At 36.8% G+C, this 144179-nt stretch overlaps 7 protein-coding genes and 2 long non-coding RNA genes across 10 annotated transcripts; 4 read left to right on the plus strand and 5 right to left on the minus strand.

Moving 5' to 3' along the window:
* Positions 1-1886: 1886 nt before the first annotated feature.
* Positions 1887-6468, minus strand: LOC126832371 (reticulocyte-binding protein homolog 1). Its single transcript, XM_050563123.2, has 3 exons — positions 6331-6468; positions 3959-5366; positions 1887-2308 (listed from the first exon to the last, which is right to left on the minus strand). The coding sequence occupies exons 2-3, from the start codon at positions 5331-5333 to the stop codon at positions 1935-1937; spliced, it is 1749 nt and encodes a 582-aa protein (XP_050419080.2). The 5' UTR covers positions 5334-5366; positions 6331-6468; the 3' UTR covers positions 1887-1934.
* Positions 6469-15810: 9342 nt separating this feature from the next.
* On the minus strand, positions 15811-24172 carry LOC126831883 (beta,beta-carotene 15,15'-dioxygenase-like). The gene is made up of 2 exons (XM_050562535.2): positions 24004-24172; positions 15811-17396 (listed from the first exon to the last, which is right to left on the minus strand). Exon 2 carries the CDS (start codon positions 17367-17369, stop codon positions 15999-16001), a length of 1371 nt encoding a protein of 456 aa, XP_050418492.2. The 5' UTR covers positions 17370-17396; positions 24004-24172; the 3' UTR covers positions 15811-15998.
* Positions 24173-33290: 9118 nt separating this feature from the next.
* On the plus strand, positions 33291-42043 carry LOC126831679 (uncharacterized). Its single transcript, XR_007684257.2, has 5 exons — positions 33291-33492; positions 34093-34200; positions 38337-38442; positions 39580-39772; positions 41828-42043. It is a non-coding gene; the product is annotated as an uncharacterized LOC126831679 (long non-coding RNA).
* A 9178-nt stretch (positions 42044-51221) lies between these two features.
* Positions 51222-73725, minus strand: LOC126832269 (transcriptional repressor NF-X1). Its single transcript, XM_050562985.2, has 22 exons — positions 73533-73725; positions 72074-72338; positions 68816-69592; positions 67909-68073; positions 66717-66794; positions 66055-66157; positions 65351-65422; positions 64236-64375; positions 61044-61134; positions 60303-60511; positions 59455-59586; positions 59035-59117; positions 58157-58265; positions 57445-57564; positions 56870-56949; positions 55741-55845; positions 54764-54892; positions 54230-54321; positions 53541-53612; positions 52639-52773; positions 51731-51797; positions 51222-51371 (listed from the first exon to the last, which is right to left on the minus strand). The coding sequence occupies exons 2-22, from the start codon at positions 72207-72209 to the stop codon at positions 51222-51224; spliced, it is 3045 nt and encodes a 1014-aa protein (XP_050418942.1). The 5' UTR covers positions 72210-72338; positions 73533-73725.
* A 693-nt stretch (positions 73726-74418) lies between these two features.
* On the plus strand, positions 74419-80356 carry LOC126832282 (UPF0538 protein C2orf76 homolog). Its single transcript, XM_050563011.2, has 5 exons — positions 74419-74855; positions 75661-75711; positions 76048-76085; positions 77453-77534; positions 79045-80356. Exons 1-5 carry the CDS (start codon positions 74729-74731, stop codon positions 79113-79115), a joined length of 369 nt encoding a protein of 122 aa, XP_050418968.1. The 5' UTR covers positions 74419-74728; the 3' UTR covers positions 79116-80356.
* On the minus strand, positions 80347-85582 carry LOC126832283 (uncharacterized). Its single transcript, XR_007684643.2, has 4 exons — positions 84891-85582; positions 82819-83041; positions 82105-82187; positions 80347-81018 (listed from the first exon to the last, which is right to left on the minus strand). It is a non-coding gene; the product is annotated as an uncharacterized LOC126832283 (long non-coding RNA).
* A 3965-nt stretch (positions 85583-89547) lies between these two features.
* LOC126832270 (exportin-2) lies at positions 89548-94532 on the plus strand. Of its 2 annotated transcripts, none has more exons than XM_050562986.2 (2): positions 89548-89638; positions 91060-94532. In XM_050562986.2, the coding sequence occupies exon 2, from the start codon at positions 91146-91148 to the stop codon at positions 94053-94055; it is 2910 nt and encodes a 969-aa protein (XP_050418943.1). In that variant the 5' UTR covers positions 89548-89638; positions 91060-91145; the 3' UTR covers positions 94056-94532. The 2 variants fall into 2 exon arrangements, with proteins under 2 accessions (XP_050418943.1, XP_050418945.1); XM_050562988.2 differs by having other exon boundaries at positions 89550-89645.
* A 3168-nt stretch (positions 94533-97700) lies between these two features.
* On the minus strand, positions 97701-106554 carry LOC126832276 (mucin-2). The gene is made up of 4 exons (XM_050562994.2): positions 106325-106554; positions 101568-101799; positions 98820-99457; positions 97701-97845 (listed from the first exon to the last, which is right to left on the minus strand). Exons 1-4 carry the CDS (start codon positions 106527-106529, stop codon positions 97718-97720), a joined length of 1203 nt encoding a protein of 400 aa, XP_050418951.1. The 5' UTR covers positions 106530-106554; the 3' UTR covers positions 97701-97717.
* Positions 106555-122803: 16249 nt separating this feature from the next.
* LOC126807740 (cilia- and flagella-associated protein 69) lies at positions 122804-139151 on the plus strand. Its single transcript, XM_050532513.2, has 16 exons — positions 122804-123084; positions 123711-123773; positions 124754-124819; positions 126122-126308; positions 126825-126923; positions 128998-129071; positions 130032-130110; positions 130407-130584; positions 130873-131048; positions 132299-132420; positions 133575-133794; positions 134153-134317; positions 135279-135400; positions 136157-136275; positions 138355-138436; positions 138942-139151. The coding sequence occupies exons 1-16, from the start codon at positions 122962-122964 to the stop codon at positions 139149-139151; spliced, it is 2085 nt and encodes a 694-aa protein (XP_050388470.1). The 5' UTR covers positions 122804-122961.
* Positions 139152-144179: the final 5028 nt, after the last annotated feature.

Consider the following 144179-nt stretch of genomic DNA (forward strand, 5'->3'; position numbering starts at 1 on the left):
CCATTTCTCTCCCTTTGAAATAGCTTTATTTTACGCCCGTTTCCATCGAAGTGATAGCGCAGACAATTGCATGTTTTATATAGAAATGAAATATTTACAGAGTGATTAGCGAAAAAGTGAACAGATTAAAGAAAATACTTATATATGTGTACATACAATAAGTTTTGAAAAAAGAAGTGGTACCGACATCGCTAGCCATTTTGTTAGTCGTGTGTAATTTAGTATACGAGATATGATTGGACAATATATAAATAAAAATGACGTATATGATTTTAGCCAATGAAAAAAATGATTACTCATGGTCACAGTACCCGTCTATATTATAAGCTTTCTTATATTTTTTTAGCGTTTGTGTGGGTGTGTGTGTGTGTTAAAAAGAAATGGAATAAAATGAAATGGGGAATAACGTAATACTGTTCTGCTTTGACTGAGCTAAAGAAGGTGGTGTTTTAAAAGGGTAAGCGCACTGTATTTACTGCGACCGGGCTATACTGACCATAAAGGGCGTACGTATGACTCTTTTATTTCGAAACTTAAAATAAACAAAAATGGGTCTATGTTAATGTAATATGGGAGTATATAAAATGATCTACTTTCAATTTGTAAATCATTTGTTTAAATTTCTAATCAATCATTTACTGTCAAATACGTAAACAGTCCACATTAAACGACAATTGTTTGCGTCCGATTAGTCCTTTTTTATTAGTATTTTGTTCTTTGTGAAACAGCCATTTTAAATTACTTGCGCATTGTCTTCTGGGATATGCTGATTACGAATGGCGCTCGAATGTCCGCACGATACTGGATCTTGACCGATCTGGAAAATATCTTTCCATGTTTATACCCACAATTCTAACTCTAACCCTTCGGAATAGTTTTACCTACAAACCACCATTTATTCAAAGAAAATAACAAAGGACGATTTCCCATCCATGTTACAAATGTCTATTGTATACTCTATTGTATAGAGTGCATCTGTTTGGCACGAGTTTGACTTCGCGGAATATTTTTCCCCGCTAACCAATCAGCGATCATATACATATCACATGACATGAAAATGTTATAGGTATGCCATTTTGAAATCAAGTGAAGCTTGATAAAAAAAATTAAGAGTGTTGGATATTGAAATGGCAATGCAAACGGATTTTTGAAATGGCAATTCTTAAATTAATTTCACGGGGGCGTTGACATCTTGTTGTGAAGCTAGTTATCTCCCTTAGACTTTGTTCATGATAAAGTAATAGACCGGATAATCTAGCCAAATCCCAGAGTCCGAACCGATCGTGTTCGTCATGAAATTCGCCCCCATTCCTCATAAAATACCACTTTTCACCTCCTCTGTTCTAAGGCTATTTTGGAATCCCTACCTTCTATTTTTCACCCTGAGAATATTAGATAACTCTTTACATTTGCGTGTGAAATACTTGTCGAAACGTCGTGCTATATGTGTATAAACCAGTTGTTGTTTTCCATATAAATTGTGTTGTGTTTTTTAATGTGCTCAATTGCTAACTGCCACTCTTACATCTTACTTTTCAAAAAAAAGTGTTAAATATGGCATAGAGGTACTGTTCCGTGGCCCATGTTTTAAAGACTTGTGAATTGTCCATGAGCCGATATGATGGAAACACTAGTGCTTATTTGGCTTCATTTGTGTAATTGAAAGTAAGATAATGTTATAAATCTGGTTGAGGTCAGTGAGTTAGTATTAGGATTTGGGATTAACAATAAATACTTCGGTAAAGAACCTTTGACAGTTGGAATTCAAATGCTATAGGGTAAAGTTTTCCTCGGGGCACATTGTGTGGCGTATGTGCGTCTTTCTTTAGCCCGGTAATTGTACAAATGTGGGATGTTTAAAACCATCCATTCAGAAAAATAACAAATCATGTATCATAGTTTTATTTTATATTTTTCATATCGTACAATATAGTTTAAAACACACGACAATCGAACACAGGAATGTCAGGAAAATGAACAGTTCGATATAATTTAGGATTTACTAATCGTTTAGGACTCGGTTTTAGTTCTTTCTTAATTTGATCAACAATGTCTTTACGTTTAATGACCGACAGCGCGTCTGTTAGTGTTGCCATGGTTACTCTTGTGTGTAAACGCCGCCATTTTGCTAAGCCTAGTTTCGCTTCATCTTCGGCCGTATGACGTACGCAGTTTTGGATGATATCTTCGATGTCTTGGCGTTTTGTTTCCTCTCCTCTAGCTGGGTAAAATGGCAGCTGCCAGTACAATTTTGTCCAATCACCGTCAATATAACGAGCTACAATATTAAAGGCTCTGTCAATTTTATCTGAAAAACAATGGGAAGATCTTAAAATTCATTCATAAAGCTATCTTACATAATAATAAGAGCAGATGAACCACACCAAACATAAACAGTAGAAACCGATAAGACAAACCCGCGACCTAGCCACACGGACATTGCAAGCTGTAAATAATAAGTACTATAATAATGAAAGCAGGTGAACAGAGCCAGGAAAGAAACTAGATTCGGACATACGACAATCAGAAACACCTTCAGATGACATGGGGAGGCAGACCACCATTAAATTTCACCATCTCAGTACCCACAAATTGTAGTTCGTCTGTTTATAGCAATTCTCTCTCTGTCTCTTTTCTGCCCTTTTGCATGCCCATTTTGTTGATTTTTTGGTCTCAAATAGACGAAGAGGGTTTGAATTAACATTTTCTGCTAGGTTTTGGTAAATATTCATGATTTTGAGGTGGAGGGATAACGGGGTTATCAGGTTGGCTACGGTGATATGTACGGCAACTAGTTACATGTTTTTAGTATGCTTCTTCAAGTTTGTGTATCTCAAAATTTTGGTGGTCAACTTCATACAAATTGTAGTGCAAAGACATGACATTTTGTTCCTCTGTCTGTAGTGAAAGGCATTCAGCCCAACGAAAATTTGGGGAAAAGTTGGAGGTGGGCAAAGAGGCCAGAATTAACATTGAAGTCAATGGGGAAATTAATGGTGGTCTGCCTCCATGGGAGAAAACTCATATTTCGGGTTTCCTCCCTTGTTGTGAGTCTGTTTCCATTTTACGCTCAGCTTGTATATATGCATGAGGTAATGTACAGTGAATAGAACCCAAAGCTATTTACATCATTGATAGAACTTTCGTTATTTATTGCTTGAATTTTCATTATTTATAGACTAAGAGTTATAAATAGACAATTTTTCCCTTAATTTTTTTCTCCCCTCTACCTGCATTTTTGGGTTGACTTTTTGGTCTAGAATTGGAGAAAAGGGATCAAATTTGCAATTTCATAGCAGTTTGGGGTAATACTGATGATATTACAGCGGAGGGATAGGGGGTGTAAAGTGTTCTTCTGCAGAGCAATCATTGTGTCGGAAGTGAGATTTTCACCCCAGTCAACTTCAAATCCGCTTAGCAAAAAATCTAAATGGTCAACCACCTACAAAATTATGATGAGGAGATTGCCAAATGTTGTCCCCGTTGTGCCTACAAAGATTGGAACCAACGGAATGTTGAGCAAAAAGCTACAGCCTGTGATGTTACAGCCATTTAACATTGAAGTCAATGGGCAAATAATTGCTAGTCTGAGTCCTTATGACTCGCAATGTCTGCGCGTTGTATGAGTGACGTTTCTTGTCCACGGGTTTGTTTTCTCTGTATCTATTTGTTTATTATATATATGTGGTGCGGTTCTCTTGAACTTACTGCTTGAGAAATATATAATTATCTTAAGGAAGCATTGACACTTAGATCTTATTGAAAATCACATTTCATTCTGAGAGTGATCAGACCTTTTTAAAATATAATAACAAACAGACAATTGATCAGACCGGAAGTTTTGGCGTCAGTGGAGCTAATTATCATTAGGTTCCAGGTGTTGCAATTCGCGACGTTGCGACGTTCCTGCAACCAAAATAACTATGATTCAAATAGTCAAATATTTATGAAAATTTACCAATTTTTCCTCGATTACTTTGTATATTTCTAGACACTGTAGGTAGATTATGGAATATCTTTCTTAGAATCTCTTCACTCGTTTTCTTCGTTTTAACGCTCTTCAATCTCTGAAGACATTCGTTTATTCGTTGAATTTCTACTTCACATTTCCTCGACAGCTTTTTTACTTTTCGCCTTTCGACTTTCACTTCCTCCAACAATCTTTCCTTTTCAGCTTTGTCCATTTTTCGTTCAGCGATCCACGATTTTTTGCTTTGGATGTCCGTGATGCTCCTGTCGAGTTTTGGACGTTGGTCTTTCAGGAGATTTATCTCCGTGTTAAGTCGTTCCAACTGTTCCTTGAATTGTCTGTTTCTGTCTCGCGGTGTCGTCTGCTTCATCTCCGTCAACCTGAACAACTTGATCTCAAGGTCAACACTCACGCTCTTGTGCACAGTCGACAACTGTTTTTCGTTTTTGTCAATGGCCTGTTCTTTTGGTTTCAAGCGATTAAGTTCCGAACCTATTTGATTTATTTCTTTTTGCAGAGACTTAAATTTATATTCGAAACTGCTCACTTTAAATTGTAGTTCTTTAAACTCCCTGAGTTGGAGTTCACGTTTCTGTTCTAGATCGATATAATCGTGTTCCAAATATTCTACATAGCTCGCGTCTGCTGTTAACCACTTTCGAATTCCAGTGAATGCGTTTCGAATGTTTTCACAGGCAGTAGGGAACACTATTAATATTGGCGTATGAATACACCCATGTCGCTCGGCTAGTTCTTTTGATATGTAATCAAAATGATTTATAGTTAAACATTCCTCTTCGAATTTTTGAAGCATAAGAAAAATGTTTTTAATATTAAGTAAAATAGCTCTTTCTAAGTCTGTTTTCTGCTTTTCATAATTCGTGCAAGTCTCGAGATATCGGTCTCCATCTGCTGTACTGAAGCTTCTCAGATACTTGGCCATGAATCCGACCAGTTCCTCGACTGATGACGCCATCGGAGAAAATCCGTCATTGACATTTTCTATGATGTGATTAATGACGTCATAGAATTCGTCTAAATTATCCTGACAAAATGGCGACCTTTCCAACAAATTGTCGTGCTTGATGTAAAATTCCTCAATCTGTTCCTTGCTGACCAATTCCATTGCTTTCCCTTGACGTAACACCGTATTAACCAATGGTAGCCATCGTTTCAGCTGATTATCTAATGTTTCGTCTGACCCATAATATGACGTCATCAACATGTCCAGACGTTCTTCCAATCCTGCTATGGAACTGTTGATGATGTCATACACAGATTTCAAACTTTGTGGTCTTTCTGTAGCCAGACTCTCCACTGTTTGACGTTTCCGGTAAAACTCTAGCGCTGTCCTCTTCGCCATTTTGAGAGCCTCTTGTTGAATCCCTTGATTAATCTGAAAGGTACCAAAGGGAAGTATAAGGCTTAGTCATTAATATGTGAACTACTTTTTACGTGAATGAAATTCTTCGTTTACTTCCATCAGTACATAAAACAACTTATTTCAAGACTTGCATAGAATCTTATAAAAATAATCCGAAATTTAACATTTAAAACCAGTTCATAAGTATAACTCTCGTATGAAGAATGTCGTGTTCTTAAAAACAGAATTCAAATCGCAATTCAAATCACAATTCAAATCAGAAATTCAAATCAGAAATTCAAAAACTTTGACTAAGAGAGAGAGACAGAGAGAGAGAGGAAAAGAGAGAGATATGATTAAACGTCTGCTCGACAGACATATGGTTTAATTTTATTTCCATAAATCACTTGCACGTAGGGGTCTTTAGTGGTGGGAGGGGATAAATTAGTCCTTGTCACGTTCAAGCAGGGAATCGAAACCACGCCACGTGACTCAATGACAGATCTTCGGATCCAATGCGCACGCGTTAACCATTCTGCCGCCCAACCCCCAGAAGACAGTAACAGGTATATAGTCTAGTTCGCCAATCGCGTGTAATTAAAAATTCTAAACCGAGATGTAAAATTGATACTGTAACTGATTAAACATATAGAAAAGTAAACAAATACTGTGATTCTACATTTTATATTTGTGGATTGATTGCTAAATTAAATGTAAAATATCTGTTTTTTGTGTTAATTGTTTTTCAAGTTTCCCAAAAATGAGGCCATAAGCGAATAAACGTAATCAACTAAATAGTATTTTCATCAATGATTCAACACTAGATATCAATTTGTACTTTGTTGTAGGCTATGTATATTGGACAGATATACAAGACTTAGGCCTACATGTAAATACAAGAATTAGGCCTGCATGTAAATACAAGAATTAGGCCTACATGTAAATACTATATAGAACCATTAACATATAAATAAAGACAATTGAAGAATTACAATACCTTAATAAATTGACATCATTTTGGAGTCCCGTGGACACTACTTAGTCCTAATCCATCTACCAGAGAAATTGAAATATCCAAACGTATGTAGGTCTATTTTCTCGATATGTTACTTATTGAACTTTCATCAATCACTGCTTGTCAATATTCTAACAATAGACTGAAAATAACCGGCTTTACTTACAATACAGTAATAATACAAGTAGTTCTTGCTTGAATAACTTTAATACTCACAGAGAGAGTTATACACGCATAACTATACATAATACAAATAGACTTTGGGTGAATGTATGGAGGACAACACGCGTCAAATTAGTCACGACGGCGTTCGCGGGTTCAGTCCAGGGGCGTGCTGGCCCCGAAGGCGCACCGCTGGTAGGGGGGTCTGGGTGGGTTCTCCCCCCAGAAAATTTTTGAAATTTGACAACGGGAAACGCGTTTTGCAAGCACTTCTGGGAGAAATCTAGGTATCATATTTTCCAAATTTATGCTGCTATTTTGACTATAAGACATACTACTGTACTACACAAGACACTCATGACAGGTCTGCTTAATATAATGCTAATACAATGTATTTCTATCCAAATAATAAATTGCATCCTATACATATCGAGACATGAATACATGTATCAAAGACCATTTCACCTTAAGGTGACAGACATTTGCACGTCAGCATAATATATTTTACTAATCGTTGTGTATGTATGATTTTTCGCGTGCGCACTCTCAATTTTTTGAGGGGATTCCGCGTGAAAATTAGAGCTCTCAGGGGGGTCCGCTTATACGGGTGGACTTATTGTTTAATGGGGGCCTGAGAGGACACCGTCCTCCTAAACTCCCTGCCAGCACGCCCCTGGTTCAGTCCTGGTGTTTGGCAGAGAAAGATTCTAGGAATTTTCCGACATGCTTTCCCCTTGTCAGTGATGGGATGAAAACCCCAGATCCAACCATGTACTCGTGACATGGTCGTAAAAGCACCCTTCGCAGTAGGAAGTCGAAGGGATGGGGGGGGAGTAACGGAAAAGCCACTGTCAGCATAATTTCCCTCATAGCTTACGCATATCCTTATCACCCCGTTTTTGATGCAGAAAGACGGGGCGTTAAATCCTACTATAAGGAGGAGAATTATAAAAGTTAGACATCAGTGTTTAGTCAATTCGTGATATCAAGTATAATCAGTGAAGAGTATTGAATGTATTATTAATAAGATTCTTTATTTGAGTTTTAGCCAACAATCATGGGTATAAATAGGAAGATTTGATCGCTGCGCAATTCACGCAGCCTACGTTCTATCAGTGGCACCATATTGTTGGTAGGTGGAAATTAATAGCTTGGCGTGTGTTCTGGGTACGATTAGGAATTGAGGAGTTGTTACTTTTTGTTAAACGCATCTGTCCATAAGGCTTTTAATCGCCAACAAACATGCCGTAGCCTCGTTCGACAAGACCTAAACCATTGCTTATTGTTCAACTGGTCTATATAGCCCTGATCTTCCAGTAATCCATGTCTGTTTTGGCATGTAATAGAATAATTACAATGCGTGTAATAGTACGTACTTGACTTAGGGATTAAGAATAAAAACGACAAATATCTATATGTATGACGTATTCTATAAATAAAGAGCGTAGAAACTCCCATGATTGACATTTCAACTTCCAGTAAAACAAATGAATTGGTAAAACTAGTGAATTGGTAAAACTAGTGAATTGGTAAAAACTAGTGAATTGGTAGAACTAGTGAATTGGTAAAACTAATAAATGAATGTGTAAAACTAGTTCTATTAATGTTTTATATAAAGCATATATTTTAAATTGTTTTATGGGGTTTTATTTATTATGTTGTATATACTGTCCCATGTTCACTATAAATACAAGGATCGCAGTGGTATTTTCAACCAGGAGTTTAAAGCGACATAATCTGTCCCTGGTTATAAGAGAAAGATTTATCTAAAGAGGTTTCTACCCCTATATATAGTATAATATATCTAATCCTATTTACTATGAGGTTGTTTTTTACTCATGTAATACTAGCCATATATAATACTTATAAAAATAAGCCCGATTAATTTATATATTTATACAGTTGGTTTAATGTTTACTCGGGTATTCTGGATCTTACTAAAAAATAGCTACTTGAATCATGTGAAATATATTTTGTTTATAATTTTAAATCTTTAAACATTGTGACTAAACGTTCAACCAAATTCTGTGGGGTTTTAAATTAGTCTTGTATCCGGAAACAATAAGACAATTTTTAACAGGTGTTTACGAAGAACAAAAAATGACATGGTTGTGGTCTTCACCAGAAACGAAATGAAATGAAATGGGGTTTAACGTCCTACTGTTCGGCTCCGAACTGGGCCAATGAAGACGGACATACGCCAAGTAGTATCTTATGAGGGAAATTCTGCCCGGACAGCGGCGCTACGGCCTATCCATATCTAATTCCAACTGTCAAGGGATTTTTTGTGTGCACGTCAATGTGTACACGGAAACTAGGTTTTTCGTCCCATCCGACTAGACAGCTGCCCTTGTCAGGCCCTCCGTCCTGTACCACTGGCAAGGGCAAACCACACTGGATAATCCCGATAAACTTTCTCGGCAAACACCGGCCTACAGGCTACCGAGCCAACGTCTTACCCACTTACAGGCTAGCGAGCCAACGTCTTACCCACTTACAGGCTAGCGAGCCAACGTCTTACCCACTTACAGGCTAGCGAGCCAACGTCTTACCCACTTACAGGCTAGCCACCGTGCCTCATTCACCACAAACAAATGTAAAGCCGGATATTTCAAATGAACCAGATAGATTAATTGTTCGTCATATTTACATTAATGTAAGTCTGAAAATTTAGAAACAATTTTATATTGAGTGATAATTTTGTGTAGTTATATCTTTAAAAGGTATTTAATGAAAGCAATATGCAACAGACTGCTTTATGGCAACATTTACTATAGATTCATTATCTGCAACGTCTAAGGGTACTCTGAAAAAGATTGTGTTATTTTAGCCAATATCGTTTGATTCCTGAAAGGAAAGAGACTGGCATTATCGATAAAGGATATTGGTTTTCATGATGTTTTTTTAATTCAAATCACACTCCAGTTTCAGCCAGAATATGCTGAACAGACTCAATCAAGTAAGAGGTGGGGCGGAACGGTTCAACCCAACGTCTTTGCCTCAAATATGGCAAGTTTCATCTGTGCCAGCGAAAATATCCATCAGAGAGAGATGGAACTGTTTCGGTTTAAGGCCGTTTCGTCAAGTCACAAGTTTAGCTAAATCTTTTCATGGGCCTCTCGTTAATTCTATTGAATTTAGGCGGGAGATTATCAACCGCTGATATATTCATTTTTTTTATTTCTTAATTAAATAGTATATAATCACGAATATATTTTAGTGTGAATTAAGCCTAGAGAGAGAGAGAGAGAGAGAGAGAGAAATGGGGTTTAACGTCCACTCGACTCAAACTAGGTCATTTCGGGACTAACACGTGGTTCAAGTTTATTTCAATAATTCGCTTGCGCGTAGGGGTCTTTAGCTGTGGGGGGGGGGGACCGGAGGACCCGGAGAAAACCCACGAGGTTGGACAGGCGACACTCCTCCTTGTCACGTACACCCGGGGAATCGAAACCCCGCCAGTTGACTCAATGGCAGACCGTATGATACAGCGCCCGCGTGCTAACCATTCGGCCATCCAATCCCCCTGATTAAGCCTAGAAGAACTGGGGCCTGGTTAATCACATTTTAACTAAGATAAAATCCAAATTTTAGTAATTTGATTGGATAATATAAGATTGATTTTAGTGCTTAGCCAATCAAAATTGAAGTATCTACTAAAATTTGGATTTTATCTTTAGTTAAAATTTCGTGAAACCCTGCCCCTTGATATTGTCCGGAAATTCAAAATGACGATCAACGACTTTAAGTAAACAGTCAACTCAACGGGAATATAGACAGTTATTTCGATTTGTATCGGGTGTTTATTTTGCTGTTGACGACTTTGAGCACTCGATCATTTAAATTCCTATGTTTCTAGTGTGATTATATTTAACTTGTATTTCCATAAGATTGTATCATAGATATTATGGTTTTCTTATATTACTATATTACGAAATGTCTGCTAACTTGGTTTGGGTGTGTGTGTGTGTGGAGAGAGAGAGAGAGAGGGAGAGAGAGTGAGGGAGAGATATAATACGTGGGGGGATCTTTAGTTGATAGCGAACCCAGTATAATTCACGTGGGCTGGATAGGCCATCATACTTGCATAGATAACTTTCAGCCTCATTAAGATCCCAAATTGCACCCTGGTGATTGTAGTCTGAAAACGAATGTTTTCAAAATTTCCACTTGATATGAAACAAAACTATGTATATTATATTGTTCAGTTGTTTCACAAGAAGTATTTCCTATTGATCTATCGTAACAAACAGTCCTCAGTCGATCTTCCTATTTCACTGTTATCACCAAATGGGATGGTAAAGGAGACACATTTGTATTGAGAATGGGATATGTATGGATATTGGATATTGAACCAGCTTTCAACTGTATGACTAAATCTACCGTGATACGCCATTTATCCCCGGTGTCATTTCTTGTGCGTGGTATTGTCAACAGTTTGTAGCAAACGTAGTGACGAATATATCCACGGAAGATAATATTGTTTGTTTTATTAAATAATTTAATTTTCGTCGATGGAAAGACAGTTTTGTTCGATGTAACATTATTACGGGGTTCAGTTTGTCAACCCGAAAGGTTGAATGTTGACAAAATTTGATAATCGATGCCTTCGAGAAATCTGATCTCCGTCGTGTTTACAAGCTTGAAATAAAAATTCGCAGTATGCAAGGGGGGTAACTCTGGAACGGAACCTGTCGGAATGCTGAATATCGAATGGGTTCATCCCGGTGACGCCAAATGGTTCCCAAATGCGTTCATCGTCGCATGGCCTGATTGCCTCACTCCCAATTTTAAAAATATCGGACAAAAATTAGCATCTATTCCATTCACAGGGTTTTCGGTAAAGGGGAATAACTCCGGAACCGAACGTCAAAGAAAGTTGAATATCGATATGATGCACCCTCTCATGACCACAATATGAAAAGAATATGTTAAAAACTGTATCCCCTATCGCGTCCACAAAGCTTTCGGCAAAAAGGGATAACTCCGGAAAGTAAACTTGCAGAACTCTGAATATCCATAGGATTAGTCCCCCCCCCCCACCCCACAATGACTACCATGCTTCACGCCAAATTAGAGAAGAATCCGTTAAAAACTAAAAACTAAAAACTATAGCTCCTATCGCGATCGCAAGACTTTCGGAAAAGGGGTATAACTCTGGTACGGAAATCCGAGGAACTCTGAATATCGATTGGGTTCGTCATATCAGGTCCACAATGCGTTAGATCATATTTGAGTCGACAACTGTAACCTATTCGTGTTCATGGGCCCACTATTGACGGACGGACCGATATACGCTCAAAATGCAAATGAGATGCAATGGGGTTTAACGTCCTACTGTTCTGCTCCGACTGGGCTAATGACGACGGGCATACGCCATACAGTGTGCTATGCGGGACATTTTGCCCGGGCAGCGGCACTATGGCCTACTCCTATGTCGAAGTCCAAGTGCAAAGGGATGTTTTACGTACACGCCAATGTATACACGGGACCTCGGTTTTTCGTTAGATCCGAACGACTAGACAGCTGTCCTTGTCAGGTCTTCTGTCCTGCACCACTGATTTTATACGCTCAAATTAAAAGGGTGATGCATACCCTTGGGCAAGGTGTGGTGTATAATAATTTTTATTAAATAAAACATAATATTGATACAATACAGTACTTTACACATAATAATGTACGGGATGTCGTGTCTATGACGTGTCATTTCATGGATATATTACATCACAACATGTGACAATATACATATAAATACCTATACACGTGATTTTTATAGCAAGTAAAATGGAAAATAAGCATGTACATTATATAATATTGAACGCAATCTGTAGGTAATAAGTGAAACGCAAAATACACAAGTCTATGGAATACAATTACTTGATTATATCACTTAGCGACGTTTATCGCTTGATTACATCACTTAGCGACGTTTATCACTTGATTACATCACTGAGCGATGTTTATCACTTGATTATATCACTTAGCGACGTTTATCACTTGATTACATCACTGAGCGACGTTTATCACTTGATTAAATCACTGAGCGACGTTTATCCCTAGATTATATAAATGAGCAACGTTTATCACTTGATTATATAAATGAGCGACGTTTATCACTTGATTATATCAATGAGCGACGTTTATCACTTGATTATATTAATGAGCGACATTTATCACTTGATTATATTAATGAGGGACATTTATCAATTGATTATATTAATGAGGGACATTTATCACTTGATTATATTAATGAGCGACGTGTATCACTTGATTACGACTAGAGAATCTTGAACGAAATATGACTAATTAAAGATACATTATGTAAGATTTAGATAAAGAGCTAGCCATTCTTGCTATAATAGTTCGAAAATAGATAATGTAAAATGAATTATTTGAAAATTTCATGCAAATCACTCTACTGCGAACGAAGATATTAGCCTTTGAAGGTTTGACAAGACGTGTGCAATAATTTCAGCCACCGTACTGGTTGTTCGAAGCTAAGTCTCGCTCATCCATTTTTAGCTTAAATCAAAATATGGCTGAACTGTTCTAATCTATTTAATATCGGAGAAATCCGATGTCATCGAGAGTTGATTATGGCCTGAATGAGTTAATTAATGTCTAATTAATAATTTAGAAAACATTTCAGGCCTAAATAAAGACCTGCAATAGGCAGATTTAGCGCTTGCATAATGTATGTTTAATAAACAGTAATGGTATTCCACAGAATTGTGACCTCGTGTATCTCTGGGCCCTTATTCACGAAAACTTAAACTAAGTTACAACCGAAATTTTAAGAAATACTGCAACTTCAATGGATATATGCAAATTGATTTTACTGGTCAGCCAATCGAATTGTAGTATTTCTTAAAATTTCGATTGTATCTTAGTTTAAGTTTTCGTGAATAAGGGCCCTGGTTCAATTACTAAATGTTATTCGAACAGACAAATAGATAAATAAACAACAAATAGGACACGAAAGTCAAGTCTTATACAGATAATAAACAATTGGTGTAGCAGAAAATGATATATTTTCAAGTAACATGGCAGACAATAAACTTCCTAATAATAATTGGTAAAGCAAAATCAAATTATATATCTAAAACTTATACTACTAATAATCAGTTGAAGTCTTCAATAAACATTCGTAGGCTACTCAATGTTTCAGCAATACAAATGGATGTTATGTAATATGTTACCATGGCGAGGATCCTGGTATCTTCGGATGGGGAACCAACTCAAAAATGGCACATTCATTTTACCGCGAGCTGTTTCTAAACTTTAATAAGACCATCAAAAACTCACCGGCAAAATACAATTTGTCTTTATAACTGACAGATTGTCTGTAAATTTCTTGGTATTTTTTCGTATAGCTACTTTTTTTTCATCACGTGCAGATAAAAAAAATAAGGGGAATGCGGGGATGGGGGGGGGGGGTTCAACGTCACTCCCTAGGGAGTATCAAAACAGGGGAATGCGGGGGGAGGGGGGTCAAACTTATTCCCTAGGGAGTATCAAAACAGATAGATATTTAACTGATCCTTTCTCACTCGAGACAATGCACATTGAACCGCGCCAAATCGAGTACCGAGCCAAACCGCGACAACGGCATAGAACACTTGCACATTTAATAAACATTCGGCTATTTCTAAAACAATAAAAGCCTCTGCAAAACACAAAATATACAACTAATATCAGACAATAAAAATACAATAAGCGAATATATAATTAATGAAAATCGATTTGATGGAACACTGCCAAACACGTAATACAAAAACTGAATATATAAGACAATCTAATTTGTTTAAAGATACATTATGTAAGAGTAAAGTCTGCCTGTTGCAGACATTTATTCACATGACAAGCCAATAATCAACTTTATAGATCATCGGATGGTGTGATTGTGAACAGATAATCGAGGCTTTGTTTATTATCGTAACAGCAATGAAATTCGAGACTACGCTATTCTTAAAACATTCATATATCCGTACAGTATGAAGTAATTCGACTGAAATGTTCAATATATTCCCTTTTCATTATCTATTTTTGAATTATTATAGCGAGAACTGTCAGCTCTTTATCTAATCTTACATAATGCATCTTTAAAATCATAGAGCAATAAAATGAAATGAGGTTTAACGTCCTACTGTTCTACTCCTATACTGGGTTAATGAAGATGGATATGTGCCATATAGTGTGCTATGAGGGAAATTTTGCCCGGGCAGCGGCACTATCGCCTACTCTCGTTTTTTCGTCACATTCGAACAGTTGTTCCGATGAACTTTATCGGTCAATGCTGGGATAGAACACGCGACCTCCAGGCTAGCGAGCCAGCGTCTTACACACCTATCCACCATGGCTCCCTATAGAGCAATAAAACAACGTGGATAAATGTTATACGGTGAGAGGATACAGCTTACAAAATCCGATCTAATTCAAATTATACCTACTACTTCATTTCGTCTTATTTATTCTGGTTACTTATGCCATGTTCCCACTGTCGTGCTATGCATTATGATAAGATTGACCCTATTGAATCCACGATCTGCTACGTGAAGATACGTTCGGATACGTTTCGATTAGGTCAACACGATTGCTACGGCTGACCTCAATATATAAGATAAGACTTGATATGATCACAACGATTACTTCACGATTAAAACCACGATTTCAATCATTACAAAACTTTCTATCATTAGATGTTCTGCGATTCCAAATCGTTGTAATCCCGTATGCACAATGTATGGCGTTTGTCCGTCTTTATTAGCCCAGTCGGAGCAGAACAGTGGGTTTCTACCATCGAATATCGAGGTGGATCAGCCATCTAACTATTTTTTTATTATTTAATCGTCTAGATAACTATCTGAAGAACAGTCCTATTTTTGTTAAATTGGAATATTTAAAATAATTATTAGTCTACTGGTGTGTTGAAGCTTTAAAGGCGAACAAGTCAGAATAAAATCCAATAACGTTTCTAATAAAAACTCACAAGTTCTCTTACTAAAACATGTTGATCCAAAATTATTTAATTCAATCAGTTCTAGCCATTTGAAGGCTATATTGTTGTTTCTATGGTTACAACGTCGCTTAATTTCGGTGTCTGATGCAGGAAAATAAAGCAATAATAAATCTGCTGTATTTCCCATACAAGCTACCCATCCCTATGCCAACGTGTCCTAAATTCGTTTATAAGAACTGTCGAGGTTTATGGACGATCTGACTTTGATGCCCCTTTTAATTTGAAAACACATATAATCGATAATCCAGTAATGATAATAATAATACGATTTCAGTCCTTTATATAGCACTATTAAGCATTTACTAACACAAATAAATAAAACATTGTAAAACGAATACTTTAAATATCCGATATCCCGCCAAATTGTCCTAATTCAAATAGCTTCATGCGTGACATCAGCGCTGAAATCATTATGACAGATGGAGACCATGGCCCTTACAGGCAGGCACAAGGTATGTCAGTGTACATTTCAAACAATTTCATCAAAAAATCGTCCATGGAGCGAAAATGGGACTACAATGGGTAAATAGGACCGATTGATAATTTTCATTGTTTTCGGATTAATAATAGCTAGGTAGGATTTTTGTCGGACACCGTCCAAGATTGGAAGCAGCAGAACGCCGTCGTCTTCCGACTTTTGTCTCGGGTTTGGAACAAACCATGCTTCAGAAGGATAATGGTATTTCATGAACAAGGCTTTATCTCTACCCTTTCGACACATGTCTCTTTTCACAATGGAGATGTGACTTAAGTTAATGTTATCCTTTTTTAACACTATTCCGTATACGAAACAATATCGCCGTGCTCGGTAATTTTCGTTTATTGTCGGCATATCGAGATTTACCGTGTAAGGAATTTTCGTTTTCGGGTCCCTATCCACGTAATTTATTTTGTTTTTTTCCAAATTTATCCGAAATCTCTTCAGTAAAGCATGCGCATCGAATGCATTCCTTTTAGCGGGATCGAATAGAACCTTCATTTGAAGGCTTTTGACGAATTCGGGACTTGGATAGGCCGATATGTCGACGATAATTTTCCCTTTTCTTTCGTAAGCGTTCACGTGATGCATTGTAAACACATTCACCGTTGTCATGGTTTTTAGTTCTCCTGTTTTCAAATTCACGATATAGACCGTAGTTTTATGATCCGGGTACCAATCCAAGCACTCGAAAGGTTCGGCTTTTTGAAGCATCCGTACTACATTAACGTAAAAGGGGCTGGCGAATAAGATGGCGTAGTTTTCGGTTACTGAAAAGGAATGCATGTAAGGAACACGCTCGACATCCCAGCGTGCAATCACCTCCCTATCGTGAGCAGATTTGATTCGAATCAAATTAATGGCGTTGCTGGACCAAAATGGGAGAAGACTCACACTTGACAGAAACGTTATATGGTTGTTTGTTCCTGGCTCCGGTAATGGATGGGCAGACGACAATAAATCCAAAAATCCCAGCTGACCACCTAACGAATATTCACCAACTTGAGGAACAATGGCAGCTTTTGTCGACAGATCTCGCGGAGAAATCTGATAGATTTTCCAAAAATCATTTAAAGCAACGTACTCAGAAATATTTTCCTTTTCATTGAAGAATTTATAAACGTTAACGTTCATATTGTCAATGCCGCGAACCAGTGCCTTCAGCTTGTCGTAGGAACCGAAAGGGGGCACAACTCCTTCAAACAATAAATATGGCGCTATGTCATTTGTTGCCATGGATTCATTATAAAAACTGCTTTGGATAAACTTAGTAGAAAAATACGCCGTTTTATTTCCGTTGAATCTCCAACTACTGAGTTTCGCAAAGGCATCAAATGAGTGCATGAAATGGCGTTCACCCATTTCAAATCTTCCGAAACCATTTCTCACCTGGAAAGAAAAGAAAAGCCATGTTTTAATTAAAGAGTGCAACACGTGCATTATATCGTTGTCTATCTGCTTTCTATAGTATAAGACCTTATATAATAAACAATAGTCTATTCAGTAAATATCTGGATTCAGATTGGGTGAACAGGCTATGCCTATGTGTAACGCCCCTCTTTGTGACATAAGGCTTGGCAATCAACCGCAAACAAAGTGCCCACTGAAATGAAATAGGATTTAATGTTCTAATTCTCTGTGCTAACAGAGATAATTAGTGTGCCATGGGGTGGGGGGGGGCATTTTTCGAATTCCAAATGTCAATGGTTCTTTTACGTGCACGCTAACGTGTTAACGGGACCTAGGTTTTTCATTCCATTTGAACGATTAGATGATCTAGATGGCGTCACGAAAAATGGGTTCATTTTTTAAAACCATGAAGGAAATTACACGTATGTGTGACCTAAGATAAATATCTTTGGAGTACCGGCTTGAACTCGGACAGATTGAGTGATATTTGGTAATTCGTTTATCGCAGATTATACTATTTGTACTGTTTGTTCTGTCTGTGTATTGATATACAGCTATCCTGCATTGCCATGTACAACGAAAAGACTGCCGAATCAGTACGCATTGAACGTCAAATTATACCCTGAAAGATTTTATATGCAATAGTGCCGTCCCGTCTTTATTAGCCTAGTCGGAATAGAAGAGAAGGACGTTAAACCCCATTTCATTTCATTTCATAAGAGTTATAAAATCGGGGTTCATTATCTGTATATCTGTCAGTTTTATAATTATTGTTGGTGTGTTCAGATCAGAGACAGGAATAAGTTAGATGTAATTATTACAACATCCAATCCTATCTAGCCAACGGCAATGTCTTCTATATATAGATCATAATATACACAAACTTGTATGTAACCATAAACCGTATATAGATTATTATACTATAATATTATATAACGATATTAAACGAGAATTATCACTCTCATACCGAGAACATAATTAATTTTTAATAGCTTTTAAATAGCCCTAGACATTCCCATGGATCCTATAATAGATAGGATATTACAGAATATCCAGTCACTCAACCAGTACAATAGTTTGTGTTGGAGTAGACTCCTTAAAGGCTCAATACCACTCTTGTTGTAACTGAATAATATGTCCCAATCTTTATTCTGGTCAACAAATTGTTCTATTTTAGAATATTTCAATTAATTGATGACACAAATTTCATCTTAACACACCTTATTTAAAAATTTTGAAAAATTCAACATAATGGTTTGAAACGTCTAACGTAAACCTTTTCAAATGAAACTTCGATTTAAAAATATTTTCGAACCCTCTGGACAAGTAAAATAGGATGTAATGGATAATTTACACAACAGGTAGGACACTTAAACATCTAGTACTTAGATAGAGATATTATTTATTTTCTGGAGCTTTCAAGCCAGCAAGAGTGTTATTGTCCCTTTAATAAGACATTTACAAATTGTGGACGACTGGTATATTCGCAGTAAATATTCGTAATCGTATTAATCAATGACAAGAACCAACACAAGCCTTGTTTGTCAAATCGGGGGGATGGATGGCCGAATGGTTAGCAGGTGCGCGCTGCGCGCTGTATCATAAGGCCTGTCATTGAGTCAACTGGCGTGGTTTTGTATCCCCGGTTGTACGTGACAAGGAGTAGGGTCGCCTGTCCAACCTCGTGGGTTTTCTCCGGGTCCTCCGATTTCGTCCCACTGCTAAAGACCCCTACGCGCAAGCCAATTATTGAAATAAAAATGAAATGAAATGGAGTTTAACGTCCTACTGTTCCTATATTTTGCCATACAGTGTGTTATTGGGCCATACAGTGTGTTATGAGGAAAAATTTTGCCGGGCAGCGGCACTGTACCCTACTCTTATGTCGAATTCCAACTGGCAAGGGATTTTTTGCGTGCATGCCAGTGTATACACGAGACTGCGGTTTTTCGTCCAATCCGAACGACTAGACAGCTGTCCTTGTCAGGCCCTCCGTCCTGCACGACTGACAATGGGAAACCACGTCCGAAAAATTCCAAAATCTAAATGACTTCATTAAAAAAAATTGACAAAATTATAGAAGATAAGAACAAAGGGCGGAGGACCCAAAGAAAACCCTAGTGGTTTGGCTGACGACCTTCTTGTCAAATTTTAAGCCTATGATCGAAATCACATTTGACTTAAAGACAGACCTTATGAGCTAAAGTGCATAAGTTATGCCAATCACCCCACCCGACCCCACCCCACTAATGAGATAGAAATTTAGACAGTTGTATAATAAACCATTTAACAAAACTGCTTTTGGCTATTATTATCTAGTCACTTCGTTTTTGGGGTGGGGTTTTACGTTCACTCGACACAACTAGGTCATTTCGTGACTAACATATTGTTCAATTTTATTTTAATAATTCGCTGGCGCGTAAGGGTCTTTAGCAGTGGGAGGAAACCGGGGACCCCGGCGAAAACCCACGATGTAACTCCTTGTCACGTACAAGCGGAGAATCTAAACCACGCCACTTGACTCCATGGCAGACCTTATGTTGCAACGCACACGCATTAACCATACACCCCGCCTCCCCCACACCACCACCACCAAAATATGGCGAATATCTGTACAAAACAGTTTTTTTATATTTGTATTTTCATATATAAGATTTATGACATATAAGAGTAGACCGCAGTGCCGATGTCCGGGCAAAATGTCCCTCATAGCAGTCGGAGCAGAACAGTTTTATCGAAACGCCCATCAACCCGTAACATCTGCTGATAGGATGAAAGATAATATGCTATTTCCGTGACTATATTTTAATCAATGATAATAGCATCTATTACTGGCTACAGTCACGATACACTTAAATACATTAAAGTCAACATGACTCCGAGTGTACATGTCAGCAGTAATGTCATTTGACAAAAAGGAGAAGAAAAACTGGCAGGGACGCACTGGGGACGGGAGAGGGGGTGTGTCTGGCCCCCTTCAGAGACCCTTGACTCGGGAAAATGTTTGAAAAACTGATTGTAAATTATGGTGCTTTCTACAGTATATCCTGGTCATTATGTGACAAAGATACGGCCATTTTCATCTTATATCATTGCCTGTGACATACATACATGGGGCCGATTTAGGATTCGGAATCTGTAGTTAGCCTTGACGATTGGAGACATGTAGTTAGCCTTGAGGATTGGGAACCTGTAGTTAGCCTTGACGATTGGGAACCTGTAGTTAACCTTGACGATTGGGAACCTGTAGTTAGCTTTGACGATTGGGGACGTGTAGTTAGTCTTGACGATTGGAAACCTGTAGTTAGCCTTGACGATTGGGGACATGTAGTTAGTCTTGACGATCGGAAACATGTAGTTAGCCTTGACAATTGGGAACGAACCGGACACGACAAATGCCTATTTTCTACGCCCACTCGGAGACTCACCGAACATTGTATTAATCGAAGGACCATTAAACCTCACCCCATCCCCAACCCACCTCATGCCAAGAATCTCATCAACGACACTTCCGCCGATGTATTTCTTTAGTTAATTAATTAGAATCTTGAAGTCTTGCACTTGATATCGATCTATGTGATAAATAATTACCCGTTGTTAATGAAATGTACTGAAATGGGGTTTAACGTCCTACTGTTCTGATCCGACAGGGCTAATGAAGACGGGCATACGCCATACATAGTGTGCTATGAAGGAAATTTTCCGGGACAGCAGCGCTACGGCCTACTCTTATATCAAATTCCAACAGCCATGGGATATTTTACGTGCACGGTTTTGTGTCCCATCCGAACGACTATACGCTGTCCCTTGTCAGACGCCCTGAACTGACAAGGAGGAACCCACGCCGGAAAGGGCGACATGAAGAACAAAAATTTTCTACAATTTTTACAAGCAACACATCTGGTTGTCCTCGAGCGAATTAAACGCCCACTCATCACAAAGTTATGCCATTTTGGGACTGGCATGTTGTTGATCCTTATACTATCGTTCAAATAAGGTTACATAATACCTTGACATCGATGCAAGCGGATAAATCTTTACCCTCGTTTTAAAGCCAAACACCTCTTTTATGGTGCATGATAATCGCGAATCAAATCTTTCGAGCTATACTATGTTGATTGTTGTGGCCAAAATTATGTTTTAGAAAATTTTGAAGTTAACATGTCTGTCAGTTGGTGCTTTAAACAAGTAGAATTCGAATGGTTCTGAATTACAATCTCGATTCTAATTCCAAAAGCATAATTTAAAGCGTAAAAGCTGAACGTTCTATAGCGAATTGAAACAACCCAAGAAGAATCAAAAGTGCAATTGAATTTTTTTTTTTTTTTTTGTGAATCGAAATTTAGTGTGAAAATCTGGTATAAAAATATTTGTGATTTTATAATAATGACACCAATCATCTATGTAATTTATGAGAACCCACCTGTTGAGATACATACATTGACCTTCAAATATAAAGAAACTAATTGATGTTATAAAATATGTGGTTATAAAATATGTCGTCCTTGACCTGTACATCCAATGATGTCAATACGAACTGACAACAGGTCTATAGTAGACTAATCACTAGTTATCCTATCATGATCTTTTACAGGCATTTAGTAACTGCCCAAATAAATCAGTAATTGTTCTTCCATAAGTATGTGTTATAGTTTATTATCCTATCATATTGTACTAATTTCATGTATATCTGTTTTCTATACGGTCGACCAATGCAGCTAAAAGTAGATCTTCGGTGAAATTTTCTGTAATAATCGACTTGTAAGAGCCGCCACTATTTGAGGTGATATGCCGAATCATCAAATGCCACGGGGGTTTAACGTCCTACTTTTCCTTCTGCCGAATCCATCCACTGAAGGGACTAGTTTTCGTAACAAATACGTGCAATACATAGGCGTTGGCGGATGTTTCTTTTTGGGACAAAAAATACCCGTATGGATGTTTTTCATGGAATTCGTTATTTTTCTAGTAAGATTGAGTGTAAGGGTATCCGTAACTGACAGCCGACCTTCTAGAGTGACGTAATCAGCACATCTTAGGCGTTGATCTAATGAGTAGCGGTTGTCAGACCACTGAGAGATGTAAACGTCCAGAAGATTTTTTGATTACACGGCGGAAAAAGATGGCAGATGATAATCCAAGAATTTACTTAGGCTTCGATACAGCGACTAACGATAAGTAAAGCTGATAATGTGGATTCTCCATCAATCAAGTCACGTGACAAACCATGCTGTTTAAAATAGTTCATTGTGGAATGGGATAGTTTTTTTTTCAAATAAAATGTTTTGAGAGAGATTTGTAGCAATATATAAATTAGTTTTAATATGATTTTAATCCAAAGATATCACCAAATCACAAAGTATATACGTGGGAGGGGGGGGGGGTATCTTAAAGATTACAAAATAGTCTATAAATCAGTATAAATCAGACCAAAGTTATAGAAAACACCAGGTGTAATGCAATACCTTTTCATTTCATATTTTCTTAACCAGCGTGTGTTGTTTCTTAACAAATTTATATTTTAAAAATTTCATCTTGACAAGGAAATAGCCGATGTCCGGGCAAACTATCACATATAGCAAGCACACTGTATGGCGTATGCCCGTCTTCATTAGCCCAGCCGGGGCAGAACAGTAGGACGTTAAACCACATTTAATTCTATTTCATTTCGATAGGGAATTTCTCTCCAAAATCGACTTTTAGTCCAGTTTTACTTGAAACGTAATATAAATGGTTGTTTAAAGCCTATTTTTGAGCTGATGTTTAGTACTGCTTGTAATTCTGTAAAGATATATTATAACACGTCGGATCGTCAACATACATCTCACAAGTACAAAATATACATGTATACTACTTGAATATACATGTATACTATATACTATTTGAATATATATGTATACTATTTATTATTTGAATATGCATATTTACTATTTGAATATGCATATGTATTATTTGAATATGATTATATACTACTGAATATGCATATATAGTATTTGAGTATACATATATATTATTTGAATATGATTATATACTACTGAATATGCATATATATCACTGATTATGCATACATACTATTTGAATATACATATATATTATTTGAATATGCATGTATACTATTTGAATATAAAGAATGTGATTGTTACGTAATTAAGCACACCCGGGTATATAACAAAAAAATACGATGGCCTGTACGAAGAGGAAGAAGAATTACTGATACTTTATTTGATAGTTTAAAGATGGCGATGTGAATCAGTTGAAACCAGCGTTAACTTTAAGTGGCCATAGAAATTATCGATTTGAATATTGTCAGGGTCAAATATTTTGTTAATAAAAGTCCTATGGTCTAAAACTCTATAATATTTAAACTTTATTCTGACATCTTTGGGCTTTCAAAAATATATAAATTACCATAAATTTTAATGGTCGATTTGAATAATTTTTGGACCTTGTTTTTCTTTTAAATAAAATAATATGATCTAAAAGTCTATATTTAATCTAAATTATGGCATGTTGATTTGTCAATAAACATGTGCGAATTCAATATATCATATTATTTTTTTTTTCAAATTTAAAACAAAATACATACCAAAGTTCCCTTTAACCAAACTGGAAGTTTTCTTTCGAATTTAATCTCGGCGTCCTCGAGTTCATCGTTAATGGACGTGAATAATAACTGGAATCCATAATCTTCTCCGATACAAAATGTCCACAAACAGGACCCGCACAAAATTCCCAAAAGTTTTAATGCGTTAATTTTCACCATTATAGATTGAAGTGCGAGATAAAATGTAAGTCTAAATATCCCAGATGGTTCGACTTCTTAAATAGGAATTTTATCCCTTCATCAATATCTAGATATTATGATGTAAACCCGTATGTCGCGTGAGTTACGGCATTATCCTCCACCAGTAGCCTTGATTTTCCAGCAATTCAAAGACTTGATTATCCAAGCATGTATATCTAAATATACGCATCTATATGTTACAGTTTACATGTCGAAAAGAATCTGTAAAGCAAATCGATGCGACTTTTCTCAACACGTTTCGTTATAGAATGTTGGGGATTGTTGTAGGGTAGAAATTTCACGATAAATTGTAGGTTAACGATGACAGATGTCGGTGGGTGTTATGCAAAATGTTTGTGTAAATCCAAGCCGAGCGTAACCAGCGATCACTTTGATGATATTATGCGCCTAGACGAGCGACGCATCACTGGATAATTGGGCATAATAACCGCGGGAAATAACGGTCAACTAATGATGGTCTTGATTAGTCAAGGCCGATCAGATTGAGAAGTGGACACAATGGACGGGTTACGGTGATCATGTACTGAACAATGTTTGGTCAGAGAACAATAGGGGCGGGTTCAAGGATGATAGACAGGAGGGTAGTTTTTAACACATCATGGTGTGACATGGGATGAAGGCTGCCAGATGGGGAGTTGATGATCCACTATTGTTCACCTTGACCACTGGTCTAGAAACACCTGTTCCGTTATCGCGGTTTTCCTTGGTACCCGCTTTGACAACAAGAGTAACCTAAGCCTTGTCACCATTGAAAGTAAAATGGTAGTCATACATGCAAACCAGTGGCTTGTTTCACGAAATTTTAACTTAGATCAAATCCAAATTTTAGTAATTTGATTGGATAATATTAGGTTGATTTTAGTGCTTAGCTAATCAAAATTGAAGTATCTACTAAAATTTGGATTTCATCTTTAGTTAAGATTTCGAGAAACAGGGCCCAGTTGCCTTGATGTAAAGCGCAATAGACCCGCATGAACGCCCGATGATATAAATGCGACGGGACAGGTTTTATGCTATTTAGGAGAGGGTATGTGGACAAACACGTGCGCTTAAGATCATAAGATATATGGCCACCTGTCCAACCTCATGGGTTTTCTCAGGGTCCCCAGATTTCCCTCCCCTGTCGCTATCCGGGCAACCCTCTCCCATATCACAATGTACGGACCATGCCTATCTTTGTAATACCAGTTGGTGTAGAAAAGTAGGAACTTTTTTTGTTCCTTTATATTGGTAAACCACTGTCTTTGTGCTGACCATTTGACTGTCCTCATAAAAATGATCGGCTTAACACTTATATTGTGTGTATTTTAACGAGGGGGTAAAATCACAAGTAATTATTTTATTTTATGTATCGGATTACAGGTTTGAATTTCCTCACTTGGGCAGACATGACCCACCACGCCGAACCCAGTATTAAAATCAATGTATTTATGATACGTTTTAAAACCTTATTTTAACTGCCTTGGTTGATATTTGGACCAATAGTAAAATTCTAATCTTTATTTTGGATTTACTGTAAGTTGTATCTCTGTCATTATAAAAATAAATGTTACAATTAAAACATGGCTGACAAGAGAGGGAGAGAGAGAGGGAGAGAGAGAGAGAAATGAAATGAAAATGAAATGAAATGTGGTTTTATGGCACGTCAGCACCCACCGGGCTATATTGCGCCAAACAAATGGTGATTTATGTGAGAGAAGTTAAATAAATATCACAGAAAAAGTATTATATGCATAAATAAAAACAATATCACAGTAAATAAAATTAAAAATGAAATAAACCTTTTATGCATATTAATATTTAAAATACAGAAATGAAATGATAAATATACAATTAAAATTTATGATAAAAACATGTCTCTTTTAAAAAGTCTAGTATATTACAATATAAACCCGGTTGGGCAAATAGATGATGCAGAGACTGGCAACGGTAATATTTCGATCTAGTGTTCTTGTGATGATTGCACTCAATCAAAATGTGCTTCACTGTCAAATGAAAATGTGTGTTAAAAAGGTATGACCAATGCGAGAGCGACACAAAACAACTTCATCCCTCCTGTTGGTTCTGTGGGAGTTGGGCCAGTCTCCTAAGAGAGGCTTAATGTAATGAAGTTTGTTTGTGCCTGCAAGATCCCAAGACCGTTGCCAGCGGCCATAAATAAAATGATTTATACATGATTTAAAATCGCGATATGGTATTAAAAAGGGCGATTGGGGGAGATGAGAGAGAGAGAGAGAGAGAGAGAGAGAGAGAGAGAGAGAGAAAAAAAATGGGATGTAACGTCCACTCGACACAAACTAGGTCATTTCGGGACTGACATATGGTTCAATTTTAGCTCAATAATTCGCTTGCACGAAGAGGTTCTTAGCAGTGGGAGGAAACCAGGGAACCCGGCGAAAACCCACGATGTAACTCCTTGTCACGTACAAGCGGAGAATCTAAACCACGCCACTTGACCTCATGGCAGACCTTATGTTGCAACGCACACGCATTAACCATACCCCCCCCCCCCCCCACCACCACCAAAATATGGCGAATATCTGCACAAAACAGTTTTATATTTGTATTTTAATATTTCATATAAGATTTATGACATAATTAATTTGAACTCAATAGTTATTTAGAGGTTATTATCAAAAAGTTTTATCGAAAATGGTTTCGATTGTAAGAATTTTGTTAACACGTTGTTTGTAATTGAAAGAAGTACTAATAACTTATTTGTTTTTAGAAATTAATATTATGGTTATTTACCATAGCTTAAAGATATATTAATGGGAGATTAGATAAAGAGCCGGCAGTTCTCACTATAATAGTTGAAAAGTAGATAATATAAAGGGAATTTGTTGAAAATGTCTGTCAAATTGATACGAGATTTTAGCGACTGAATTTTCGGCCTAGCCTCGATCATCATTACTAAAGCCAATACGATAAAAAAAAAAACATAGCCTCGATTATCCATTTCATCATTAAATCATGAATAAAAGTTGAGCAGCAAATCGGATCCCAATCCAGTAAATATAAAAGGCTAGCGATAACACCGAGAGTTGATTGTGGTCTTGGTAATTAATAACTTATAAAAAAAATTCAGGCCAGAAGAAAGACCTGAAATAGGTAGATTTAGCTCTTGCATAATGTATGTTTAATGTTTCTTGAAATCAAATAGGGTTTAACGTCCCACTACTCCGCGTCAACCGGGCTGCTGAAGACTGACATACCAGCTTATTCCTTTAACACAATCTTTTTTGTGTGCTGGGTGGCTTTGGGTTGCACGATCTCAGTGTGACACCCATAAACTCGCATATATTGGGATATGTTGATAAAATATTCGTTCACAAACTCAAGGATTATCTTTTGGCCGACACCAAGTCAGAATGATCGACACCAAGTCGATCATTCTGACTTGGTGTCGATCGATCATTCTGACTTGGTGTCGATCATTCTGACTTGGTGTCGGCCAAAAGATAATCCTTGAGTCAGAATGATCGACACCACGCCTGGATATGAGCCACATTTTCTAGACAATGTCAAACAAAACTCCCCTGGTTCCTATTATTATGCAACAGGCGTTTGTTCCCTAACCTGGAGGTCACGTGTCCGACCCCGGATTTTCCGATGTGATCCCCTCTTCTCAGTGACGCAGGACTGAGGGTCTGGTAAGAGAGAGCGTATAGTCGCTCGGATGGGATAAAAAAAATAAGGTCCTGTGCACGTAAAAGAAGCCTTGGCAGTTGGAATTCGATATAAGAGTAGGATGCAGCATCTTCAATAGCCCAGTCGGAACAGAACAGTCGAACGTTAAACCCCATTTCATTTTATTTCTTTACGCCATTGACTAGAACGAACAAGATATCATGTTACAATCCACGTGGCGGTGACAATAAAGTGCACGATTTACGATACACTATATTAACTGCTATTACTTACTACACGGTAGATTTAATTTAACACCGAAACAATAGACATTACACACAAACAAAGGGTGTTTAGTGCGATCCACTGACATTGGTTAATCTGTTCTTTAAAACGAGACAACTGAACCGTAATAAATACACGATCACCTATGATCCAGGCCGTTCTAATTCTTTTTAAAACCAGTTTAACCCAGAATATAGTCGTGATGGATATAATATGTGTCCTCTTTCAGATGGGGTCATAAGTGCAACGGATTGGAATAGGGATTAATTCTCTTCTACGATGTATTTTGATCATTTTGGGACTAACATGTCGTAATTTCCATTTCTGTGGTTGCGTGTGCAATGCAAGAAATGATGAAAATTTTAAATGAAATGAAATGAAGTTTAACCTCCTACTGTTCTACCCCTATATACTCCTATACTGGGCTAATGAAGGCGGGCATACGCTATTCAGTGTGCTATGAGCGAAATTATGCCCGGGCAGCGGCACTATGGTCTACTCTTATATCGAATCCCAACTGCCAAGGGATCTTTAACGTGCACACCAATGTAAACACGGGAAGTCGTTTTTCTTGTCCCATTCGAACGACAAGACAACTGTCCTAGTCAGAACCTCCATCCTGCACCACTGGTACGGGGGATCCACGTCGGAAAATCCAGATGAACTTTCTTGGCCAATGCAGGGATCGAACACGCGACTCCCAGGCTAGCGAGCAAGCGTCTTTTTTTTAAATTTAAATTCAGATACATACATTCAAATACAATATACACTGTATATCATACAGTATAAAAATAAAACATTAAAAGACAATTATATCACAGACTGAAATAAATATATCACAATATTTTAACAAGGTTATTGTCTAATATAATAGAAGGGATAAAGGAGACAAACTTTCCATGACATTCCATAGGTTTAGATTTAAAAATATGTTTGAACTTCTTCTAAAGCTACTATACTGGTAGGTGCCACATCTGACTAGTGGAGGCCTGGCTTAAAGCAATCTCGAAGCTTCTTCTCCACCAGGTCAGGATTCGAACCAGGAACATTCTAGCCAAGTTACCTAGTCACACGTTTATCAGACATATACTTCGTGGACGTGGTGCAGTAGGCCTATTCTTACTCTTTTTTCAGAAATTCACATAGCTAATCAATTTTCACGGAATAACTTTTTAAAGTTTTTAAAAAGGGAAGGTTTAACTGCCCACTACCCATATAGTGAATTGTACAAGTTCGCGATAAAGAGTTTGTGACATATCAGCCATTATTGGGTATAAAATGTCGTTCGGTACACGAGTAATATGCACATGTGGGTCGATATCTCTCAATGTGACATACATGTACCAAGATAATGTAAGATTCCTTTTTTTTATTTGTAGATTTTGCTGACTAATTCAGTTATTTTTAAAAAAGAATTTGTAAAATAAGGTGGCCCTGATTAACGTTAGGGTAATCAATATTTACAGCCATGTATGGAAACAGAGTGTGGCCAACTATTGTCGCAATTGAGTATGGTTAACAAATGAAATGAAATGGGGTTTAACGTCCTACTGTTCTGCTCCTATACTGGGCTAATGAAGACGGGCATACGCCATACAGTGTGCTATGAGGGAAATTTTGCCCGGGCAGCGGCACTATCGCCTACTCTTCTATCGAATTCCAACTGCCAGGGGATCTTTTACGTGCATTCCAATATATACACGGAACTAGACAGCTGTCCTTGTCAGGCCCTCCGTCCTGCATCACTGACAAGGAGAAACCACGCAGGAAAAACTGGATGAACTTTCTCGGCCAATGCAGGGATCGAACACGCGACCTCCAGGCTAGCGAGTCAACGTCTTAACCACCTATTGTCGCAATTGAGATTGGTTAACAACATGTGTTATATAGATTCTTACACAGCGCCCAGTATAATGGGTGTAATGCTAAAATATTTACAAGCCACCATAAAGAAGTAAAGCAAGAGCGGAATCCGTTATTAAATAACCTAAGAGCCATATACACAGAGATTGTATAACAACATGGCTTTTTATGTGTAATCATTGTGGGATACAATTATAGATTCTTATACAGTTTCTGCCTCTGAATCACGAAATCTTATACAGAACTATCATTCCGTTCGTTTTCACTAACACTCATTTATTTATTATTACTTTTATTCTAATGTGAATCAATTTAAACTTACAGATCTGGTAAAAAAATGGCCGTTTGCCCGACTATTTCTATTGGCCTACATAGCTCTGTCTGTCACTGGGTTACAATCATTTATTTATATTAGTTTTATTCTAATGTGGATCAATTAAACTTTACAGATCTGGGTCCGTATTCAAAGGTTTTCTTAAAGTTGAGTAAAAATACTTAATTTTTCCACTTAACTAAGTTTGTTACCTTAAATTGGTAGTCAATGACTGTATGTTACATCTCCTTGACTATGTGAAAAACTTAACTATACACTGTCCTTGACCATATACACTATTATGGCACTACAACATCAAAGCTGACGATGGAAACAAAAGTTTGAGGCCAGCTACGCTCGGCGACATTGTTTTTGTTTCAATCTCAATCCCCTAACTTTTAAAACCGCCATCATGGGCATGCTACTACATTGTGTACTCCGATTAAAATAAGTCACTATAATCTCACGTAACTTTAAGGACCCCCCCCCCCCCCATAGGTCACTTAAAGTTAAGTAGATTTTAATCTAAAATTCAAAGCAAGGGCCCGGTAATGGTCATTTTGGATTTAGTACGGCCGAGGCAATCTGGCGAAGAAAAACACCTCGATTCTGGAACATTTAACATACACGCCATCTGGCCACACAATTGAAATTGGAAATATGAAAGAAAATGAAATATATGGAGAATAAGGATGATTGTTTCATTAAAAATTAGGAATAAGACCATACATTGATATGATACGAAATAATAACGAACATTCTGAAAACAATATTGTGCACTATCATGATTTGGCGCCATGATACTCGTACTGATTAACACAGAATTCCGCATAATTCAGCTGCACAAAAACCCACAGACTTTTCACAATTTTGTTAACTATCACAAAGATTCATTGGGCGTAATTGCTGTATTAATCGTAGGCGTGTTGCCGTATTGCTTCTGGGCGTTTTGCCGTGTTGCGCCTGGGCGTGTAGCCGTGTTGCACCTGGGTGTGTAGCCGTGTTGCACCTGAAATAATATATCCACTCTCTTTTCCAACGAGGATTTCCACAGAGCTTTGCAAAAAAAGCCACTTTTGATTCCTTGCACAAAAATGTATAATAATATCGATGGCGAAATTTATGCTACATATATGAATACTTATACAATCATATAGATGTTGGCATGGCCGTTGTAAAGGTTCCAAGGGATCGTTTACCTAATACTGAGCAAAAAAGCTTAAGAAAGGGGAGGGGGGGAATGTAATATGTTTGGTAGGATGTTTGCTCTTTAAATTAATAATAGCATTATATTAAAATGGTGTCCTTATTGGTACCATATTCATATACAAGGCATTCATATATCACGCACTCAAATGAATGAGTGGTGGGTTGACATACACAAAGATTAATAATTTGATAAACATAGCCGATTCTGGGTGAAACCAGAATATCATGTTTATCACTAATGATAGGGAAGTTACCATTCCATATTTGGCATGAGTGACCAATCACATGATTAGTTACATCATAGTTAGCTAATAGAATAATTAATAGCTGTGAGTCTGGGTGTATAACAAATAGAATGCGCACTCTTGAGTAGACAGCCGCTAGATTGTTAGTGGGGAAGATGTAGCAAGTTCTATCAGCAGACTAGCTCTGGCGAATTTGGATGGGAGTGTGATTGAGAGAATGACCTTATTGTAATCTATGCTTGTAAGTTGTAACCTATGTATCCAGTGCTTGGTATTATATGTAGAAACGAAATGTTGCAATGTTATTCCTGGTAGATAAACGTCTTTAAGACTGAGATAAAAATATATACACAACGTGAGTCCTAGCCATAAGAAGAGAATTACAGATATAACCAGAGACAATACTAGACGACCACAAGGCGGTTGTGGGGAGTATTCCTGTGTACTTTCCACATCTAACCAGCGACGCATAGCACTGCATAGTGCAACAAATGATAGCAACAGTGGCGCAAAAGTCACTGTATTGCTAGTCATATCGATCACCAGGTCCTCGATTCAAGGGAAGTGTATTGCCTGTAAATGCTGCTGACTAGCAAACCTTATCCCGTGGCCACCTTACCAATTCATCAACAATATAAATTCAAGACTAAAAAGCCCCCCCCCCCCCGCCAAACCAACTTGAGACCATTATCTAATTTAGAGGCAATATTTTCAGTGACTACAGTACAATAAGAGCAACTGGTTACTTTTTATGTACCCACATGGAAATGTGGTTGTATATTGTCGTCGGTCCGTCCATCCGTCACCAATAATTTCTTATGAACACTCTACAGAATATACATTTATTATTTGATCGTTCTGTAATTGGTCTTCGGAAAACATAAAGTTAGTGGTACATGTGTGCTGAGCAGCATAGATTGGTGAACTATTTTGGGACTGATATTCTTATTAGAGATTCAGTATGTACAATATAGTAATTTGCAAGAGCTTCCTATATCACTCAAATCACAAGATTTTTAAAGTTTGTAAAATAACAATGCCAACCAATCATTAGCCAGGATATCGACTGTTGAGGATGCAAATATTTAAACACGTGTTACAATCGATTTAGGCCGATAATAGAATTTGTTTCTAAATATACAGACATATTTATGTCGATTTCTGCAACTGATGTTGCTATACCTTTCCTCATAAACGAATATAACCGATCCATAAGCCACGTTTATCTTGAATAACAAATCACGAGCAAGGAGGAAAACACTAAAGCACAAATATAAAATATTATTTCCGGGCCAAAAATGAAAGCAACACGTCGAAAAGAAGTTGATAGCTAAAACCTTTAGATCTAAATTTAACGACCACATAAAAGTTACTGATTTTATTTCCAAACACAACTGATGCATACTATTTGCAGGAAGAACCCTCCAAAAATATTATGTACAAACGACACGTCATGTGGTCAGTTATTTGTGTATAAAATAAACGATAAACTCCCGTGTTCAATAGTCTAATTGTGTCACGTACTCTTTGCGTTAAAACGAAATAATTATAGTATTATCGCCATGCGTGTTATCTTGTGGATTGCATTGGTCTTGACCACTGTTGTGACCGTCTCTGGACAAAGGAATTGGTGACCTTGGCCACGAGTAGGAGGCATGCAAAATCCAAGATGCGTTAGTTGCACAGAGGTTAAAGAGGCTCATTTGTGTGAAAACTGCTGCAAAGGTGAGGTTTTTTGGGGGCGGGGGTTTGGGGGGGGGGGGTTGTTTTTTTAACCATTTGTTATTTTCTAAATGCACTAAATACAGGTGGACTGTCGGCCTGTATAATATAATATCTACTATGCTTTATCTAATTACACTATACAGGTGGACTGACGGTCTGTATTATATAATGTCCACTATGCTTTATCTAATTAAACACAACAAACACCCAGAATCGATATAAGACGTCCGTTGTTTGCAGGGACGGACTGGTTAGTTCTGGACACAGAGAGATACTGGTTTCCTGGGAACCCTATCGCAGTGAAAGATACGTTGATTCCCCATTCATTTTTATTTCCGGATTAAAGCCATTATATTTGTCAGTGAGTGCAAAGAACACTTTTCAATTTATTAACTAATTTCAAAATGATTTTCATCATGGTAAACAAAACATTTTGCTACGGGGCATATTTACGCCCAGATTATATGTTTCACTTTTTAAAAATTGAAAAGTCTGTGTGAATCCTTTATAAAATTTACAATGTAATTAATGTCTAACTGTGTTATAATGTAATAGAAGAACTATCAAAGATATTACTTTAGTTAATATTAATAATTCTAGTGTCCGTGTGTGATCCGGATCCTTGTAATAGTGATGGTATGTGTTCACCAGCCGATAACGGTTACATCTGTAGTTGTACCCCTGGGTATTTAGGAGAAAACTGTGACGGTAAGATACACTGTAAATCATATCAATAATTTTCTGATGGGGCGATCGTTTAGACTTGAATCTCAGAAAGGTAAAATAAAGACATCTCATGTAGTATACTCTGAAGCAGGACGGTCTTCATTTGCAGTTTAGACTCACCTCTGCTGATGACTCATTTGTCAATGCACCACGATTCTTAGTTTTGATAAACAAAGGATAGATGGAAACCAAATAGAAGCTAAAATATCTGTTCTGTTTCGTAGACTGTAATGATATATAATGAGCGTATTAGGCTTTCACCTTTCGGTGAAAGACTATTGTTATTACTGAGATTAATATTGTTATTTATTTTTTTATTGGGGGAGCCTATTTCTCAGCAACTATAAGAGATAGAGGTCTGAAGTTTGGTTTTCTCTCGGGGAAACTGGGTGGTGGTTTGTTGATAAATGTAAAACTAAATTTGTGTGCATAGCGGAAATGCGTCAAATCTTTAACGTGCACGAAAATTGAAAATCGGCCATTATTCTCTTAATTCTCAATGGATTCTTCAGATATTTACATTTTTGGATAGCTGGAGACATTTCTGAGCCAATAGCAGTTCAAAACTGTGGCATTTAGAAACTTTGTCGCTCTCATTTTTTTGGTGAAAAATGGAAAATTTTCAAAATTTTCTAAAATTTTTATTTTTGGGAATTTTGAAATTTCAGTTATTTTTTGGGATAGCTGACATTAATCTGATTCCAACAATATAAGTTTTGTTCTGAAATTTTAATTTTGATTTTTCACTTTTTTTCGCATTTTGGTAAAATCGTAGAGTTCTTATTTTTTTAAAACGGCCCCAACGATTTTTCTGAAACTTCAGGAATATAAAGTCGAAGGACCAAACCAGACCATGAACTATAAATGAAAATCCTCTAATCACCGGAAGTAGTCAAGAAAGGTATCCAAACTTTGACAAAATTGTGAAAAATGGGTGCCTATGCGGAAAATGCGATGTATCAATTGTGTTCTTGTCTTTTAGTTAAAGTTTTATATCGTTTAATAGCCAATTGAATTGTCTATCAGATGGTACTTCAGCGACAAGTTTCTATCAAAAACTAAAAAAGTTGTGTGACTTTGAAAAGTAAGGTATTTTGCGATTTCGAGCAACTTTAGACGCATGTTTCTCGGAAACGCCCCGAACGATTTTTTTAAAACTTTCTCAATCGAGAGATAAATGGCTACTCTGTTGTGTGAAACCACTGTATCATTTTTTGAAATGTCAGGGGTAGCCGAAAAAAGAGATCGAAAATCGAAAACGTCGTATTTTTAAGATTTGGGGCATTTTTAGAGGTCTATTTCTCGAAAAGTCAACATAATATTTTTTTGGAACTTCTTCTACAGAGAGGCCTATCAGTAGTGTTAATATATAAAACCATTGTACAACAGTTCTAAATTTCAGGAGTAGCAGCACAAAGGGATCGAAAATTGAACACTTCACCTTTCATTAAGCGAAACATAAGAGGGGATACAATCTGGACGTTTTGTCAACGTTTCGAGCCAATTCAAGAGTGCTTTTATCAGTGATGATATTTGAACTGAAATTATTTCAACTATGAGGGTTTTCTTCTATCCAAAATATGGGTTTATTGACCCTGTAACAGAAATAGTTGATTGCTGTGTGTAATAATTAGTCTTTAAATTAATATTGTTGCTTCTTTGTCAAAATTATCTTATACCGGTAATCATCTGGATAGAAATCGACGGCTCGCGCTGTTTATAAGAAAGTCCAATTTGTTAATCGGTTACAGTGGTATCGTATATTGCACCTGTGATAATAGGCATGACGCTGTTTGAGCATGGACTCTATCTGTAATTAATATTAAATTTTTATTAGTGACGTCAAATCTTTAATGTGCACGAAACCAGAAAATTGGCGATATTTCATTGAATATTCAATCAATTTTTGAACCAATTACATATTTGAGTAGCTGACATGAACGCGATTCCGAAGTCCCGTGTACACATTGGTGTGACCGTAAAAGATCCCTTGGCGGTTGGAATTCTATATAAAAGAAGACTAGTGCCGCTGTACGAGCATGTTTAGAGGTCCTTTTTCTCAAAAAGGCAATCTAATATTTTTTGGGGAACTCCTTCTATAGAAAGCCTAATTGATATATTTGAATGAAAAGAGAGAGAGAGAGAGATGGGGTTTAACGTCCACTCGACAGAAACTAGGTCATTTCTGGACTAACATATGGTTTAATTCTTTTATTTCAACAAATCGCTTGCGCGTAGGTGTCTTTAGCAGTGGGAGGAAACCCATGAGGTTGGACAGGCGACCCTACTGCTTGTCACGTACAACCGGTTAATTGAAACCCCGCCAGTTGACTCAATGACAGACCGTATGATACAGCACACGCTGAAACAAAAAGAAGCTTTAAAGGAGCTTCTGTGCCATCGGAAAGTAGCATGTCGAGATCAGCGAGTTCATCGCTGACCTTTCGACCGCAGTCCCAAACGCTAGCCTACCATGCAACTTCCAGCCAGCATAATTTATCTATATAAGAGACATTTATTCCTACTGGCGATTTACATATTGATTATGAAAGTACAATGTAGATATTGGTTACACTATATATGTCACAAAACAACAATCATTAGATAATAATAATTATTTACTAATTATATAAATCATTTTAAGAGGTAGGGGTTATCCGTTGTTTAATTTAACAGTTATATCATTGAAATGAAATGAAATGAAATGGAGTTTAACGTCCTACTGTTCTGCTCCTAACCTGGGCTAATGAAGACGGGCATACGCCATACAGTGTGCTATGAGGGAAATTTTGCCCGGACAGCGGCACTACGGCCTACTCTTATATCGAATTCCAACTGCCAAGGGATCTTTTACGTGCACGCCAATGTGTACACGGGACCTCGGTTTTTCGTCCCATCCGAACGACTAGACAGCTTTACTTGTCAGCCCCTCCGTCCTGCATCACTGACAAGGGAGAATCACGCCGGAAAATCTGGATGAACTTTCTCGGCCAATAGTTAGAAAGGTACGAACAATTAAGGTATTTAAACAAATGATTACGAAAGAACATAACACTATAGACTTCTATGATAAGACATATAATACATGTTTAATATATATATAAATGAAAATGTCCTACGCTAACAAATATGATAGTATCAGTAAATATAAAAAAACAAAGAAGTCGCGAACATCCTGGCTCTTGACTGCTTCAGTTGTTTGATTCTGGACTCTGTCTGTAATTAATAGTAAACTTTTACATGTTAGTGACGTCAAATCGTTAACGTGCACGAAACCAGAAAATTGGCGATATTTAATTTTTGAACCAGTTACATATTTCAGTAGCTAACATGAACGCGATTCCGAAGTCCTGCATACACATTGGTGTGACTGTAAAAGATCTTTTGGCAGTTGGAATTGTATATAAGAGTAGGCTAGCGCCGCTGTACATTCAAAACATTTCTCATGGTCCATTCCGATCCGAATGGTGTTAAACTCCATTTCATTTTACTTTGATATTAATATCTATTGCGACATTGCTTTTCGTCCATTTCGCGAAACTGTTCTTTTTCCATTTCGCGTAGATCAACCTTATTTTTCGATTCCCTTCTATCGTAATGCGCATGCAAAGAACATGTCAATATCTGAGTTATGCAAATGTGTGTTTTTATTTGGGGGGTGGGGAAGTGTGTGTTTGTTTAGGGGGTGAGAGGTGGGGATAGTCTTTTGTCATGGGTCTGGCGATCGTGTGACGCCTTGGCACGGTGGAAGCCTTCAGTCTTGCAAGCAAGTCTAGTACTGATTGTATTTACAGATATAGCGGGAACTCGTTCGTGAAAGATTACAGGTAAAGGGGGCTAGATTGCGAACTGCGCATGACATCTTTTAATTTTCGTATATGCACGAGGCTAAATTTTATTATTAAGGCCACCTGCAGATTTGGCCATGGCCGCCGAGAGGTAAATAGGATCAGGGCACGTGCTTGTTGACTAGATTGTGGGTTAGGTTTAAGAATTTGTGGGAGAAGTATTAATAAACATTAATGAGAATAGTATTACTCCAAAATTTAAAAGGAGAGAATTAATCCTTCGAGAAACCAGCCAACATGTTTATATTGTTTGTGCACATTTAATTCTAGTGAACGTGTGTCTACCTAACCCATGTAAAAATGATGGTACTTGTTCACCAGTTGATAACGGTTACAGCTGTAATTGTACTACAGGATATTTAGGAAAAAACTGACGGTAAGTTTCTTACATTCTTTATTGTCATAATAATTTAGCATGCCTTGACTGACCAACCAACAAGCTCATCCTTTGATGTTGACGTATCATTATTTCCATTAATGGTACGAACAATGTGTCAAGCTTACATTATTTATACTAGTTGCAATATTGGACCCATTTGACGTATTTCATTGAAATGCACGTGCAGGATAGTGTCTGTATTTTAAGTTGTTTAATGGTCTCGTGCAAGACATTGTGTAATATATAGATATAGCTCTCGTGTTATCGCACTCGGGCAATATCGATATATTACTTGATGTCTCGCACTCGACCATTAAACTACACTTAAAGGACAATATTGGTGCAAGTCATTATCACATATATGATAGAACTGGTTAAACACGTTCCAAATATTATTTTATCACTGAGATCATTGCTAGGATAGATGAGTAATCAATGTGTCAACAATAGGAAGTGACGAACGCAAAAGGAAAACACGAGTTATCCCTTTATATAACTGAATGAAGTGACGGGTGATAACAGATACATGGGCGAATTTCTGCTCACTAATAATTCCTTCGAAGACCAAAAGTTGTTATATGAGACTGTAAGAGTATATCTGACAATTCAAAAAAGTAATTGCATGTCATTAGATAAGAGAACACGAGAAAAATAGAAACAGTCCGTACATTCACGGGTGTTTATTCATTCTATACTTATAAAAACATGGTAATGCACAGACTTTTTCTATTTTCCTTTCATGTTCCCTTATCTAGTGAGAGTCAATTTTGTTTATGAATTGTCAGATATCCTTTCACAGTCCCATACAACAACTTATAGTTCAAAATTTCGTTTTACTTGTCTTTACTACACTAGTATCTGGAAGAGTTGTTATATAAATCGCGTGGTCAGTTACGGTGAGTTCTTGGCGTACTGTACACGAAACTGTGGGTAAACCAGTATAGAAACATCAACACTGGTTGATTAATCAATATCTGAGGTCATAGGGTCAAAAGCCGCCCGTATGACCTCTGACGCGACCTCCCACTACAACCGGTTAGATCTTCATGTAGTTTACGCCATCGAAAGTATAAAAAAAGCGAAACGAAATATAAATCTGTATTTTAATCAGACTTTAACTTTTTATAATTTCAGTTATAACATCACCGAATTACCCCCAATTTTATTCAACTAGATTTAAGCAGTGCTATCATATAATTGACCGACCCGGACAGAATATCACCTTAACTCTTGACGCACAGTATGGTCTTGAAAAGTAATTCTTTTGCAATGGTTAACTGTTTACTGGCGGAAATTGTTCTGATTATCTAAAGCTTCAGGGAGTAAGGTAACCCAATCTATCTTGTCAATAAGAACCCCACATTTTCCAGTTACTACCGGTTATATACGTAAACCCCAAAACAAATAGCAAAGTAGACACATAACTAGAAGACAAAAAGAAAAATAATTTAAAATTTCTGCCCAATTTTTTTTTCGACACTTTACACAACTTCCCGAACAGAATTATTTTAAAAATGAAATAAATAATGCTCGATGCCGGAAAACTATCGCATAATGCAGAACGGCTTCAGACCAACAACATTTTTAGCTTGTGGTCCCTCTAGAGGTTACAATTATTATCCGATTTAAAAAAAAAAAAACGTTTCAATATATCACCGTTGCACCGTAATGTTGGTTGAGTTCGAATTTCGTGAAAATCGGGCCATAACTGCCGGACAAAATTGCCGCCCCTCGTATGCAAATAATGTAAACATCTGGTATATCAAGGTTGTGGACCTTCTAGAGGTCACAGTGTTGATCCGATTTTGATAATTCCTGAAATACATGTTTATAACCCAAAGATCTTGGTTCCTATCGATATTCGCGCATATCGGATCGTAACTTCTTGAATTATGGCCCTCGATTTTACAAAAATCACGCTTTTAACTCGTGGTCCCTTTAGAGGTCACAATTGTTATCCGATTTAAAAAAACGTGTGAATATATCACCATATATCACCACTAAGATCTTGGTTCCTTTTGATAACCGCGCATATCAGAACGTAACTTGCTGGATTATGGCCTCCGATTGATTGAAAAATCGTATTTTTAGCATGTGGATTATCTAGAGGTCACCATTTTTTTTCCGTTTAAATATATCGTCATTCCACCATAATGAAGGTTAAATTAGTATTTCGTGAAAATGTAATACTATAGGGTTTATTTTAGTTATAAGAAAGGTGTTCTGTTTAATATAGAAATTCGTTACCTACATGATGTTTGACGAAAACTAGGGTAATGAAGTAGCTTGCACTATTCTACTGCTATCTTATACTAACTCACCGACAGTTATGTCAGTATCCATTGCTGGAAGTAGGGTACTATAGTCCAATCATCTCGTGCACGGATTAGTACAATTAACTAGAATAGTGTTGACGTTAAACGGTGCCTATACGAAACACTTACCCAAAAATGGTAATTGTTCCGCCCTAATAGATGACGCATTATAATTTATATAGGAGAGAGCGTGTTTGATTTACCCTCAGGTATCATGATGAGGCCGCAGGGAATACATTATTCGGAGCTCAAGGGAAACATACCCACAGCCGCCTCGGCTGAGAGACTGGGATAGAGACAGACTGTAGTACTTAAACCGTTAGGTCTGAGTTGTAAAGGATGCTAAACACAGAACGTAGATATAATAATAACGTCTACGGTTTCTATAATAGATGTTGTAGTTTTTTCTGTATTTAACTTTGTAGTTTGCCGTATTTGTTATATAAACTTATTAACAACATAAACGGTATTCCAGAGTCAGTTAATTGATGATTGAAATAATTGATCCCACAACGTGAAGTCGAAGACAGTTATAGACAATAATGTCACAGTCGTTTTTATTTGGTACCGCGACACAGGATAGTGTTACAAAAATTGAAATAAAACTGCCCAACAAAATGCGCAAATTGTGTAAAAGTATGTAATACGAAAGATCCCAAAGATCTCAGCCCTTTTGATATTTGCGCATTTCAGACCATAACTTTCTGGATTATTGCCCCTGATTGTACAAAAAATCGCGTTTGTTTTTAGCTTGTTCTCTATCCATCTCTTGCTAAATGTGGGCGTATCCTGTCTGGCAGCCACTGGTTAACGTCATGCATACAAATAACTAATGTGGTCTATTTTATATATATGTAACCACTGATATAGACTAGTATATAAACAATAACTACTTGTATACACTTGTATATAGCTAAACCACTTGTATATACTATAGTATATAGATAATAACCACTGGTATAATATAGTTCTAGTTTGTCATTTAAAACAAGCATTTGCAAGAACGAATGCTGCATTTAGATATTTCTATATATTTCACATAATTGTCTTTATTTGTCTGTTTTCAGATGTTTAAAGCCAAGACATTAAGAGATGTATACAGTCAAGATATCAACAGTAAGACAGTCGTGTTGTATTCTTCATAAACAAATATAGCCATCAACACATGAATTGTTAACTCTATGTTATGACTATATCCAAATTAATCTAAATTCACTTAAATAACAAAACTAAACACATTCTTTGAACTGACCAATAACCTAAATAAACAGTTCTTACTGTTATTTTCATTTGTTCACTTAAAAGTCCCAATGCGTCATTTAGCGCTATTAGAATCACCTGAAATCGACAATAATGTGAAAAATGGATCTCTAATAAGAATAGCAGTACAAAATGACTTAATTCCGTTCAGTACGGAATACGTCCACACAGCATCTTGTTTCAACTGTAGCTTATCTGAAAGGAAAACTTGGATGTTGAACAAATTTGAAAAGGATGTAAGAAAAAAGAATCGTTAAACCCTATAACCTCTATCGCGTTCACACGGTTTTCGGTAAAGAGGGGGAGCCACGGTGGAAAGGTGGGTAAGACGCTGGCTCGCTAGCCTGGAGGTCGGGTGTTCGATCTTTGCATTGGCCGAGAAAGTTCATCGGGATTTTGCGACGTGGTTTCCCCTTGTCAGTAGTGCAGAACGGAGGGCCTGACAAAGACAGCTGATGAGACGAAAAACCGAGGTCCCGTGTATACATTGGCTATTCTCATGAACCCCCCCCCCCCCTCCATTCTGCATTTGTTTTTTTTTTTAAATATTAGAGCTAGGAAGCTATATGTATTCCGTTGTGACTGTGCAGATTACAGCTTCCTAGCTCAATAGAACTGCAGTATATTTGAGGCGGTGACAAGCCTAAAATAACATTTTTCAATGAAAACCTCCCTATATATAGTTGGTGGTTTTTCGCTCAATTGTAAATGGTCGCATTTTATTTTGGCTGAAGCTATCAACCAGACATTGCCGGGATATCTTTAAGAAGGTGGTGTTCAAATTTCAGGCTGCTAGCTGCATCAAACTATTTATATTTTTCTGTTTTTCGGATTCCGGGTTCAAACCCGTCAGCCTTCAAACTCGCCAGAAGTAAAAGAAACGTTTTTGGCATTTTGGTTTGGTTATTTGCCAATAAATCCTTTTCTTATGATCGGAATAAAAAAGGACTTCAGGCATTATGTACTTTAAGATGCTAGTATTCATATTCACTTCGAATTTCAAGCTTCTAAGACAAACGGTTTCGGTGGCGAAGCCAAAGGACATTCGCAGAATAATGGTGGATTGGGTCGATTTTCTAAGATGGCCGCCATAGCGCAACCATAGAAAGGCCGTTTGGGGGGGGGGGGGGTATCTTTTACCGACAACGGTGTTTTTGGACTACAGAGGCATCGTTCCCGTGGTCGTAGTACCTTGAAATTGTGATAGAATGTGCATTGGGATCCTAGTTATCACCTATTAAAATAAGAAAAGGGTGCGATTCCGCGAACATTGATTTTTTTTCTCGAAAACCACCCCAAACCCAACAAAAGGCCGTTTTCTATTAAAATCGCCCGTATTTTATTGAATTATTATTGTTCTGGAGATCGGAGCTTTTTCTGCTTTTAAAAGGTGATAGATGTGAGTAGTGTGTACCCGCTAACAAAATTGTGAGATCTTGCAACCAAAGCATTTAAAAATTGTCGATCTGGGCGATTTCCGGCATTTCGGTTTATATTGTCACAGACATGGTTCAAGTGGTTTTAAAAATTTAGTTTTTTGGGACAATGCGTATAATATTAATACCTATCACGTAACGAAGAGCCGATAAAGTCTGGTTGCAGTAACAATCGTTGCATAGAAAATCGTTTTTTGGCTAAAAATCATTTTCTGGGAATTGGATGAAAATGGGATCAATGCGCAGCGTGTGGGACGGTATTCTTCATATTCTATCAAAATTTCCAGGTTCTACGATCACCTGTGTCGGTGCTGATTCAAAAAGACTTCGGGTTTCTAAGGTACCCACTGAAAAGTTAGCCTGAATTTGGTAGTCATGGCAACTTTGGTTCCAGCGTAGCACATGCGCAAAGGTCAAAAGTCGCTAAATACCTTGCTATGAAGGAATTTCGGCAACCCCCACATTTTCGACCGGTGGCAGCCAAAAAGGGTCTCAAAATTAAAATGGACCACTACTGCCTTATGCGGGTCTTTATTTTGGTTTCATTATTTAAACATTTAAGAAGAAAAGCCCATAAGCAACTTTCTAGGCCATCGGATGATACCAATTTTAAGTAGATTAGAACGGTTCATCCATTTAATGCTTTTAGTTAAAAATAGAGAAACAAGCCTAAGTCTCGAATAACAAGTACTGTTGTTACGATAATAAACATTGTATGTCACATCTTGTGAAAACTCCAAACAGTGATAACTTAACTCAGAATAAAGTAATTTGAATAAAATTTTCAATATAGTCATTTTGCATTACCTATTTTTGAACTATAATAGCTCTTTATCTAAATCTTACATTATGCATCTTTAATGTATAAACCAATATAAATATAGACCACTTGAGAGAGAGAGAGAGAGATGTTCCAAGCTAGGAGATTACCCCTGGAAAGAGAGAAATGGGGTTTAACATCCACTTGACACAAACTAGGTCATTTGGGAACTAACACATAGTTTAATTTTATTTCAATAATTCCCTTGCGCGTCGGGATCTTTGGCAGTGGGAGGAAACCAGAGGACCCGTTGAAAACCCACGAGGTTAGACATGCTACCCTACTCTTTGTCACGTACAACCAGGGAATCCATCGAAACCACGCCAGTTGATTCAATGACAGATTTTATGATACAGCGTGCACCATTCAGCCACCCAACTCACCTCACAAAGTATTATATAAAACAGAAAATAGTTACAAAACTCTTTTTTATTCCAGAAAAATTGGAATGATTTTTCATCACTCAGGACTATAAAAGTCAATATTCACAATCATGAATTAAATTTCATTTTATCCTGTCAATTAACAAAAAATAAATTCATAATATACAGACAAGAGGTCCATGGTCCTTAATCATGCATCCATTAAGAGTATGTGTCCAATGAAGACTTTAGCTTAATGGAAGAATATACTAATTTCCTTGGTTAAATGAAGCAGGGAATCAAACACCAATAAAAGTCATATTTTGATCCAAATCATAAAATTTAGATAAAACATTTAATGTTATAACAAAAAAAACCCACCAACATTGTTTGAACAAATTTTAATAAATTCCACCCAGTGAATATATCTATTTATTTTATGATCAGTAGTGGAATACGGCGTTTTATCAGTGAAATAAAAGTGTTATTCCACTGGCTTGCAGTGAAATAGTTGTTTTTACCTAAAATGATTGTAAAATCATAAAATAAATAGAACATTTGTCGTTTTGTCGTGAATAACATATTTTATTTCATCTCTAAGCAAGAAAACGTTTATATTTTCACTCATGCTACGCATTCGTGAAAATATAAGTTTTCTTGCTTCTCGATGAAATAAAATATGTTATTCACGACAAAACGACAAATATCCGATATATATTCTCAGACTTAAGTTAAGAATTTATTCAACTTACAATTACTGTTTATAAGAAATATCTTTGATCCAGAAACACAAAACTTTGCACAGTTTCTTATTCATGTATTTGATACATTAAAACAACAAAAGTTATATAAAAGACTGTATCTTAGTTAAAATAAGGCACAAATTGTGAGTAAATTCTTAAGTCTGAGAATGTTTTGTGAAACTGAAGCAGGATAAAATGTAATAAATGACTCAATTGTTTACAACCAACCTATGAATGAATGACAGACCTGACAGCATATAAAGGAGAGATAGGGAGGGGAGGTGAGAGAGAGAGAGAGAGAGAGAGAGAGGGGGGGGGTAACCTCCACTCGACACAAACTAGGTCATTTTGGGTCTAACATATGGTACAATTTTTTTTCAATAATTCACTTGCGCGTACGGGTCTTTAGCAGTGGAAGAAAGCCAGAACACCCGGAGAAAACCCACAAGGTTGGAAAGGCGACCCTACTCCTTGTCACGTACAAGCAGGGAATCGAAACTACGCCAGTTGACTCAATGACAGACCTTACGATACAGAGTGCACGTACTAACCATTCGGCTATCCAACCCCCCAGAATATAAAGGACACATATCTTAAAAAAATAGGATTAAAATAGCATTTCTCGACAATTTAATCAAATTTGGACATTCCATTTATTTCCTACTGTGTACATTAGTGGAGAATTTTGATCTATAATTTATATAGGAAACATAACTAGTACTGTATGTTTGGATAGATACAATATATACAAATTTATATAAACAAATAATTTATACCAATATTTTTATTGGCCAGTAGATAAACAAAATATATTTATCTTCTTTGATTGGCATTTAGTAATTGAACATATTAATACAAGGTACCATTTTATTAATGAATACACAATAACTGGATTTAATATCATTTGCTTGATAAAAACGAGAGGAATACTAACCCAGTAATTGTGTATCCATAAAATTGTACCTTGTGTTAAAATCTATTTACCAAGAGAATATTACTACTGAGATTCCCTTGTAAGCTTTTATATGAGAGTCTCTGAATGTTATTTGAGAGATTGAGGAACCCCTCACTAACTACACTATTGTAATCTGTGCTAAAATCTGTTGATGAGGCTCTTTTAAAACCTATTAAATCCAAACTGGGAGATTATCTACTGTTGGTATTTTAACTTTGTTTTCTTAAATAAATGTTCAATATTCAATTAGAGTTTATGGAGTAAGTCGTGGAAAATTTGGAAGTTTTCTAAAAAAAAAGGAAATAAGGTACAGAGACTTTAACTCATCGTTTAATGACACTGGTTAACAGGAACTACGTTAGGTAGATCCAGTATCCAGTATGTTTATGACTCACAATCTTCCCTGTGGCATTCAACAATACAGTAAATGGATGAATCAAGTGGCATTTTTCTGAGTTGTCGTACATAAAATTGCGACATTTTTGTCTATCCTTTTATTTATGGTTTGATAAGATTTGGACGTTGATTTTACACTCAAACTAGTGGCAAATGAAAATTATCGAAAAATAACATAATGTAGTTAAATAATAAAAGTTTTCGTTAAGTTACTTCCCTTGAAAAATACATAACATTTTCAGATAGCAATTTCCCTCAAACTATCAAATATTATAATAAATAGTCTGGGTGTTCGAGAGTAACCCCCATTATACTAAATACAAGATTTTAAATGTTTAATTATATGATACAATATCCAGTTCACCCAAATTTCATTCTTATTAAACAAACAACAACTCATGGTCTGGGTCAATCAGCGACCAATAAACTTCATCAAATCCATTATAGTATGGATTGCAGCTCGATTCTTCATGGCCTTTCCCCAGGATGATATCTGCTAAGAATTTCAGTTTGTAGAAAAATCAAAATAATCTATAACTGGTTCGGCTTTCTTAGTGGTCTGTTCTGACTGGTTAATTGCCTTTTCTTCAGGTTTAGCACTGGCTGATCTCAAGGTTATCATGGCGCTGAAAATATCAAATAATTAAAACATAATACACACCAATATGAAATTAAAAATGTATAAGAACTGACATTTAACAACAATTTCCCCAAACTTAGGACCTTGCAAAAGGGGGAGAGAAATGGGGTTTAACTAGTGATGGGATTTCAAAATTTTTCTTGTCAGATATTCCCCCCCCACCCAAAATAAAGGGGCATAACTCTTATAGACATTTAAGCAGGCGTTTTCAGACCACAATTAAAAATCATGTTGTGTCAACAAAATATTCAAATTTATGCGTAATAATATTCTTACAAAATTACATGTTGTCGTAATAGGATAGAATGAAAGCGTGCCGATCTGTACCTGTTTCAAATTCCTCCAAAATTACCATATTTTTAGGGGTATAAGTCGATACATTTTTCAGCAGAAGTCTGGCATTCGTCTTATACTCCGTTTGGACTTACATACGGAAGTTTAAAAGATAGGTTGCCAGGCAACGAAACATACGCCCACAGCAACTAAATCGTCCGGGCAGTCAACAAGGGTTGTCGCATATTTTTACATTTTTCGGTAATGAAACATTTATAATACACTAAAATCTGATTAAGAGCAACAACTCACGAAGTAATTATCAGAAAACTATTAGAATTTGTTTGGTTTTTATAAAGTTCTGCCCCATGCTAACGTTTTGTATGCAAAGCTTTTAATATCATGGATTTAACTGTTCAAGTCATAAAAATTCATTGAAAATCAATATACTTGTTCGTCTCAAGATCTTACACTCTGTGTATCAATCTGAAGTCAATCGGGTGATAACTTAAGGGCCATAACTTTGGCAGTAATTATCGGAAATCGTTGAAAATAAATAGGAATCTTCGCCTCATGACCTCAAACACTGTGTATAAATTTAAAGTTGATCGAATATTAACTTTCGCTTCTAGAGCATCCACAAGATTTTTCAGAGTGATCAAGGGCCATAACTCTGGCATAATTATCAGAAATCGCTGAAAACCAATAGGCTTCATCATCTTATGACCTTAAAATCTAGTATATAAATTTAATGTCAATCGGATGTTAACTTTAGCCTCTAGAGCATCCACAAGATTTTTTGAAGTGATCAAGGGCCATAACTCTGGCAGTAATTATCGGAAATCGTTGAAAATCAATAGGTTTCTTCGTCTCATGACCTTAAACATTGCGAATAATTTTAAAGTCAATCGGATATTAACTTTGGCCATTAGAGCATCCACAAGATTTTTTTAAGTGATCAAGGGCCATAACTCTGGCAGTAATTATCGGAAATCGTTGAAAATCAATAGGTTTCTTCGTCTCATGACCTTAAACATTGCGTATAAATTTAAAGTCAATCGGATATTAACTTTGGTCATTAGAGCACCCACAAGATGTTTTGAAGTGATCAAGGGCCATAACTCTGGCAGTAATTATCGGAAATCGCTGAAAATCAATAGGCTTCTTCGTCTCAAGACCGTAAACACTGTGTATAAATTTAAAGTCAATCAGATATTAATTTTAGCCTCTAGAGCCGGACGGGGACGGACGGGGGCGACGACAATATACGACCACATTTCAATGTGGGCGTATAAAAAATGATATCCCCAAATTTGCTTGGCAATAAGCAAGTGACATCTGCTAAATAATCGCAATAGACTCTAGCATGCGCTATCGTCTAAAACAATTAACTACTTACATTATTCCAATCGAAATATTTGTCAACATTTTTTTAGGATGTTTATTTATATTTTTAAAAACATAAACCCCATTCAAAATATTATCATAAACCGTTTAACGTCCACTCAACACAAATTAGGTCATTTTGGGACTAACATATTTTTCAATTTTATCTCAATAATTTGCAAGTGCGTAGGGAGGAAAACGGTTGACCCAGAGAAAAACCCATGAGATTGGACAGGCAACCCTACTCCTTGTCATGTACAAGTGGGGAGTTGAAACCACATCAGAAATTTTGAAAAACAGGCTGCCGGAAAGGCAGCCTGGCAGTATTTCAGGCACTGATCGTTGAGGTAAAGTGTCAAACGAACGGACTTGTGAACCTCGATGTAGCCCACCCACGAGAGCACCAAAGTAGGGAGTCCTTACGGAGGGTATGGGGGACCTCCCCCAGAAAATTTTGAAAAATAGACTGCCGGAAATAATGTCTGACAGTATTCAGTCAGGCACCCATTGTCGAGATAAATAGATCTGACCAGATACCGTCCATCGTCTGATCACTAATTTATCAGACCAGAGAACAAAATGTCAAACGAATGGATTTGCAAACCTCAACGAAGTAGAGAGTCCTTGTGGGGGGTATTGGGGACCTCCCCAAGAAAATTTTGAAAAATAGACTGCCGGAAATGCTGTCTGACAGTCTTCAGGCACCGATTGTAGAGATAAATAGAGCTCATCAGATGCTGTCTGTCGCCTGATTGCTAGTCTATCCAACCAAATACTTTTTTTTTCTTAAATTATTGGGGGAGCAAACAGAGGGCAGACCAGATTTATGGGGGGGGGGGGCACTGGACAGACCCTATGAAGAAACATGCTCGCGTTAACAATTCGGCAACCCAACCTCCCAGAGTCTGAATACAACAGCCTTTGTGGACCTTTTAATCATTGTTAGTCATGTGGACAGCAACACTACTAAAGATAGGTTGCCAGGTAACCAAACATACACCCACAACATCTAAGTCTTCAAGGGAGTCAACAAGAGTTTCACATATTTTTTTCTTTTGTCAGAAACGAAAACATTTACAACATAGAGCGTCCACTCGGCTTAAACACTGTGTATAAATTTAAAGTCAATCGGACATTAACTTTAGCCTCCAAAGCATCCACAAGATTCTTAGAGTGATCAAGGGCCATAACTCTGGCAGCAATTATCGGAAATCGTTGAAAATCAATAGGAATTTTCGTCTCATATGATCTTAACCACTGTGTATAAATTTAATTTATTAAAGTCAATTGGATATTAACTTTAGTCCATAGTGGCCACAGGACGGATGGACGGACAGGGACGACAACAATATACCACAACATATCAATGTGGGCGTACAGAAACTAGGCTCTCTTTCCATATCATTGTCACAGACACAATCTTTGACTGCCCAATTTAAAATGTATAACTTACCCAAATCTTTGTCTACTCTGTCCTATAGTAGGTGGTGGTAAACTGGGTTTTAATTCTCTCTGTATTAATGTAGCAACACTTGTATTTGGTAGATAACATTTATTCCTGTCAAAAATAGTTTTACATTAATTTAACACAACAATAGTTTTACATAAAACATAAAGTTTAACATATGTATTGTCGACAAAGTATTCGCTTGTCTTTAGGAGTGGGAGGAAACCGGAAGACCCATAGAAAATCCACAGGGATGGACAGGTGATCTTACTCCTTGTCACGTACAACCAAAGAATCGAAACCACACCAGTTGACTCAATGACAGACCTTATGATACATTGTGCACATGCCCCCCCCCCCTATATCCCCAACATACAGTAATAAGTAACTAGCTATGAAGGTCTTGAAAGGGAGCCATATGTTATAATGGGTAAGTGCTTAGAGATGAAATAAAATATGTTATTCACGACAAAACGACAAATGTTCTATTTATTTTATGATTTTACAATCATTTTAGGTAAAAGCAACATGGACTACTTTGTCCGCTTCTAGCCAGTGGAATAACACTTTTATTTCACTGATAAAACGCAGTATTCCACTACTGATCATAAAATAAAATTCAATAGCTTGTGTAAAATAGAGGAGAAACAAGAAGACTTCATTAAATCAACCTTTCCATTATATCATATATTATGTATTAGACATTAATTTTGTAATAATTAATAAACAACAATAAAATACTCTTACTTGTAAGCTGTAGCTACGACATTCTTCTTGGGTTCGTTGTCATAACTCTGGGTTTCACATCCATAAAACTCTGCTAATTCATGCACAAATTGACGATTGTCCCGATTCATGGCAGGGAATGAATGACTTCTTGATGGATACTTTGACTGAAAATATAGGAGCAATTATATTATATTCACCAGTTTGTCTCTCACAAGCTCAAATATTCTCTTCTAATAGATAATGCGCAGAAGTGCCATATACCTTAGTCATTTAGGGACTAATATATGGTACAATTTTTCTCTCAATAATTTACTTGCGCACAGGAAGCAGTTAGAGTAGTAATACACCTTCGACACTGATACAATATACATCTTCAACATTGATACATTATACCATAGACTTTCATACAATAGGTGATAAAAAACTTACTACATGAATATCAGTTGTAGTAAGAAATATTGTGATGATGTCTACCAGGTATAATTATTGTTTATGATATTTGTAACAAGTCCGTCCCACTTACCTGTTTAGCATTATTTACTAAATCATATAAGGCTTTTTCTATGTTTGCAGCTTTCTCTGTATTCTTCCTGTTAAATAACAAAATATTAAAATTACAACAGTGACATGTTGTAAAGATTTAAAATCTTTAATTCTGCCTTAAAGATGCATTATGTAAGACTTAAATCTTCCCACTGCAGGTCTATTTTCTGGCTTCAAGTCTTAAATAAATTGTTATTTAGACTATGCCTATAATCAACTCTCTAGAGGAGTGATTCTCAACCAGTGTGCCGCGGCACACCTGTGTGCCTCGAGATCTACCTAAGTGTGCCGCGAAATTTTGAACGGCACACTAAGAAAATACGGAAAACAGTGATCCCAAATGAGTATTCACTGGTGTCTGCTGATAAGTTCATAGTTGTGTTTTCTTTATGTAGTCTGTGCCTACGGTTGTATGCCGTATGACTTACCATGGTTTTATTTTGCAAAATTTTAAATATTTTTCATATATATTTAGCCAGGTGTGTCGTTATTTTTTCATGTGTTCCAAGGTGTGCCGTTGGCAAAGAAAGGTTGAGAACCACTGCTCTAGAGCATCAGATGGTTGAAATTTAAATGGATTTAATGATAAAATTGTTAATCAAGAGTTGGTCTCGGTTGTTATGTACCGTTGCTAGGTCAATAAACAATCTATGCTACAGCTTCAAACAGCCATACCATCGCCCAGAATAAATTCATTTGAATGAAAATTACAATATAATAATTTTTTTATCCTAATCTTATATAATTTGAACACTTAGTCAATGAAAAGTCTGGGTTCTTAAAATATTTTCCTATTAATTATCATGACTTAGGCTCGAGGTGCCTTTATTTGCAAAATATTACATTTACATCTAACCAAACAGTAAAAAAATGAATGAAGTAACGTACCTAGCAAAGTCTTTTATAAAATCAGTGTAGGTTTGGTTTCCTAGTTTAGTCTGTAAATCTGGGTTCTCTATTTCTAGAGCTAAAGCTAGACGTCGGTTTCTTTCTAACCTCGCACAATCGGCATCACATTCTAATCTACAATATACATAACCAAAAATATTTATCAACGATATACATTTAAAGGCTTGATGCATCATTTGCATTTTCTCTAAAATATCAAATTAAGAACACAAAATCAAAATATCAATGCTAGATAATTTCTCGGCTTGGATTCAATCGGATTTAAACTAGGCCCATCAGGTTTCTCAATTTCCAACAAACGATGGTGGTGTTTTGTTACACTCGAGCGCCATAGATTGATGAAATTTCAATTCATCATAACTTTGTAAATACTGAATGGAATTGAACCATTTTTGGACTGATATTCATATTAGAGATCCATCTGTCATAATATTGTAGTTTGTAAAGGATTGCTTGAAGCAATGGTATTAATCAACCATATACATGTGAACAACCATATTAATCAACCATATACATGTGAACAACCATATTAATCAACCATATACATGTGAACAACCATATTAATCAACCATATACATGTGAACAACCTTATTAATCAACCATATACATGTAAACAACCATATTAATCAACCATATACATGTGAACAACCATATTAATCAACCATATACATGTGAACAACCTTATTAATCAACCATATACATGTAAACAACCATATTAATCAACCATATACATGTGAACAACCATATTAATCAACCATATACATGTGAACAACCTTATTAATCAACCATATACATGTAAACAACCATATTAATCCACAACATACATGTAAACAACCATATTAATCAACAATATACAACTGTTGTAATAAAATTGTACTTACTGCCTTCGAGCACCTTTTTTATATTGAGACATCTCAACTGCTCCTTTATTCATCCAACTTACAACAGATATCCTAAAATATACAAATTATATACTACCAATAATATGGAATACAAACACTGCTTTATTATAATATACTAATATTTGTGACTGATGTTTGTCTGTTAAGGGTTGGTGCCTACATTAGGGCTGTCCCGAGGTTGAAATTTGTTGGAGAGGGGTAGCTCAGAATGGGGAGTAACACAGGCCTGGTGGCGATGGACTACCAATTCTGATTTCAGAGTTATGTTATATCGGGTTCATGGCTATACCCGTACTACACCAAGTCAACCTCTAGTTGACAAGTGTTTTCTTATCGTTATCTATTATTAGTAGAATTAGGATAATAATGCAATTTGTTAGAAATACAGCAATGTGCCCCATCTTTCCACTCTAGGATTATTTTCAGAGTATATCTGATCAACCTTTCCAGAGTATATCTGATAAACCTTTCCAGAGCATATCTCATAAACCTTTCCAGAGCATATCTCATAAACCTTTCCAGAGCATATCACATAAACCTTTCCAGAGCACATCTTAAAAACCTTTTTAGACATGAGACTTTGTGTACACACATCAACTTGTATTTAATCATTTTTTTTTGTTTCTTTAAAAACAAATTTGATTCTTCAGAGTTTTCTTGTCACTCACTTTTGATAATCGGGTATATCTGCATTATCCTCTCCACCAAGTTGACACAAAATCTTTCCTTGACGATTTCCACAGTCGCATTTGATAGTCACCTATAAATACAATTAACGAACATTTTCCAGATAAAAGCTGACAAGTTTTTATATGTAAATATATTCCATATATATCATAAAGGGTGATGTTGTTGTTTGATGCTCTGAGTGATGGAAGAGAAATTTTCAGTCTGGTTTGCCCTCACCGGTGGTTGAGGAAGGAAAGGACTTGCTTGGATAAAGCATCCAGTCTAACTATATTTATTTTATCATTGTTTAGATATGCGATTATCTTCCAACATTGATCAAAGAATAACGAGATATCAATTGTAGTGACAGAAACAGTCCAGGAATGAGCCTAAGAGAGTAAAATCTTGCCAAATACCTACTTAGCCCATTTCTCGTTGTCACCCAATTGTTTAACCACTTTAATATATTAAACAGAGCACCTTTCATAGAACTAAAATAACCCCTATAGTATTACATATGTTGATAACCTTACCTCAGTTTTACAGGGCAGTTTAGGACAAGGTTTATCTGGATGACATGGAGAAGCACATGGATGACCACACTCCTCTCTTTTGATGTCACATGTCTGATTACACAGTTCACCCTCTGATAAACATTCACCCTGAAAATAATAAAATATAAAACTTTACCCTCTGATAAACAATTACCCTGTAAAATATAAAACTTAAACCCTCTGATAAACAATTACCCTGTAAAATATAAAACTTTACCCTCTGATAAACAATTACCCTGTGAAATATAAAACTTTACCCTCTGATAAACAATTACCCTGTAAATAATAAAATATAAAACTTAATTCCCTGAATCAACTTTTGAAAATTTCAGTAAGTCTCTGACTAAACTTCACACTAAATTAACGATTGTGTTTATGATGTCATTGACATAAGTAAAACTTGTGAGACAAACACAGGGTTATTTTATTTCCATGTGTCCAATGAGCAGTAACGAATCTTCACACAGACATTGACCTTTCACCTTACTCTTCTTTTATCTCGGGAGTTCCTTTACAGGCGTATTCAGGACTTCGCTTTTTTACTCTATTGGAACAATAAGGCGCACTTTTCTTGTCAGCCAAGTAGAAGCTACCGGGAAGGCCAGTCTTAAAAAATCCAGATAATTGTTCATGGATTACACCAAGATTTTAACCAAGGACATTCAAGGCTCAAGTTCAGTGGTTCGACCGCTCAACTATAACGAATTTCGGTAGTTAATTGAATACATTGCCTGTTTAATCAACAGAATTATTACAAGTCAATAACCAGATCTGAACCCAGGACAAACTAGTCAAAGAATCGAGTGGTTCGACCCGTTGACTATGGCAGCCCCCAGTAGTTAATCGAATGAACGTAATGGGGTTTAATGTTTCTGCACCAACAGGTCTAATGGTAAATACTTGAATTCAATGTCTGGTTAATTTTGAGTACGATCAACAGTTAGAGTTATACATACCTTATGACAAGTTTGTTTACATTTATGTTTTCCACATGGTAAGATTCGACCACACGGATAGCCACAGACTATATCTTTTATATGACATGCTATATTCCTACGTAACTACAAAATAAAAATCATTTCAATATTAAAACTTCTATTACAATTTGTTTGATTTAAAGTTTTAATGAATAAATGGGACAATATTTAGAGAGAGAGAGAGAGAGAGAGAGAGAGAGAGAGAGAGAGGGAGAGACAGAAAAATGGGGTTTAACATCCACTCAACACAAACTAGGTCATTTCAGGACTAACGTATGGTTTAATTTTTTTATTTCAATAATTCGCTTGCGCGTAGTGGTCTTTAGCAGTGGGAGGAAAATGGAGGACCCGGAGAAAACCCACGAGGTTTGACAGGTGACCCTACTCCTTGTCACGTACAACCGGGAAATCGAAACCCCGCCAGTTGACGCAATGACAGACCGTATGATACAGCGCGCGCGTGCTAACCATTCGGCCATCCAACCCCCACCTTTAGTAAAATAAAAAGGAATAGATTTTGAGATATCAATATTTTGGTCAATAGTAAGGAGGATTCTCTATACACTTCATCAAACTGTCATGTTTATTTTATGCACACTCAGCTGGAGATCAGTGTTTCATCACATTCGATAGTAATAGTATTTGTTGGGTTTTCGTACAAGTGAAACCATTCTATATAAATATCATGTGTTTAAATACAGAAATAGTCACTAGTTGTGTTTACTGTCTTTTTCACATGTGCAATATTTTTAATCGTGAACACAATGTATTAACAATTTGACCAATCACAGTATGAGATCCTATGAAATTCTACATTTACCTACCTCCCTTTTGTATGATATTTTGAATAGTGAACATAATATCTTTATATATACATATTTATTATAGTATAAAATATAAAAATAACACCGATTGATTTCTACATGTTTCAATATATTTCCATCAGGAAGCCATTGATAATATTATCGATGAAATGATATTGAAACATGTAGAAGTCAATTGGTGTTATTTTTATATCTTATACTATAATATGTGATACTGTACATTAGAACAACCACTTACTACTGCTATTTATATTTATATATGAAATTATTTTATATGTACATACCTCATGACCACCAACACACATTTTACTCATCAACTCAGTACACGGTGGACATTTATCTTCACTGTGACAATTATGGCGAACTAGAAAAACACACATAGACATATAACCGATATTATTTAATGAACTTTTCAACCTCTGGGTTACAAAGAGGTTTTTTTTCAATCATTCAAAACATCATTATCTCTTGTGAATTCAAAGAAAATTCAAAAATATTTACTTTATGAATGGAGTTTCGGTCATTTTCAGATCGTATGGATAATTTTTTTTAATATGGTCATAGGGAAGGAGAATTTTGCCGTTGCAGTAAAGTTTCCACTCTTGTTTTGTGGAATTCTGGACTATCTTTTACATGCATACCATACCAATATCTAGGCAGTAGTTTACTTGATAGCATCACCATTTTTATTGGCATGTTGCGTGAATCAAAACTGGGAAGTTCTGGTCAAGCATTAGTGCCCTATTTCCCGACAGATGGGTATTTACTTCTGAGAATAATCCAATTAAAATCTGTAGTGTCATTTTGTTATCCTTTTGTTATCATTTTGTCATCATTATGCTTCAACCATGACGCTCACCTTTATGGTCACAGTCATGTTGTCTACGACACACTTTGGTACATTCTGGTGGTCTGGTACCACATGAAACAGGTGGAAATATAACCTCTGATCCACAATGGCACGATAACTCATCAAAACCTGGCAATAAATTAAAACATGATATACAATAATAGTATGTATAGGCAGACAGCACCACACACAAGACGAATAATAACCATAAGAATGGGGTTTAGTGTCTTTACACAGTATTATGGTCACTTTGTGACAAATATATGGTAATTCTTATGTCTATGGTCATGTTTGCAATATGACGTAGGAGAATTTTGTTCAGACAGTGGCCAATGTGTTTTATGGACCATTACAAAGAACTAGGATTTCACTCCTTCCTTCTCAGCCCCACCCCTTACAAGTGACAGCTTCTCAGCCCCACCCCTTACAAGTGACGGTTAGCTTCTCAGCCCCACCCCTTACAATACAAGTGACGGTTAGCTATGATAAACCACACAGTGACTACCACTGCCCCTACTCTTATGACAGATATTTCTTTGGATGGGATGAAAAACCGAGGTCCCTTGTACACATTGGCGTGCACATAAAATATCCGATGTTGGCAGTAGAAATTCAATATATGAGTAGGCCATAGTGCTGCTGTCCGGACCCTGATAAATCCATGGAAATGTTGGTGTTTTTTTGTCTGCAAAGAAATGTAAAGATACCTAATGAAACTTACTAGCTTCGTAACAAGGCAAACAATTTCCAGAATGACAGGAAGTGCCACATTTATGTTTCCCACAATTCAACTTCCTGTTACACTTCATTTCACAGATATGCTCATCTTTCTGTTCATATGAAAAAAACCAAAAATGATAATCAGAGTAAATGAGCTCTAGAGATAACATTTATTGAAAATAACAAAAATTCCATTGTTACCCTATTCTAAAACAACAACCAATACTCTGGTGTATTGGTAGTATGACGTGTACAACTTTTCCCTAAAAATTTTAATAGTTATTGTGCCTGAACGGTCAACAGACAGAAAGTACAATAAGACCTGCTTTTGTTATTGAGACTTTCCACACAGATTCCGACCCTTACATACATTATACACTGTTCGATAACTGAGCCATGTCAACGAGGCATCTATGACCTTTCCTTCACTTATTCAAAGCTGTGAACAAAATAATAGAAATGTAACATATCGACATTTCTAAATTTTGTGTGGCCATGCGATGTCAATACACAGTATCCGCACATTTTAATAGTAAATTCAACTCAAGTACATTTTTTCAGAAAAGGGATCTCAGAGAATGTTCTTAAAACCCAGAATATATAAAGGTTTGGAAAACTGGCAAAAAACAGGGCTTTCTTGTTTCGACTCTCCCCTAGCCAACAGCCCTTAAAATAGGCTAGGAAAAGAGTCATACATTTCAAACTAGTAAATATAATGAATACAGCTATATTTAACACAGTAACTTAGTGACTTTTAGAAATAACATGATACTTTACAATGGAGATTCCATAAAGTATGTAAGTCAATTTATATCCGATTCTAGACCCACTCCTTTACCATTATGTTTTCTCTGAATTAAAGTTAATAATATCTCATACCACACAGCAAACATCTCCACATTTATGTCTTCCACACAGTCTCTTCTTCGTACACCTCTTATCACATAAAAACGGATTTAACTCTAGAAAAAAACACAATTCATAAAATAGAATAAAATAACAATACTAGATAAATAGATATATGAAGTTATCTATAACCCATTGGATATTCGAATTAATCAATATATTTAATATATTTCTAATTTCTCAATGTAAAAATGTCTACATTTGCCTGTTCTAGTTGGGGCAATTTTATTTTATACACATTTGCTTAGGTACTATAAAGTATAGGGAAATCAAAATGTATTTTATTATCCTGTTGAGAGTGTCCTTGAAGTTTTGGAATACATTTCAACCTGCCTGCCAATGATTGACGGTCTTGATTTCATATAAATACAAAATTAAACTTTAAAAATTTACCATTATATTCAGCAACTTTTGTACAAGAAAACATTTTCTCCACATTCTTACATCGACATTTAATCTTGGTGCTACCTTCACAGGGCGGACATTCTCCTTCATGACAAACTTTCCTACATACATGATGACGATCTGTAAACATTAAAAAGCACACTATTAAAAACTACATACACGATCTAGATCTGTAAATATTACAACTACATACACGATACAGATCTGTAAATATTACAACTACATACACGACAACGATCTGTAAACATTACAATAATTGGAATATGTCTCAATTTCTGAATGAAAAAACCCCAACAGAACATAGAGAAATATTTTAGCTTTGAAATTCTCTCTAAAATCATGAAACAAAGTATTAACAAGCGTTCCCCAAATTAAAATTGGGAAGGCCTTACAGTAGACAGTTATGTCACCATGACTGGCATTAACTGTGAGTTATTGGATAGCTAGCTATACCATATATATTTCATATCAATAATGTACAACTCTATAATATTTCCCATCAATAATAGACAATACAGGTCACAATTCTATGTAATACAATTACTACTTATTACTGAAATGTTGTGAGTAATAAGCAGTAATTGTATTCCATAGAATTGTGACCTGTATATTCCAGTTCAATAACTAAATGCAATTGAAAATATTTAATAAAGGACAACTCTACAATATTTCCCATCAATAAAGGACAACTCTACAATATTTCCCATCGGCATCAATAATGGACAACTCTACAATATTTACCATCAATAATGGATAAGTACATAATATATGGAAAACAGTATATTTCCTGTCAATATATGGATAGCAGTATATTTTCCATCAATGTCAATATTTACCTTGTGGTCCACATTTCAGTTGTTTTTTACATGGTTTATCACACGTAGGTACAGGTGCTAGACACGATGTTCTTGTTTCTTCAGATAATTCTTTCAATTCTGTTTTACCACACGGACATTTTGTTATTTGATCCGGTAATAACGGACATGCAGCACAATCGCCTGGATGACAAAGACTCTCACATCTGTGATTTCCACATGCTAATATCCTACAAAGAAATAAAATAAATTAGTTGATTCTGTTAATTTTTAAAGTGATCAGCGAAGGGGAATCTTATCATAGAAACATTACCACTGAGTAATGAGGTTTAACATCCATTCAACACTAACTAGATCATTTTGGTACTAACATATGGCATATAATTTAAATAATTTGATTCTGTACCATTTGTGGGAGGAAATCTGATCACCAAGAGAAAATATACCTATCAGACAGGTGATCCTACAAACTGGGGATAGAAACACATGACTTGCATAGATAACAAGCCTTATAATTTTCACCACATGCTTAGACAATCTGACCGCTCAACATCCCTGTTACCTTAACTCCTTAACAATTAGACCCCCAACCCCCCTCCCTAAACCGCGCTGTCAAGTGCATAACTATGGCGCACGCAGAATCGTTCTATAATATAGAAAACTATTTAAATATTTTGGGTGGTTTGAGGCGGTCTAAGGAACAGAATATTCAGACTGTTTCAACCTGTTTATGGATCTACCGGTATTAATATAATATATTACTTGTTACATGGCTGTAAACAACAGAAAGACATCTCTTGATCTTCTATAGAACCGCATAAAGCTGTACGACTTGTATGATGACCATAACACTCTATAAATAACAAAATATTTTATAAAAATAACAAGATATTTTATAAAAATAACAAGATATTTTACAAAAATAACAAGATATTTTATAAAAATAACAAGATATTTTACAAAAATAACAAGATATTTAATAAAAATAACAAGATATACTATTCAAAAAAAGTAGGGGATATTTGATTTTTAAGTGTTATTAAAGTCACCTAATGAAACTGACGAAGAAACAAATGACAAAATGAAATGAAGTTCACATTCATCGATTTATTCCAAATGATCGTTAAACTAAGTAAGGCACAGACTGACCATTATAAGGGTAAAATGATACCCGGGGTCAAACAGCAAAGTTACCACAGCATCACAACCAAGTCAGTAACGGGTAAATCCTCCTCTGTTTGCCAAACAAGCATTGATCCGACGTGGCATACTCCTAATGAGACGTCTAAGGTCATTTTGGTCCAGATTGTCCCATTCCTGTTGCAACGCAGCAGCAAGTTCTTGGACATTGCCAGGACGTTGTTGACGTTGACGTAACCTCTGTCCAAGCATGTCCCAGACATGCTCGATGGGGAGAGGTCGGGACTCAGTGCTGGCCAAGGTAATGTGGTGATTTTCTGTTGTTGGAGGTAACCTGTAACGATCCTGGCCCTGTGACATCTTGCGTTGTCATCCTGGAAGATGAAACGGCGGCCATGACGTCGTGCGAACGGCACAACATGGACTGCCAAGATGTTGTCCCGGTAGTACTGGCCTGTAACATGCCCTGCAACAACATGTAAAGCCGTTCTTCCAGCAACAGTGATGCCTCCCCACACCATAACAGAACCACCCCCAAATCGATCATGTCTGATGACGTTAACGTCTTGGAAGCGCTCGTTTCGACGACGCCACACCCTCCTACGTCTGTCCAAAAAATCAACAGTGAACCTTGACTCATCTGAAAACATCACATTGCTCCAGCGTCGATTATCCCAGTGTTGACGATCCCTACACCAACGACGTCTTGCCTGAATGTGATGATCTCTCAAACAAGGGATCACGCGAGGACGTCGGGCGCGAAGGTGACCCCTATGCAGTCGATTCCGAATCGTCTGGCCACTCACTCTCACACCAGTGTCTGTTTGAAGACGAGCGCTGATCTGATTTGCTGTGATGACACGATTTCTCAAGTCCAAGGTACGGATAAATCGATCCTGGGCTTAAGTTGTCGCCCTTGGTCGACCTGAGCGTGGTCTGTCCTGTACAGATTGTGTATCACGGTATCTGGACCATAGCCTGCTTATGACAGACTGAGAAACATTCATCGTCCGCGCCACAACCGCCTGTGTTGTGCCGATCTGTAGCATGCCAAGGGCACGTAACCTAAAACAATTAAACTGATGTTTCCACCCTGGAATTCAATGCCACAATGACTGTAACATTCAAAGTCAGAGTCGTGCAAATCTTGGGTTGGACCCCCATGATGATCCCAAGCATCACCTGCATTCCATGCGGTAGCTATTGGTGCGTTTGGGCGTCACATGTAACTGGAAATGTTTCTTCTGTTAGGTTCTATAGTGACTTTTTTCGTAGTCATTTGCATATTTTAGTATTATGCCCCCAAAATCAAATATCCCCTACTTTTTTTGAATAGTATATTTAATAAAAATAACAAGATATTTTATAAAAATAACAAGATATTTTATAAAAATAACAAGATATTTTATAAAAATAACAAGATATTTTATAAAAATAACAAGATATTTTATAAAAATAACAAGATATTTTATAAAAATAACAAGATATTTTATAAAAATAACAAGATATTTTATATAACAAGCTGTTCTATATAAATCTATATAAATAAGAAGATATTTTATATAAATAACAAGATGTTCTGTATAAATTTATATAACTAACAAGATGTTCTATATAAATCTATATAAATAACAAGATGTTCTGTATAAATCTATATAAATAACAAGATGTTCTATATAAATCTATATAAATAAGAAGGTAATTTATATAACTAACAAGATGTTCTATATAAATCTATATAAATAACAAGATGTTCTGTATAAATCTATATAAATAACAAGATGTTCTATATAAATCTATATAAATAAGAAGGTAATTTATATAAATAACAAGATGTTCTATATAAATCTATATAAATAAGAAGGTAATTTATATAAATAACAAGATGTTCTGTATAAATCTATATAAATAACAAGATGTTCTATATAAATCTATATAAATAAGAAGGTAATTTATATAAATAACAAGATGTTCTGTATAAATCTATATAAATAAGAAGGTATTTTATATAAATAACAAGATGTTCTGTATAAATCTATATAAATAACAAGATGTTCTATATAAATCTATATAAATAAGAAGGTATTTTATATAAATAACAAGATGTTCTGTATAAATCTATATAAATAAGAAGGTAATTTATATAAATAACAAGATGTTCTGTATAAATCTATATAAATAAGAAGATGTTCTATATAAATCTATATAAATAAGAAGGTATTTTATATAAATAACAAGATGTTTTATATAAATAAGAAGGTATTAATAAATAACAAGATATTTTATATAATAGGAAACAGCAACACTCTGATAAAAGACATTTTACACGTAGATCTAACACTCATATAATTAACAAGATATTTAGGCCATAGTCATATAATTAACAAGCTATTTCACAGGTACATAAAAATGTGGGATTCTAATTTTTCATAAAAATGTGGGATTCTAATTTTTCATAAAAATGTGGGATTCTAATTTTTCATAAAAATGTGGGATTCTAATTTTTCATAAAAATGTGGGATTCTAATTTTTCATAAACATGTGGGATTCTAATTTTTCATAAAAAGGTGGGATTCTAATTTTTCATAAAAATGTGGGATTCTAATTTTTCATAAAAATGTGGGATTCTAATTTTTCATAAAAATCTGTGACATCTGGATGACTAGACGCTTTCTCCTAACCAAGCCCTCCATACCACACCTTTGACAAACCGGACAATACAGATGGTATTGGTATACCTACCTTGTATAACATGGACAATACAGATGGTATACCTACCTTGTATAACATGGACAATACAGATGGTATACCTACCTTGTATAACAGACTGATCACAGGGATGACATTGTCCAGAATGACATTTAACCAAACAATCATGACGACCACAGTTCAACTTTTTACCACAAACAGTGTCGCACTTTAATCCAATATTTAATCCACAGCGTACCGTTTGTCTGTAATCAAAGAGAACATGATATCCTTTTGATTATCATTTACCCTAAATAGCTCTGATGATAATCATCACTGATTATCATTTTCCCTAAATAGCTCTGTTAATAATAATCACTGATAATCATTTGTCCTGATTATCATTTGTCCTGAATATGATTAGCTTAGATAATAATCACTGATAATAATCACTGATTATCATATGTCCTGAATATGATTAGCTCAGATAATAATGACTGGTTATCATTTGTCCTGAATCTGAATAGATCAGATAATAACCACTGATCAGTTACCAATGATTAGTGAGTATCAATTATCTTGAAAAGCTGAATTAATAATAACTAATTTTTACAAAAATATGTAGCAATGTTTCAACTTCACAGTTATGTCCCAAACTTTTCTTTATCTTTATTTTTTAATTAATAAAAAGTTAACGGTAAATAAATGTTAATAGATAACGAGAGATATCGAGATTTGAGAGAGAGAGAAAGGGGGTTTAATGTCCACTCGACACAAACTAGGTCATTTCGGGACTAACATATGGTTTAATTTTATTTACATAATTCGCTTGCGCGTAGGGGTCTTTAGCAGTGGGAGGAAACCGGAGGCCCCGGAGAAAACCCACGAGGTTGGACAGGCGACCCTACTCCTTGCCACGTACAACCGGGGATTCGAAACCACGCCAGTTGATTCAATAATAGACTTCATGATACAACGCGCGCACGCTAACCATTCAGCCATCCAACCCCCCATCGAGATTTGAATCTATAACATTCTAGTCTACAGTCGATCGAGATTTGAATCTATAACATTCTAGTCTACAGTCTAGTGCCCATATCGCTTGACTTTTGTAGCGTCTTAATTCAAAGAATTTACTCTATGATATATACATTCATGGAAACAACCAAAATTAATCAGAACATTTTTTATTCAATATTTCATAAATAAAATGACTTGAGATTTTAGGTTTATTTACTTACTTGATTTGTCCACAATCACAAGATTTAGTAACGTTAGCACTACATGGAGGACAGGCACCAGGGTGACATAATCTAAAAATACATACAAAATATATAAAATTATACCCAACAACTGTTTCAGGAATACAAAAGCCATTGCCAAATTTTATTGTAAATTTATAACCCTCAACCAAAGGGCATGTGACGTATTTCTGGACCACTGGCATAAATATCCAGATCTATGTCCAGTTCTAGGATGATTTTCTAAATCAAAGCCAATATTTTCTAGATATTGTTCACACATTCAGCATCAAATATACAAAGTGAATTTCTTTTAATTTTCTATACATAAAGAAAAGTAAAAAGACAAGCTCTACTGGAAAAAAGGTTCCAAATTTGACCAATTTGTCCTCTATGCAGACTTCCAGGATTGATGTTTGAAAATTCTAAGCTATGTGTGAATTAAGACTTGACATTATGACTAATCCACTAACTGAAGTATTACCGGTATTCACAACTCAGACCTTCCATCACAAATTTTTGTTTCTAAGAGATTTTGAAACCTACTTAAAGTTCCAATATTAAATAACAAATTTCCTAAATATCTGGCTAGTGGTAAAAGATTTTCCAGAAAGTGTGCATGCATACCATGCCTTGTGTTCAACACCTGTGACTAGCCAATTGGAAGGATAGTTTAGATATGGACTAACCAATACTTTACTTACAATGTACATGGATGTTGACAATCGCCTTTTCTACTTTTACGACAGACATCACCACAGCTGTGTGGAGTATCATATCTATTATAGATCGGATCTCGTATTTTACCTACAAAACATATTAGTATTTCACATTTAGTGTTTGATTTGCATCAATTCGTTTCTTTCTATATTGTTTTTATAATATAATCTGGGAATGTGTTATCTTAAAACATTGTCTTGTTTAGGTGAAGTAACTCCACTTAATGAAAATTGTTATTATGACATTATGGGGGTACTCGATTGAATGTTTCGGAATTGAATTCCTTCAATCCCAAAAATAGTGACAATCGAGTGAAAAGGTGGATTTCTGGCTACAACGCATGCGTCGACTGAATAAGTTAATATCTCAACCAACCATGCAGCTGAAACCTTTTAATTACGTCACGATTCTACTCACACCACCTCCGTTGTCGGGACTGACAGAACTGTGACAGAACTGAATTCCGCGTTACTCGATTGCAATTCTGTCAATTCAGGACGTTCTGGACTGTGAATCGAGCATCCCCTATGTCACTGTCGATATCTAGAGACCACAAATAGATGTATATGTTTTATACATTTGGTACATTATACCACCAGTAACACGTTTATTGTTGTATTCCTGAAATATTTATTATAAAACTTACCACAGAAACATCTATATTGATTAGGAACTTTTTCTGTTATATTTTGACAAGCTGGACATCTCCAACCTTCTGATGAACCTACAAGAAGAATCAAAATCAATCTAATTAAAATACACATCTATATTTCGTTTCGTTTTTTTATACTTTCGATGGCCTACACTACATGAAGTTCTGACCGGTTGTAGCGATTGGTCGCATCAGAGGTCATACAAGCGGCTTTTGACTCTATGACATCAGACATTTGATTAACCAATCAGCATTGATGTCACTAGTGGATTACCCAGAGTTCTGTGCAAAACACGCCTAAAGCACGCCGTAACAGACAGTTTCATTGGCTAATCCCTCACACCATTCAGAATACGCCAATGCTAACAACTCTTCCAGATCCTAGTGTAGTAAAGACAAGTAAAATGAAATTTTGAACTAAATAGGATCTGTGTTTTAATCAGATTGAATCAAAATCAAATAAAATGACATTTTTCAAAACAGCAAGACAGGTAAATGGCATTTTTCAAAAATACTTGAAAAGGAATGTCAAAGACAGGAAATTGTATGTTTATTTCATTTCGTTTGTTATGTTTCTGATTTTCTACACTATATTCAGTATTTATAAATAGATCAGTGGACAATGTCTTGTAGTCGCTGCAATTTCATTGGATTGGTTGTTTACAGTACACAAGAGAGAGAGAAAGAGAGAGAGAGAGAGAGAGAGGTTTCAAGGTCCACTAAACACCAAGTAGGTCATTTCAGGACTAACATGGTTCAACTTTATTTCAATAATTCGCTTGCATGTACATGTAGGGGTTAATTAGAAGTGGGAGGAAACCGAAGCACCCAGAGAAAACCCACATGGTTGAACATGCAACCCTCTTCTTGTCTTGTACAAGCAGGGAAATGAAACCAAGCCACATGACTCAATGACAGACCTTCTGATCCGCACATGTGTTAACCATTCGGCCACCAACCCTGACCCCCTACACAAGTAAGAACAAGATGCATAGACAAAATTTGAATGAATGAGCATGTTAAAGATAACTTGACAATTGGAATCACAAAAAAGAGTAGCGCCGGTATCAAGGCAAATATTCCACTGCTTGTTGTTTACAAGCTTGTTTTCATTAGCCCAGCAGGACCTTAAATCCCCTTTCATTTCATTACATTTCAAAGTTTAATAAGTATACATTTCACTCACCTCCCTCTACAAGAGCTGTTGAAGACCTTGCCCATTTTTTAATACAGAAAAGATGAAATAGATGAAAACAACTGGAACAATTCCACACGGCCGTATCCGCCTTCATATTCTCACAACACACCATACATTCATATCTTCCTTTAGATAACTGATCTATCATACGAGCTGAAATCATTAATATATTATACTATAACGTGCTTCCATATAAGGCAGGCTTCATATTAATACATCTAGATCTCACTATAAGGTGCCCTCCATATACATGGAAGACAAGTTGGGTTGGCCTCATATTATAGCATTCAGACTTCATTAAAAGACTGTGCTTCCAGATTTTCAAGTTAACATCAACCCATTTGTGTTGAAAACAAGTGATGAATAATTCTGTATATTTACTATTAAATGTATCAAGGTAACACAAAAACACAAGTATTAGCACCAGATTAATTGACACTAAAAATCATTGTAAGGATCATCTGTCTATCATCGACGATTAACAAAAGATTTGAACAGTTCAAAACCAAAAACTTGTGCACCATGGTGACAAAGCTACACATTTTAGCTACAGAATTTTCTGATTTTTGGTGATGTAGTACAAAATCTAAAACATCAATCAGAGGATTACTGAAGTCAAAAAATCATCAGTTTTGAAATGTGTGATATTTAAAAATGAGCCATATTAGAATATCTGGAGGACATATCTTTACTAAATATTAAGGAATGTATTGTTGAATAATTTTAATAGAATACCCGTCTAATTAGTAATATAACTACTAAATAGCATGTATTGTTGAATAATTTTAATAGAATACCCGTCTAATTAGTAATATAACTACTAAATAGCATGTATTGTTGAATAATTTTAATAGAGTACCCGTTTAATATAACTAGCATTACTTGTAAAACTTACTTCTCTGATCTACATTTTCAGATGATTCAACGGCTTTTTTCTTTGCTGGTTTATTTTTGTTTAATTTAGATTTTATTTTCGGATCTTTGGCATCTTGTGCAAATTTTTCAACCGCTTCTTCCAAATGTCTATCTTTTTGTTTTTCGTAAGATTTTCCACGATCATATTTTGAACTAGTTGATGCACTGTAAGTCCGTTTATTGCCTTGACGACTGCTTGTGCTGCCACCATATTCCTGAGATGTCACGTGACCTGAGAAATTATTTTCCTTATTGTTCGATGTTTGTCTGTTTCTGCCTTTTTCGTAGGAAGAGTTTTCCCATCGAGTTTTTGGTTTATATGTCCGCTCGTTTGATTCTTTACTGAACGATGCATTATTAGGACCAGACAGACCTGTTCTGTCGTCACTTGTGCTAGATGCGCTAGAGATTTCTGCACCTGCAGCACCACTGCTTCCATTATTAACACCCAACTCGGCTTGTCTGGAATCCGATTTGGATCCATTGGTCGCCTGAGTTTCTTGATACTGAGTGTTTGTCGGATTGCGTCGGTTGTTTTGACGCCCTCGTGGCCGATTGTTCCGATATGATTTTGATTGTCCAGGAATGGATGGTTGATTCCCTTCACTCCACTGTTCCTGATAATTGCTATATTCTCCGTAATTACCAGCACCATTATACACGTAGCTGTTCACGTTAGGATCCGATACAAACTGTTGATTGGATGGATAGTAACTGTAGTAATTTGCATCATAGCCATATTGCTGTTGATATAAACCTGGAAATAAACAATTATGTAAACAGTATGAACTATGTTGAGATAAATGTTGAACCTTGAAATGTGATATTTTGTATTAAGTCATTTTCACAAAATAAAAACACAAAAATAAAAACATCCTTCTTTTAACAGACTGTTTTGAAGGAATGTCTGAGAACAATCATTTTTTTTTTTTTTTGCACGGCCTTACTGTTCTCCAATATTAAGATAAGATGGTGGTTAGTATATCAGGTGTTACAGTCATTTAAGGGGATTCAATTCACATGGTAACTGCAATGAAGTGTCCATTAACTCTGTCAAATCACACACACACCCCCTCCATCCCAAAATTGAAAAAGGAAAGAGTACCGCCTATAATTTTCATGTAATTTGGTTTTGTGCTCATGTTGGCTGACTAAGCTGATACATCAAATTTGATAGGAGTAACAGATCCTGAATCTGGCCTATTGAAATTTGGCTATTTTAGCCAAAATGGATGTGTTCACTCCTATTCAAATGCCTGTAGTAGCAACCTATCAAAAATTGGTCAAAATTGAAAAAAATCAGTGTCTTTGCCCTTTAAGATGGATAATGTTTCCACAGAGCTTAACCATAAACATAAACAATCTTAAAGCGAGAATTTCAAATTTTCTAAGAAAGTCAAAACATAATTATTTCTATGTCTTTTGCTCAATAGGTTATCAAATCACTATTATACGATCATTGGCATTATTTCCCAGTCATTTTTCAACGTTGGAATTTGAAGTTAAAAATGATATTTTTGTCAATTTCTCAGCTGGCAATAGCGAATTATAGGATTAATAGGAATATTCTTTAACAAGGTAGGACTGTTTATGGATACCATCTATTTTAAGGCTTTATTTTAATACATTTTAAAAATATAACTTGAAAATTTGCAATTGCAACTTTAAAGAGCAAAGCCACCAAAATTTTTCATCCAATATAGATTATTTTACAAATAAAATATTATACCCACATTTTTTTCAATATTGGGTAAAAACATGAAGCGCTAATTTCTTAATGAAAATTAATCACAAGTTCATATCCACCACAACATGGAATGTTTTAGAAAACTTTTGCTAACGAATTTTGAAATCCTAATAAAAAAAAAACAAAATGGTTCTAGTCGTCCTTGCAATTTAGAAAAAAAGTTTCTCTGAACACAAAAGCTTGGTTTCTCATCCCAGTGAATCAAATGGGTTAATTCTGTTTCCATATTATGTTATTGATGATAGTTCCCTAATTTCATAAAAAACGTTCCCAAGTGCCTGGATAGTCATACATATACGTACTTTATATGGTAGCGGTACATAATCAATCAATCATCATCATTACTATGTCAATTATATAGTGGATTTCCTTAAGAATCAATCATTGATAGAAATTTCAATTTCATTTGATCTAAGAGCTTACATATACATCAAAATCATCATTGGCTTTAGAATATTTGGGCTATGGCAGACAGCATTGGCGCTATTGGAATTGTTATTACATTTCTGACCGTGATATTTCAAACTGGAACAGAAATAATATGGCCTTCAGCAGCCAGTTTAATTCCATTTGAAGAGAACTGTCAGCCATTTAGATTATTTCCCTTTACTTCAAATATCACCACTAATCTATTTGATTGGATTAATCATGATGTGTAAGTAATGACTTGAGATAGGATTTAATATACCTGTAAATACATGCAAGTATCAACTGAAACCAATAATCTGAGACAATTGATCTATACTAATCATTGATCTGTACAGCCCATATCTAATAGTTCGTGACTGACACTTCAGGTTGTTTGGGTTTTTTTCACTACATGTAATTTTTGAAAAGAACTGGCAGTAACCCCATAAAGTAAAGCAGAATAATTGCAAAAAAAAATTTTAATTGCCACTTTCAATTTAATTTGCAAATTTCGACAAAGAAGTTGAGCTCTTGTCACAAGGCAAGTGAAATGATCACTGAGAGTCATCAGTGTGTTGATTCATTACAATTTGGGTGGCTAATAATCAACTTTAAAGTAGCTAAGTCTCTAACTCAATATCATCCAAAATCTTCAACATTGAAAACACGATTTATTTGTCAAATTAAATCAACATTGATGTAGTGATCTTACCGGAATAAAATGGGCTTTTGATATCCAATATTTAAGACAAAATAAACATTTTACCATTGGTACACGAATCGTGTACCATAATGCGCTTCAGCCCCAGTTGTAAAAAGAGACTCGAGGGACGAGGCTAGACACATTGCACCAAATCGAACGGCGTATGTAGACTGGAATAACCAGACGCTAGAAATTTGCACTCGATTGAGACTGCTGGCTTATTCCGCCGAACATAACTGATTTGAAATTGGAGTAAAAACGGAAACCATTGAATGTAAATCAGTTTATATACATTCATATTACAGTATTATATGTGTTGCGACCCACTTTTGTCAATTTCTAGGTCCCAAATGTTAGCGATTTAGCTCCTTTAAACTTACCATTCTGGGGAACATAATACCCTTGGTTCTGATAATTAGGATTGTAGTCTGTGTAAGCCTGGTTATTAGGGGCTATCTGTGAATAAGGCTGGAAGTACAGGGAAAATGAGTCTACATCGTCGTAGTCGTTGTTCATTGTCCCACAACTGATTGTTGGTTTTTCTTCTCGACAAAACTCAATTTTTGTTTTCTTTGTTTCTTCTTTTTTATATTCTTTGTTGAAAATTTTGATTGAATATCAGTTGCTAAGCTGGAAATTGTCGACCTGCAAAAAAAAAGAAGTCATTTTATTCTTCCAACTGTAAAAGTTAGAGCTCCTAGTTACCTGATCTATGTTGAAGTCTATCACTGACATATACAATGTATGTAGAAGAATTCAGTTCTACTTACATCTTTCATTGGCACGGCTCAGTAATTGTTGTGTTGAGTGCTGGCTCATGACCATGGCCAGGAACTCGTGGGATGACATCGAGAAAGTTCCTCAGTTATTCTGACGGCACAAAATGACGAGGTCCAGCCATGTACTTGTTATGTGCTTGTTAGTTTTTGACAGGTTGAATTCGATGTACATGTATGTGTATGCCTGTCTTCGATCCATTAACCCTGTTGGTGCTAAAACGTAGGAGGGGGTTCAGGCTGGGTTTTGTCTTAGAAAGTTCCTCTGGATTTGTCAGAGTGTTTCCCCACTTGTATGTAGAGTGCAGGACAGAGAGACCTGGCAAGGAACAGTGACCTGTGTACACGTTGGCATGCACATAAAAACAACCCTTGACAGAACTTGGAGTACAATGAAGAATAGGTAGGGACACTGCTGTCTGGGAAAAATTTCTCCATAGCACACTGTATATGGTCTGTCTGCTTTCTGACTGCTTTACAATCTAAAACCAGTATCTTAATACGTCTCAAATAATTTATTAGGTGAATCAAGTTGTTTTTAAGCGAGGATTATCCAAAACTTGGGTAATGCAGGTTTGAGCCAGAGAGATTTAAAATAAAAAGGTTTTTTTTCCTCCTTAGCAACGACTTACAGCCTGGTAACACTGACTCGCCTTATTTCTCCGTCATTCAAACCAGGATTGACTGTAGACTCACAGATAATCAAAATATTTCAAAAGTTTGAAAATTACATATTTTCTCAATTTAGTAAAAACCCAAATGTTTTACTACTGCCTATTATAAATGGATGTGGAAAGAAGAACCCGTCAATCATCAGTTTCAACATGCCACATTTTATTTTTTTAACTTTACCGGTATCTTATTTCTAAATTACAGACTGTCATCAAATTTTGTTGACAGATATTTACTAAATATCTAGTATTAATCAATAATTTAACACCACTAAATATCGAGTAATCTGTAAACTGTCTTTCCCTAGTATTAATAAAACTGTCCAAAAAGTTCAACAAAACATGATTTTTGGCCGATTTTATTTTCCATAAATTGACACAATACAACTTACGTTCTTCTTTCTGTATAAATATCTAATGATTTGACAGTGTGGCGATAATTTTGCAATCTATATACTTCTCTGTGACTTGTTCTAATTTTAGATCTGTGTTATTAATAAAATCTTACAATGCAGCTGTGAATAAAAGGCTTACAAAACTTGTGAAATCCCCTGCAATCTTTACCGGATATAACCCATGCCCCGGATACATTGTAGTCGAGGACGTCAAGGCACCCGATGTTTCCTTCAGCACTAGGGTATCGGAAGTTTGAGTTCATGACACCATGGACCTTATAATGTAAAGGTCCATGATGAAACAGCTATGCTTAGACCCCGTATCGCAAATCGCAATTAAACGTACCATCCTGCTAAATAAAATAAGTTTTAATGGCCCGCAAAACAAATAATATTTATTTCCAACCGTGTTTTTTATATCAAGATCATTGTGTACGCCAGTGACACAAACTGTGCTCCTATATGAATGTCACAGATGCCTTAAATGCGGCAAAAATCAACAGGTTCCAAAATTATGTCATGCCTCTTAATCCGATTATTGCCCATAAAGACACATTATGATTGGGTCCCGTCGGCCAAGAACGCGGTTTCATGAAATATGTTAATGGCGTTGTCAACCAAATAAATGTACGGTAATGTTATTTAGTTTTAATTATATTGCGTTTGCGTATTTTGCAGATTTTAAGGGGACCTGCAAATGTGTTTATACGCGTTTGGTGATTGTGGCTGGACAATGCTGCCTATCTAGCATATACCGAAACGCAACATCACTATTGATATTTTCATTCATTAAAGTATAAATAATTATCGTTAACTGTTCATTTTTGAGCCCAAACACTATTTCTGTTTTATAAACAAAAGGTACAGATTTGTTGAGCCAGGTTTTGATATTGTTTCGTTTCGTTTGTTCTCAATATGAAAATCCAAATATGGCCTAAAAACAAAGTAAAAGTAGAATTTTCTTCACGTGTCTATTTCTGTGTATTCATTTGTAAATGAATTATGTGTGCCGTTTAAAATGTTCTAAATTCGTGTTTCTGTGGAAACATTGATTGATGTTGCCTTCAGACAAATTCGACGCATAACATACCGGTAACGGAGACGTTCCATGACCGAAACAAACAGGCGAAGACAATTTTTAAGGGACCATTTCAAGGCATTTGGCATTTAATCAGTTACTCGGCATTATAATTATGTCAAATATCACATTAACCATTAGACTTATTCGATCATTTGAACATCGGAATATAAAACATATCGTATATCGTGATGTGGATTCCAGTCAACAAGTTGGGACTTTCATAGACATGATAAACAATGGTATATTGTTGCCTTCTAATCTAGTAAAATTTTCTTTTATACGCTGCTACGGTTGCTCACTGAGTAAGACGTTGGCTCGCTAACCAGGAGGTCCTGTGTTCGATCCCAGATGAGCTTTGGCTGAGAAAGTTCAACAGGATTTTACGGAGTGGTTCCCCCTGGTGCAGAACGGGGGAGGGGATGGCAAGGGGCAACGTATATGCCGAGGTCCTGTGTAGATGTTGGCATGCATGTAAAAGATTAAGAACCCGTAACAGTTGGAATTCTATATAAGAATAGGCCATATCACCACTGTCCATGCAAAATTGCCCTCACAGCACACTGTATGGCATTTGCCCGTCTTCATTAGAACAGTCGGAGTAGGAAGTTAAACCCTATTTCATTTCATTTCATTTCATTTGGTCAGATTATGGTTGATGTGTGTGTAATTCAGAGGTTAGACAAGCCAGATCCTCTGATATTTCAAATATTTTCATTTTTAAATCCAAGTCAACAAGATTTTTACAAGGTTTATTAGTTTTGTCAATGAAAAAGTAATTCAATGCTGTCTGTCTACCCTATACACCTCAATCAGTAATTTAACCTTTCTGCCTAACCTATTCGAACAAATCAGCAAATTGCCCAGTTGTCTAACCTGAGTGTCTAGATGCAACCCCAGGGCAGTACGGAGCATGGTTTGGCCCAAGGTATTATCCATTCACTTGCAAACATGTGCACTTCAATCAGCAGTTTATAACTTATTGGATTAACTTATTGATCTATGTTGATTTAATGATAATGAATATGGTATTTATTTTAATTACAGACATACCAAATAGAACAGAGTTACCTCCACCTTTTAAAAAATACAAATATGGTAAGATAAATACTCACATTTTACACAAACATATTTCAACCAATCAAATTCAAATTCCATCTGAAACTGATCATGATTTGATGTAAAACTGGAGTAATGGGTATCTGTAAAAGGCAGGTCATTGTGGCAATAAGACACATTGGCTTGTTATATCAGTGGGCTATTGGATCGTTGATTATTGTTTTTTTACAGACACGTCATTGAATGACAAAAAACCTAACATTGATAGTACATAATATAATTGTGTTATTTTTCGCCCAGCTTTTCTCCATATGATTTCCTGCATGCACAGACACAGAATTTTAAAATAATTTATTACATTTGTTTGTTTTACAGATACCTTGAAGATATCTCATAAACCATTTGGATTTAAGGTAATATTCACCCCAATACACCAGAGCAAGACCCAAATAGTTTCCTCTTTTGAAGGGTTAATTCTTACTCAGTTTTGGGATAGTGGTAGGGGTTCATAAACTCACTTACAATTTGTTGATTATTGATTAAAGAAAGGGGGAAACACCACATTTGGTGTATTTTCCTGTCCTGAACATTGTAAATTAAAGCTTTCAAATCACTCTAGATTTAGTTGTATGAGTGATCATATCTTAAAAGTGGTCACATCGTCACATCGAATACTGGCCTCTTGGTGTGAATATATACACAGTCATATCCTGGGATAGTACGAACAGAATGCTGCCCGTCGTTCCGAGGCTGACCTGAGGTCTCCCCCCCCCCCCGTGTACGCATTGACTGCACCTAAAAGAACCCTTGACAGTTGGAATTTGATAAGGCATAAATGCTGCTGTCTGTTTATAAGACTTTAAAACCATCCCATTGCTCCTCTCCTCACCCATCCTCCTCTCCACACCCTTCCTCCTCTCCTCGCCCTTCCTCCTCTCCCCACCTTTCCTCCTCTCCTCACCCTTCCTCCTCTCCCCACCCCTCCTCCTCTCCTCACCCATCCTACTCTCCTCACCCCTCCTACTCTCCTTACCCCTCCTCCTCTCCTCACCCTTCCTGCTCTCCTCACCCACCCTCCTCTCCTCATCCATCCACCTCTCCTCACCCACCCTCCTCTTCTCACACATCCTCTCCTCATTCTTCCTCCTCTCCTCACCCTTCCTCCTCTCCTCACCCATCCTCCTCACCCACCCTCCTCTCCACACCCTTCCTCCTGTCCACACCCTTCCTCCTGTCCACACCCTTCCTCCTCTCCTCACCCATCCTCCTCACCCACCCTACTCTTCTCATACATCCTCCTCTCCTTACCCTTCCTCCTCACCCTTCTGCCTCTCCTCTCCTCACCCATCCTCCTCACCCACCCTCCTGTCCACACCCTTCCTCCTGTCCACACCCTTCCTCCTCTCCTCACCCATCCTCCTCACCCACCCTACTCTTCTCATACATCCTGCTCTCCTTACCCTTCCTCCTCACCCTTCTTCCTCTCCTCTCCTCTCCTCGCCCATCCTCCTGTCCTCACCCTTCCTCCTCTCCTCACCCATCCTCCTCACCCACCCTCCTCTCCTCACCCATCCTCCTCTTCTCACACATCCTCCTCTCCACACCCTTCCTCCTCACCTCACACATCCTCCTCTCCTTACCCTTCCTCCTCACCCTTCTTTCTCTCCTCTCCTCACCTATCCTCCTGTCCTCACCCTTCCTCCTCTCCTCACCTTTCCTCCAGTTTAGGTAATATAATGTTTGATTATCTTTTATTTTTATATAATTTTTTTTATTGTAGACAAATGATCCAGTAATTAATACAATCAATGATGAAATATTAATATTAAAAACTGGTAAATCTTTGGCTGATAATGGTATTGGTATGTATTATAGAGAACATGTCATTTAAAGGGGATCTTTTATGTTGAATATCGTTGAACATCAAATCAACAAACAATAAGAGGCAGGCATTGGATTGTATGAAAAAATGAAAGTTATGGCCTCAGTCGTTGATTCCGCCCCAGGAACAAGAAGTACAGCCTTGGCCTTTCATTCCAACACAGGGACTAGAGGTTTGGCCTCAGTCTTTCATTTCGCCCTAGGGACTAGAAGTATAGCCTCAGCCTTCCATTCCACTCCACTTACTTTGTCAAACATGGATACAAAATTGTTTATACTGGTACATGTATGTTAACACTGGCTTCATCCATTATCGAAAAATGTTCAAGAAAGACAGATCATCGTTCCCCAAAACAAATCAGCATATATAAAATCCAATGAAACCAACAATCTTAGTTTAGTGTTAAATTGAAGAGTATACAGGTGACAATTCTATGGAATACAATTACTGCTTATTACTGAGCGACGTTTCAACTAGGCTTCTCTAGTCATAATCAGGCCTGGTAGAAACTTCGCTTAGGAATAAACGGTAATTGTATTCCATAGAATTGTCACCTGTATATTCCAGTTCAATTACTGAATGCCATTGAAATAATTTAAATTGAAGAGGTCTAGCTAGTTATTTTAAGATAGAGGTACTGTGATGTGGACTAGATGTTAATCCATATACCTTTCCTTGTAGGTGTAGTGTACTTCCTCTTTGATACATAGGTAATAATTAACAAAAAAAAAATACACACACAAAACCTGTTTTATTTTAAGCTAGCAGGTAATGAAATTGTATTTAATGACCTAACTTGTCGTCAGTATCAGTTTTTATCAAATTGATCAATGTTCAATGTTTTTAATAATTACTAATACGTAAGGTTAATGACGTAGATAAATAGCCCTGAAGGAATAAAACAGTTGAGGTAGTATTACAAATAGTCATGTTACTGCTCTACAAATAGACCCAAAGTGGACAGATATATAAGACTACAAGGGCTGTTTTATATTGCTAAAAGTATCAGTGGCCGACACAAGATATATGTTTAGGACGATCTGAGAAAATTTAGAAAAATCAGGGATTCGATGGTGATTTGTAACGCACATCTGACCCCCCACCCCTTTACTCCAATAAACAGAAATTTCAAATTTACATGTTTCATAGTAAAAGCAATAATTGGAATTTTTTTTATACAACCAAATGGCGACAGGCTTATAACTATAACATAGCGAGCAGCATAGATGAAATTTCAATTCAACATATCTTTTTAATACTGAACAGAATTGAATTATTTTTGGATGATATCACTTTTAGGGATTCAGCTTTCACAGTATTGTAGTTTGTAAAGGATTCCTATTGTACTAAAATAACGCAATGGGACGTTAGAAATTCCAACATTTTAAGTTCCTTTACACAGAACCCTCGTGAATATTATCGTCTGTTTGTCTCTTGTGTTATTTTTGTTGGCAACTTTTTTTTAAGAAATGGGTTTTTTTTTTTTTCAGTGAACGAGACAGAAATATCTTATTTTAAGATGACAGATTACGAGGCCTACAAGAAGAGTTTAGAAACGTGAATGTTATTAATTTCAAGCTAGGAAGAGGTCCAGAAATTTGTAAAGAAAAACCAAGATGACAGATTACCAGGCCTGCAGAGTTTAGATATGTGAATGTTATTATTATAAAGTTAGGAAGAGATCCACAAATTTTAAAGACCTACAAGAATCATTTAGATATGTGAATGTTATTTTTATAAAGTTAGGAAGAGATCCACAAATTTGTAAAGGCCTACAAAAAGAGTTTAGATACATGAATTTTATTGTTATAAAATTCGGAAAAGATCCAAAAATTTGTAAAGAAAAACTGGGTTTATGTAGTAAATTGTGTTTTAAACAACACTAAATGTCAACGTTGTCATCAAATATCATGTGGAGTCGACCATAATTTGAAATTTCTCAGTGAAAAATATACATCTTTATTTTTATACTTACACCCCTTAGTGAAGTGAACCCAAGGAGAAGTAAACTAAGTCCTTTTAATACCACAGCCACTATTGAGATTTGAGAGAGTAACATCATCCCATGGCCACATCAACACTTGCCTCATGTTACTGCAATTTGTGATTACATTTTTCGCATTAGAAAATGAATCAGTAATTGATTGCATGAGTTTTTTCCAGGTGAGATGGGTCGAAAGCAATTATGAGCCACAGGTGTGTCATATACATCGCCATCTTTACATCCATCCTGTAAACGAATTAAAATGGCACTCCTTCTTTATGCTGGGTCTAAAATGCACATTTGCTTGGATTTTGCTGTGTGATATGTTTTGCCTGATGACACATGATAAAGCTTATTTTGAGATGAAATCGATTGTGTGTTCAAACAAATTGCAATAACAAATCAGATCAACCAATTAATACTTCATCTAATGCTAGGTTGCCACTGTCGTGCGATGCGTTACGATAGGATGGGCCAATCGATACGTTTGGATACGTTTCCATACCATCAACACAATTGCTACGACTGGCCACAATATATGATGAGAACTGATAGGATCACCACGATTACCCCACGATTTCAACCAAGAGAAAGAGAGGTGGGGGATTAACATCAACTCGACACAAACTAGGTCATTTCGAGACTAAAATATGGTTCAATTTTATTACCCCCCCCACCCGATTTCAATCATAGCTTGAATCATGATAGTGGGAACCTAGCATTAATGAATGGGTTTAGCTGCTTTCAATGGACTGATGTACTTATTACCAGTACTTCAATAATATGTTGATCTGTAGTAATTGGTTGGTATTTTGACATGGTTTATTTGAAATAAAATAAATATTTTTACATTTTAGTGTATATATACATTTTTCAACTTTAACAACTACATTTGGTATTCATAATGTCTCACATAAAGATATAAGCAATATTACTACTACCAAGTGATATAAGTGATATTACTAGTATTTACTATTACTGCATCACATGATATAAGTGATATTACTAGTATTTACTATTACTGCATCACATGATATAAGTAATATTACTATTACTGCACAATGTAATATAAGTAATATTACTAGTATTTACTATTACTGCACTATGTGAATGGGTATTTACCAAGTCATATTACTATTGAGATGTGGTCGTAACGGCAATAAACCATATAGGGCCAAAATTCACTTTGGTCAATTAAAATGACCAAAACAATATATTTTACAAAATTATATAATACGTGGTATTTACTACTATTTTCTATTGCATAGCATCAATTCATGGTCCTAATACGGCTCTTTCGGTAGAAGGACATCACCCGTCACAAACCCACAGATCCAGAATAAGCACCAGATTTTCTGGATTAAGCTGTATTTAGTTTCTATAATTTATTAAAATGTTAACAAGCTGGAGATAAACATTGTCATAATTATTAATATGGACGATAAACTGGTGTAAGTTGGTCTTGACGAACCCGATCCACCTGAAAATATAAATATATAGGTTTCATAAAAAAAACAATTACAATGTTATTACCCTTGAATGACATTTAGATGTAGAAGTATATCACTTCATTATAACACAACTTTCTGGATTGAGTACCTTGTACCCTTGTACTTTATTACATGCAATGTTTCAATACTCTTACTGTAATATCGGGAACCACGGTGGAGGCCCCGTGTTCGATCCCTGCATCATCTGGATTTTTCAGCGTGGTTCCCCCCTTGTCAGTGGTTTAGAACGGGCGGGGATGTGGGGGGGGGGGGGCTAGCAAGGGACAATGTATAGTCGTTCGGATGGAATGAAATACCGAACACAACGTTAAGAGAATTGTCATATTTAAATGAGGATAAGGCCTAGAATATTCCACCCGAACAACTAGAACTCCGAGGATGCGTGTCAAAAATATATATACTCATCAGCAGTGAGTATACGCTAGGCCTCTACAAATAAGAAGGCTTTCACAATACCTCTATGAAACAGATTGGACCTAGGCTTCAGTCTGTCAAGCCTATATAAGTAAATCCGACTGGTTGGAAGAGCATGTCTTTGACTTATGCCCTAAATTCAAGTGTTTATATTGTATTGTACGGGTGTTTACTAAAGGTGCAAGGGAGAAGAAAAAGTGACTGTTTCTCGCAAACCTCTTATCAGAAATTGGTGGGTTTTCGTCGTTATATGTACAGTAAGAATATAAACTTAAGTATAATGTCCTCTCCCGTATTGGCCGAGAAAGTTTATCGGGATTTTCAGACGTGGTTTCCCCTTGTCATTGATGCAGGACGGAGACCCCGACAAGGACCCCTAACTAGTCGTTCGGATGGAACGAAAAACCGAAGTCCCGTGTATACATTGGCGTGCACGTAAAAGATCCCTTGACAGTTGGAATTCGATATGAGTATGAGATAATGCCGCTGACCAGTCGGAGCAGAACAGTAGGACGTTAAACCCCATTTCATTTCTATAGAGCCTGCTCGGTGGGTCTTTATTTCAATCATCTAATCAACGGGTTATATTCTAGTTTGATTAATTATATCGTCCCAGAACGAATAGATCTGTTTAAACTAACCTGTGGGTGCTGTTTTACTGTATTTTATAGGTTTAGATTCTAGAACACCCCAATATAAAGATTTACTTCTGGCCACACTACCCCTGCAAAGTAAATATTAGGCTACGTGAGACATTCATTTATTTAGAGGCCCACGGAGCCAACCATACTCGCAGGCTCCTTCTCCCCCCCCCCAATCCATGTTGGAGCGGTTAGTGCTCTTAACACTCGACTACCACGACTCAACAGCTAAATTAAAAGGCGTAATTTTTTGGAACCTTGAAATAAACGAAAATGGTTCTAAAAGCACGAATTAATATAATATGAATGCTTAATGTGAAGTGATTTATTATCGATTTTTGAAAAAAAATATTGTAATTTCTAATCAATTATGTTTGGTGAAATACGTGACAGTTCAAATTGAACGGCAGTCGTTTACGTTTTTTATTATTATTTTGTCGTTTGTGAATCACCCTTTACTAATTACTTCTATATTACAAAATGATACCCAAAACCATAGGAAATACGCCTCGTGTACTGATTATAAAATGTAAATTGTGTCTTAAATATTGGATATTAGGATCCCATATTTCCACGGCAAGATAACAACATCAATATTGATTGAAATGGATCAATACTGAATTCTAATTCGTGTTTTTAATTTCGAATATTATGGAAAATATTGAGTTAGAGATTTAGCTCATTTACGGGTTACATATATTCATCTACACTTACTTGAAAATAATTTCTCCGACATTTTCTTTTGGTGGCATCCATATAAACTGTGTGATATTTCTGGGCGTCGGGTTGCTATGGGTAACAGTATCTTGTTCTGTATCACATGATATATATTTAGTATTGGTGGGAATTTTTACAAACATTCCAACTGGCGCTCCCGTATCACTACGACGTCCTTGTATCATGAAGGCTAGAAAATCTGGACTACCAAATACAGAAACTGAAGGAAAAGATAAATGAATGAAATATTAAAATAGGGTTTAACGTCCTACAATGTGCTATGGGGAGAATTTTGCTCGGACAGCAACTGAATTCCAAATGTTATTTTTTTGCCCAGACAGCAAACGCTAATGTACACACGTGGCCGTTTTTTCGTCCCACCCGAACGACTAGACGCTATTCCTTGCTAGAACCTCCGTTGGCCTGCACCCTGACAAGGAACTCTGGGTTAGCGAGCCAGCACCTTACCCACTGAGCCACCGTGGTTCCCGGAAGAAAAGATAATATTATCGTTATCTAGAATCATAAGCATATAGTGACGTGACATGTTTGCTGAAGAGACACAGGCATGTAAATGGCTAAACATTTTAGATTTACGTCTGTAAAGAAGTTCATTGGATTTTGTTAGTTGATTATTTTGTGGGATGACTATCTCTCTTCCTTGAGACGTATTCGTCTAAAGATAACGCCATTATTGAGATGGAACCGCGTTACCGTTTTGGAATATTGTGATGGAGAAAAACCCGAAAAGTAAAATTATAAATCTTTTTATTAAAGACTTCATGTTTACGCCTAATGAGAATATACACATAATCAATCAAAATGTAATTACATATTGTACATTAGCCTGGAGGGTTAGTTATATAATCTCATGATAGACTTTCATCTCTTATCGTACATATTAGTCTGTTATACATGTTGTACATGTTGGCAAAGGACAACGTATAGTCATTCGGATGGGACGAAAAACCTAGTTCCTGTGTACGTAAAAAATCCCTTGGCAGTTGGAATTTCGATATAAGAGTAGGTCGTAGTGCCGCTGTCCATGCAAAATTTCCCTTATAACACACTGCATGTCGTACGTATGTCCGTCTTAATAAGCCCAGTCGGGGCAGAACAGTTGGCTAGGACGTAAAACCCCATTTCATTTCCATTTCACCTGTTATCATATAGACTGTTCTACATGTTGTGCATTTAGTCTGTTTGTACATAATAATATATAACCAAACCAAAAAATAAAATATTTACTGAAATCTATTTGTTAGAAGAACCCTTTTCGGGAAAATTCAAGCATGACGTGTTGGAAATGTATCTTTCGGGTTTATTCCCCTCCCCATATCCACGCAAGTTTCTGAATAGGCGTGTCGGCAGGTGGCATTTCATAATATAATTAATTATATAACATGGTTTATATGGGTGGCTTTAGCTTTGATGATTCCCTAACATTCAACAGGAAGCAGACATTAAACAACCACGAGCTGGTCTCACAAAGGTGCGTACTAAACAAGGACGTTTAAAAAAAAATCGGAAAGTTTGTGATTCCGTTGCGGATTACGTTGCTATAATTAGAATTATAGGCCTACACATATTTTCAAATACAATGTGATTTTTGCTATGATTGCTGCCTTCAGTTCATTAATCGCTAGAGGGTTGTTCTGGTACACATTATCATTGACATAATCAGGGAAATCCCCAAAGAAGAATGTGTTCGAGTAATTAACAATTTTTCCTGACGCATGCAACTTTGTTTCCAATGCCGTGGAGACCATTTGGGGTATATTTGGAAAATACACGACTTTTGTGCAAAGCCACCCGGATAACTGAAACTTTGGGGAATGAGCGTACACAAACTGAAGTTTCGTTAAATTTGCAGGACCTTTGTTATAGGATTTAATAAAATTTGTATGGGTTCTGGTTTTTTGAGTCACCCTATACTACAATTATATACATGTTATTTCCAAATACTACAATAAATATCGTCCCCCAAAAGTAAAATGAAATAATTTTAACTCCCTTAGTTTACAGGAAGCAGAATATAAGTGATACATTTGTGTGTGAAAGGAACTTACCGACTAAAGAGGTTTGTGGGGTATATGTGTTACCCTCAAGATAGAACGTATAAGGTGCTTGTGTTTCCTGGGGCGAAGTTCCATGATGATGTGGCAACAGGTTACCACACGAGTTGGGTGGAGCACCGGTAGGATAACTTTCAACCAACACAGTCAATAATCCGAGAAAATAAACCACGAACATATTAAAGCATCTTGGGTCTAAAACGACGAACATAATTGTTACGAAATGTAAACTGATTTAAATATGTTATCCAATTTTGAAATATAGTTTTTATGGATTGAAGTCAAATCCCAATGTTTATTTCCAGAATATATAACTTTCTAGACACTAAAAATACACGAACCTTTGTGAAATAACACCGAATAGTCCTTTTAAAAATAACATAGAATTGTCCTATAAAAACACAGAGCAGTCGCGCCACAAAGCTTTAAAATCAACCCCTATCAAACTCTTAATTCCGAGTTCAGTCCTCCCTGGAATTCAACTTTGATTCTTCTTATCACCAGAAATAGTTTTTAAAACAGAACCAAAAGAACCTGTTTCAACTAATACATATCCACAATAATAATAATATGGGCTATTCTTCTTTTCTTTTCGAATTTATTCGCGAATTTAATTAAGTCCTTGAACGACTGTCACACACAGGTTTTCACATGTAGTCTCTAGTTTACAGAACAAGCCAAGTCCTCGGTTTTAATCCTATCGTATATTTAAACAAAATGTCAAACCCAAACAGTCACACGACGGCTGATTTTAGCCTCCAGTTTGGGCGAAGTATCATTAAGCATACAGGGAAGGGTAGGTTTAATATCTAGATGATCTAGACTAGATCCAGAGGCGTGTTTGCCATGGGCTAGATTGTCGCGTTTTAAATGGTCAATTTACAATATTTGATAGGTATCTTATTCATTTGTTAAAAAATAATTAATTTATTAACACAATGATCTATGAAAGTCATAACAGAATTTGTACTATATAAATACATTTTTTCGAGATCTATACATCGTACCCAAATATTGTTGATAGAAAAATACCGCGAAAGACAACCATAAAAAGTCAGGGGAATAAAATGGGTAATCTCCTTTAAAGGACAATATTGGTGTCAGTCATTATCACATATGTGATAGATCTGGTTAAACACATTCCAAATACAATTTTAATACAGAGATCATTGTTACGATAAATGTGTAACGAAGATTTCAAGAAACGGGAGTTACGCAAACATGGAAAAAAAAACGTGCATTACCATGTTTTTTTTCGTTAATGTTCACATGGGCAGACGCGTAAATGTAGGGGTGGAATTTAAGGGACTCTAGATACAAAACTTTCTCCGGGACCTCCGGAAACCTCCTTAGAAAGTTCGAACCTGTGGTGGTCGGCTCGTGGCTTCGTCTCTCGTATCATGTGCATCAGTCGGTATCGAAATGCACGTTCCTACACTTAGAAGTTTCTCTATTCTGTTCTGTGTATCGACTGAAAGGGGTAAAACTGGTCCATATACAAAATTTTAATTTTGTGTGTGGTGTTGTCCTTCTCGAGGTCATCCGTGAGCTACATCTTAACCCATTTAATATGAGTCGAGTCTTAGTAATCGAGTCTACATCACGTCTATGATTTGGTAATACCCGCCTTTAGGGTAATCATTAAAACCGTTAAACCAATAAATCTCAGGTTAATTAGCGATAAATACCCGCTAGCAATTTATTCATTGCATCTACACTTTGAGACATTTAAAGGGGGCACGGTGTCTCAGTGAGTAGGACGTTGGACCGTTAACACGGAGGTCCTGCGTTCGTTCCCTGCGCTGGCCGAGAACGTTCATCTGGATTTTCCGACGTACTTTTAGTTCGGCGTAGTTCCCCCTTGTCAGTGGTGTAGGACGGAGGGCCTGAAAAGGGACAACTAAAAGTCGTTCGGATGAGACGAAAACCCGAGGTCCCGGGTACAGATTGGCGTGTACGTAAACGAAACCTTGAAACACTAAATAAGAGTTGGCCATAGTGCCGCTGTCCGGACATGATTTCCCTCGTGGCACACTGCAGGCGTATTCCCGTCTTAATTATTCCGGTAGGAGCAGAACAGTAGGACGTTAAACCCCATTTCATTTCATTTCGCACCGACAAGGCTTATGAAGACAGGCATACACTATGCAGTGTTCTTATGAAGACAGGCATACACTCGACAGTGTGCTAATGAAGACGGGCATACAATAAGAAATCATAGACATCGTTGAAGCCAATAATGCAGGAGGGGTGGGGGGGGGCCTAGTGATTTAACACGTGCGCGTGAAATCACAAGGTCAGTCATTGAGTCGGGTGGCGCACAGGTGAATTATTGAAAATAATTGAACCATAAGTTAGTCCCGAAATGACCTAGTGTGTGTCGAGTGGACGTTTCCGCCCCCTCCCCTCTCTCTCTCCAATAATTCAAAATCTACGGAGCAGCAAATTTAACACCCCCTATTTATAGATTAATGTGTCCCCGTCTGTGTTTTTGTCTGGTATAATTGTTAATGTGTTGTCGGGTTTCCTGCACTTATAACTACCTTTCATTATGGCATTCGACAAGGATCCCTTTAATGAGCTTGTTTAATTCATTCATTGTGCAAACGTGTTTTACAGGGGTAACTTATTTGACTAGTTTTATTCGTTCATTCATTCATTCATTCATTCATTATCTATTTTTGGTTATATTTACACGGACAATTTAGAGTTTTTTTTGGCTTAAAATATGTAACCACTCTGCCCTCGTTACATTTAAAAACATGAGTAATAGATTTCCACAACTCACTAAGCTAAACGCGTCTAACATACCGGACAGGTTACACTAGCCATGACTTTCTCAAAATAAAAAAATAAAAAAAAAGTTGCGTGGTTTAACTAAACAGAAATATACCTATAATTGCCCTACTTAAAGTGAGTAACATATTTGTCACATTTTCTTTTGAGGATTTGCAAATTGAGAGGAAAAGATTTGGTGTTTGTGTTTGTGTTGTACCACTTCCTCGTATAGCTAAAAATGTTGTTATTTTTATACATTTGTATTTTAAGTCCGAGCTTGTCGCTGCCTCTCAGAATCAGGGCCGTAACTATATCAGTGTAACGAGGGGGTGGAGTGGGAATGTGGGAATTGTTCTCAGGGGTGCTGTAAAATTGACGGACAATTTATATCTAGGGTGAGGGGAGGGGCAGGCGGGTGTCTCTCCCTCCGGTTTCGAGAATATATTGCAAAATTGGACTGTCGGAAACGCTATTTCCTGCACTCTGGGAAGCCTCATCTCAAAAGACCCCTCATTTGAAAAAAATTTGACCAGAAAACCATAAAATACCCCTCATTTGAAGATCTGAAAAAGGTGAAAAATCCAGAAATCTGGATAAAATCTGTATAAGGTAAAACACTGAGAATCCGATATCAACTACCGGTGATTTGTGTCACAGGGGGCGATTTATTTTGCGGGGGGGGGGGGGGGGGGGCGGGGCGTGTTAAGGGCCTGGTGCCTGTTTCATGAAAATTTAACTAAGATAAAATCCAAATTTTAGTGATTTGATTGGATAATATTAGATTGATTTTAGTACTTAGCCCATCAAATTTGAAGTATCTATAATAAAATTTGGATTTTATCTTTAGTTAAAATTTTGAGAAACAGGGCCCTGGTCAGAATCAATGTTAAGAGTTTTTAAAAGGCCATACAAAATCAAAAGTAAGGTGGCTGATAAGGGACACTACATACACAATAATCTAATATAGTTTTTCGAGGTTTAAACCAGGTCAGTTTTATTTTTCACCCCATTAATTTTTTTTTAATATACTTAGATTTTCGAATTTTCACGCGAGTAATTTTTAGTGAAATTTTCATTTTGAATTCTCGCCCAGATCCATATTAATATAATTATAATTTTCACAAAGATAATTTCGAATTTCCACCCAAATTTGATCTAAATTTTTCGGATTTTTATTATGACCCAAGCAATTTTTAAAAGAATTTTTATTACACGTATTTCCACCCAACATGGGATGTGGTCGTAATACAAGTCGTCATTTCTTGGTGAATCTGGAGCAATGGACATCAACAACAACAATGAGTGAGTAAGCGATGTAGTGCGTTTCTCATTGCGTATCGTGGAGAGAGAGAGAGAGAGAGAGAGAGAGAGCTAGCTTAACGCCCACTCGACATAAACTAAGTCATTTCGGGACTAACATATTGTGCGTAGGGGTCTTTAGCTGGGGGTGAGGGGCACGAAGTTGGATAGGGGACCCTACTCCTTGTCAGGTACACGCGGGGAATCGAAACCAGTCCATTTAAGTCAATAATAGATCTCATGATCTAACTCTAACGTCACAATCTATTTTTAGTTTCTGGACACAGTTTTATTTTATGTCAAGTCAGTCCAGATCTGTTTTTATTTACACTGTCGTTTTCTTTTTATTTTTCTATCTCGATTCATTTCTCTGAAAAATGTGCATCAAGTTTTACTGTTTTAGCTAAATTGCTGCATTATAGTTTGTGCTTTGTGGCTCAGTCTGTGCGTTTGGTGTGTAATCCTGCATTTTACGGGGATGATCCATGGTTATATATTGTTCTATACAGGTAGTACATCAACCATTGGGTCCTGAACGAGAAATTAGACGCATTTATTTAATGCGCATGCGTATGTCACTAATAAAGTTGAAAGGACTTCCGATTGCTGCCTTTGCACGCTATAACAACAAATTAAAAAGCCAAATAAAACATCTAATTTCTCTTGTAAGTGGTAGGTATTATAACACGTCACACATTAAAACTAAATTTAGGAACACTAGCCTGAACTTATTTGTAACCATATTTTATGGTCTAAATGTCGACAAACGTATTACCGATGTTAATCCATGCCGATCTGATCGACTTAGTTCAAATCGAGTCGATCTGATTTTCGCGCCAATTATTGTCATCATTTCAATAAAACAAACCCCACAGTGATTGAATTAAAAAGAGCAATCGTTAATCTCTAAGTTTAACAATAGGCCCCAACAAAATGATCTACTTTCAGCTCTGATGACATAACAATTTATGCATTCCTCAAACGATTAGTCATTTGTTTTGAGAAAAAATCGAAAGTAGATGAAAATCAATACCCCTTTAAACTTTAAAGATGATGTATTTGATTTAATTTAAGTACATGCTACTCAACTGCCCCAGGTAGCTACTTTTTGGTGAAATTTATGGATTCGGTACCATAAAATTATTAATCTCAAAAGTCTGAATAAATGCAGCCTGACTACGCCTTGAAACTGCTATGAGGAAAATCTTTTTTACTGGACCTGCTCTTATTTCGAATTCCTACTACTACTACCTGGTGCTTTAACGTCAAATTCCTGCAATCAAGGGCTCTTTTACATCATACATGCTCACCAATGTGTACACTGGACCTCGTTTTTTTTTTGTGCCAGTTCCTACAAGCGGGGACCATTTAGTTGATCGGTTAGGGCACTGGAATTACATATACAACTAAAATGGTGGGCCCAATAACTGTGAGATTTTTCTAGCCTGGGTCCAATTTGTCAGGGGAAAGTGTTGACTAATGATTCGGATGAGAACAAAGAAACCAAAATCCACCTACATGTTGGTGTGCACATAAAAGAACCCTTGACATGTGGAATTTGGATGTCCAGGCATTGCACTTGTGACGAAATGAAATGAAATGGGGTTTAACGTCCTACTGTTCTGCTCCTAACCAGGGCTAATGAAGACGGCCATACGCCATTCAGTGTGAGATGAGGGAAATTTTGCCCGGGCAGCGGCACTATCGCCTACTCCTATGTCGAATTCCAACTGCCAAGGGATCTTTTACGTGCATTCCAATGTATACACGGGACCTCAGTTTTTCGTGTCATCCGTAGGACTAGACAGCTGTCCTTGTCAGGCCCTCTGTCCTGCATCACTGACAAGAGGGAACCACGCAGGAAAATCTGGATGAACTTTCTTGGCCAATGAAGGGATCGAACACCCGACCTCCAGGCTAGCGAGCCAGCGCCTTACCCACTTAGCCACGTGATCCCCCGCACTTGTGACAGACAGAATTATATGTTAGTCTCAAAATGATAATAGTATTAAGTTGAAGAGACATTAAACTCCATACGTTTCTGTATAGCATTTATTTTTATTTTTTTTTATTATATATTTTTTAGATTTGGTGTCGAAAATCAAAAATTAAAGAAGCAACCAGCAACAATCAACAACAAGATTAAAAGAGAGATTTAATTAACAAATAAAAATGGAAATCAACGACACAAATTTACAAGCACTGGCCAGTTATTTACAACAGACCCTGTCTCCAGACAAGGATATCCGAAAACAAGCAGAGAAGTTCCTTGAATCCGTTGAAATAAACCATAATTATTCCCTACTTCTGCTTCACTTGATGGATAAAGTGGAAGTGGATATTCACATCCGTGTCAGTGCTGCTGTCACGTTTAAAAACTTTATAAAGAGAAATTGGAGGGTGATCGAGGAGGCGGGGAATAAGATCCCAATGGAAGATCGTAGCGCCATTAAACAGCATATCGTCGGTCTTATGTTAAAAAGCACCGAACAGATACAGTTGCAGCTAAGCGATGCCATTAGTATTATCGGTCGAGAAGATTTCCCGGATAAGTGGCCGAACCTTATCACGGAGATGGTGAGCAAATTTCAAACGGGAGACTTTCACATTATAAATGGTGTCTTAAGGACTGCCCATTCGATTTTCAAACGTTATCGACATGAATTCAAATCACAGGAATTATGGACTGAAATCAAATTTGTCCTTGAAAATTTTGCTAAACCATTTACAGAACTTTTTGTGGCTACCATGGGACTCGCTCAAACCCATGCCAATGACCCGGCAGCTCTCAAAGTCATCTTCAGTTCCATCTCCCTAATTTGTAAAATTTTCTACAGTTTAAATTTCCAGGATTTACCGGAACATTTTGAAGACAATATGACAATATGGATGACACATTTCCTAACTCTCCTTAGTGCCGATAATAAATTACTCCAAACTGCAGATGAAGAAGAAGCTGGCCTCTTAGAACAAGTCAAATCTCAGATATGCGACAATGTGGCTCTCTACGCCCAGAAATACGACGAAGAGTTTTCAGCACATCTACCTAACTTTGTGACGTCAACCTGGAATCTCCTCACAAGCACTGGACAGGAAGTGAAATATGATCTTTTGGTTAGTAACGCCATTCAATTCCTTGCTTCCGTTGCCGAGCGACCATCTTATAAGCACCTGTTTGAAGATCCTGGAACATTAGCCAGCATCTGTGAAAAGGTTATCGTCCCAAATATACAACTTCGACAAGCAGACGAGGAATTGTTTGAGGATAATGCAGACGAATATATTCGTAGAGATATTGAGGGGTCGGACGTTGATACCAGAAGACGATCAGCCTGTGATTTAGTTCAGGCTTTGAGTAAATCATTCGAAGGACCCGTTATCGAAAACTTTTCAAAATATGTACAAGGCTTGTTAGAAGAGTACACGAAAAATCCGGCTCAGAATTGGAAGAATAAAGATGCTGCCATTTATCTTGTTACATCACTTGCTGCTAAAGGTCAAACCCAAAAACAAGGAGTCACACAAACAAGTGGATTGGTGAATATGACTGAATTTTTCGAAAATCAAATTTTACCCGATTTACAATCTCCTAATTTAGAAGAAAATCCCATTTTAAAAGCAGGGGCAATTAAATATTTAATGGTGTTCAGGAATCAATTACCTCAACCAGCCCTGATTACAAGTCTGCCGAGTTTGATTCATTTCTTGACGTCAAATAGTAACGTTATCCATACGTACGCAGCCCATTGTTTGGAACGTCTATTTATGGTGAAAAATGCGACCGGTGGGCCAGCCATTACGATTAATGACCTACAACCATTTACCACGAACCTAATGACCAATCTATTCTTAGCCATGGAAAAACCTGGATCAACAGAAAATGAATATGTGATGAAGGCCGTAATGAGAACCATGTCCTTGCTGCAAGAAAACATCATCCCTATGGTTCCGGAAATATTGAAGAGTCTAACAGGAAAGTTACTTTTGGTCAGTAAGAATCCTAGCAAGCCTCATTTCAACCATTATCTGTTTGAATGTTTGTGCGTGGCCATTCGAACAACGTGTAAAAAACATCCAGAAAATGTGACCAGTTTTGAAGAAGTTTTATTCACGCCTTTCACAGATATTTTGCAAGCCGACGTTCAAGAATTCATTCCGTATGTTTTCCAGATTCTGTCGCTAACGATGGAATTACATGATGATTCAGTCCCTCCCACCTATATGGCTCTGTTTGCCCATCTGCTGTCCCCAGTCCTTTGGGAGAGACCGGGAAATATACCCCCATTGGTTCGATTACTTCAATCTTATATCGAAAAAGGAGCAAAACAAATTGAATCTGAACGAATCAATGGCTTATTGGGAATATTCCAGAAACTCATTGCCTCCAAAAGTAACGATCACGAAGGTTTCTATTTACTTAACGCCATTATTGAATTTATGCCGTTCGAACTTCTGAAAGATTATGTCAAGCAAATATTTATTCTAATTTTCCAAAGACTGCAAAGTTCGAAGACGACTAAATACATCAAAAGCGTTTTAATTTTCTTTTCTTTGTATGCCGTTAAGTTCGGAGCCCAAGCATTGGTGGAGATGATCGAAGCCATTCAGCCGAAAATGTTCTCCATGGTCGTCGAGAGACTTTATTTACAAGATTTACAGAAAATATCCGGTTCTACGGAAAAGAAAATCTGTGCTGTTGGTGTGACAAAAATACTCACGGAAGCTCCCATAATGCTTCAGGGGGATTACATCTCTCTGTGGCCTCAATTGCTTCAAGCGTTGATAGGACTTTTTGAACTGCCTGAAGATGATTCTGTGCCCGAAAATGAACATTTTATTGAAGTTGACGACACCCCTGGTTATCAGACGGCTTATTCTCAACTTGCCTTTGCTGGAAAAAAGAGTCACGATCCTCTTGGAAATGCTGTCCCCGACGCCAAAATATATCTGGTTCAACAACTTGATGTTTTGGCGAAGGCCAACCCTGGTAAAATTCCTCAGATGATCAGCAGTGGAGTTCAAGAGGAAGCCAAGAATTATTTACAGCGATATTTACAAGCGGCTAACATTAATTTGGTTTGATTTTTCGAATATGGCTGTCTGTAAATCGGAGCCGGATTAAGCCTGTTGGAGAGGCTTCAGAGATTAAATAATGAGTTGTTTAGTTTTTGAATGCTGAATTTAAAAAAAAACTACTGTAAATTATATATTGAATGAAGTGTTCAATTAATACACTATATCTGTAATAAACTTCACAACACATTTGGGGGGGGGGGGGGCTCACAGTACCTGTAGCCCCAGAAATCTTTATCCAGCTCCTTTATCATCATCCAACTTTATGTGAAAGATGCAATATTTAAATCATTTAATTACCCATTTTGTGTGAAGATAAAATAGACAGAACCTGCTGGTTCATCTGAAGGTAATAGTTGTTTAATCTTTAGAAACTGTCCTCAGTATATGTAAAAATATCCAAAAGTGCTGTGTATTGATGAATTGATTTGGACAGATGTCAGAAACTACTGTTTTGTTCAAGAAATAAAAATGGAGTCCAACTAAGTAATAAAAATAAAGAGTTGTTTGTTTATGGTTTTGATATAAAATATAAATAAAATCTTTTGTCATGTTCCCAGTTGGCACAAAAGTCTCACATCATTATTACAGGGGTCTTCTAGAAGCTAAAATATCTCGGGTACGTTCATTCGGCAGCATGACAGACACAATTTTAAACTAAAAAATTACATTTCTAATTCCTGCATGTCATTTCCAAAATGGTTGATTGTATTGGGTCCAGTTTTTGTTATGATCTTATGACTGTAAGCTGCAAGTTCTCTTTGATCTATATATGTAAGACTAGCGCAAGTTATAGACAACTTTCTCTTTATTTTTTTCTCCTCATTTCCTGCATTTTTTGGTTGACTTTCTGGTATAGAATTGGAGAACAGGGATCAAATTGGCAATTTGTTTGCAGTTTTGGGTAATACTGATGATATAGCGGAGGGATAGGGGGTGTAAAGTGTCTTTTGTGAAGAGCAATCGTTACGTCAGAAATGATATTTTGACCCCAGTCAATGTTAAGTCCTCCTAGCAAAAAGGGTGTCACAGTGTGTAGTATGCTGGCTCGCTAGCCTTGGGGTCGGGTGTTCGATCCCTGCATTGACCGAGAAAGTTCATTCAGGTTTTCCGGCATGGTTCCCCCTTGTCAGTGATGCAGGACGGAGGGCCTGACAAGGACAGCTGTCTAGTCATTTGGATGGGACAAAAAACCAAGGTCCTGTGTACACATTGGCATGCACGTAAAAGATCCCTTGACAGTTGGAATTCGATATTAGAGTAGGATGAAGTGCCGCTGTCCAAGCAAAATTTCCCTCATAGCACAATGTATGGCGTTTACCTGTCTTCAATAGCCCAGTTCGGAGCAGAACAGTAGGATGTTAAACCCCATTTCATTTCAAAGCAAAAAATCTAAATGGTCAACAAATTTACGAGGTGGAGAGTTCCAAATGTGGTCCCCCTATATGCCTATAAAGATTGGAACCAACGGAATACTGAGCAAAAAGCTCCAGTCTGTGATGTTACAGCCATTTAACGTTGAAGTTAATTGGCAAATAATTGTCAGTCTGATCCAATTTGTGTTTAAAAGAGTTACCCCCCTTTAGTTTCCAGGTCGTTTTTGCAGAAAAAAACTGAAACGAAATGGGTTTGAACTTTTCTACCCCGACAGGACTAATGAAGACGGGAATACGCCATACAAGGCGCTGTGATAGTAATTTTGCCCGGACAGCGGCACTACGGCCTACTGTACAATCAAATTCCAACAGTCTAGTGTTCTTTTTGTAAAACAATTTTATGGGCAGGTGTATCATATGTATTAATTTAGTATTACGTCAATATTATATATAGTATTACATCACGATAATATTATATGATTGCCCGTTAAATGAAGGCTACTAATATATACTTTTTAAATGGTTATTAAATACTAATAAGGTTGTTGATCGTTATAAATGATCTCAGGTAGTTCAATATATACATGTATAAGGCAGACCGCTGTACAAGACAGGACGAGGCATGTGACAATGGAAGCAGACGTGAATTAGGACCATGGCCGTAATGACTACAATCTGTTATGATATGTTATGTTCCTGTGTGATGTTTTGGTTGCTAGAATTATAGATGTAGTGACTTTTAATGTGTGTTCCTGCATTGTTGGCATAAAGAAGTCAAACCCACGGCCATCGTTATCATTAGATCCTTTGATTTTACGTGCACGCGGGACCTCGGTTTTTAGTTCAATCCGAACGACCAAATATGTTGTTCCTTGCCAGGCCATGCGCCCGACACCACTGACAAGAGGGAACCGTGCTAAGGACCTTACCAGTTAGCGAGCCAACGTCTTACTCACATAGCCATTGTGGCTTCTCGATGTTGATCTAATAGATGACCTGATGACAAATAGACAGCGTGGAATGGAATGGAGGGTTGGATGCCTGAGTGGTTAGCACGTGCGCGTTGTATCATAAAGTCTGTCATTGAGTCAACTGGCGTGTTTTCGATTCCCCGGTTGTACGTGACAAGGAGTAGGGTCGCCTGTCCAACCTCGTGGGTTTTCTCCAACCTGGTGGGTTTTCTCCGGGTCCTCCGGTTTCCTCCCACTGCTAAAGACCCCTATGCGCAAATAAACTTGAACCATATGCATATGTAGTCCCGAAATGACCTAGTTTGTGTCGAGTGGACGTTAAACCCCATTTCTCTCGCTAATGGAATGTGGTTTAAAGTCTCGTCAACACAATATTTGAGACAGATATGTGTACATTTTATTGGTATGGTTACGTGTGCAATGCGAGGTAAGAAATTTTTCTCCGAATATCGAATTCCAAATGACTTCTTAAAGGTTCTTATGTGAACACAATGGGGTTTGAGACCGGTATATACACTCTAGGCCGAGTCTAGTGTCTTGACGGCTCGACTTTCTACTGTCACATTTGATAAATGAGACACGGTTGATTTCGTACAACCGATTTAAAAACACGAATATGGAATTCTAAGACAAATGCCAAAATATGTTGCTGGGATCCACGAGATCGTACCAGAACTGTTGATATTTGCTATACCCATTAAATTCGGGCTCGAAAAATCTCGACTTTTTGTTTCGACGAATGATTTAACTGCCAACGGATCGTTGACGTGTACTGTAATTTTGTACACGGGACCTGTTTTCTTACTACGACAGGATGATTAGACAACATGTTCTTGTCAGCCGCCCGGGATTTGAACCCGAGACATCTTATTTGTGAATTTCGTTTCCTGATCACATAAAATAAAATGAAATGGGGTTCAACGTCCTACAGTTCTGCTCCGACTGGGATAATGAAGACGGGCATACGTGTTCTGCGGGAAATTTTGCTCGGACAGCGGCCTTATTGCCTACTCTTATATCGAATTCCAACTGGCAGAGGATCTTTTACGTGCACGCCAATGTATACACGGGTCCTCGGTTTTCGTCCCATCCGAACGACTAGACAACTGTCCTTGTCAGGCCCTCCTTCCTGCACCACTGACAGAGTGAAACAAACGCCAGAAACAAGCGACCCCAGACTAGCGAGTCAGCGTCTTACCCACTTAACCACCGTGACTCCCCCTCATCACACAACCACATTAAATGTTGGCTGGTGACAAATCGTATAGTCTAATAAGAATGGTTTTAAATAACTTCCAACAAGAAGATGATATGGTGTATAATATTAAATAAATAATGTATGTGTATATGATAACGATAACAAGGATAATATAATATAGACAGATAATATAGAGTCAGGGGTGGAAGCCGAATTACCAGCATTATCACTATCTACCTCTTCACCAGAATCATCTGAAATAATAAAAACAATCAAATTAAAATGATATTTTTATTTTGTTTCGTCTTTCTGGTTCTGATTTTCTACACTACAATATAAAGACTGTCATAATTTTATTTAAAAAAAACGTCTGCGGTTCACGTGGATGACGTAAACTCCTTTATGCAGTGCGTTTATAAAAACACACGCCAGAGGTGACCCAAATAATCGACCTGATAGTGATGCAGTGGCGGATCAAGGCGAGAGCAACAGAGGCCAATGCCTCGGGGGCCTAAAGGGGCCTGGCGATTTGGTCACCAAAAAAAAAATATTTGTTTTATAATTTGTAGAAAAAAATAATAAAGACCCATTTCCCGAAAATCGTGCAGACAGAGTGGCTTTTTCCGACGAGTTTTGAAATTATTTGGTAGGGGGACACCAAGGGGCATCGGTCAAAAAAAAATGACACCAACGATTCCACGTTGGGTGGGTTGGCAGCTGGAAGTTGATATAAGAAATGTTTCTATAACCCGAAACCCCAAATAGTATTTTTGGACTTGTTAATTGTCCAATATTTCCGTCGGGCCACTGTTTCTCATGCAACTAGCTCGCTTGACAACAAGAATCGCGAACCGATGTCATCGGGCTCGGACTGGCCTGTATGCCAATGTTCCAATGGCACATGGGGCCCCTAGGAGTGGGCCCCTATCCCACTGGCCCCCTCTCTGGATAGTTTCTTTTTGCTTAGAACTATGTATATGACTTCCCGTCCAGGATATACTCCACAGATCGCCACTACAGGTCGAAATTTAAAAAAAAAATCTCGGAGGGAGGGAGGACCCCCGGCCCCTTTAAAGCCCGAGATGAGAGAGCACCACCCCTTCCCCAGATGTCATCTTGTGACTGGGGTCCGTTAGCAAGGCTGCCCCAGGGCCCGGCGAACTCATGATCCGTCACTGACTTAGTGCATCGTATAATTTAGATTTACGACAGAACGTTCAATATTTACCCGATGTTGAAGATTGTGTAGTCGGTCTTCTTGGAATATTTGATGTGACAGATACCGGAATTTCTTCTTTCGTGGTAGAGCTCGATACTCTTGTAGCCGTTGTGGTTTGGTCAATTTTAACTGTTGTTTGAGTCGTAGATGGTTGACTAGATGTAGCTGTTGTTGGCTGTGTTGACGTCGACGTAGTTGTTGTGGGTTGTGTGGTTGTTGGTTTTCTTGTGGTTGTTTGAGTCGAGATTATTTTTACAGTTGTTGGTTGAGCAGTTGAGGATATTGCTGTTTGAGCAGTTGAGGATATTGCTGGTTGAACAGTTGAAGATGTTGGTTGCGCAGTTGGGGATGTTGTGGGTTGAACAGTTGAGGATGTTGTGGGTTGAGCCGGTACTGATGTTGAAGGTGTTGATGATGTCGTAGAAGAGGACTCTGACTGGGAAATTGTTGAATTAGTTGTAGTTGGTATCGTCGTTGTTGGGGAGGTTGTTGTTACTGGTGCTGTTTGGGTAGTTGTTGAGCTTGGTGTGGCTGTTGTTGGTTCAGTGGTCGTAGTTGTTGTTGTTGATGGTTGAGGAGGAGTAGGGGAGACATGGTTAGATGTTAGTGGTCCCCAAAATGTACTGTAATCTTTTAAAACTGTCCCTCTGTAAAATATTAAACATGCGAGATTATAGATATGAATAGTTAAAACCACCACTTGTGAGTAATAGACTCACCCATAAATATTCAGGGCCGTAACTGGCCCAGAGCAACGAGGAGGATGGGTAACCGTTCTCAGGGGTGCTGTAAAATTGACGGATACTGTATATCTAGGGTTTTTTTCATCGTCGACAATTTTTTCACGGGGGGGGGGGACTTTTTGCGCCCCACCCCACCCCTAGTTACATGCCTGCTCCACTTGTGAGTAATAGACGCGCCCATAAATATTAGAATAAAACAAAATGAAAACATATATAAACTGATCGCGGTTCCGTTCTGGTAAGGAAATAAAATAGGGTTTTGAACCCTAGTTTTAAATACCCACTGGGCTAATGAAGGCGGGAGTATATTATGGTATATTAATGGATAAATATCAATCTGTACCGGGACACATTACAAATTACTAATTATTTCATGTCAATAATGTCATTTTTTTTTAAATATGATAAATGATACACATGTCATTTCATCTATAAAACTATTGTTCTTATAACTGATTTGTTTGTCACGAATCAGCCTGGAGGCAACATTTATAAACAAAAAATAACGTTAGTATGTTATTATAATTGTATGGAAGTCAGTTTTTGGTGAAATCAAATTATCTCTGACGGGTTTTTCCATCGCCGATGAATAATTACTAATTTGCAGTAGTTTATGCAACCCGACCGATTGTCCCCGGTTATAATGCACTACTGTCTGGCAATCCATCGCCGACTAACCATCGTGGTTAATTAATCTTTGTTTGATAAAGATCATTGGGTTTAGTTTGTAGACAATTACCATTTTGTATTGGCGATTGATTTAAAAAAAAAAACATCGCATGGGTATGGTGTGCACTCAGCGGGTCAGGTGCTGGGAATAGGGGAGGGGCAGTTACAAATCTAAGGCGCTATCCACAATCCCAATTCACATATGCGCGTCGCTGAAAAACTATTTTGAATTTCTAAAACACTAAGCGCCCCGGTAGAACATAGATTGTAGATACTTCAGTTTTGATTGGCTAAGCACTAAAATCAATCTAATATTATCCAATCAAATAACTAAAATTTTGATTTTATCTTAGTTAAAATTTCGTGAATAATGCCCCATGTCATATTATGATTGTTATTGATTTTGTTATTATTTTTTGTGAACATTAGAGGCGCTTACTTGATTACATGTTGACGATAAATATTGTTCGTAGGGTACAGATGTATGGAACGCCGTAGCTGTCTTATGTTGAGATGTTTCGTGATGTCTAGTTAACTGAGCGTCTTGTCTTGTTAAAATGGTATCGTATAGTGTCAAAATAACACGCCATGTAGCTGACATGATAACACACCATTTAAAGAAGTTAACACACCATTTGGACAAGCTGACATGTCCGTTTAAGAAGATAACACGCCATGTAGAGAAGTTAACATGGTGTATAGACAAGATAACATGTTAGTTTAACATAATATTATAGAATGACCGAATGACAAAATACCATAACACTTAAGAAGATTGATACTTAGTGAGGAAGACTTCATGGTAATTTGAGAAGATACGATACCATTTTAACAAGACAAGACACTCAGTTAAAATCTCAACACAAGACAGCTACGGCGTTCCGTACAGGTGCGTATCCAGGGATATTACGATACCGACACATAATCCTTGGTGAGCAGGTTAGATGTTTAGTATTGGGAGCATGCCAGATGTTTTACATTGGGAGCCAGGACAAATGATGGTTTATATTGGGAGCAGGTTAGGTGTTTAGTATTGGGAACATGTTAAGTGTTTTAGTATTGGGAGCAACTTAGGTTTTTAGTATGGGAAGCAGCTTAGGTTTTTAGTATTGGGAGCAGTTTAGTTGTTTGGTATTGGGAGCAGGTTAGTTGTTTGGTATTGGGAGCAGCTTAGTTGTTTGGTATTGGGAGCAGCTTAGTTGTTTGGTATTGGGAGCAGGTTAGTTGTTTGGTATTGGGAGCAGGTTAGTTGTTTGGTATTGGGATCAGCTTAAATATTTAATATCTGAAGCCGGTTAGATGTTTGGTAGTGTTTACAAAACTATTGCGATCGAATAGTACTTACACAAGAATGATATCACCAACGTCAGTATCTGGGGCCAGCCATTTCGCTATAAGAGTGTTGTTAGGGAAACTGTAACTGTTGCTATGTGTTATAGCGTTGTTCTGTCCGTTACAAGATACTAGTTTAGCTCCATCTGGTTCCGAGATAAAGCGTCCTACAGTCATATTGGTATCCACACGTCGTACTTGTAACAACCAGCCGTTAAAAGGTGACGTCTCTGCCTTTATGGCCACTAGAATGAAGAAAAGAAAAAAAATAAATACTACACGTGAACACGTAGCATTTTAAATATGACTGGAAATGAATGAGTTTGGGTTTAACGTCTCTTCAAAACAAAACTTCGTCATTTTGAGACTAACATATGGCTATTTGCTGCGCTAACCTGTACATTGTTTGGGGAAAAAAATTCCCGGTCACTGGAGAATAAGTCTATTCTTCTTCGGGGGGTCTTTAACGTACACGCCACGGTGTAAACGACATGATTTATCTTCCCATTCGAACGACTAAGCACTCTTTCGTTGTTTGTTTTCTTGAGGAACGTGACATTTTACTCCCAAGAAGTTTCCGTTATGGTCCATAGAAGACCAAACGTTATGAGAGTATACGCCAGTGATCAGTTGTATCAACGTGGTATGTCAGTTTTCTTCAATTTGAGTATTAACGGTTTAACACTGAGTGAGCTCGTACTTCTTTAAGTGGCATTTAGTAATTGAACAGTAACAATTACTGGTTTATAACAATTACTGGTTTATTACAATTACTGGTTTATTACAATTACTGGTTTATAACAATTACTGGTTTATAACAATTACTGGTTTATAACAATTACTGGTTTATTACAATTACTAGTTTATAACAATCACTGGTTTATAACAATCACTAGTTTATTAACAATTACTGGTTTATTAACATGCAACAAGCAAATCATTTACTTGATAAAGACGAGAGTATGATCGTCGAAACGTTGCATGTTAATAAACCAGTAATTGTTATTCCATAAATAGTGTTAGTGTGTAGCTGGTACTTTTCGTAAAAGAAAAAGGAACAAGCCAGAAAAAGTTTTAATATACGTCTTATTTTACAACGTATTAGATGCGGTTTAGATTAAGTTTTATAAGATTACTTGTATCATATTTCCGCATTCCATTTTGATTTATAAGCTGTGCGAACTAAAGAGGAAATCGTCGAGAAATCATGTAGTCTTAACGGAGGGGTAATTAGTTATATAATTTGGTTATTCAGTTTTGTGGTTTTTTAGTGGAGTTTTTTTAAAAACCCGCAGACAACTATGTTAACCCCAACATTTAGTATAATTTGTGTTATGGTCTTAAATATACATTATGTTAGAGCCAAATCTGTCTATTTCCGGTCTTTATTTTGGCTTCAAAAGTTATACAAATACATTTATTCCCTTGACACGCCTATATTCAACTCGCTAGAACATCGGAAGGCTGGTATTCAATTGGATACAAACACGAGCGAGATTTAAAAACTTAACGATGAACTGGATAATCGAGACTTAGCTTCGATTGGCAAGTACCGTTGCTACGATAATAAACAATCTACGCTACATCTTCGAACAGTCATAACTTCGCTCAGAATTGGAATTCCACTTCTGTAAGAACCGTAATTTATGGCGGTGTTAGACTCCCATCTTTGATCGGGGGATTAGCTAATTTTGTTAATTTATGACGGTGTTAGACTCCCATCTTTGATCGGAGGTTTACTAATTTTGTTAATTTATGAAAGATAGGTAGTTTATTAGAATGATTGTTAACTACTTAATGTAAATATTATATGTTATTTAAAGAACAAATGTCCTTTTAAATGTCGATATGTTTTCTATATTTTATCTAGTCTGTGGGTAAAGGTAAGGCAGAAAGACAAAATGTAATTTGAGTGACATTTTCAATATATTCATTTTTCATTATCATTTTTTGAACTATTATAGAAAGAAAGGTTAGCTTTTATCTACATCTTACATAATGCATCTTTATTGTCCCGTCATCAACAATGCATCTTTATTGTCCCGTCATCAACAGTACACCAACACAAGTCTACATGTTGACTGCTATCGGATTACGGAACATTTTTAGTTTGTTTAATTTTGGGTTGATATCTGATTTAAAAAAAAAAATGTTCAGGATATCTGAATGGAATTAGGGAACAGACACTGTTCTGATAGTGATGTACTAAGGAAACATGAATATACAAGTAACCTGTATTCCATACAAATGTCTTATTCTGGGTCATTATGACGTGTTGAAGATCTATTCTGATCCAGGGTGTTGACTTACACGTCATGACTATTATATAATATAGTGTATTGATATCAACTGTCATGTCAAGATGTTGATATATGTCATGTGATATATGTCATGTGACATAACATGTAAAAGACATACTAGTATTTCTGTCCGATATACTCCAGATACAGTGTCATTAAATATTAAACAAATTTCCCAGAAAAGAAAAAGACACTTGCAGGTGAGGGTAGAGTGGGGTTAACGTCTGTCTTAAAGACAATAGTTGTCAATCAAATCTTAAATATCATTTTAAATAAATAAAACAAAGGACACTGGATGTTTGAACTTATTAAGCATAAAATATACAGTGTATGAGTACAGATAAGCTGTTAGGTACGTGAACCATGTCACCAGGTTGCTTAGACGATAATGCGCTAATTATTAACAGTGGTTAAGTCAGTAAGACGCTGGTTCGCTAGTCTGGAGGTCGTGGGTTCGCTCCCGGTGTTGGCTGAGAAAGTTCGTCGGAATTTTCCAGCGTGGTTTCCCCCTTGTCAGTGAAGCAGGAAGGAGTACCTGACACAGCTGTCTATAGTCGCTCGGGTGCGAGTAGCTGACATCATTATCTGGAGTACCATCTAATTTAAATAATATTAAAGATATATATTGTATTCAATGACCCAGTGACGACTTGCAAGAAGAATTTTTGATATATGTCGAACAATTTTCGTGTATGTCGATCAATTGTACATGACATATCCTTGCCATGTCTGTAAATGTGAGTGTATGTCGATCAATTGTACACAACAATAACTGTCATATAAAGAACATAGTTGAAATGAAATGAAATGGGGTTTAACGTCCTACGGTTCTGCTCATATACTCGGCTAATGAAGACGGGCATACGCCATACAGTGTGCTATGAGGGAAATTTTGCCCGGGCAGCGGCGCTACGGCCTACTCTTATATCGAATTCAAACTGCCAAGGGATTTAGCCATAATGTCAACCGAGTTACACATTTGTCATCTATAACAACTAGGATAGAATTTTACATCCATATTCATTTTACCTGCACAAATAATATATAGTTTATAGGCCTATGTGCGATACACAAACGCGTTCGAATCTCCGCTAGATATAAGATAATTCTCTCCGTGCCAAGGAAGGAACCACAACATGCTGTTAATGACCATGGGCCATATGATATTGGAACAACCGACTGAAAGTCCTTTATCAGAATATATGGTGATTTATGTACCAGAATATATTATAGTTTCTATATCAGAATATATAATAATGCCTAGCATTCATGTAATGCCTGTAACAGAATATATCATGCAGTTCGAATAAATCTATAGCTGTGTCATAATCAAAACGCGGACAACACGGAACCTATATAAATATGTATAATATACATATGTTGTTGATTCAGTTTTCAAGTTATTGTTTTGTTGTTTATTCACCTATGTAATGATAATATCTATACCCATTCTTGCATTTATTAAGGAGAGACATGTTATATAAACTATGCCTGTTCCACAATCCCTTCCGGTTTTTAAATAAAATATTGTTTTAAAAAATATGTGTTAAATCTATATTGCTTAAAAACAGTTAGAACTAACACTTTGTTGCAATGTAAGCTTTGGAAGACATAAATCTATATTAGTTTGTTAAGCAATTAGAACTAACAGTTTGTTGTTATGGAAGTCAATCAATAACAGTTGGGCAATTCCAAGATACAAAGGTGGAAAATCGTTGACCACGCCCATTTGTCATTTAAACCAAGTCGTGAGCAAATTATACAAAATATACTGATGAATCCTGAAATAAAATCGCTTCTAGTTTAAACTTTAATTTCAACTGGCAAGGGTTGCTTACATGAACGCTAACTTGTACACAGGGCCTCGGTTTTTGGTGCCATTTGAATGACTACACGCTTATCCATCGTCCGTACCTAACCAGTGTCTATGTCGTTTAGATGAAGATGTAACTGTCACATGAAAGACAGTGAGGTTAATTTATGGTTTTAATCAGCCTATGACGAACAATGACGGTGTTAACGGGTAAATGTGTCATCAATTAGTCATGTGTTGGGTGTATTCTGTTTCCTTGTACGAGAAAGAGAGAGAGAGGGAGAGAGAGAGAGAGAGAGAGAGGGGGGGGGGTAGTATCGTCTACTAAACATTGACCGGGTCATCTCGGGACTAACATATGATATATTTTCATGCTTGTAGGGGAAGAAGTGGGAGGAAACCTGGGTACCTGAAGCAAACTCAAAAGTTATGCAAGTGACCAACTCCTTATCTTAATTTGTACACGGGAAAATGGTTTTTGTCCCATCCGAACTACTAGACAAACTTTCCTTAAATCCATGGATACACACAGGTTTATCTACAGAAATTAGCAATCAAAGACAGGTCATACTTCGGAATAAATTTCGCTTTTCATTATTACACATATATATATGATATAAGATTTATAGAGACTTTTGACTGTCAAATTAAACCTACCTTCAAGTTCCTGTCCAGGGATGTAAGTACCTGCTGACATATGTAAAGTATATGGACTCGGTGACGATTGGGCTAAAATATTAGGGTATCCATGTAGAGGCAGTAGATACACACAAGCTGAAGACGGGGCTCCACCAGGGTAGCACTCGATACCTTCAAATCCAACAAGAATTAAAACGACGCAAAATACATTCAATGGCGCCATTGTGTTCGTATTTCTTCGTTGAATAGTTTCTTAATTGTGTTATTAATAATATGAAGTCACTATTTAATATAAAATCGTCTCTGGTAGATATTTTTTTTCACTTAACCGTTAATCCCTATTAAAATGACAGATGAAGATTATTTTCCTTTTTTATATTTATGAAGTGTAATCCTTCCGTGATGATTTTATCCAGTGTAACCGGGGATAAAGTTCAATTCGGTACAGGTATCAAAATTTCTCTTAAAACAGTCAGTTAAAAAAACAAACAAACAAACAAATAAAACGTCTCAACAAATTTCTGACTCGGTGAAAACGTTGCACGTTGATAGAATCTCCAATTAATATATTTTGACTAACGGTAAGAGTCAAAACACGTGTTTAAGTTAAATCGTGGTTGTTAATTTCCTGGATTCTGTATAAAAATACGAATTCCTTGGGTATTTAACAGATCAAAATTGAAAATATGCCTATTCCTTAAAATCTGTTATTGTCAATTTCAAACTTCTGAATTTGAGTCGTATGTTTCATACAACGTTTTTAAGTTTCTCGGTTCCTGTGTCCGACTTCTATTCGTGTTTTTCTATAAATGTCCGTCGAAATAGCGAGCTGTGAGAGTAGACAAGCCTATATACAGAACTATCTCCGACAACGTGTAAATTACATTCCTTCATCCATCAAATTCAACACGGATTATCCTGAAGTCTGACTTCCTTACTTATGTTGTACAGTTTTCGTTTGAAATTTCCTTTAGTTGAAGTTCACCATCCCTTCCTATATGACATGACAATAACTAGAATTCTAACTGTCCATTTAGCACGGTGTTGTTTCTCGTGAACCGTTCGATATTCTGTTGTCATCAGTTCATCTAAAACAGTTTTTGTTTTAAAGCTCAAATCGTTGTCTCACCTGTCTTTGGTGTAATTCTGCGAGTCACCGAAGCGTGTCTGACTTTGACTGATGTCCCGAACCGTGACAGGCAAGTATATAATCTTTTATTGTCCTAAACTGTCATTCGTCACGTCTGGGTGACTTCACCGTTTCTTTGACGCCCTCCTTCCCCTCATCGCTTTAATTCTCGGATTAAAGTTAGAAATTTCAATACATGGATTGATTTGAAGAGCCAGTCGATAAAAAAATCTTTTGTTGTCTAAATTGATGTTCAAGTTCTCGCACCACCAATCTGCGACAATAGCACAAACACCACGAACTGGTCAATAATGACGTAGACGACTCAGCCAAAAAGAACTCGACGTGCATGTCAACGGACCAAACGGACTAAAAATGGGAATTTACGACTCGTTTTTATTGACGTTGCGACAATAAATATCTTTATTGGAGTATTTCGGCATCTTTTACTCGACGTTACTCCTGCTAATATTCAAGTTTGATAGCATTTATATGTGTATATGTTTATTCATTTATTCATGCATCAGGTTTGACTGGTTAGTCCAGATTGTCTTGTGGTTGTCTAGGTGTGGAGTTACGTCCTCTTTAAACCGTTAAAATCATTTGATTAGTGAAAATAAATATTTATCTTAAACTTAATTTAACAAAAATCTAATCAAATACTAAAAAATCTTCAGAATTTGATCATAATTTTTATTACAGTAATGGAAACTATGTTTTTTTGGGGTCGTCTTGGTTTTGAGTTATGCCCCCTTATTTTGAAATCCTGTGATGTACTAATGTTTAGCTTCAGAACGTGATTAAGAGGGTATATTATTAAACATGTGACTGTATTGCGAAATAACATAAAGTGACTGTGTTCAGAGGCGTAGCCGTGAAATATATATTGGGGGGGGGGGTCCGCAACCACTAACCCTAACCCTAACCCTTTTTTAAAACCCCTAAAAAATATAAACAAAGCATTATGGTTACGTGGCTGGCTGAGCGGGCGATAAATATTTGGCTTAGGCGATAATGTTTTTGCGTACCTACATGCAATTATCATGGCAGAAAAAAATTAACAAAATATTACTGACAGGCTAACTAGACACAATTTTATGGACCACAGTTACTTTTCACTGTGTTTTATTTTAGCAATGTAAACCATATTGGGATATGTACATGTTTTATACAGATAGAATCTTAATTAATCCTAATAATTGTTGTAAATAAATAGGAGTTAGGGCCTACTATGGAAATTTTTGGGGGGTCCAAGTATATTCAGACCCGCCCGGACCCCCCCCCCCCCATGCGTGACGCCCATGAATGTGTTAAAATGTCTGAGTTCCACCTACATAGATCAATGATTCACCAAAGAGAAGCCTTGAATATCAAGAAATTCGGGAAATGAGAAAAAACAAAATTGTGACATTAAACTTAGCCCATTCATCTAAATGGCATAGTTTTAAATAACACGCCCCTAAAGAATTCCCAAGTCTGCGTAATACGCCACAGTATTTGTATGGTTTATTAAAATTCGGTATACTTATAATTATTTGTTTTCATGTTAAAAGTTAAAAGTCTCAACAAAAAATGTCAGTCATTTTGAATCAAGCATTTTTTTTTATTTCATCGGTTACGTACCGTTTCGAACGCTGGATTCGACTATTGTGGTCGCCTGTAACAACAGCGGGAGAGAGAAGAGTAGGATTAAACGTCCACTTGATACAAACTAGGTCATTTCGGGACTAACTTATGGTTCGATTTTATTTCTATCATTCGTTTACGCGTAGGGGTCTTTAGCAGTGGGGGGGGGGCGGAGAAAACTCATAAGGTTGGACAGGCTACCCTACTCCTTGTCACGTACAAGCGGGAAATCGAACGCCATCCCCCCCATACCCCTGTAACAAAAGGACATTACAGCGATTGATGATATTAATTACATTGTATTGTATGATGTCAGTCTGATTGATTGATTGATGATTGACGAGTAGACAATAATATTATGTATACATGTATATTCACATGGGCGTGGTATTGCTATATGTATTATTGACACCCATCCCTCTAGCTATAAACTCTAATTATGCCATAAGAACAGATTTATGGTTTGGTTCATGTATACAGATATTAGCCTATCTATTTGGTTTTCGAAAGTGTGGACAGTCTGAAGTTAGTTCGTAGTGGGGGGGGGGGGGAATTAAGTCGCAGGACAATAAGGTGTCTTTTCGCCGAGTTTGCTAGTCTAAGCAATTTGTGAGGAATTCGGAGTGGCTCATGGTCATTAACATTATGGAAGATAAATATAATATATCTTAATCTCAGACTAAGATCATCAGTCACCTGTTATTTCCTATTGTTACAGGGGTGGTGGTGGTGGTGGTGGTGGGGGGGGGGTAACAGATTAAAGCTAACCCAATTGACAAGAATGCGAATCACCTTATGTAATCTCTTTGTCAGATATCGAGAGCAGACTATTTTAGGCAGTGTAAAGTTAGCTCGAAAAATGTGTTTCGTTTTTCGTTATTGTTGAATAACGTAAAACAAGCTACTCGTTGTTCGATATTCCGATTTGAATATCAAACAAAACAGATTTCAGGGATTGATAGAGAAAAAATAAAAAAAAAACAACAAAACAAACCAACTTACAAATGATGATGTCTGAGCAGTGGATTCGCATAAAACTGTTTTTCTTTTTGATTTTCAATATTGGCGAATTCAAATTTAGATACTAGTATGAAAAAAGCTGATTTAAGGATGTGTATCTACAGAAATTCTCCCAACTATAGTTGATCAATACAGTTTTATAATGTGTATTTCCTGCTTGACTTTGTACCTGGTTTATCATGGTACCTTCTCCCTTCAGCGTTAATACTATACATATGTATATTATACCTATGTCGCGGATTAACTCGATGCCCGGTTAGATATATAGCCACCTCAGTTTTTAAACGTAACACATATATTTTTAACTGATCCGTTTGCAGTGGTGTCTCATATTTCAGCATCCGATCCAACCCCGGTACCGATTCAAATCACGGCATGTTGTTTTGTGTGAACTCACCAAAGTTCGAACGCTGACAGAGTGCAACGTGCACGGAGGGGACAAGTAAGTGAATGTTTTGGAGTCAGTTATCATTTGATCGTCTTCAAATAGTTCGGAAGTTGGCCCTTCCACCTAATTACTGATCTTGTCAGTGGGTTAGTGAGGGACAGCTTATGTCTTTAAAATCCATACCCTCCCAATAATTTCACTTGGTTTAGCCTCGCCCCCCTACATAACATTATGCAAACCTTGAAGCTTGAGTAGGTGATAGATATAGAGATGTTATTGATGATATATATGTATAACAAAGACTGATGGTTGTATACGTATATTATGTAATAGATGTCACTTGACAATGTACTTACATATTTAACTCTTACTGCCATAATCAATCATTGCACCGGTAATTACAAGCTTCACACTCAAACAAGACATCAGGTAGTCGCGGTCACCCAGACCCCCCCCCCCCCCCTTATAGTCTTCAACGTAGATTTGGGTGTGCACACTTTTTCTAGAACATCTGATGTGTTCCTGAAGCAACGACTGTGGGTTTTACACCATAAGATCTACGTAGTTAAAGCGAGATCAAGCCTTCTATTGAAGATGCCTTTCATTTAGTTTATCTCTATGGAATTCATTTCAAATATATGCATCATGATTATATGATATCGAATTACCCAACAACTCCAAAACAACACCCAGTAACCCCAAAAATGTTGACTGTGGAAACATAAAATGACAATTTAGTTGAATTTTAAAAGAAGCCTCACTGCTTTGTGCCCAAATCGGAGGTTCATGAGAGATAACTCGTGTATGTGATTTTTGTTGACAAGAAACTTATGTATACTTTCGTTGCAATTCTTTGTAACGTATTGTAATTAGTGATTGATTAATAGTTTTTTTAAAACAGTAATTAATTATACGCATGAAACATATGATATATATAGTGCAATAAACAATTCAATATTATGGCTATGTTTATTTATTTATAATTGCAAATTGTGTCGATTGTCACTTTCTCAGAGGCGGTATTAAGGGGAGCGCGAGGGGCGCCCCCCCCCCCTTAATTTTCGACAGTGGCCTTTTTTACTGCTGAAAGTGCCCTTTCTCAGACCCAAATATCTCCGTTTCCAACCCGTTGCAGGGATCCCAAATGACTCAAACCATCGATTCAAACACACCAGTCTGGTCTAATTAATGCGTCCACTTTTAAACGAATTCTTGTTGTTTAGCTGACGGTGCCCTAATCCTATAGAGTGACTATAGACAGACATCTTGTGGAATCGGCGGCGTATACACTCATGCCCATCACCGACGCGCATGAGTGCAACTTGATGTAGCATTGGCCCCCCTCCCCCAACAAAAAAAAAATCCCCTCTCAGCGGCGTGCCCCGTCTCCGCGGTCAGTGCCCTCATTTTGCGGCGCCCCCCCCCCTTTTCAAAATTCCTAGATCCGCCCCTGTTTCGGTCATCAACATCGTAACTTGTTTTGAAATAAATAAATGAAATCAATTTAGATAAGTTCCGCTGACAATTAATTGTCTCTGGTCAGAGTATTGTCATGTTATGATAGTTTATTATGTTGTGATTGTATGTGATTTGTAACGTTTTACAATGACAATATTTACATTTAATATGATTCGTAAATCCGATATTTTGATCATTAAAGGGGGATTACTCGACATAAGATCAGGACTCAGACTAGTAATTATTTGCCCATTGACTTCAATGTTAAATGGGTGTAACATCACAGGCTGTAGCTTTTTGCTCAACATTCCGTTGGTTCCAATCTCTATAGGCACAATGGGGACCCACATTTGGCAATCTCCTCAGCATAAATTTGTAGGGGGTTGACCGTTTAGATTTTTTGCTATGGGGATTTGAAGTTGACTGGGGTGAAATTTCACTTCCGATACAATAATTGCTCCGCAGAAAGACATTTTACACACCTATCCCCCTGCTGTAATATCACCAGTATTACCCAAAACTGCTATAAAATTCCAAATTTGATCCCTTTTCTCCTATTCTAGACCAAAAAGTCAACCCAAAAATGCAGGAAGAGGGGAGAAAAAAAATAAGTGAAAAATTGTCTATTTCTAGTTTATGGGAACTCAATCGTAGTGCGGTCTTAGCAGACTTGAAGTTTTTATTGTGTACATGAAGCAAATAATTAGCTGGATAGTCTATAGTAGGTTTTACAGTGCCATAAGTTCTAAGTTTTGAATTGCCAGAAATATATTCGGTTTTATAAATAGTATTGAATTGGGACCTCATGGCCGTTTGAATGTTAGATTTTAAAAGTTGCAAGGGAGATAAGTTGAACTGGTCCATGAGGGAGGATATTGCTGCTGACCATGATAATTTGGGATTGGATTTGCCTATTTCTACATCTTCCACATATGCGGCGGATAGTAACGGATTTGTACGTTTTATGTCGGGTGTATTTAATCTTTTATAAAATAGCAACATTAGTTGGTAAATATCAATTTGAATTGGGAAGATACCTAGTTCAGCCAATGATCCTATGTTTGAAGATTTTTTGGGTTGGAGTAAAATGGATTTGCAAGTTTTTATTGTGATTTTATTATGCTCCACATAGTTCCATCTGTGTAAATTCACATTTCTGCTATTTACTATTTGCGACCCCCATACATCACAGGCATACAGAGCTATTTGTTTCACTACTGCTTCATACAGTCTTATGAGTACTTAGGTTGGCAGGTGATCATCGGTGCACACTTTCTGACGGATACCAAACCATGCCCTTCTAGCCCTTTTACTTACTTCATTTATCGCACTTTTGAAGGATGCGTTATTCGTTATTCATCAGTAGTTTGGAGCAGTTGATTGTTAAAAAATAATTTCACTTGGTAAAATGCTGGTAAACACTATGGTTACATGAAGACTCGACTACTGTAATTCACTTTTATACAATCTACCTGAAAATAAAATTAAACTTCAAATTAAAGCAGCCCGGATAGTAACCAAATGAACATATTACACCAATTCTGAAAGATCTCCATTGGCTTCCAGTCCCACACTGATCAGCAGTGAATATTCGCTAGGCCGCTACAATCACTGATAAGGATGACATCAATGCGACTTAATGAGTCTCAAAATAATATTAACTTTTTTCCACCGACAAATTAAATTCTAAAACATTATTTCGATGTATTAGAAAAATAAATAAAGACGTTTGACGTATTTGTAGATAAAATTATTTCCTATTTAGTGTAAATGGGTATTAAAATGACTAAAAGGCAGCATTCTGCCCGAAGCAGTCACGTCTTATGTAAACAATGCACGCGCCATTCAGCCAATGATTGACGCCACGTGCTGTGACGGCACGTGTTGGAGACAGTCATCTTTTACAGAGATATTAGTAATTCTCTGTGAAACAGATTGTTCCAGTCCGCCAACGTATCAATTTTAAAATACTGTGTATTACGTATTCTGCTCTAAATGACGATTTTTCGCCTCAATACTTTGGAAACCTTTAGCCCCCCAATAATTTGGCCGCAAGTACCCTATTCTCCAAAAAAAACCCATTCAATAAAACTATTCAATAAAAAACCAAAGAGGCTTGATTTTAATATGGAAGTAGAAGTGAGACTTCTAAAACGTAGACTTTCAGAAAAAGAAAACACTATGTTCTATATTGATCCCTGGGTTAAGAGACCTACGGTTGCGAGGGTCGCGATTTGATAACTGAGCAGTCGATCTTTATTTCAAGTCCATCTCACGTCTGTCGTATCTATGACGTATTAGGTAATTAGAAAAACGACGGGATGGAGTTTTATTTATACTCTTTCCTCGTGCCCCTTATCCATCAAATAATTCACTGCTATCAGTTATGACTAGTTAACCCTTGTGCGTATACAAGGGGTATTTTTGGACAACATCGACCATATCCTTAACGTCTGTGTGGTTCATAATTGTCTAGCGAGAATTCTATACATTGTCAGTTACTTAATGTCGAGTATAATGCTGCAAATAGAATGGACGTGAGGCAGTTGCAACATTCATCAGTTGATAAGAAACTACGAGTATTACATTATCGGACACAAGGGGTCTTGCGGACCCCCCTCCCCCTTCCTTTCAACACTTCGCTGCTAGCTTTATATTTGGAATCTCTCTTAATGATGATATTGTTTTGGTGATTCTAGTAATCCAGATCTGAAAGCAAATCTAGGTACCCTACCAACCCCATCAAAAGACGATTCTACATAGAACATGACAATTACGTTATTTGTAGATTTGTATGGTTTCAAAAATACTTTATAATTCATATCGTCACTGATATTACCTCATTTTTTTTTCCTCTGGTTGATTATTGACAAGTCTTTATATGAAGCTGTAGTTTGATCGTATTTGAATAAAATTATGCATCCAAAAACATATTTAAACGTGGGGTTTTAGATAACCCCTTGTTGCCGACAACGTTTTTCGTGCGACGTGTCCGCACAAGGGTTAAAACAAGCGGTTGCCAAGCATGGTATGCCCACATTTTGCAAGCAATGGATGTTGAAGGGGTAAAACCAATAGGGATTATCGTCTCATTCAAGATCTTTTAATCCGTAAGATATTTAAGTTTCAACAGAATGGGTCAACAAGTTGTCTGCGATATCACCCCCCGGTAGAAGTGAACGTTAAACTAGAGAAACGAACGAACGGGTCAACAATGGTAGCCCCCCCTCCCCCGCGGGCCTATAAAATCCGTAAATATTTCAAATTTTGCGTGAAAAACAGGGGCTATAGCTCTAGAATGTATAGTTTGATGCTACCAATGTCGAACTCATCTAATAACTTTTGATCCTTAATACACAGTTTAAGTTTCATCGTGAAAGGTCCACAAACTTCATTCATGTGAAAGGCAGGCGTAGATGCGCACGAAAATTGAACTCACCCAAGAACTAGTGATACTCTTTTTAAGTTTCATCTAAATGTGACCTCTAAATGGTCAACAACCTGGATATTTTATTATACTATTTTCGTAAAGGGGATTGGCTATTTGACGGGGAAGTTTTGGTCCGATTTTGAGCAAATAATTATGGTGTAACGGTGATATATTTGAACAGTTTTGAAAATAAGATAGAAATTGTGACCTCTAGAGGGACAATAAGCGTGATATTTCGTACAATCAGGGGTCATAATCCAGAAAGTTACGATTCAATACGCGCTAATATCGAAAGGAACCCAGATCTTTGACCTCTAGATGGCCCACAAGCTAAAAACACATTTTTTTTGTACAATCAGGGGCCATAACCCAGCAAATTACGGTTTGATATGTGTGAATATACAAAGGAACCAGGATATTTGGGATATAAACATATATTTTAACTTTCATCAAAATTAGAAGAAAACTGTAACCTCTGGAAGGTTCACAACCTAGGCATTACATACCTTTACACTATTTGCATACAAAGGGCGGCCATTTTGTCAGGCAGTTTTGGTCCGATTTTCACGAAATTCAAATTCAAACATGATATATTTAAATGATTTTTACAATTGGATAGAAATTGTGACCTCTGAAGGGTCCACAAGCTAAAATCACGATTTTTTTATGTACAATCAGGGGCCATAATCCAGGAAGTTACAGTCCAATATGGGCGAATATTCACAGGAACCAAGATCTGTGGGATATAAACTTACATTTCAAGTTTGATATTACATACTTTAACACTATTTGCATATATGGAGCACTCTGTTTATCAAACAGTTTCCGTCAGTTTATCACGAAATTCACACACAGCTGACTATGGTAAAACGGTGGTATATTCGCACGTTTTTTTAAATCGGATAAAAATTGTGACCTATAGAGGGAACAACAAGCTAAAAACAGGATTTTTCAAACAATCAGAGGGTATAATCCATGAAGTTACAATCCAGTACATGCTAATATCGAAAGGAACCAAGATCTTTGGGCGATAAATCTATGTTTTAAGTTCGTCAAAATCTGATAACAATTGTGACCTGTAGAGTGTCCACAAACAATTGTGGACGGACGGACTGTAGAGTTCCCACAAGTTAAAAACCTGAGGTTACAGTCTGATACATGCCAATTTCGAAAGGAACCAAGATCTTTGGGAGATAAAACCTATATTTCAAGTTTCGTGATAACAGAAGTTTTCTGAAAGTTTAAAACATGGGGTTGCTATTAAAGATACGCCAACCTTTTGCAAGAGATGGAAAGAGAACAAGCTCAAAAAAGGAAGCGATTTTTCTTACAATCAAGAATATATGGATGTTACGGTCAAATAAACGTGAATATCTACATGAATCTAGATCTTTGGGATATACACAATATTTCATCAAAATCAAATAAAAATTGTGACCTCTAAAGGGTTCACAAACTTGGCATACCATATAAATTGCGTACAAGGAGCGGCCGTTTTGTCAGGCAGTTTCGATCCGTTTTTACGCAATTCAGTTGTGACCTCTAGAGGGTCCACAAGCTAAAAACGCAATTTTTCGTACAATAAGGGGCCATAATCCAGAAAGATAATTTTCAATATGTGCAATTTGCGAAGTGAACTGAGATCTTTGGGATTTAAACATATATTTTAAATTTCATCAAAATCTGATAAAATTTGCGACTTCTAGAGGGTCTTCAACCTTGGTTTTACATACACTATTTGCGCACAAGGAGCGTCCATTTTGTCAGGCAGTTTATGTCGGATTTTCATGAAATTCCAACTCAACCGTCATCAGGGTGTAATGGTGATAAATTAAAATGTTTTTTAAAATTGACGAAACATTGTGACCTCTAGAGTGGCCACAAGCTAAAGACATGATTTTTTTTCATATAATCAGGGATTATAATTCAGGAAGGCACAGTCCAATATGCACAAATATCGACAGGAACCATGATCTTTTGGTTAAAAACATACATTTCAAGTTTCATCAAAATTGAATACAAAAGTACAATCAGGGGTCATAATCCATGAAGTGACGGTCCGATACATGCCAATTGCGAAAGGAATTGAGATCTTAGGAATTTCAAGTTTCGTTAAAATCGGCGCGCAATTTTGACCTGTAAAGTGTCCACAAACAAAAAGTGAACGGACGACATGTATATGCATGATTATCGAGAGGAACCAAGATCTTTGTGATATAAACATACATTTCAAGATATTAATCAAAATCGGACAAATCGGCAGAACTCTGGAACAAACATGAGTCATGACAATTAATCAAAAGTTTGAAGAGAATCAGTCAAACATTGTGGCATATCTCGTTTACAAGGTTTTTCGGATCGGGGTGAAGGGGGGGGGGCATAGCTCTGGTACAAAAGGTGCAAGAACATGGAATATCCGATACTTCATATTAAATTTTGGCATATAAAAATTGGTTAAAAACTGAAGCCTCTATCACGTTAACAAGGTTTTCAGAGAAGGGAGGTAACTCCACACTAGATTTCGCTGTGCATTGAAATCAATGGGTTCGTCCTTACACGACATCAATGCTTTATGCCAGATTTGGACAGAATCAGTGAAAAACTGTAGCCTCTATCACATTAACAAGGTGTTGGAAAAAGTTCACTATCTATTGAATACCTTGTAAATTACAATATCGTGTAAAGTTATTCTCTAATAGGAAAACCAACGTTCAGTGTACACATAGGTGTGCACGTAAAACAACGCTCGACAACTGGAATTCGATAGAAGAGTAGGCCATAGTGCCGCTGTCCCGGCAAAGTTTCACTAATAGCATACTGTATGGCATGTGCCTGTCTTCATTAGCCCAGTCGGAGCAGAACAGTAGGACGTTAACCACCATTTCTTTTCATTTCAAAGCAACACATATTTCGAAGTTTGAAACTCTAATTGCACAACCCCAGTTATGCATTCAGTCTAATTAAAAAAATAAAAAATATAAAACATTCATATACCTGATTGATGTATCATCAGCATAGTCGTCAAACAATCAGAACTTCACCTGTTCTATATGTTGTAGGGGGTCCGCATAGGATATATTAACCACACTAAAAGATAAAACAAACACTAAATTAGACAATATTTAAAATATAACTTGAATTATTACTTTTATGTATTTCTTATCATATCATCTTATTTGTAATTTATATAAGCATAAAACAATAGCCAACAAATTTCACGCGAACGATTTCCCGGTTATGCAAATTGAAATATCAGTTACGCAGGGGCGGATCCAGGAATTTTTGCAGGAGGGGGTTTGCCAGGTTCCTGAGAAAATGTATTCCCCCCCCCCCCCTCGACTTAAAATTTTTGAGAAATACATGGTCTCTATCGTCATTTTGGCGTATATACATACACATTGATCTTTTCAAACAGAGAAATCCAACATCCTGTTTGACGTCAATTTTTATTATGAATTAATACGATGACATTGTGATTCAATTTTATTGATGCAAAGCATTAATTGTGATATCACATAATGTCTATATCATTATCTTGCACTTTGAGTGCCCATCCTGTCGCACCATCTGACGCTAAAGGATAAAGCACAATTATGACACTTTTCTCATAAAAAAAGGTTGTTTTACAAAAAATTTTATGTAGCTGAGCAGGGGGGGGGGGGGGCTCTGGATCCGCGCCTGTTACGTTAACAAATTTATTCACATTTTATAAATTTTTATACAGGATGACTTTGTGACAGGTCTAAATTACTAGTATTATAGATTTTAAATTAACCGTCAGCACAAACTCCATTCGTTCATGGTATTTCATTTCTGCACCTTACAGGTACTATCACTTTGACAGATCACGTATTTTGACATCACGTATTGACCAGTTACATGCAGGTGGATTTAGTAGAGATGCCATGTGACAATATAATCGATTTCAAAGTACTTTGGCGAGTTCAATAAATGCTCCGATTAGGGTAACCAATTTGAATTAGATGGACGTTAAAGATGAAAATTTGATTGAATGCAAATTACTGACTAATCAGTGGTCAATAAAAACGCCCTTTATATATATATGAGAACTGACCAACCCATATACTATACCCTACTACACCCAGCACAAGAAGTGGCTTTCCGACACGAACAAACCTAAACAGTCTACGGTACACCAAATATATATACTATAAAAATAATGAACCAATCCCAGGCCCGTAGCTAGCCAAAAAATGTTGGGGTGGGGGCATGGGCTTCTGGGGGGCCGATTGGGCTTCTGAATGGAGGGGGGGGGCGATGTACCTAGACATGACGGTCCATGGTTGCTCTCCCGCAAGAAAATTTTGGAAAATAGGGTTTGCAACAGAGGAGAGGGACTATGGAAATGACGGAAAATTTCAATTTTGTGGCTGAATTAGCGATATTGTGATATTTTGATATGAACAGTATAAAAATCTGAAGGACGAAATACGACTTTAGCGTACCTATTATCACGCCAGGTGCGGGCTTGAATCAGTCTTATTCCCATCGTGAATTTGATCTGGAAAATGACATTATGGGGCACCCATGCTTATATGGGCGTGGTGGTCGTTTGCTTCTTATTGCTTCCAATGGAAAGTGCGCCGATTATTTCCATGGCAGGGGGGAAACTGCCCCCCCCCCCCGACCCCCGCTAGCTATAAAGGGCCTGAATCCACATAACCAAATTCATAATACATGAACAAAACCAAGTCGTCATCAAGAAACTAATAATGAAATTTATAGCCTAACAATTATTGCTGAAATAGAAAATCGTTATAAAAGTAGATACAACCAATGAAAATCAAATCCAAACAGTATTCTCTAAAACCCAAACACCAGATTGCATCCAAGCAGGTGGTTTCAAAAATGATTTGTCCTAAATATTTAATGATGACTGAAGATATTCACAATTTGAAGGCTTTAATTTAAGATTGTGCTTCCTCAGCCGGGAAAATTGAACTCCCAAAAGACAAGGCTACCTGTTATCCTCTTCTGTCATTTCTGTTTGTCAATATCCACTTTTTAAATCTAACGATGAAAAATATTTTCATCCATTTAAAGAATCCAAAATTTCGTCTATACCAGGAAGAGCATAAGAATCACGAACAGTTTTCGAATGAAATTTTCTATAATCTACGCACAATCGTATAGACGCATCGTTCTTGCGTACAGAGAGAGAGAGAGAAAGAGAGAGAGAGAGATGGGGTTTAATGTCCACTGGCTCCACCGTGTGCTTTTATGATTTAGGCTATGTTCTGTTTATTAAAGGAGGTAAATCGCTAATATTGCGACCTAGAAATTGACACAACTGGGTCGCAATGCATATAATAATGTAATATGAATGTATATAAACTGATTTACATTCAGTCGTGTCCATTTTTACGGTAGTCTAATTTCAAAACAGTTATGTTCGGCGAAATAAGCGAGAAGTCTCAATCGAATGGCAATCTCTAGCGTTTGGTTATTCCAGTCTACACCGGTTATATTTATTGCGCATGCTCTCCAGATAAAGAGAGGGGGAGAGAGATATGGGGTTTAACTTCCACTCGACACAAGCTATGGGTAGGGGTAGGGGTCTTTAGCACTGGGAGGAAACCGGAGGACCTGGAGAAAACACACAAGGTTGGGCAGGCGACCCTACTCGTTGCCACGTACTACCGGGGAATCGAAACCACGCCATTTGACTCAATGACAGACCTTGTGATACAGCGGGCACGTGATAACCATTCTTAAACCTAACCCTGGACCTAGCCCCAATGCTTACCCTAACCTACAATCTCGCCAACAATCACGTGTCCTAACCTTATTTACATATTAGCGAACTTGACGAAAGTTTAGCTTGCCTTTACAAATATATTCAGCCTTTGACAGACATGACGTGTGGAATATGTCTAGCCTCGTCCTTCGAGTCCCTTGTTAAAAATGGCGCTGAAACGCATTTTGGTACACTATTCGTGTACCAATGGTAAAATGTTTATTTTGTCTTAAATATTGGATATCAGAAGCCTATCTTTTACCGGTAAGATCATAACATCAATGTTGATTGAAATTGACAAATAATTCGTGTTTTCAATGTGGAAGACTGTGGATGGTATTAAGTTAAAGACTTAGCTACTATAAAGTAGACTTTCATTTTTAAAAAATAAAAAAAAATAATTACAGATATTACAATTGGTTAAAGTTAGCCTCTTCAAGATGGCATATTAATAAAATATATAGTTTAATGGTGGAGTACGAGACATTGAGTAAATATATTGCTATATCTATATATTATACAATGTCTCGCAATCGACCATTATACAACTTTTAAAATACGGATATGACGCCATGTTTTGATGTTGGCGTACCATGATTTCAAATAATAGTACGGGCAATGTGCCAATCGTACATTATTTATACTAGTTGAAATATTGGACTCGCGTGACGTATTTCATTGAAAAGCACGTGCGGATTAGTATTTGTATTTGAAGTTGTTTAATGGTCTCAAACAAATTGCGTAATATATTGAAACAACACTCGGCTAACGCCTCGTGCAGTTTCAATATTACTTAATATCCCGCTCTCGACCATTAAACCAAACAAAATACAGACACTATCCAGCATGTGCATTGCAATGAAATACGTCACGCGGATCCAATATTTCAACTAGTATAAATAATGTACGCTTGCCACATTGCCCGTACTATTATTTGAAATCATGGTACGCCAACATCAAAGGGTGACGTCACATCTGTATTTAAAAAAAAATAATGATATGTTCTCTTGAAGCGTCCAACATCACTAGCCCAAGTCCTCTTGAAGCAGCCAACATCACTAGCCCAAGTCCTCTTGAAGTGGCTAACTTCAGTTAAATTGGGTGATTATTTTTAAACTTAAGTCATTCACGAGAAACTTTTCAGGTAATTATTGGCCAGATTTAATTATTAATCGACTATCAAATAATTTTTCGCAAATTGGAAGCAATTTTTATTATAGGATCCGACGAAGCTCGTTATCTTATTAGATTCTACCCCCCCCCCCCCCCTCCAAGACTTTGATCTACGAACTGATTTGCAGTTCATTATTGGTGAATAACTTACCATTAACTAGTTTGTAGTTCGTTATTAACGAACTACGAACTACTGGCGAGTAACGAACCACTTAGTTTGTATAGTTTATTATTCACCAGATATTATTATTATTATTATTATTATTACAGCATATTTATATAGAATTACTAATTTAATAAATGTGCTTTTATGGGGAATACGACGGAAAGGGTGATGGAAGGGTGATCGAAGTATCTGGATAAAAAATATTTCATATTAGCGCTATAAATAGTATAAAATAGATTGATCGGGCACCTGTTGGATTGAATCCCAACACTGATGCAGGGGAGACAAGTCCATTTAGATAAAATGTTGTCACGTGGGAAATATCATGTGACTTTCTTAGTAACGGAAGTGGCAACGGTAAGCAGTATGGCGGCCAACTATCTTGATTTGTAAACAAGTTGAGAAATTCGGCAAAAAATAACGGGATTTCGGGCACATCTGCACATGGTAAACCGCTAGGTTTTGTCCACAGATATTTGACATCACTACTGATAGCTAAATGTAAATATGGCGGCCGTAGGGATGCAGCCAGATGTCTTGACAAGGTCTCAAACGACACTTACAGTCGATAAACCAAGAATTCCTTTGGTTGCCCACATAATAACTGATGATGACATTGGCATGTTACAGGTAAATGACTGAAACATATTATCACTTCTATTTAATTATTTTGTATTTGTTGATATGATATGGTAGCTGGAAAAACTAAAAAAAAAATCATCTTTGTTATAACCTGAATTCCTTTAGTAGATCTCGATCTAATTACTAAATTATAAACAGATAATGGGTGACAATGTCATTTAACATAATGTCAATAGACTTTACTGAACAGCAACAAAGCAATTAAAAACTACAGTGTTTTAAAGGTGGGTCAGAATAGCATTCACAGATACTAATGATAATAATAATAGGCAAACCAGCTAACTAAAAGCTTAATTTTTTAATGACCGCATCCGTTAGACTGTGTGAGTTAATTACGCATTTCACCCAAAAAGATAGCTGTATCTTCCATTTTAAGCCAGAGAAGTGCATGAGAACCGCACACCACATAACACTCAACAAATAGAATCCACAAAAGGACAAACCAACAGAAAAAAACATCAAAATGATGACATCGCCTACAATCCATAGGCTTATATGGAAGTGACCCTCATAATAGTAATCAGTCATCAATTATTCTAGATAATTATAGATCTACTGCACTGCAGACATTAAGAAATGATTAAATTTTTACTTTAGATTTTGTTTTTTTATAGGGATCCAAGCTACAGCCCATTAATTTGGGTAGGGTCATCAAGTTACTCACAGATCCACATTCGGTAAGGTTATGTTGTTCTCTTTATTGAAATCTAATTAACAAGATAGAATTATAATGAACTGTCCCATATTGACTGGGTAATAACTCACTACATCTGGACTTTGTGTAAATTTTATTACCTATTCTATTAGTATTACTATTAAAAAATGCCTAGAATAGCAGTGGGCACAGTAAGCTGCTGACCATATCGACCAAGAGCGAATAAAAGGGTTAAGTTATTAAGAGCTGTTTTAGATTTACGGTCCACTAGCTTTATACAATTAAATGTTAAAATATTAATTACATGAATGTCAGTCTGTTTGGTATTGTTTTCTATTAAACAAGATCACCACATTGGCTTTATCTGTGGGCCTAAAATTTCAAATGCAAACTTTGCAAATCCAATCTGTAAGCTACATGTATATCAAATTAAGTTAAAAGAGTTGAATCTCTAATATTTGGGACCTAGAAATGGACACAAATGGGTTGCAGTGCATATAATACTCTAATTTCAAATCAGTTATGTTTGGCGAAATATGCCAGAAGTCTCAATCGAATGGCAATCTCTAGCATCTGGTTATTCCAGTCTACATAGTATTTGTTGCGCATGCTCTCCAGATAAGAATATGAGGTCACCGTTTGACATGACTTATGGAATATATCTAGCCTCGTTCTTTGAGCCCCTTGTTACAAATGGCGCAGAAACGCATTATGGTACACGATTCTTGTACCAATGGTAAACTGTTTATTTTGTCTTAAATATTGGATACTAGGAGCCTATTTTTCCCCGGTAAAATCTCAACATCAATCAATGTTGATTTAAATTGACAAATAATTTGTGTTTTCAATGTCAAAGACATTGGATGATATTGAGTTACAGACTTAGTTACTTTAAATCAGCAATTTTATTTCTTAATCTTATCCAAATCAGGACAACCTCTACTGTGAAGTTATGAAAATTTTTCAATTATTAATCATATAACATGTATTGTATAATTGCAGGCTATTTTATATGACAGACACGTTAATTCTCTACAGAGGTTAATCAGACATTATCAAAATGGATTTGTATCCTTTACAAACAAATATTTAAAAAATATGAAGAGTCCAGGGGAAGAACGATCTAAGTCACATTTTTGTCTTTTTGCATGAAAGCAAAAACAAACTTTTGGACGAGAATGCATAGCGCGCACACAACAACGAGTGGGTTTAATTACAACTTCAAAATGATGTTTAATACGAATCATAATTACCAGTACGACAACTGACTTCCACTTTTCAGCCAATTTAAGGTCAAATAGAGGGTACAATGTACGTATTTGTCCGGGAGGCCATGTCAGAAGGGCCTTGGTTCGATGTGACTCAGATCTTTTTTACCTGAAATTGATTGTTCCACATAAAGCTTATACAATTTGCAACCAGATGGCGCCATTAACTGGGGTTTGTTTAAAAAGTGACTTAGATCGTTCTTCCCCGGGGCTCTTCATATATATTATTCAGGTTATATGGAGATATTGAATTGAACACACCACTTGGTCTTTATAATACTGTGCTAGAGTCTGTTACTTTTGTGTCAGTTACATGTATACTGAAGGTTTTATAATAATTGAATATTAACTGGTAAATAAAAACTAGAGCTTAAAGGGCCAATCTCGATGATATTTTTTTTTTAGAATAAAATGGCTTTATTTTGTGTTAAAAGCCCTCAAAATCCTCTACTTTAGGACTCAATATACATGTACATGATACGTTTTCAAACAACTTAAACCCATCAGTCTTCATTTGGAAATGGAGGGGGGTTGGATGGCTGAATGGTTAGCATGCACGCGCTGTATCATAAAGTCTGTCATTGAGTCGACTGGCGTGGTTTCGAATCCCTAGTTGTACGTGGCAAGGAGTAGGGTCGCCTGTCCAACCTCGTGGGTTTTCTCCGGGTCCTCCGGTTTCCTCCCACTGCTAAAGACCCCTACACACAAGCGAATTATGTAAATAAAATTAAACCATGTTAATCCCGAAATGACCTAGTTTGTGTCGAGTGGACGCTAAACCCCATTTCTCTCTCTCTCATTTGGAAATGGAGACTGGTGTCCCAAGTGGTATTCTACTGTGTCTGGATAAAACCACGTGCACCCAATCTAGCGGTGTTTACGATCATGTTTTCTTTGTACATAGTTCATTTTACCCACCCTTATGGCTTTCCACCCCTTTGATGGTTTCCAAATGATTATCTCTGATTGTATGTATATTAATGTTTGTCTTTGTTCCATATTTTGTATATTTATCTTCATTGTACTATGGTTGTCATTCTTTAGAGACCTATAAAGGAACGGCAATAGATATAATCTTCCTTTATCCTTAACATGCATTCAGCCTATGAAAGATTTGGTTCAAGTATTTAAATTATTAAATGTTTGTGCTGATCGTGTAGACCAACAACCACTGTATGAATCTCCTATTATAGAGATTCTCAACATCTGTAGTTTACCTTATCTTAAAGAAAAAACATCTGATGAAATAGTTTATGAACAGATTGTTATCGAGTCTATTTCTCAACTAGGTATGTAACATAAAAATACTTTCATTTTCCATTCCTCACACTCTGTTTTATTTAAGAGTTTTAATTTTTCTGCTGCATCAAAAATTTAGATTTTCATGTAGATTACAAATTTTACAGAATCCTTGATTCAATTTAAGCCTTGATACTAAATTATGAATTTTAGGCCATGATTAATACTAAATTATGAACTTTAAGCCTTGATACTTAATTGTGGACTTTGGGTCTGGATTCTAAATTTTTGATTAAAAAGCCATTTTGGTTGCTCACTTTACCACAATTTTAAGATTTCGTTATCTGAAAATTACAATTGTCAAGTGTAGTGAAGACAAGCAAAATGAAATTTTGAACTATAAAAACGAAACGAAATAGGATCTGTGTTTTAATCAGATTGCTCACATTGTAAGATTTCGTTATCTGAAAATTTGATTTGTCGTTAGTGGTTAATGCATACCAAATAAGACTGTTTGTATTATCTTAACTGTGAATTTTGTGTTTGATATTATTATTGAATTTCAGGTTATTTAATGAGAGTACCGAGTAACAATGTGAGGAAAACCATCTGTCAGACATTGATGTCATTTTATTCTGAAGAACAAACCAAACAAAAAGTACAAAGTAAGTTATAGTGTGAATAATAACACAATTTTATGGATTTAATACAAGATACCTTTAAAGATATTGTACTAGTGTACTCTTGTCCATATTCATAGACAATCCGATATCTTTATTCACATCTTTGGGTTATATACTATTCAAAAAAAGTAGGGGATATTTGATTTTTAAGTGTTATTAAAGTCACCTAATGAAACTGACGAAGAAACAAATGACAAAATGAAATGAAGTTCACATTCATCGATTTATTCCAAATGATCGTTAGACTAAGTAAGGCACAGACTGACCATTATAAGGGTAAAATGATACCCGGGGTCAAACAGCAAAGTTACCACAGCATCACAACCAAGTCAGTAACGGGTAAATCCTCCTCTGTTTGCCAAACAAGCATTGATCCGACGTGGCATACTCCTAATGAGACGTCTAAGGTCATTTTGGTCCAGATTGTCCCATTCCTGTTGCAACGCAGCAGCAAGTTCTTGGACATTGGCAGGACGTTGTTGACGTTGACGTAACCTCTGTCCAAGCATGTCCCAGACATGCTCGATGGGGGAGAGGTCGGGACTCAGTGCTGGCCAAGGTAATGTGGTGATGTTCTGTTGTTGGAGCTAACCTGTAACGATCCTGGCCCTGTGTCATCTTGCGTTGTCATCCTGGAAGATGAAACGGCGGCCATGACGTCGTGCGAACGGGACAACTTGGACTTCCAAGATGTTGTCCCGGTAGTACTGGCCTGTAACACGCCCTGCAACAACATGTAAAGCCGTTCTTCCAGCAACAGTGATGCCTCCCCACACCAAAACAGAACCACCCCCAAATCGATCATGTCTGATGACGTTAACGTCTTGGAAGCGCTCGTTTCGACGACGCCACACCCTCCTACGTCTGTCCAAAAAATCAACAGTGAACCTTGACTCATCTGAAAACATCACATTGCTCCAGCGTCGATTATCCCAGTGTTGACGATCCCTACACCAACGACGTCTTGCCTGAATGTGATGATCTCTCAAACAAGGTGACCCCTATGCAGTCGATTCCGAATCGTCTGGCCACTCACTCTCACACCAGTGTCTGTTTGAAGACGAGCGCTGATCTGATTTGCTGTGATGACACGATTTCTCAAGGCCAAGGTACGGATAAATCCATCCTGGGCTTGAGTTGTCGCCCTTGGTCGACCTGAGCGTGGTCTGTCCTGTACAGATTGTGTATCACGGTATCTGGACCATAGCATGCTTATGACAGACAGAGAAACATTCATCGTCCGCGCCACAACCGCCTGTGTTGTGCCGATCTGTAGCATGCCAAGGGCACGTAACCTTTCATTTTGGGTAAGCCGACGCATATCAAAATTTGTTTTCTGGTCACTTAAACAATTAAACTGATGTTTCCACCCTGGAATTCAATGCCACAATGACTGTAACATTCAAAGTCAGAGTCGTGCAAATTTTGGGTTGGACCCCCATGATGATCCCAAGCATCACCTGCATTCCATGCGGTAGCTATTGGTGCGTTTGGGCGTCACATGTAACTGGAAATGTTTCTTCTGTTAGGTTCTATAGTGACTTTTTTCGTAGTCATTTGCATATTTTAGTATTATGCCCCTAAAATCAAATATCCCCTACTTTTTTTGAATAGTATACTTAATATTTTGGTCTATGAACAAATTCTCAGTTCAGAGTGTAGCAATTTGACTGAAATTTTCAGCAAATACCATTTACTTTATCTAGTTTTGAACTTTTATAGTGAGAACTGTCAGCACTTTATCTATTCTCCCATAATGTATCTTTAATGTGTACATTGGTTTTATAAACAGTGTCACACCCTTATTCATGTGTATGGTTTAATATTTTGTTTACATCCGTGATTTCACACCACCAACTTTATGTATTATGTATATTGATGATAATTCTGCTAGATCTGGGTTTTTTTTTATCATTATACATTACTGTAATAACAGTAGTTTTGACTTTAAATTGGCACATGTGTTTGACTTTCGAAATTCATGTGAATGACTTGCCTTTAAGAATAAGATTAATGTGAATTTTGAAGAAGTATTTTTTTGTATGTTTATTTATAGAACATAAAGCCAGTACCAAAGCATACAATCAGCGTGTGATAGAAAATAGTGATGTCTCTGAAACATTAATAAAGGTTAAAATCTTTTGAAATTAATAAATATATACATGTACATCAAAATTTAGCCCTGACTATGTCATTTTAAGACTAAAATATGGTTGGTATATCTTTATTTCAATAACCCACAAGATTAGTAGGCAGATGACTCTACTCCTCCTTGCATATGCTACCTCAACATTGCCAGACCTTATGATTCATCCATATTTCCTTATATGTAGGGGTCTCTATCAGTGGAAGGAAACTAGAGAACCCTGAAAAAAATGGTTAGGTCTATTTGATAAGGCCAACTTCAAGTTTGGTCAAAGGTGACCAGATGTGAAGTGTGCTAGCACTAATCCATACCCTAACCCAAGATCTAGCCACAATGCTTACGCTAACCCTAACCTACAATCTCGCCAACAATCACGTGCCGGAACCTTATTTACATCTCAACAACCTTGAGCTGGCCTTAACAAATAGATTTAGCCTAAAAAAAACACACAATAGTAGGCAAACAACTCCCTACTCCTTGTTACGTACTGACGTATAGTATCAAAACCACAACTATGACAGACCTTATAATTTACCAATGTTCGTGCATGAAGTGGGTAAGGCGCTGGCTCGCTAGTCTGGAGGTTGCATGTTTGATACCTACATTGGCCAAGAAAGTTCATCAGGATTTTCTGGCACGGTTTCCCCTTGCCAGTGGTGCCTGACAAGGACAGCTGTCTAGTTGTTTGGATGGGACAGAAAACTGAGGACCTGTGTATACATTGGCGAGCACGTTAAAGATCCCTTGGCAGTTGGAATTCGATATGAGTGCCGCTGCCCAAGCAAAATTTCCCTCACAGCACACTGTATTGCATATGCCCGTTTTCATTAGCCCAGTAGGAGCAGACCAGTAGGAGTTTTAACCCCATTTCATTTCATACTATTTAGGCTTTCTATAAATGCAATTCTACTATTTCGTAACATGTTTTAATATTTGACATCCAGTCTCTGGCTTTAATGGAGAATGATGGAGATGTGAGACTAATGGTACTAGATGTTCTACAGAAATTGTCCAAGGGATCAGGTAGGCTTGTGACAAACACGTACTATACAGAGTATACCATAATAACATAAAGAGGGAGAGAGAAAAATGGGATTTAATGTCTACTCGACGCAGACTAGGTCATTTTGGGACTCACATGGTTTGATTTTATTTCAATAATAGGCTTGTGTGTATGGGTCTTTAGTGTTGGTAGGAAACCGGAGGACCTGGAGAAAACCCACAATGTTAGACAGACAACCCTACTCACCTTGTCATGTACAAGCGGGGAATCCAACCTTATGATCCAACGCTATTCTTACTTGGTATTTATTTTCTAGAGAAGACTTGTAATCAGATGTTATTAGCCGACGGTGCTCGGAGAATCTGTTCACGATTAATGGACCCTGGTCCGAGTGGACATCTGCTGTTCCAATCTGTAGAAATAATGTGGAATTTATTAGAGAATGGAGACAGAGAGAATTTAGCTGCTCAATTAAACAACGTTGTTTGTATCAGGTAAGGGAGATGTTAATTGTAGGCTGGTTGGGGAGATTCGGGTATTTCCGGAGCCCACAATGGCTGCTTTATATAAATGAGTATTTGGGGGAATACTAATCTATACCCTAACCCTTTTAAAATGGGTAAAAGGTAAATAGAATCCAAGTTCAGTCTTCTAAAAAGGGTTAGGGGTAGACCTAATATTCCCCAAAATTCTCAAGTGTAGTGGAAAGTGTAGTGGAAAAAAAAGTAACTTTTCTCTCACAATGTAGTAATTTAAATATTGTAAATATTTTTATTTTCTAGTCAGTTACGTGATGCATTTGTTTATCAGCTGACCCAAGGTTACAGTCATTATGATCGACAGTTACGAAATGATTTAATCACCATAGCAACCCTTGTTGTCACTCGATGTCCTGATTCACCTTTTGTAGAATGTGGCTTTGCTCGACAGTTGGTTTTATTTGGAACATTTCAAGAAGGTAGGGTTTTTATAACTTTTTAATTTGTGTTTTAAAGATGGGTTCCTGCGTACGAACTGATTGATTTAATGGTATATATGGACCAAAAACATATTCAAACTAATTAATTTGTCATAATTATGCTTCAAATCCTTCTCAAACATTATAATTGCGAAGGAATGCCCTGCTATTAAAATTCGATCAAACCAGGTCATGGTTACGTCATGTCTTGGGAGTCAGAGGAGAATTCATTGCATACATAAGACGATGTTGTCTTTAATCGCTTACTATTTATTACAAATATCGAATCCTAATTAAATTCTCCGATTATCCACTACCCGCGTCGTTTTCCGTCATATTTATCTCAGAAAGTATTGTGCATCTAACTCTTAATAAAGTTTATCAACTTGTACATCAAGCGCTCAATGTTCGCTCGTGGCCTTTGACATCACGTTCCTAATCGTCGGGCTGTTGATTAGGGGAACCCTTACATTTTTGTCCTGTATACGCTCCATGAGTGTTTTTCGGGTAATCCAGTATTTTTCTAGTAAGATTGGATATCTCTGCTTTCCATATATACCAAAATTGCCATACTTTTATTGGAAATAACCACCCGATAAATACTTTTCTGGGAACCCATCTTTAAGTTACTAAGATATTGTTAAGATCATTATATAAGTACATGAAGCAACGACTGCAAGTTTTATGACATCTGGATGTTGCTAAATTACTTTACAATTCCCGAACTTATAACTACTTTATCTGCAGACACGTGAACAGTAGCGTATAATCAGAGGTTGTGGCATAATGACCTCCACCGAAACCTTGACATTGAACCAACCTTGATCGTTGCAACTCAATTATCACAGGTAGACATTTTAGTTTGAAGTGTGAGACTTGGTATTCACGATGATCTAAGAATCTGATAGGCTCCCAAGCTGTGTGAATACCCAATTGAAATTAGTGCCGAAATATGCCAGGTATTACGTGAAGGCCTTGATAAGATGTATGTAGTTAAAGCGAGATCAAGCCTTCTATTGAAGATGTAGACTGCATTACAGGCTATTCAGTCAGTTAATGAACTGACAGTAAAACTTTTATCCAGATTAATATTTGTTGTAGTCTCATAGGAAAATATTGAGACTGGGGCGATCAAGACAAGATTGTTACTTAGTGTTTATCATGTCATAGGAAATGAGATCTTCAATTATTTTGATTTTAAAAAAAATCCATCAGAAATTGAAATCTATGTATGTACCGGTATGTTTCAGTAAAGAGTCACAATGCATTGGTTAAACATCTAAAACTGATGACGAATCAGGAAGATTTTGAGTTAAAGAAACTGTTGATGAATATATTGGTCAAGATGGCCACAGACAGCACCATGATTCCTGTAAGTTGTCCTGTATTTAACATTTAGTGGTGGGTGTCAGATGCTTACTCTTTGATGGACATTTTATATAATTTCACTTGCCATTATGGGATTGTGTTCATTGGGTCATAAGGAAGAAGCCTATTGGTGTGAGGCATTTACCCCTTTATGAACACCTGGTTTTACTTTCTCATGGATGACTTTAGTATATGACACGCCCCTGTTTAGTTCTTCATACTTGACAACATATATAGAAAAATAGTATTAAAAACAAATTTGGAATTGAGTTTCATCCATTGTGCTTTAACTCTTAAAACTTATAATTAAGATAAAGGACAGACGTCATATGATCTTGTCAGTGGTGCAGAACGGAGGGCCTGACAAGGACAGCTGTCTAGTCTTTCGGATGAGACGAAAAACCGAGGTCCCGTGTATACATTAGAATGCACGTTAAAGATCCCTTGGCAGATGGAATTTGATATAAGAGTAGGTGATAGTGCCGCTGCCCCGGGCAAAATTTCCCTCATAGCACACTGTATGGCGTATGCCCTTCTTCATTAGCCCAGTATGGGAGCAGAACAATAGGACGTTAAACCCCATTTCATTTAATTTCATTTCATATGATCTTAGCTAGTCATTCGGATGGGACCAAAAACCATGGTCTCAAGCACACATTGACATGCACGTAAAAAATCCCTTGACAGTTGGAATTCGATATAAGAGTAGGCCATAGTGCTGCTGTCCGGGCAAAATTTCCCTCATAGCACACTGTATGGCGTATGCCCGTCTTCATTAGCACAGTTCGAAGCAAAACAGTAGGACGTTAAACCCCATTTCATTTCATATGATCTTAGAGCTAGCACGACTTTACTGCTGGTGTTGATACTAGGAACTGGCCACTCCCTTGCTTGATTACAGTTGGTGGTCATACTATAGGAACTTGGCACTCCCTTGCTTGATTACACTTGGTGGTGATACAATAGGAACTTGGCACTCCCTTGCTTGATTACACTTGGTGGCGATACTATGGAGAGGACAGTCTCCTGTCTATGATTCTAACTGATCATTTGCTCGATCACAGTTTATGTCTGGTTGAGGTAGGGACAGTTCTCTCTCTATATTTTAAATTGATGATTTATTTTGTTTTCTTTATTGATAACTTTGTTTGATTTCAGTTGATGTCTGAAGGTCATTTATTATTGGCGCTATTTTCCTATGTTAGAAATAATGAGAAAAGCGTGACCCCCAGAGAATGGACGCCAGCACAGTTTGAAGAATTACAACTACATGCGTTAAGTTGTTTGACTAGTCTGTGTCCTGTCATGATTGAAGATTATATGACCTGTCAGGGAAACACAAGACTACTTCTATTATTAGAATGGTGTGTTGGACCAGGTGAGTTTTGCTGTTAAAGATTTGCAGAGAAGTAGAACGTTAATAAGACCCATTTTATATCGCGACTGACATTAATACTTGACATGTTTTTAGCTTCTCTGTTGACACGGGTCGAGAGTAAGTCAAGGTGTAGCGTTGCCTGCCTAACCTCATGGGTTTCCCCGGAGTCCCAAAATGAGCTCGTTAGTTAGTATTATGTGGATGTTAAACATCATTTGTCGACTTTGATGTGAATAAAGGAAAGTGCTTGTTTTGGAATTCATATCAAAGTTTATCAACATTCATGTTCTAATTAAGAATGCTATACTTATTCAGTCAATACCCAGTTGTGTTACACTATTCATTTATTTCTTTCCAGATGAATTTTCTGGTCAAGGAAATAGTTTCCATGGTACTGGTGGTCGTGGTAACAAGAAATCTCAGATGAGTCAATGTTTACGATTATTACGTAGTGTGGTGTCTACAGAAGATGAGTTGGTGTTACAGGATATGGCAGATCAGGGGGCCATTAATCAGTTAATAGGTAGGTTTTATTTAACAATCTCTTTATAAGAAGGGTTGGGGTTGGGACCGAATGGTCTAATGTGTGAGATGACAAGGTCTGTCATTGAATTATGTAGCGTAGTTTTGATCCCACACTGGTACGTGACAAGGCGTAGGGTCGTCTGTCCAACCTCGTGGGTTTCCTATGGGTCCTCTGGTTTCCTCCCTCTATTAAAGATCCTTATGCAGATTTTGAGTTATTGAAATAAAATTGAACCATGTTACTCCCAAAATGATCTAGTTTGTTTGGGTGGATGTTAAAACCCATTTGTCTCTTTCTCTCTTTATCATTTCCTTATGCGAGGTGCCACCGTGAATAAGTGGGTAAAACGCTGGCTCGCTAGTCTGGAGATCGTGGGTTTGATCCCGTTGTTGGCCGAGAAAGTTCATCAGGATTTTCCGACATGGTTTCCCCTTGTCAGTGGTGCAGGATAGAAGGGCCTAACAGAGACAGCTGTCCAGTCGTTCAGATGGTCCGGAAAACCAAGGTCCTATGTACACATTCGTGTGCACGTAAAAGACCCCCCATGGCAGTTAGAATTCGATAGAAGAGTAGGCCTTAGTACGGCTATTTGGACACAATTTCCCTCATAGCACACTATATGGCCCGTCTTCATTAGCCCAGTCGGAGCAGAACAGTAGGACATTAAACCCTATTTCATTTTCATTTTGTTATGGAATTGGGTGTTCTATATATGTCTATGGAATTGGGTGTTCTATATATGTCTATGGAATTGGGTGTTCTATATATGTCTATTATATAACGAAGGATTGACCTCAAATTCCATTTAAAACATATTTGTCAATTGTATGGAGATTTGAGGAGTAGTGGGGTATGGTTGTGGCAAAACTATCTAATTCGACACACATTAGCTTTAAATAAATTAGAAATATTTTAATCTCTAGAGTAGACAAGTCATAATTTTTGTTTATGTTTTCAGGAATTTTAAAAACAGCATTTACGTCATCCCCTCTAGAGAATCATATGTTTATTGATATCGAGATGCAGACAGATATTTTGATTATTTTATCGTCATTATGTGAAGGTGACATACATCGTAAGGTTAGAATTATTTTATTCAATTTTGAAATTCGCATTGAAAAGCTGATAACTCTCATAGTTTGAAATAAAAAAATATGTATAAATGAACTGGTCAAATTTTGGCATAAAACAGTTGCCACCAGTTTTTTGAGTAGCTTATAGATATAAGAAACCATCTACCCTTGCCATTCTTTGCACCGTCTGTTTGCCCAACTGGGTTTGTATTGAAAACTGCTAGATGTTTTATAAGAGATAGACTTTAATGTAGTATGCCCGTCTTTATTAGCCCAGTCGGGGCAGAAAAGTAGGCCATTGAAATTCTTCTTCTTCTTCTTTTTTTATTATTATGTAACACATTCGATGTATCAATCTGGTTAAAACACAGATCCTATTTCCTTTCGTTTTTTTATAGTTCAAAATTTTGTTTTACTTGTCTTTACTACACTAGGATCTGGAAGAGTTGATATATAATACGCGTTCCTATTGATGTTAGGCATTAGCCAATGAAACAGTCTGTTACTGTGAGTTTTTGGCATGAGTTGCATGGAACTGCGGGTAAGCTACTAGAGACATCTTCGCTGATTGGTTAATCAAATGTCTAACGTCGTCGTAGAGTCAAAAGACGCTCGTATGACCTCCCACTACAACTGGTTGGATCTTCATGTAGTAGAGGCCATCGAAAGTATAAAAGAAACGAAAAGGAAATATAAATGTATATTTTAATCAGATTGATGTTGTATTAATATGACTAACAATATTTCTACTTTTGTTTTTCAGGAATTGTTTGGTCGATCTGGTGTAGATATTGTTATAAATTATTTAAAAACTGATTCCCGTTTATTAAACAGTGGATTGGGTCATCATAGATTATTATTAGCGTCTGTTGATGCGGCTTGGTAAGTTAACATATTTGAATTATTACAATACTAGCAGGATACCCGGCTTTGCTCGGGGGTCATAACTCCGAAATTGGAAGTGGTAGACTAACGCCACCTGGCCTATGTTACTCCCCGGTCCAAGCTACTCCTATACCCCAAATTTCAGACTCGGGGCAGACCTAGTGTAGCCGACAACCCCGAACAGACCGGCTTCGCTCGGGGGTCATAACTCCGAAACCGGAAGTGGTAGACTTACGCCACCTGGCCTATGTTACTCCCTGGTCCAAGCTACTCCTATACCCCAAATTTCAGACTCGGGGCAGACCTAGTGTAGCCGCCAACCCCGAACAGACCGGCTTCGCTCGGGGGTCATAACTCCGAAACCGGAAGTGGTAGACTAACGCCACCTGGCCTATGTTACTCCCAGGTACAAGCTACCCCTATACCCCAAATTTCAGACTCGGGGCAGACCTAGTGTAGCCGCCAACCCCGAACAGACAGACAGACCGATACCCGGCTTCGTTCGGGGGTCATAACTCCGAAACCGGAAGTGGTAGACTAACGCCACCTGGCCTATGTTACTCCCCGGTACGAGATACCCCTATACCTCAAATTTCAGACTCGGGGCAGACCTAGTGTAGCCGCCAACCCCGAACAGACCGGCTTCGCTCGGGGGTCATAACTTTGAAACCGGAAGTGGTAGACTAACGCCACCTGGCCTATGTTACTCCCCGGTCCGAGCTACCCCTATACCCCAAATTTCAGATTCGGGGCAGACCTAGTGTAGCCGCCAACCCCGAACAGACAGACAGACAGACAAACGACAGTCACAAATATATATATAGATGACTCAAATCATTAAATTATGGCTAGTACTATATATCAGCAAACATAACATATTGTAGGTTATGGCTAACCTTTTTTCTGGTTTCATATTATATTTTTGACATTTATTCACATAAAAAGCCCATAATCAATTCCCTATAACATGGGATGGCTTGGATATTAAGTGAATTAGACCATCAGTTAATGTTAAAATGGAAACTCGAGACTTTCTTTATTATGGTAGCAAGGACATTCGAGAATTTGCTATTCTTGTCAAAACATTCATCATAATTTTGAACAGAATAAAGTAATTTGACTGAAATTTTTAAATATATATTTATTTTTTTATGATTTATTTTTTAACTATTATAGCAAGAATGACCAGCACTTTTATCTAAATTTTAAATAAATGAACAGAATTCATGATCATGATTGTATAAATTGTCATTACATCATCATTAGAATATTTGTAATCATGGAAGTCATCACAATTTCATTACATTGTTATTAATCATCATTAATCATTACGTTTGTCATCACTAATCATTACATTATCATCATTAATCGTTACATGGTTATCAATCATTATTACATGGTTAGCAATCATTGCATTATCATCATTACATTGCCATCATTACATGGTCATTAACCATAATTACATGGTTATCAATCATTATTACATGTCATCATTACATGGTCATTAGGGGGGTTGGATGGCCGAATGGTAAGCACGCGCGCTGTATCAAAAGTCCTGTCATTGAGTCAACTGGCATGGTTTCTAATCCCCGGTTGTACGTGACAAGGAGTAGGGTCACCTGTCCAACCTCGTGGGTTTTCTCCGGGTCCTCCGGTTTCCTCCCACTGCTAATGACCCCTATGCGCAAGCAAATTATTGAAATAAATTATAACCATATGTTAGTCCTGAAATGACCTAGTTTGTGTCAAGTGGGCGTTAAACCCCATTTCTCTTTCTCATATGGTCATTAATCATAATGACATGGTTATCAATCATCAATACATTGTCACCAGCCCTCATTACACTGTCACTACCCCAATCTCATAAGTTACCATGACAACCACCTTCTCATTATCATCGTCAATTACAAACAGAATTTGATCTATCATTACAGTTTTACCAATCATCATCATCGTGATCAATCATCATCTCGAACAGTTGATATCTACAGTTTCATCTACACAACATTATCATTAGTCCCCATCAGTCATTGTCATCATTTTCACCTTTTCCGTTTATTGATTGATATATTTCAGGTGTGCTATTGTTGGTTGTTTTTTAACAGAAGATTATTTTCTAGAGAGAAGTGGAGTGTTTTTATTGTTTGATTTGTTAGAGGTTAGTCCATTAATATTCATAATCTACAATCATTAGAAACATGCTAATTGGGTCTTTATATTATAAGTGGTATCTGAAAACAATGTACAATTTTTAATACTGAGCATATTTATTGGGTCTTTATTACTGTTAGTATAAAGAAACAGTGTATAATTTAATACTCAGTCTTTATTACTGTTGTTAGTACAAAATTGATGTATAATTTAATACTTGGTCTTTATTACTGTTAGTACAAAATCGATGTATAATTTAATACTGGGTCTTTATTCCATTTAGTACAAAATCGATGTATAATATTTTAATACTGTTACTATCAAAAACAGTATATAATTTCATACTGAGTCTTTATTACTGTTAGTATCAAAAAAAGTGTATAATTTCGTACTGAGTCTTTATTACTGTTAGTACAAAAACAATGTATAATTTCATAATGGGGTATTTATTGGGTCTTTATCACTGTTAGTACCAATGTATAATTTAAATACTGAGGATGTTTATATTACAGTTAGTACCTAAATCAATGTATAACTTAATACTTGGATGTTTATTGGATCTTTGTGAAAATCCTAAAACTATGAACCATGTTTTAACGTGGAGAGGAAAAGATAACTCAACAGCAGCTCATCTATTATGTCATATCTGGAGAAATGAAGACCTGGATGTTGGAGCATTAAGAGAATCTACGGGAGCAATTGCAGGTATTGGAATGAAATGAAATGAAATGAAATGGGGTTTAACGTCCTACTGTTCTGCTCCTATGCTGGGCTAATGAAGACGGGCATACGCCATACAGTGTGTTATGAGGGAAATTTTGCCCGGGCAGCGGCACTATCGCCTACTCTTATATCGAATTCCAACTGCCAAGGGATCTTTTACGTGCATTCCAATATATACATGGGGCCTCTGTTTTTCGTTTCATCCAAAGGACTAGACAGCTGTCCTTGTCAGGCCCTCCGTCCTGCATCACTGACAAGGGGGAACCACGCCGGAAAATCTGGATGAACTTTCTCGGCCAATGCAGGGATCGAAAGGTATTGGAATAATTATGATGTGTGTTGATTCATGAGAGGAATTTACAAAATAATTTATTTAAACAAAATTTAAACTGTTCTCAAGTTATTTATTGAAATAAGATTGAATCATTATTATGTTAGTCCCGAAATGATCTAGTTCAAATCCTATTTCCTCGTGTCGCCTTTAAAAAGCAAAGGCCATGGTCTGCTGCTTGATTACCCATACAAAACTTACACTAGTACAAGAAAGTACGGTATTTGCCAGTTACTCAAATGAAAAATGGTTTGGATGTAATTTTTTGTGCATATTTTTTTTAAAAAAGAATATTGTTTCCAAGAAAGTGAAATCATTTATTGTTATCCATTTTCAGATACTAAGAAACCATTGATGGGTAAAATGCAGATGGAATCAGAAGTTATCCCCCTTCCTGCTAACTGTCCAAGTCAAGCTATTGTTGACGTATTTGAAAATCTGCGTGCTAAAATCTATTCCATTTTCTGTAAACTGGGTTTCTCTGACTTGCCTGGTTTATCTGTTGAAGATCATGTGACTCTTACAATAGTTGAAAAATACCTAGACTTTAAAATGGGTGAAGTGTGGATGGAAGTTATATCGGAACTGGAGGTGGAGAAAGTTCGACCCGTTACCCCTGATGAAGAAGCATTAGGAACAATTGTTAAAGTTATTGAAGAACGGTCGAATATCGTGGCAGCAACACAAGTAGAATTATTAGAAGCTGAATTAAATCAGGAGGCTTTAGATGAACAAGAATTTTATGCCGAGGTACAATTTTATAATTCATCAAAACAAGAGACATTTTATATAAATTTCATGTTTTGAATAATTTTGTAATCTATTATTATGACACATTCAAGGCCAAATTTTACTTGTGACATTAGCAATTGATATTGTTTTAATTTTGCTCTGTAGAATTAAATTTAGATCTACAGGTGATTTCACAATCGTAATTTTGAAGGAGGTAGTGGGGATTGTTGAAAAACCAAAAGTTTACTATATATAGCTGTCCCCAACTAAGCAAATACCCTATGATAAAAGCTTCCTTAGGCAATATGTTCGATAAAATGTTGTTCAAATTTCTTCAAGTCAGTTAATTTGAAATATTTTTGTATGTAAGGATTATAAACAATTGTGTGATGGGCTATAATGAAACCCTATCTAAATTTGGTCCACAATGTGGATGTAATGTTTAAAGGTGTATAAATTAGGTCCAGAGTGTGGATGTAGATTTCAACAGGGATTATATATTAGAAGAGAAACTAAAATCACAATTGAAATAAATTTATGTTGAAATTTTCATTTTATCATTCATTTGTTAATTTTTGTATAAATAAGAGTTTGTTACAAGCTTTTCTAATTATACACATGAAATGGAGTTATAGACTTTATGAAATTTAATTACTAAATTTTTTTTTTTTAGATTCGTGAAAATCATCGTCAGCAAGAAAATCAGATCCGCAATTTCTCAGAATTTGTGTCGAGGACATCAAACTTTGATATCTTGAAGGTAAGTATGATTTATATAATAAACCCGGTGGACAACTTGACACCTGGCCCCAAGTTCACAAAACATTCTCAGATTTAAGTTAAGAATTTACTCAACTTTCAATCACTGTTTATGAGAAATATCTTTGATCCAGAAACACAAAACTTTGCACTTCGTTTCTTATTGATGTATTTGATCATTAAAACAACCAAAGTTTTATAAAAGGCTGTATTTTAGTTAAAATAAGGTGAACAATTGTGAGTAAATTCTTAACTTAAGTCTGAGAATGCTTTGTGAACTTGGGGCCTGATTTTGTTAAAAAAAAAACCAACAACATTTCTGTGTATTTTGGGAGGAGATCTGGATGTAAAAACACTTTGTATGGAATTTGTGGTAGACAATTAAGCGAAGACAATACTGGGGTGATGCCTGGTGGTAAATTATTTTTACCTTGTTCTGCCAGCTGCTTATAGCAAATATGCTCTTCCTTTTTTTGATACCCATATGTCAAACATTATCCAGATGCACCTTTCAGGTCATATACTCAAATGTAAACAAACACACTTTTTATCAAGTGAAAATATTTGATTGAATGTGAAAGTAACCTAAAAAAAATTGTTTTACTTTACTGTGTGCTCATTCTAGGCTTTTTTTGTATAAGGGGTCCATGCCAGAAGTGCATATTTGATAGACATTGATCAAAGCGATATCATCATAAACCTACTGGGAAAAGGGACCTTACACTCAGTCTTTTCAACTGTTCTTGTAAACACACTTCACACTACTGTTTTCTTGGATTTTTCATTTTGTCATAAGAAATAACCTAGTTCAAGCTCAAAAAGTTTTTGATCTCAAATTTCATAGTACCTTAATCTCAATGCTATGAAACCAGATGAACACATACAGTACAAATTTTAATATTGTAAAACAAGATAAGATTGTTTATTAATGAAGACTTTTGGCAAGCGGATTTTTCCCATCCCTATCCCGTATCCGTATCGTATACGTGATACGTTGCATCAATGTAGTTTTAGAGTTTTGGCAGATTTTAGTAGTTTTTGGTTTCACTAGTGTATTATTTCAGAAAGTTTAGCCCGTAGATCAATCAGTATGCAGACAGGCGGGAAAAATATGAAAATTCCGAGAAAAACCCATCAAAAATAATGATTAAATTCCAGTCGTTATCACTGTTAAAATCACATCAAATATACACCTTCGTGTTCTAGGATACACACAGATTCATAAAAACGCTATGATGCAACATTTCAGCGTCTAAAAGTAGCAAAAAAGACGGGAAAAAGACGACAGTGTTATACGGACCATTTCCGTATGAAAGCCGTTCCATACGTGCTGCCGTATCCGTGTGCCGTATCACGTATGAGAAATACACAGACATTGATGACGTCACACGCAAAATCCATACGGATACGCGATGCGGACCAGGAAATTACGCTTGCCAAAAGTCTCTAATGTATATGGACGAACCCTATTGAACATTGAATCATATATTTAATAAAGCATTTGAATTGTGAACATTACACGACACAGAATTTTATGACCCGTGGAGCTGCAAGGAAGTTCAGTTCAAATTTGTTTTTAAAGTGTGGCATTAGAAAGAAACCTATCAATTTTTAAAATTTCCTGATTGTAATTTTTGTCCTCTTGTCTTTTCACATTTTGTTTCTTTTAATGCTTATGAACACAATTCCAAAAGAATTCTCAATTTGAATTCATTAAAACCTGTTTGGATTGTTCAAAGGGATATATGGAGGGATAAACAGATTATTTAAATGGTATATATAGAGAATCTCCTACCAGTCTTTTTTGATATCAAAAAATATCAACGAGTGTTGATATTTTTTGATATCAAAAAAGACGAGTAGGCTAGGAGATTTTATTTATCACCCAATCCCTTCTTACATGCACAAATAGATAAATATAATTCTTTGCTGTAGATTTAACTTTTACTGAACATTATGGCGTAGAGATACATCATTTTTTGACAGCAATTCAACCATTGCAAAGTCCTTTATATTGACCCAGTGTTTCCATCAAGGTCAATTGAATAACAATAGTTCATTTTTATACGCTCACATTTTCATGTTGACGTATTATGCCGTCGCCCCCGTCCGTCCGTCCACAAGTTTGTGGACTCTCTACAGGTCAAAATTCTTATCCGATTTCGACGAAACTTGAAATATAGGTTTATCCCCAAAAGATCTCGGCTGCTTTCGATATTGGCATGTATCGGATCGAAACTTCATGGATTATGGCCCCTGTTTGTACGAAAAATCACGTTTTTAGCTTGTGGACCCTATAGAGGTCACAATTTTTATCCAATTTTGTTGAAACCCAAAGATCTCAGTTCCTTTCGATATTTGCGCATATCGGACAGTAACTTCCTGAATTATGGCCCCTGATTGTACGAAAAATCACGTTTTTAGCTTGTGGACCCTATAGAAGTCATAATTTTTATCCGATTTAAAAAAACGTTCTATTATATCACCGTTACACCCTAAGGATGACTGAGATCTAATTTCGTGAAAATCGGCCCAAAATTGACAGACAAAATGGCCGCCATTCGATCGTTCCCAAATAGCGTAAGAATATGGTATATCAACTTTGTGGACCCTATAGGGGTCACAATTTTTATCCGATTTTGTTGAAAATTGAAATGTAAGTTTATAACCCAAAGATCTCGGTTCCTTTCGATATTCGCGCATATCGGACTGTAACTTCCTGAATTATGGCCCCTGATTGTACGAAAAATCGCGTTTTTAGCTTGTGGACCCTATAGAGGTCATAATTTTTATCCGATTTAAAAAAACGTATTATTATATCACCGTTACACCCTTAGGAAGGTTGAGTTCGAATTTCGTGAAAATCAGTCCAAAATTGACAGACAAAATGGCCGCCGTTCGTTCTCACATAGCGTAAGAAAATGGTATATCAAGGTTGTGGACCCTATAGAGGTCACAATTTTTTTCCGATTTTGTTGAAACTTGAAATGTAAGTCTATAACCCAAAGATCTCGGTTCCTTTCAATATTCGCGCATATCGGACCGTAATTTCCTGAATTATGGCCCCTGATTGTACAAAAAATCGCGTTTTTAGCTTGTGGACCCTATAGAGGTCATAATTTCTATCCGATTTAAAAAAACGTATTATTATATCACCATTACACCCTAAGGACGACTGAGTTTGAATTTCATGACAACCGGCCCA

This window comes from Patella vulgata, chromosome 9 (assembly GCF_932274485.2).
Source record: "Patella vulgata chromosome 9, xgPatVulg1.2, whole genome shotgun sequence".
Taxonomy (NCBI): Eukaryota; Metazoa; Mollusca; class Gastropoda; family Patellidae; genus Patella; species Patella vulgata.

Bases quoted from the DNA above. Each gene is read 5' to 3' on its own strand.
- LOC126832371 (XM_050563123.2), bottom strand. From the start codon at position 5,333: ATGGCGAAGAGGACAGCGCTAGAGTTTTACCGGAAACGTCAAACAGTG. The intron at 2,309-3,958 runs GTAAATTTTCAT...ATTGTTTTTCAG, and splicing joins AAGTAATCGAGGAAAAATTG to ATAAAATTGACAGAGCCTTT.
- LOC126831883 (XM_050562535.2), bottom strand. From the start codon at position 17,369: ATGGGTGAACGCCATTTCATGCACTCATTTGATGCCTTTGCGAAACTC.
- LOC126832269 (XM_050562985.2), bottom strand. From the start codon at position 72,209: ATGAACAACGACTACGACGATGTAGACTCATTTTCCCTGTACTTCCAG. The intron at 59,587-60,302 runs GTAAATATTGAC...TAATGTTTACAG, and splicing joins ACTGAAATGTGGACCACAAG to ATCGTCATCATGTATGTAGG. The intron at 51,372-51,730 runs GTAAGTGGGACG...CTATATTTTCAG, and splicing joins TAGTAAATAATGCTAAACAG to TCAAAGTATCCATCAAGAAG.
- LOC126832282 (XM_050563011.2), top strand. From the start codon at position 74,729: ATGTCAAATATCACATTAACCATTAGACTTATTCGATCATTTGAACAT. The intron at 75,712-76,047 runs GTAAGATAAATA...TTTGTTTTACAG, and splicing joins TTTTAAAAAATACAAATATG to ATACCTTGAAGATATCTCAT. The intron at 77,535-79,044 runs GTATGTATTATA...TTTTTTTTTCAG, and splicing joins TTTGGCTGATAATGGTATTG to TGAACGAGACAGAAATATCT.
- LOC126832270 (XM_050562986.2), top strand. From the start codon at position 91,146: ATGGAAATCAACGACACAAATTTACAAGCACTGGCCAGTTATTTACAA.
- LOC126832276 (XM_050562994.2), bottom strand. From the start codon at position 106,529: ATGGCGCCATTGAATGTATTTTGCGTCGTTTTAATTCTTGTTGGATTT. The intron at 99,458-101,567 runs GTAAGTACTATT...AATATTTTACAG, and splicing joins GTTGGTGATATCATTCTTGT to AGGGACAGTTTTAAAAGATT. The intron at 97,846-98,819 runs GTAAATATTGAA...TTATTATTTCAG, and splicing joins TACACAATCTTCAACATCGG to ATGATTCTGGTGAAGAGGTA.
- LOC126807740 (XM_050532513.2), top strand. From the start codon at position 122,962: ATGGCGGCCGTAGGGATGCAGCCAGATGTCTTGACAAGGTCTCAAACG. The intron at 130,585-130,872 runs GTAAGGGAGATG...TTTATTTTCTAG, and splicing joins AACAACGTTGTTTGTATCAG to TCAGTTACGTGATGCATTTG. The intron at 131,049-132,298 runs GTAGGGTTTTTA...GGTATGTTTCAG, and splicing joins ATTTGGAACATTTCAAGAAG to TAAAGAGTCACAATGCATTG.